The sequence below is a fragment of the Aquarana catesbeiana genome, linkage group LG12 (assembly GCF_042186555.1).
Source record: "Aquarana catesbeiana isolate 2022-GZ linkage group LG12, ASM4218655v1, whole genome shotgun sequence".
NCBI lineage: Eukaryota > Metazoa > Chordata > Amphibia > Anura > Ranidae > Aquarana > Aquarana catesbeiana.
Genome location: NC_133335.1, coordinates 196,511,667 through 196,655,845, shown reverse-complemented (window position 1 = coordinate 196,655,845; position 144,179 = coordinate 196,511,667).

Below are 144,179 nucleotides of genomic sequence, written 5' to 3'. Positions count from 1 at the left end.
TCTGATTACCCTCCTTAGGACCGTATGTCCCATAATTTCTTGCACGTCACTCATGCCCACCCTGGTCCTGGTGGCATTGCTTTCTAATCCTCTGGACTGCCTGACCATGTCCAGTATGCCATAACCATGGCTCCATAGGACCCTGCAAGCCTAGGAGCCACCTTTAAAATTTAAAATCAGAACCTCCAATTGGGGAACAGGGACAAAAAGAGAAACTTCAGAAGAAGCCAAGTCCTACCTACCATCAGCAGCTTATAATGAATCTTCCCCCATGTGACTCTCTGAACTTCCATTCGGGGCGTGCACTCTTATTGGAAACAGAAGTTTCTGATTACCCTCCTCAGGACCGCATGTCAAAGAATTTCTTGCACGTCACTCGGTTGGTTACCACTAGTTACTAACATCCACCAAATCATCCTGCTGCCAGACCCCCATCTATCACATTTGAGACAATGAGGAGTCATTTGCGCAGTTTTGTTGTGTTTATTGCGGGATATAACTTGGTTGGGGTAAAGGAAAATATGGGATGCCAATAGCACTTATTGAGCATCTCTAACATTTACAGTCTATTTCCCTCGCATATCTCCACTGCAGACTATTGCTCTTCTTCCTCTGCCATCACTCCTGCAGAATTATCACTACTCTATATTCCTCTCTTCTTGTACAAATCCTCCACTGCAAAACTGTTATGCCGCGTACACACGGGCGGACTTTTCGACCGGACTGGTCTGACGGACATTCCGACGGACTTTTGACAGACTTTTGAACGAATGGACTTGCCTACACACGAACAAACGGACTCGCCTCCTGAAGACGGGAAACGAAAACGTACGTCGAGGCGTGCCTGGTTGCGCAATCTCTCGAATTCCAATTCTGGTTCCTGTGGTTGTCAGCGGCTGATGGTGGAACGCACGCCAGTCACCACGCGCAGAGCGGAGCTCCTAGCCCCTTACGAGCGGTACAACCTCAGTGCCGGGCGAGGGAACCCCGATATGTAAGCAGCCATTTGGCTTTTTGTTTTTCATTGCTTTTATCAATAAATGGGATTACACTATTGTAGCCCTTCTTGTATCCTTATGCATATTTCTTGATACTCTACTGGGGGAGAGGAAAAGGCTACCCAGCACGGTTTATCCATATCATTACAGCAAGTCATCCTTGCTAAAAGCCCATTTGATCTTTTTTTAATTAAAAAGGTCAACAACTTCTGGCAAGCGGACATCCATACACAGAGCAATTTGGGTGTATAACACTGCTGGTGAAGGTTGTTCATCTACACAGCGGAAGAGTCACTTATTTGGTTTATTTCATCAACCTTTTCAAATCGCATGTGGACTTTTTCTATTTTCTTTTTTCTTTTTTTCACAAAGGACATTATTTTTCAATACATGCTCAAATTGCATGGATGTTATCTTTTTCTAATATGCTCTATTTGCACTTAATATTATATTTATACACATATAGCTTTTTTGTATAGCACATCCATGTGTATTTAAAAATTGCTGTTGGGTCCCACATTTTCATACATTATAGCTAACAGTAAATATAGACTTAGCGCCCCCCACCATATCCATTTTTTTCATTTGCACTGGATTTCTCACCCAGTTTGGGGGTTAGCAGCTTTTATTTAACCTTTCACATTAATTTTTGGCGCGAGGTATACATACTTTTACACACGATCACACCAAAGTCCGACGGATTCGTACGTGATGACGTACGACCGTACTAAAATAAGGAAGTTTATAGCCAGTAGCCAATAGCTGCCCTAGAGTGGGTTTTCGTCCGTCGGACTAGCATACAGACGAGCGGATTTTTCTACCGGACTCGAGTCCGTCGGAAAGATTTGAAGCATGTTTCAAATGATGGTTCGATGAAGCCCACACACGATCGCATTGTCCGTCGGACTCGGTCCGTCGGACCAGTCCGGACGAAAAGTCTGCTTGTGTGTACGCGGCATTAGATTCCTGTTGCTTCACTTCCAGTAATGCCCCGTACACACGGTCGGACATTGATCGGACATTCCGACAAACAAAATCCTAGGATTTTTTCCGACGGATGTTTGCTCAAACTTGCATACACACGGTCACACAAAGTTGTCGGAAAATCCGATCATTCTAAACGCGGTGACGTAAAACACGTACGTCGGGACTATAAACGGGGCAGTAGCCAATAGCTTTCATCTCTTTATTATTCTGAGCATGCGTGGCACTTTGTGCGTCGGATTTGTGTACACACGATCGGAAATTCCGACAACGGATTTTGTTGTCGGAAAATTTTATAGCCTGCTCTCAAACTTTGTGTGTCGGAAAATCCGATGGAAAATGTGTGATGGAGCCTACACACGGTCGGAATTTCCCACAACAAGGTCCTATCACACATTTTCCGTCGGAAAATCCGACCGTGTGTACGGGGCATAAGACAAGAAGGGATCACTCTGAATAACCCCAGCTTGCTGGCTGTAATTTGTTACTGTAATAAAGTCTCTGAATGGTGTTGCTTGAGCAAATCAATAAGACAGAGGCTTATCTTATCTTATCTCCCCGGTGGCTCAGTGAATTTGGTAGCTACACAGTCTCTTGGATGATATTACCAGAGTGCTTTACCAGGCCAGAGATACTTGGTACCTCTCCCCGACGGCCTAGCACATGGTAATACGTGGACTACTGTTCTCAGCCAGTGCATAACTGCAAACGCTGAGTTCCTCGCCCACAGCATTCTGCACTACTCTCACCAATTATCCTTTTGCTTTTTTCACGCTGACCTTCTCCAAAGTGGCGAATTCTGTGTTCCCCGGTCACCGAACTTTGTTCTGTTGCTTCTCCTTCACCAACCTTCTCCAAAGTGCAAGTCCTGTGTTCCCCGGTCACAGCAGCTTGACACCAACTCCATGGTGAAGATCTTTATCCAGTTATACATCCTAGCAGCTCCTCCATCCCTCCTCCACCCTCGGCACACCCCCCACGCGGGGACGCCCTGCGGCAGCTACCTACAACTCCATTCTCCTTTTCCTGCACCGTCAGAACCTCCCTAGCAGCATGGGACCCCAGCTTATATGGGAGGCCTGCCCCCTGCCAATACCGAATGGAAATTGGGCAGAGCTCCTCGCATGAGCTGCCTGCCACTCAAATCTCAGGTCCAACCTCTGTTCCAGAACAGTCTTCCTGAAAGCAGGGAGGCGTCTCTGAGTCAAAGTGCAGGCGGTCACACCCACCACTACACTAAACGCTCCCAATCTCAAATCAAAACAAACAGGCCTAACCTAAAGCGCAGGCCTGCCTAAATTTGCCTACGCTGATATCTTAAACTCAGAAAACCCTATTCTAGCACCTACCTTATGGTAGAGGGTGCTACATAAGGGTTAATATCACTTTAAAGAGTGTAGTTGGAATCACTATAATCACTCTGGTGCACAGATCTCAGAGCTATGAGATGTCAGTTAAGGACAGTAAAGGGTAAATTTGTCATTCCAGGAGGTAATGCTATATTATACCTGCTCTGGCCAGCTTAACATGGTTGTAAACCCTTACAGACCACTTTTTTGCTACAGGTAAGCCTATAATAAGGTTTACCTGTAGCTACCCTGGATATCTCCTAAACCTGCATGCTGCATGTGCGATGTCATTGGCACATGCGCACTGAAGCAACAGTACGTATAGTGTGACGTTACCGGCGGCTCCCGCACGCATGCGCAGGAGTGACGTCATTGCGGCTCCGGCCAATCACAGCGCCGGAGCCGCAATACCTGGAAGTAACCTCCGGGAGTGATGTCGCTGGCCGGTGCTGTGTACGGGCACCGCAGCGAGGGTTTCGATCTCAGGTGAGTATTACATAATGAGCTAGTATGGTATGCATACTAGCTCATTATGCCTTTGTCTTGCAGGTGTTAGTTTTTTTTTTGTTTTTTTTTATCAAAGTGAGTTTACAACAACTTTAAAGGGGTTAAGAAAGCCTAAGTTTCCTGGGAAATTTATATCATAGATGGATTTTTTTTTAAGCCACAACAATTTAATAATAATTTGTAATAAAAGTGGAACTCCAGGCACTATGTGGTTGATTTACTAAAACTGGAGAGTGCAAAATCTGGTGCAGCTCTGCATAGAAACCAGTCAGCTTCCAAGTTTTTTTGACAATGCGCTTAATTGAACAAGCTGAAGTTCTAACAAACAGGGCCCTCTGATTCCTCCTGATATTAAACTGTATGGTAATCGTACTGTCTGCCCTAATGTTGTAAAGCGCAAACTGTTGGTGCTATATAAATCCTGTATTATAATAATAATAATAATAATAATAATAATGTTAGAAGCTGGTTGGCTATCATGCACAGCTGCACCAGATTTTGCACCCTCCAGTTTTAGTACATCAACTCCAGGGAATCATCCTCATGGGACTGTGGGCATCAGGGCCGGACTGGCCTACCGGGATATTTCCCGGTAGGCTGGCTGCATTTAGTACCGCTGAGGCCGCTTTTGTCTCGGAGCTTGGCTGGCTGCCTGTGTCAGCAATATGAAGAGCAGCGGCGGCCGCCGCACTATGCAATGCCTGTGTCACTGTGTCTCCTCCTCCGATCCGGCGCCGCCCACACTCAACTAAAGTGTAATATGCCTCTGTGTGTGTGAGGGGAGGAGCAGGAGAACACTGTGCTGCTTGATTTTTCTCTTCGTTACTCGTCCCGTGCGGCGCCAGCACCGCCCACTAATCTGCACGAGGAGAATAGAAGTGGCCGGCCGTACAGCTGCAGCACAAGCATTAAGGTACAAAAAATCTCTCTCTCTCTCTCTCTCTCTCTCTCTCTCTCTCTCTCTCTCTCTCTCTCTCTCTCTCTCTCTCTCTCTCTCTCTCTCTCTCTCTCTCTCTCTCTCTCTCTCTCTCTCTCTCTCTCTCTCTCTCTCTCTCTCTCTCTCTCTCTCTCTCTCTCTCTCTCTCTCTCTCTCTCTCTCTCTCGTTTTGTTCAAGTGCCAGATTATCTTTGAAAAGCTGTATATCATCAAACGCAGCCACTCTTGTACCCATCGATTACAGCCACTGTGCCCATAAATTCCAGCCACTGTACCATCAAACACAGCCACTGTACCCAACGATTACAGCCACTGTGCCATCAAGCCCAGCCACTGTACCCATAAATTGCCACCACTGTGCCCATTAAACACAGCCACTGTGCCCATCAAACGCAGCCACTGTACCCATAAATTCCCACCACTGTGCCCATTAAACGCAGCCACTGTGCCCATAAATTCCCGCCACTGTGCCCATCAAACGCAGCCACTGTACCCATCAATTGCAGCCACTGTGCCCATTAAACATAGCCACTGTGCCCATTAAACATAGCCACTGTACCCATAAATTGCCACCACTGTGCCCATTAAACGCAGCCACTGTGCCCATAAATTCCCACCACTGTGCCCATCAAACGCAGCCACTGTACCCATAAATTGCTATGGGGCTGGTATGACATTTTTTCCAGGGCTGGTTTTCATACTCAGTCCGGCCCTGGTGGGCATTAACCCCTGGTTCATAGTGCTGCTGCTTTAAAATCGTGCTACTTCAGCGCAATTTCAAACCTGCACATCAGTGCGATTTCCACTGCCGCTTTTATTTCGGCTTGTGACTTCATTTAACAGAAGTCTTTGCAAGTCGCAATGAAATTGGTAAAAAGTAGTACAGGAACCTTTTTCATAATCACTGCGGCATAAGTCATGGCGATATGAATGGTTCCATTGCTGACAATGGGGTGCGGCTTGTCATGCAATTTGGAATGATCAAAACACATGACAAATCGCATCAGGGTGAACAGGGGCTAAAGGCCCTTTCACACTGTTCTGCAGCAAAATTGCTGTAAAAACGCATATATATTTTACTGTGATTTTGCTGTGTTTCAGATGCGTTTCCTATGCATTTCTGGACATTTGAACATTTGACTCACCAAAAATGCAAAACACGGTGTGGTTTTACCAACGATTTCCATTCAATAGGGAGCTGTGTTTTTGGTGTGGTTTTCAAAACTGCACCAAAGATGCAGCATGCAGGACTTCAAAATGTACTGCACCCGTAGCGCAGTGGTATGAAAAGTTCCATAGTATTTAAAGGGAAACATTTTTCTTGCAAGTTAAAATTGCAGGGAAAACGTATAAGTGTGAAAGGGCCCTAAGATAAAGCCTTGCATTTTTATCAGTAAATACAAGATATTCTCTGATTGGACAAGGTGAGGATTGTGACGTCATCCACCCGTCCTCTTCATCTCATCCAATCAGAGGATGCCTTGTATTCATTGACAAAAAAAAAAATCAAGGCTTCCCCTGAATACCAAGCGAACAACTCCATGTTTAGACTGCAGAGGGAAAGTCGCTGGGACAGCACCCGGAAAATTACGGCAATCATAGCTGTAAGTTTGCAAAAAATATAATTCCTGGAACTTCACCTTAAGCATTTCACATAGATAAATCACTATTAAGGTTTTGATGTCTAACGCCTTGCAATTTTAACCACTTCAATACTGGGCACTTATACACCTTCCTGCCCAAGACAATTTTCAGCTTTCGGCGCTGTCGCAATTTGAATGACAATTGCGCGGTCATCCATCACTGCACCCAAACTAAATTTTTATCATTTTGTTCCCACAAATAGAGCTTTATTATGGTGGTAATTGATCACCTCTGGGTAATTTTTTTTTTTGTGCTAAATAAATAAAAAAAAGATCGAAAATTTTGAAGAAAACCTTTTTTTTTGTTTCTGTTACAAAACTTTGTAAATAAGTAACTTTTCTCCTTCACTGATGGGCACTGATGGGGCTGCACTGACGGGCACTGATAAGGCGGCACTGATGGGCACCGATGAGGTGGCACTGATGAGGTGGCACCGATGGGCACTAATATGCGGCACTGATGGGGCAATGATAAGTGGACATGATGGGGACACATAGGCGGCACTGATGGGCACTGAAAGGCGGGACTGATAGGTGGCACGGATGGGCATTGATAGGTGGCACGGATGGGCACTGAGGAGGCACGGATGGGTACTGATAGGTGGCACAGATGGGCACTGATAGGCGGCACGGATGGGCACTGATAGGTGGCACGGATGGGCATGGATGGGCACTGATAGGTGGCACTGATGTACGCTAATGGATGATACTGATAGGCATCACTGATTGGCAGGCATCCATTGTTGGCACTGATTGGCATCCATTGTGGGCCCTGATTGTTATTCCTGGTGGCCATGGGTGGCATACCTGGTGGTGACTAGTGGTTACATAGTTACATAGTTACATAGTTAGTCAGGTTGAAAAAAGACACAAGTCCATCCAGTCCAACCATAAAAAAAAAACAACACAAAAAAAAAAAAAAAAAAAAAAAAAAAAACGTACAATCCAATATACCCAATACTATACCCACAGTTGATCCAGAGGAAGGCAAAAAACCCCAGCAGAGCATGCTCCAATTTGCTACAGCAGGGGAAAAAATTCCTTCCTGATCCCAGAGAGGCAATCGGATTTTCCCTGGATCAACTTTACCTATAAATGTCAGTGGTGGGCATCCCTGGTGGTCCAGTGTGGGCCTGGTGGCATCCCTGGTGGTCCAGTGTGGGCATCTTCAGGGGGGGCTGCGCTGATAATCAGCAAAGACCCCCCCCCCGTCAGAGGTGCAGCCAATCGGCTCTCCTCTATTTGCCTCTGACAGATGCTCTTCTTGTTTACACTGTGATCAGCCGTGATTGGACACGGCTGATCACGTGGTAAAGAGTCTCCATCAGAGACTCTTTACCTAGATCGGTGTTGCGGTGTGTCAAACTGACGTCATATGACGGTCAGGATATCGCAACCACTTTGCTGCCATCATTTTGCTATATGGCGGGCGGCAAGTGGTTAAAGTAGTATTACAGCCCAAACCAAAAATGTAATACATTGCAGCTTATCAATCATTAGTTGTGGTGGCTTTTTTTCACCTGGTTATCTGGTCAGTAACACACCTCTTGTATTAGCGTGCCCTCACGCTGGATGAAGGAGCACCTTTGGAAATCGTTAATCTGGGGAAGGGGAGCATTAGCTATACTAGCAAATTTAGATACAATAACAAATTAAAGGCAAATTCCAGCTAACAGTTTATAAGTAGTTATAGCTGTGGTGGCTGGTGCTCCCTTTTTTGGGGAGGGGGGTGGCAAACAAGACACCCGCCGCCCCCCCACCCCCCCCTTTTGGTCAGTCCATCAGTCAAACCCCCCACCCCCCGTTCGGTAGTCGGTCTGTCAGTCAAAATCTGCCCCGTCCCCCCTCCTCATTGCTCGGCAAACCACCCACTACCCCCGTTGCTCGCCCGTCCGCCCACCAGCCCTGCTTTTACCCCTGTGTCTCCTCCTTGGCGACTTCCCCCTGTGTCTCCTCCTCAGCGACCTATACGGTCGCTTCTCCTCACGGCCAATTGGGTCATGAGACCCGCTTCCTGATTGGCCCGGGAGGAGAAGAAGGAAGACATATATTCATATATTAATTTGCTATTGTCACACAACAGGGTGGGCTCAGGGCGCAGTGATCTGCGCCTCGAGCCCGCCCTTTTTTGAAGCCAATTAGAGCCTCAGGCTCTAATCACGTGCTTAAAAAAAAAAAAAGCCCATTGAAATCCATGCGTCCGGTGCCCTGCATGTAGATTAGGAGCCAGGCACATGGATTAGGGGAGCGGCGCCCCTAATGGGGTGGCCGCCACTGAGTTAAAGTAACAGTTTTTTTTCCTTTTGGGGTGAAGTTTTACATTACGACGGCTTTCACACCGAGCCGCGGGGGGCATCGGCTATTTTTAGCGCCGCTTTTCCATCGTTTTAGCGGCGCTATTCGGCCACTAGCGGGGTGGTTTTAACCCCCCGCTAGCGGCCGAAAAGGGGTTAAATCCGCCCGCAAAACGCCGCCAGAGCAGCGTTTTGCCGGCAGTATCGCAGCGCTGCCCCATTGATTTCAACGGGGAGCAGCGGTGGTGGAGCGGTGAGTTCACCGCTCCTTCACCGCTCCAAAGAAGCTGCTGGCAGGACTTTTTGTGACGCCCTGCCAGCGCACCGCTCCAGTGCGAAAGCCCTCGGGCTTTTACACTGGAGTGAATGGAGCCACTTTTTTTCAGGCGCTATTTTTAGCGCTGTAGCGCCTGAAAAACGCTGGCAGTGTGAAAGGAGTCTAAAAAATGCAAGCTGATCATTGTAAGCACCTCTGCAAGAGAGCTTGCTCTTTTGAAAAACAACAGACTTACTGGCCAGATCGATAGGTAAAAAAAGAAAGCCTAAAAATGAAAACGAATGCAGCTATTGCATATAAAAACTGGTAAGCTGCAATATAATAAATGTTTACTTTTGCATTTAATACGGCTTTAAGATCGTGTCCCCTCCTTTCATCTTTGCAGAATCTTATTTCATTACAAAAATAAGTTTGCATTTTCTTTCTCTGTCGTGTTTCTAGCTCTGTTTGTCTTTCTCTACATTTAATATTTTTAACTAAATGCAAAACTTACCTTCACCACCACTGTGTATATCTGTAAAGAGAAGAGGGAGGGTAGTACTGTTTTTTAATGATATTTTACTTTTGTAAAACCAAAGATTTACAGGAAGGATGTATATTTCACAAAGAGATGAATGCCAGCTCACAAGCGGGAGGCAATAGGAGCAGAATAATTTGAAGTGCTGCTTTACAGTAAGAGTAGTCAATCTTTGGAATTTCCTGTCAAAATGTGTGACACAATCTACTGTCATAACCAGAAGCTTCTGGGCAATAGATGCAAAAGTTCATGCTTTGCCGTTAAAGGGTCAGTCCACCTTAAACTGAGATTTCAATTTTTGGTCATTGTTGGGGACTTAAAGAGGAACCTCAGCCTGCTTACATAATTTGTATTAAAAACATCTTTGCCATTCTGAAGCTTCCCTCCAACCACTTTGCATATTATTTTATATACCTACTGCTATTCTGTACTTGCCAAATATACTGCAGAAATCTCCCTCCACTGAGTCTGGCTGCAACCATTTTAACTGTGGGCAGCTGAAGCTGCAGCCTGTTCACTTCCTGGATTTACACAGACACACAGAGGCTCATCTTTAGCTCTGCAGGTCTCATTGGCCCTCTTATGACTCATCCCCCCTCCCTTCCTGGCAAACTCTCACGAGAGTGAGAGAGAGAGCTGTGCATGATGTCATAAGCCTAGGCTTGTTTCCAGACAAGAAACAGGAAGTGGGCTGTATAAGGTATTTACTGGCAGTCAGTGGCGTTGCTAGGGGGTGGCTTTTGGGGCTATAGCTCCGAATCTGGGGCCCATAGCCCCGAGTCTCTGCAGGGGTTCCCAAGGGAAGGGGAGGCTCTCTGGGGACCCTGATGTAAGTGGGGGGCTCTCTGGGGACCCTGATGCAAGGGGGAGGCTTTCTGGGGACCCTGATTTTAAGGGGGAGGCTCTCTGGGGACCCTAATGTAAGGGGGGCTCTCTAGGAACCCTGATGTAAGTGAGGGGCTCTCTGGGGACCCTGATGTAAGTGGGGGGCTCTCTGGGGACCCTGATGTAAGGAGGGTGCTCTCTGGGGACCCTGATGTAAGGAGGGGGCTCTTTGGGGAACCTGATGTAAGGAGGGGGCTCTCTGGGCATCCTGATGTAAGGGGGGCTCTCTGGGAACACTGATGTAAGGGGGGCTCTCTGGGAACCCCAATGTAAGTGGGGGGCTCTCTGGGGACACTGATGTAAGTGGGGGGCTCTCTGGGGATATATACACACACACACGTATATTAATGTATATACATGTGTATGCCCACCCAAGCTTATGACTTTCTTTACTACGCTGCTATGGGCTCTAGCCCTAGATCTTTTGTAGACCTAGCAATGCCCCTGCTGGCAGACAAAAAAATGTTTTACTATCCAAAGGTAAAACAACAAGGACAGAAGATTTAATAGAAGGAAAGGACTGAAGGTCCACTTTAAAGTTGCCCTAGCATCAGAATACGTTTTTTTTTATATTGAAGCTGAACTCTGGTTGTCCTGCAAATAAGAATTGTGAATAAGTGTGAAATGCTCCTTCAGTCTACAGCGGCCCCCAACCTCTTTGGCACTGGGGACATGCTTTGAGGGGGTGTTTCACGGACGGTTTGTCGGGGCAATAGCTGGTGTTAGCGCTTCAATCATCACGACACCATGGTTGTTATGGTGTCAGGATGATTGAAGCACATTATTTCTATTATTAAACAAAACAGAAAGTCGCGCTAAATGGTGAAGAGATCAATTGACATATGTTCCCAATGATAAGTGCCAAAAATTGTTACGATAAGTGACACAAAATGAAAGTTGAAGTGCAAAATTGAGTGCATCAAACTATATATAGTACAAAATATAGTGCATCAAAAACACAAAAGCAATTGCTTGATAATGAAAAAAATATATATAAAGAAATAAATTGAAAAATTGTCCAATAGCTGGGAGAAAAACAAAAAAAATGAATGAAAAGACCCTAAATCAATCCATATTGGGAAGAAATTAATCCATATAGTAAGCCATAAAAAGTCCAATAATCATGTTAATCCAAAAGTGATGTGTTGTGAAGATCCACACTCAAGTGACAAGTGAAAAAGTATATCCTCCACCACAGAAAATGCTGCCGCTTACCAGAAATCGGTGGTCCCTTATTACAGGGGACCACACTGGGCGACTGGCTGTAACCCCAGCCCGGGATCTCACTGGCAAGCACTGGACTCCTCAGCGTCAGCAGGGATGGTCAGCGGAAGGATCAGTGGGTAGGCAGTAATATCACCAAAAAGAGCAAAAAGCTCCACATAGCGTAAATCCTTAACATTTATTTAAGTATAGAACAGACAAATGGACACTTACAAATTGAAGGATGTACATAGGCAAGATAAAAATGAAATGCCTACCTACTGATCCTTCCGCTGACCATCCCTGCTGACGCTGAGGAGTCCAGTGCTTGCCAGTGAGATCCCAGGCTGGGGTTACAGCCAGTCGCCCAGTGTGGTCCCCTGTAATAAGGGACCACCGATTTCTGGTAAGCGGCAGCATTTTCTGTGGTGGAGGATATACTTTTTCACTTGTCACTTGAGTGTGGATATTCACAACACATCACTTTTGGATTAACATGATTATTGGACTTTTTATGGCTTACTAAATGGATTCATTCCTTCCCAATATGGATTGATTTAGGGTCTTTTCATTCTTTTTTTTGTTTTTCTCCCAGCTATTGGACAATTTTTCAATGTATTTCTTTATATATATTTTTCATTATCAAGCAATTGCTTTTGTGTTTTTGATGCACTATATTTTGTACTATATATAGTTTGATGCACTCAATTTTGCACTTCAACTGTCATTTTGTGTCACTTAACAATTTTTAGCACTTATCATTGGGAACATATGTCAATTGATCTCTTCACCATTTAGCGCGACTTTCTGTTTTGTTTATCTGTTTAGTGTCGTATAACACTTTTTAGTTGCAGCTCATTTTCATTCTTACTCTATAGCGCAGTATCCCTTTTTACATTTACTTATTTCCATTATTACATTGTAATCTAAGTTGAAGATGTTCAACTCACCATAATGCAGAATCAGTGGGAGCCCTGAGTGTATAGTTTGCCAGGTCTCCTGCCACCAGATGCAGATTGTCACTTGCCATGTCACCTGCCACCAGATGCAGATTGTCATTTGCCACCAGATGCGGATTGTCATTTGCCACCAGATGCGGATTGTCATTTGCCACCAGATGCGGATTGTCACTTGCCACGTCACCTGCCACCAGATGCGGATTGTCATTTGCCAACAGATGTGGATTGTCACTTGCCACGTCACCTGCCACCAAATGCACATTGTCACTTGCCATGTCACCTGCCACCAGATGCGAATTGTCACTTGCCACGTCACCTGCCACCAGATGCAGATTGTCACTTGCCACGTCACCTGATGTGGATTGCCATTTGCTACCAGATGTGGATTGTCACTTGCCACGTCACCTGCCACCAGATGCAGATTGTCATTTGCCACCAGATGCGAATTGTCACTTGCCACTTTCCCTGCCACCAGATGCAAATTGTCACTTGCCACGTCACCTTCCACCAGATGTAGATTGTCACTTGCCACGTCATCTGCCACCAGATGCGGATTGTCATTTGCCACCAGATGCGAATTATCACTTGCCACGTCACCTGCCACCAGATGTGGATTGTCACTTGCCACGTCACCTGCCACCAGATGCGGATTGTCACTTGCAATGTCACCTGCCACCAAATGCAGATTGTCATTTGCCACCAGATGCAAATTGTCACTTGCCATGTCACCTGCCACCAGATGCAAATTGTCATTCGCCACGTCACCTGCCACCAGATGCGGATTGTCATTTGCCACCAGATGCGGATTGTCACTTGCCATGTCACCTGCCACGAGATGCAGATTATCATTTGCCACCAGATGCGGATTATCACTTGCCACTTTCTCTGCCACCAGATGTGAATTGTCACTTGCCACATCACCTGCCACCAGATGCAGATTGTCATTTGCCACCAGATGCGGATTGTCACTTGCCACTTTCCCTGCCACCAGATGCGAATTGTCACTTGCCACGTCACCTGACACCAGATGCAGATTGTCATTTGCCACCAGATGCGGATTTTCATATGCCACTTTCCCTGCCACCAGATGCGGATTGTCATTTGCCACGTCACCTGCCACCAGATGCGGATTGTCACTTGCCACGTCACCTGCCACCAGATGCAGATTGTCATTTGCCACCAGATGCAGATTGTCACTTTCCACCAGATGCAGATTGTCACTTGCCACGTTCCCTGCCACCAGATGCGAATTGTCACTGCATTAGTGGCCGCCCAGACATGCGCATTGGAACATAGAGCTTAGGCAGGCCTAGGTGCAGTGGTTGGTTTTGTCCTATCCAAGAGTGAGGGCGGAACAGTGGTGATGCGGGGCCCCCACCTCTGACAGTGTAGTGTTGGCGGCCCTGCTTTGAGGGCGGAAGAGCGGTGATGCAGGGCGGCTGGTGAAAGATGATGTCATCTCTCTCCTCGCCCTCCGCCGCACCTCTGACAGTGCAGCCTTTGCTGCCCGGCTGCTAACAGGCCGCGGACCGCCACTGGTCAGCCTGGGGGTTGGGAACCCCTGGTCTAGAGGGTCTGTAGAGCAGAGTAATACTCTGATTGCCCTGATTACAATAAAGCACCCACAGTGCCAGCAGTTTGCCCACCAGTGCCAGCAAACAATGCCCGCAAGTGTAAGCAATCAGTACCCATTAGTGATGCCAGTCAGTGCTGGCTATCACTGCTGCCCATCAGTAGCTATCACTGCTGCCCATCAATGCCACCCATCAGTGCCGCCTATCCGTGTTGCCTATCTGTGCCCACCAGTGCCGCTTATCTGTGCCCATCAGTGCCACCCACCAGTGCCGCCTATCAGTGCTCATCATGGCAACCTCAGTGCCCATGTATGGACTGAAATTCGGCTGGTCCTTGCTGAACTGGTCAAATTTCAATCCATGTACGGCCAACTTAGAATCCTCTGTGGAATGTACACTGATATGCAAATGTGCAGATTAGTTTACATCCTGGCACACTGCCAAGATGAGTGTCAGGGTGACTGCATTCCTGTTCATGTACAGCAGTGACATCAATTAAAGGTTTTTCTGCTGTATTGGCCACATCCCTATGTTATAAATATATCGAGGACTGAATTCCCCATTCAGTGGGACTTTTAAGGCTCAAAAAATCATTTTAAAATCTATAAATTTTATTTAAAATTCCACAAAAGGGTAGTATACAAATACTATAAAAAGTTTTCACATAACAAGATACCAAGTCACAAAATACAATATTTATATGGTTTCAAACTATGTAGAAATTATATATGTATTAGACATGTGCACTGCTGAAAAATTTGTTTGTTTTCATTTCATTCCTTTTTTTTTCTTTCTGCTATTCGGGTAATTCGTTATGATTGTAAATTGGAAAATTCATAAATTCGATAATCCGAAATCCAGAAATTCAAAAATTCGTAAATTCGAAATCCAGAAATTTGAAAATTCGTAAATTCGAAATCCGGAAATAATAACTAACTGATAATAACTAACTATTAAATTATAGGTATTGGAATTTCCTTTCAAATTTGGCTGTTAGTGAACGTAACGAATACAAATTTATCTAAAGTTACGAATTATCCAAAATAACGAATGTAGCATCTAAACAAAAAGAACGGAACTAATTATTAATAATAATAAGAAAAAATGTATTATTGTTATTTATTATTATTAATTCATTACGTTCCATTCGTTTAAATACGGCATTCGTTATTTCAGAAAATTCGTAACTTCGGATAAATTCGTATTTGTTACATTCACTAACAGCCAAATTTGAAAGGAAATTCCAATACCTATAATTTAATAGCAATAGTTAAGTTATTATTTCAGATTTTCTAATTTTCTGTCTTTCGTTCTTCTTTTGAATTTTCGTTTATTTTCGGATTTTCGCATTTCTGAATTTCAAATTTCCAAATTTTAGAGTTTTGAATTTCCGAATTTTCGGATTTTAGAATTTTTCGGATTTTAGAATTTCTAGATTTTTGAATTTCTGGATTTTCGAATTTCGTAAATTTGTAAATTCAGAAATTCAGAAATTAGAAAATTCAGAAATTCAGAATTTTCGAATATTCAAATTTACGAATATTCGGAAAAATTTGTTAAACGGGTTTTTCGTTAATTCGGCTATTTACGAAGTTGTCGAAATTTGTTAAAAACTAATTCGGAAACTAAACGAATTGCACATGTCTAATATGTAGCCTACGCATTTCTTTAAAGGAACTCTATTCTTCCAGATTCCAAGTCAATATGTGGGTTGTGAGCCTGCAACCAAGGGAGGCCCAAGATGACAGGGAAAAGAGGTATAGAAACCGCATCCAAGCGAAGTAGTTCCTGGTGGTTGGTATTGGTAATAGTGAGAAGCGGGGAAGTCTCTTTGGTCACAAGTCCTGATTTGATGTAGGATCTGTCTGCCAGGAACACAGTGAGCCCTTGGTTCTTAGATTGTAGTGGGATGTGCTGCTGGGCCACAAAGGACAGATCAATGAAGCAACTGCAAGCTCCCGAATCAATGATTGCTGTCACTGGCATGGTTCTTCCCGGAAGCCGGAATGAGGCAAGACTATGTGAGCTGAATTGGCAGATATGTTGGGTTGTTTAGCTGAACAAAGTGAAAGGCATCTATGTAGGTTAGCCGGGCAGGTGCGTACCTAGTGACCGGACTCCCCACAGTAGAGACAGAGGTTGTTCATCCATCTACATTGGCATTCTTTGGGGGTTAGTGATGGGCGCCACCCCCATCAAATCATTCTCTGCAGCTATTACCCTTTGTACCACCACCCCCTCCCTTTAGAATGTAATCTCTACGAGCAGGGACCTCCAGTACCTTTTGTATTGAACTGTACTGTAATTGTGTTGTCCCCCCTATACATTATAAAGCGCTGCGTAAACTGTTGGCGCTATATAAATCCCATATAATAATAATAGTAATAATAATGGGCGGATCAAGCCCAACTGCCTTGGTTCAGGTGCCTCTGGAACAGGTGGGGCAGGATTTCCAAACACGGGGTCAGCAGGTCTGGGTGCTTTGGGTAACATCCATGTTGGTCTGAACTGCTGCGAGGATCTCTCAGATCTACGCTTGCGTAATCGACGATCGATCTATAGCGTGATCAAAGTCTCTAGTGTGTTTGGTACACCTACCCGGGCCAGCTCATCCTTAAGTTCTTCTGAGAGGCCCAAACGGAACTGGTGACGCAGGGCTGAGTCAATCCAGTTGATGTCTGCACTCCAACGTCTGAAATCTCTGATGTAATCTTTGACTGGTCTGTGACCTTGCTGAAGGGTATGCAAGGCAGATTCAGCAGTGGTGGTTCATTGCGGGTCATCGTACAGCTGTGACATGGCCATGAAAAATAGTTGCAGGGTATTTAACTGTGTGTTGTTTCCTTCCAGGAGTAGACGATGAGCCCAGGACTGTGGTTCTCCTTGGAGCAGGGAAATGGTAAATCCCACCTTTGTAGCTTCTAGAGAAAATGTCCTTGGCTGAAGAACAAAGTAGAGCTGACAGGCATTGCGAAAGGCTCTAAACGTGCTTTGGTCACCAGAGAACCTCTCAGGGGCCAGAACAAGAGGTTCTGGGGGTATCATCATTACTGGAGAGCTGGCAGAGACCCCAGTGGATGTAGCAGGCACAGGTGTGGTGGAGGATGCAGCAGAAGTCACAGCAGGTGTAGTCAGTAGCTGAACGCAGCCCTCCAGTTGGAGAGGATTCTCCTGCAGGCTCAGTCATGGCTGTTTGGTACTGTCACGTACCTGGTTTGTGTGCCTGACGTGTAGAGGAGAGCCTCTCGCACCACTCCGGTTTGTGGACCACTGAGGTTGAGACAGCAGCCACAGAAGCACGATGACGTAGGAGTGCCTAGGATCAGTCCAGTATTCAGTATGGCTGGTTGTCCGTGGCTGGATATGCAGCAGGCAGACCAGTAAAGGCTAGGCAGACCAGAACTGTGGTAGGCGGCTGAGATTGCAGCAGGAGCAGGAACTGGATGCGATTTGCAGAGCAGAGCCATAGCAGGCTGGAAAAACAGATACAGGGTCAGGCAGGCCGGGTCGGTAACGTTCTGGCAAATCAGCAGAGCAGCAGGCAGTCCAAGTCCAAAACAAGCCAGGGTCGGGGGATCAAGCAGACAGCGTTAGTGAGAACAAGCCGGATCAAGATCAGAGGTCAGCACAGATAACAGGTCAGAACACACAGAAGCTGCAGCCCAAACAGCAAAGAGTATTTGGTGCACTCACTTTAAATATCCCATTTGACGCCAACGTTGGTGACAGGCGCACGTGTGTGAACGTGAACGTGTGTGCCTGCCGTGTAATTCCTGCTGCACAGCTATGCCTTTCCTGACAGAAATAATTCAACTCACCATAATGCAGAATCAGTGGGAGCCCTGAGTGTGTCACTTGCCACTGTCGCCTGCCACCAGATGCAGCTTGTCACTTGCCACGTCGCCTGCCACCAGATGCAGCTTGTCACTTGTCACGTCACCTGCCTTCGGATGCAGCTTGTCATTAGCCATGTCGCCTGCCATCAGATGCAGCTTGTCAGTTGTCACGTCACCTGCCTTCAGATGCAGCTTGTCACTTGCCATGTCACCTGCCATCAGATGCAGCTTTTCACTTGCCACATCGCTTGCCACCAGATGCAGCTTGTCACTTGCCATGTCGCCTGCCACCAGATACAGCTTGTCAATTGCTACGTCACCTGCCTTCAGCTGCAGCTTGTCACATGCCACGTCGCCTGCCACCAGATGTGGATTTTCACTTGCCAGGTCACTTGCCACATTGCCTGCCACCAGATGCAGATTGTCACTTGCCACGTCGCCTGCCACCAGATGCAGCTTGTCACATCACCTGCCACCAGATGTGGATTGTCACTTGCCATGTCACCTGCCACCAGATGCAGCTTGTCATGTCACCTGTCACCAGATGCAGATTGTCACTTGCCACATTGCCTGAAACCAGATGCGGATTGTCACTTACCATGTCACCTGCACCAGATGTGAATTGTCACTTGCCACATCGCCTGCCACCAGATGCGGATTGTCACTATCCTGCCACCAGCTGAAGCTTCCCACTGTTGCCTGCCACCGAAAAAAAAAACAGTGACAGCAGAGAAAGAGGCTTCTCTCCCCAGCTTTTTCAGCACATGTGCATTGGCTGGGTCCCAGAGTGAGGGCGGGCAGTGACATATGATGTAATCTCTCTGCTGCCCACGACTGCACAGTGAGGGTGGAACTGCGGTGTTGCAGGATGGCCAGTGAGCGATGATGTTATCTGTCTGCTCTCTCGTCCGCCTGCCCACTGGCTCTCTCATGCAGCTCACCCGCCTGTTGACTCTCTCATGCCGCCCACCCGCCCATTGGCTCTCTAATACCACCTGCCTGCCAGCCCTCTCATGCCCCCCACCAGCACAATCGCTCGCCATACTCAGCCCAGCTGCAGAGAGGCCACGGCCCTGTACCGGGCCGCAGCCCAGTGGTTGGGGACCCCGCCATAGAGTATTTAATTCTTGCCACTAAGTGTTCTTACACTTCCAGGTTAAAAGACACACAGTCATTAACCAGTTAACAACCGCTCTATTGTAGCTTTACTGCTACAGGGCGGCCGCTCTGTGCAGAATCGCATATATATATATATATATATATATATATATATATATATATAAAAGAAATGGTGCCCCATTGTTGGTGTCAAAGGGAGAAATGGTGCCCCACCTGTTGTTGTCAATGGGAGAAATTGTGCCTCATTGTTGGTTTCAATGGGAGAAATGGCACCCCATTGTTGATGTCAGTTGGCAGAATAGCATCTCGTATGAGTGAGAGGAATAATGCCCCAAGGGGAAGCAAAGGGCAGCATCTGGCCCCCGGGCCGCAGTTTGGAGACCACTGGACTATAGGAAGCTGGAGTTGAGATAACGGTCAGATAAGAAATGATACGTGGATGACCTCTGATTCATCCTGGACAAGTTCCAGCCTTGACCAAGTAGTGTTTGTTTGACTGTAGTGGAGAAAAATAAAATGCTAGGACCTGGCTACAGTGTCTGGTAAGGTTGTCTGGATTAGAAAGTAGGTTGAAAAAATTACAAATCATTTGGCAAGTAACAATGTGTTTACATGTGTATTTAAATCTCTGCATTTAGCTGTTTACCTTTAATTACACTTTTAGCCATATACTAGACTGAATAAAATATTTTGGAATGGTATTCTTGTTTTAACTCTACTTTCAGTAGTTAGAATAATGATGCCCCATCTTCCTAGTTATAAGTGATGACATCACAAAGTGATAATTATTGCCACTGCCATAAAATACTGTGTAGATGTACTTAACAATAAATAAGTAAACTATATTTAGCTCTCTTTCTACTGCATTTTCTTAAATCAAGAAAACTGTAAAGTAGATTTAGAAAAAAAAATGAGCAATTGAATCCCTTTTTGCAGCTGGCAAGCTGCAAGAATATTAAAATTCTAACACAGAAATGTAAAAGTCCTGGAGTGTTACAGGTAGTAGAAAAGCCATAAAAATAAGGTATAAGCGTTTAATTTGCTATTCCTTTTCTAACAAAATGAGTAGAACTTGTGATGTGACATAAATATAGTTTGTTTAAGGCCCAAACAGCATCATTTATCTTTTGAGATGTCAGCTCTCAAAATGTTACCCAGTTTCACTGTCACACTAAATGCCAGGAATTGGCTGGGATGCCCGGGAAGAAAAAGGAATAATTAGCTGTGCTACACTTTCTGAGATGGCTAATTAATGTTCAGGGCTGTCAAAGAGAGTCCTAAAATTAACCGTTACATAACTGAAAGGCACTTACCAAGGTGTCTGTTAATATGGTATTGTTGCAATTAGTACAAGGCATTCCGTAAAGAGACCCTGTCTGCAGAATATTCATATCAACACCAACCTTTCTATAAGATTATATGAGCACTTCATGTATTTTACAGTATGCATGCTATTTACTTGTAAAAGCCTCCCGTATGTAGATATCCAGAGGACCTAGGACTGCATGGTTGATTCTGTCATCTTGGATGAGGTTGAAGTAGTAGACTAATGGCACTGGAACCTAAGGTGGATATTATTAGGTGCTAGTAATATATTTTAGCAAAAACATACTGGCGGTATCCCAATGGGGCATCTAGTTGATGGGTAGGCTGCCCCAGTTAACCGAGCAACTGGAACTGTAGCTTTGCACTGTAAACATAATATGTGAGTGTGACGATTGAAGTGCTACACCAAAAGGTTAGAGTCCAAAATGAGGTTTTATATCATGTTTAACCACTTGCCAACCCCCTACCCACATTTTTACAGGCAGCTCATACATAGCTCCCAACTGTGCCTGATTTCGAGGGACTGTCCCTGATTTGGAGCAATGTCCCTCTGTCCCTCTTCCCCCCTTCATTTGTCCCTCATTTTGGTCTGATCCATATAGTTGTATCTAAAATGCACTTTTTATCTAGTGTTTCCCAGTGCTAAACCAAATCCAAATTCTAAATTGCTGCATTTGTATATTTTAAAAGCCAATATAAAGGAATAGTAGTGGTAAAAAAAAAAGCCCTCGTGGATTTAATTAACCTTTTTTTTTTGGTTAATTCTCCTTTAAGGAGGTGTGGCAGGAGGCGTGTCCTATGCCTACATACATTTTACAATCAGGTACCTGTACATCATCAGTGGCTTCCGGGTTCAGGGTGCATGCTCCTCCACTCCCCAGCTGACCAATCACAGTGAGATTTTTTTTAACAGGTTTCAGCCAATGATTCATGCCCAAGACCTGCAGGTCGACTGTGTCCAATCACAGCCCAGAGACCTGTGTTGACAAACAACACAGGGCTCCGTACAGAGGGAATAATCTTTTTGTTTCTTCTCCCTGCAAAGCAGGGAGATAGAACAAAACAGATATTTAGTAAAAAGCAGCACACATTACACACATTATACATTGTTAGGCACACAGTTAAACGTTTAATCACCCCTAGATGTTAACCCTTTCCCAGCTAGTTTCATTAGTACAGTGACACTCTATAGTATTATCACTGATCACTGTATTAATGTCACTGGTGATGTCAGTGTCAGTAAGGGCTCATGTACACTGCAGCTCAAAAAGCAGCTCCTGCAGGCTTTTGAGCTCTCATTTTTTCTGCTTGGAAACTCCCCTCCATGTTAGCCAATGTGTCCAAGCCCACTATGGCTTTTTCACAATTTTACAGGCATGTGCTCCTACAGGCAGAAAAAAAAAACTCACCAAACTCGCGTTTTTGAGAGGAGCTTTCAAGCAGAAAACACTCATAAGTGCCCAAAAATGAGCGAAAAAGCATGAAAAAACTCAAAGAAGCTCGGAAATGCAAAAAATAAAAAAATAAAAAAAAAGATAAAATGAGCTGAGGTGAGGGTTTGTGGAAAAAAAAAAAGCTTATGCTCAAAAAAAGCTCAAAGAAGCTCAATAAACACACGCAAAATATCATAAAAGAGCACAAGCTTCTTCAAGCTTTTAGGCGGAGAAATAAAAGCTCAAATGTCTGTTATGCCCCGTACACACGGTCGGATTTTCCGATGGAAAATGTGTGATAGGACCTTGTTGTCGGAAATTCTGACCGTGTGTAGGCTCTATCACACATTTTCCATCGGATTTTCCGACACACAAAGTTTGAGAGCAGGCTATAAAATTTTCCGACAACAAAATCCGTTGTCGGAAATTCCGATCGTGTGTACACAAATCCGACGGACAAAGTGCCACGCATGCTCAGAATAAATAAAGAGATGAAAGCTATTGGCCACTGCCCCGTTTATAGTCCCGATGTACGTGTTTTACGTCACCGCGTTTAGAACGATCGGATTTTCCGACAACTTTGTGTGACCGTGTGTATGCAAGACAAGTTTGAGCCAACATCCGTTGAAAAAATCCTAGGATTTTGTTGTCGGAATGTCCGAACAAAGTCCGACCGTGTGTACGGGGCATAAAAGCAGCTTTTTTATTTTAGCTGCAGTGTGCATGAGCCCTTAGTCAGTTATTGTAACTCCCAGCCAACGTCAGGTTGCTCGCCGCACTATCACAGTCCCACTATAAATCACTGATTAACGCCAATACAAGTATAAAAAAAAATGAAATAAAATAAAAATTCCAGTATATATACCATAGATTGTAGACACTATAACTTTCAAACAAACCAATAAATATACACTTGTAAGTGGGTATAGGGTGTTGCGGCTTCACCAAGGGAATCATGCGTAATGACTTTATAACCAAGTAACGTTTATTACCGGAGAGACGGTAGTAGAAAGAGTATTTACAGCAGTAAGGCACGTAGTTTCACTCCAAGCATGGAGGCATAGATACACAGCACAGTCACTTCTGATGTAAGCAGTAGTTGTATTCGTCAGCACTATAGTCACTTTCCATTGACTGACACAGTATAAACCCAAGCACACAATGCGTATCTGTAGAGGCTGATATTCACACACGTTACATCTGAACAGGATTGCTGATACAGGACTCCGTAAGAACCCTGAGCTATCCCTCACAGGCTGGAACACTCTCCCTATCTTCTCCTAACTCTCCCTGACAAGAGGGTTCACTCCCCCTGTCTGTGTACACATGTGAACTGAACTAAACGTTGCTGGGCTTCCTTATATAAAGTATCCACCCAAAAATGGCCGACCAAATTTCCCGAGATTTGCTTGTCCTCTCAGGACGCCAGGCTTCTCCAAAATGGTGCTGGAGACAATTATAGAGGCCAAACAGCTCTGAACATATGTACACATAAACATATCAAATAGGCTGGAAAGTGAGAATATATACGCTTGCTAACCCACTACCTCTTGCAGCCAACTAGGCTGCTCTGCACTACAGCTGCCTACACGATTTTTTTTAACCAAAGACATGCAGTAGAATTTCGGTCTATAATTCTGAAGAAATTTAGATTTTTTTTTTTTTTTCAAAATTGACATTTTTTATTTTATTTATATAATAAGAAATAAAAAACCCAGTGGTGATCAAAAAAAAAATTATATAAATTTAATTTGGGTACAGAGTTGCATTACTGTGCAATTACCAGGTAAAGTAGCGCAGTGATTAGTAGCAAAAAATGGCCTGTAGATGAAGGGGGGGGTAAAAACTTCCGGAGCTCAAGAGGTTAATAGGTGCTACAGCCATTGCGTTTTGGGGACCACAAATTGTCCTCTTCATCAGGGTTAGAAAATGAAAAAATAGAATAAAACCTCATTTTGGACTTTTACCCTTGGTGTGGCACTTCAATCTTCACACTGAAATATTATCTAGATGTGGTGTCAGACTCAGAGCAGTTACTCAAGTGGCATGCCATAGTACTCCCCTTCTCTCCTCCCCAGAGATTTATGCAGGAAGGCAGAGTGGGAGCAGCGGAAGAACCAAGTTAACACAAACAGTACTCGGACACTATCAGAAGAGAAGAGGACTATGATGTGCAAGGAGTAAGGGGGCTACGATTAAAAATTGGCTCTTCTTGAAGAAGTCAAATTTGCTATCATGTTAATAGGTACCGTATATACTCGAGTATAAGTCGATCCGAGTATAAGTCGAGGCCCTAATTTACCACCAAAAAATGGAAAAAAATTATTGATCCGAGTATAAGACGAGGGTGAGAAATGCAGCAGCTACTGTAAGTGGAAAAAGAGGGTCAACAATGTCCATCTGCAGCTGTATACCTCCCTGTGTCCTGTGCATGTGTCCTATGCATGTGTCATGTGTCCTGTGTATATGTGCATGTGTCATGTGTCCTGTGTATATGTGCATGTGTCATGTACCTGTATCCTGTGTATATGTGCATGTGTCATGTGTCCCGTACCTGTGTCCTGTGTATATGTGCATGTGTCATGTGTCCTGTACCTGTGTACTGTGTATATGTGCATGTGTCATGTACCTGTGTCCCGTGTATATGTGCATGTGTCATGTGTCCTGTACCTGTGTCCTGTGTATATGTGCATGTGTCATGTGTCCTGTACCTGTGTCCTGTGTATATGTGCATGTGTCATGTACCTGTGTCCCGTGTATATGTGCATGTGTCATGTACCTGTATCCTGTGTATATGTGCATGTGTCATGTGTCCCGTACCTGTGTCCCGTGTATATGTGCATGTGTCATGTGTCCTGTACCTGTGTCCTGTGTATATGTGCATGTGTCATGTGTCCTCTACCTGTGTCCTGTGTATATGTGCATGTGTCCTCTACCTGTGTCCTGTGTATATGTGCATGTGTCATGTATATATGTACCTGTGTCATGTATATATGTACCTGTGTCCTGTGTATGTGTGCATGTGTCATGTGTATATGGTCCTATGTATGTGTCTGCATCCTACCTGTGTCCTGTGCATGCCTCCGTATGCCGCTCTGCACCGATCAGCGTGTGCTATTCCTATTCGGCGGCCATTCACTGTTCAAAAGCCGCGTTTCCTCGTCGTCCATGATAGGCAGAAAACTCAATTTCCCAGCAGTCAGCGATCAGCCTATCACAGACATTCTCTCATCCTCATACCACGGACGAGGATGAGAGAATGTCCGTAATAGGCTGTACACTGACTGCCTATCACAGACGAGGAGGTGCGGCTTTTGAACTGTGAGAGCCCAGAGCCGCTGCCGAGTGGTATGCAGCACACGCTGGCCGCCGTCTGCCTGCATGACACGCTGATCATGTAGGCAGACGGCGGTGACTCGTGTATAAGTCGAGGGGGGCACTTTCAGCCCCCAAAAAAGGGGCTGAAAAATTTGACTTATACACGAGTATATACGGTACATTGCAAGTCAATTTAACCACTTCTGGACTGCCCCCCGTAGTTATACATCGGTATTTTGAAGAGGAATATTGTTGTTATGGCAGCAGCTAGCTGCCATGACCCCGGTATCCTCTTCTTCAGTGAGCAGTCCAGTTTCAAACAAAAGTGGTCTCTGCTGCGGATTCGCCGCGAGACCACTTTTATCAGCAGCGGGAGAGGAGCCCCCCTCCTTACCGGAGCCGTCGGCAGCGGCGGAGGCAATCGGATCTTCATTGCAAGGCGCAAGCGACTCCGAAACGTCACTTCCACCCATAGCTCTTAAAGGGCCATTTTCTTTTAGTATTTTTTTAAATGACAATTTTTTTTTTATTGCATTTTAGTGTAAATATGAGATCTGAGGTTTTTTTGACCCCAGATCTCATATTTAAGAAGTCCTGTCATGCTTTTTTTCTATTGCAAGGGATGTTTACACCGAGAACAGGGATCTGTGTGTGTAAACACACAGTTTCCGGTTCTCTGAGGGGAGAAGAGACAGATCGTCTGTTCATACTTTGTATGAACAGCGATCTGTCATCTCCCCTAGACAGTCCCATCCCCCCTTCAGTTAGAACACAGAGAGGGAATACACTTAATCCCTTGATCGCCACCTAGTGTTAACCCCTTCCCTGCCAGTGACATTTTTACAGTAATCAGTGCATTTTTATAGCACTGATTGCTGTATGAATGCCAGTGGTCCCAAAAATGTATCAGAAGTGTCCAATGTGTCCACCATAAAGTCGCAGTGCTGATAAAAATTGCAGATCACCGACATTACTAGTAAAAAAAATAATAATAATAAAAATGCTATAAATCTAATTTTGTAGACGCTATAACTTTTGCGCAAACCAATCAATATACGCTTATTGTGATTTTTATGACCAAAAATATGTAGAAGAATATATATAAAAAGAATACATACTAAACTGAGAAAAAATTTGTTTTTTTTTCAAAAAAATGGGGATATTTATTATAGCAAAAAGTCCAAAATATTGTGTTTTTTCAAAATTGTCGCTCTTTTTTTGTTTATAGCGCAAAAAATAAAAACCGCAGAGATGATCAAATACCACCAAAGAAAGCTCTATTTGTGGGGAAAAAGGACATTAATTTTGTTTGGGTGCAACTTCGCACGACCACACACTTGTCAGTTAAAGTGACGCAGTGCCGAATCGTAAAAAAAATGGCCTGGTCATTCAGCAGCCAAATCTTCCGGGGCTGAAGCAGTTAACTTGTAAACAACAAATCTCAGAAAGAGGCTCGGTCCTTAAGTGGTTAAAAAAAAAAAATGGTTAGATTTTTCTGTGCTGTTGTCTGCAGTTTTCTAAGTAGGTGACAGGGTCCAGGACTGGGATGAAGGGTAGTGGTGGGGGAAGAAGGGTGTCAGGAGGGGTAGCTGCCCTGGACCCAGTGATTTCATGTGTGTGTATGGGGGCCAGCTGCGTCCTCCTCATTACATGTGTGTACTGTACATATGTTCTAGAATCTACTCTACCATACCTCCCAACATTTTGAGATGGCAATGAAGAACACCTACTAGCAAACGTATGTAGGCATAGGGCACGCCCCCTGCCACACCCCCTTAAAAGGAAAATAACCAAAAAAAGAAAGGTTAATTAAATCCACAAGGGCTTTTTTTTTACCACTACTATTGCTTTATATTGGCTTTTAAAATTTACAAATTCATTAATTTAGAATTTGGATGAAAGGTTTAGCACTGGGAAACACTTTTTGATAGATATATACAACTATATAGATCAGACCAAAATGAGGGACAAATGAGGGGGAAAGAGGGACAGAGGGACATTGCACCAAATCAGGGACAGTTGGGAGCTATGCTCTACACCTATGGTATAGTTCCAAACCTCACAGAACTGCAGCGAGGTGTCGGGCACTGAAACACCCTCTCTATCTCAGCACCCATCACTGAACTAAAGGCAAATGGTCAATATGGTCACTGACTCCAATGCTAGGGGTTATTGTTGTGGTCTTTCATACCAATGCTGGGGTTTTTTTTTATTGCAGTCACTGGCTTCAATGGTGGGGTTTTTCCAGTGTATCCAATGACACCAGCACTGACACCACTGGCTGTTTTGGAAAAAAAAAAACAATATTTCTTACTTTCTGCTATAAAACATATCCAGTAAAAAAAAAATGTAAAAAATCGAATTTCTTCATCAATGTAGGCCAATGTGTATTCTGCTACATTTTTTGGTAAAAAAAATCCCAATAAGCGTATATTAATTGTTTTTTTTAAAAAGTTATAGCGTCTACAAACTATGGAATATTTTTATTAACTTTTTATTTTTTTATTGTTTTTACTAGTAATGACGGCGATCAGAGATTTTTAGCTGGACTGCGACATTGCGGCCGACAAATCTGACAATGAGTGACACTTTTTGAGGACCAGTGACACCAATACAGTGATCAGTGCTAAAAAAAAAAGCACTGTCACTGTATAAATGACACTGGCAGGGAAGGGATTAACATCAGGGGCGATCAAAGGGTTAAGTGTGCTCCTAGGGAGGGCTTTCTAACTGTGGGGGGAATGCTGTGACTGGAGGAAAACAGAGATCCGTGTTTCAAAAAATGGCGGTCTGCCTTGTTTACATAGGCAGACCGCCGTTCTGCCTCCCCTGTGAGCGATCGGCGGGTCCCGGCGGCCATTAAAGCTGCTGGACCCGAAGGGATTAACATCAGGGGCGATCAAAGGGTTAAGTTAAAGCTGCTGGACCCGCTGATTGGCTCCCGCTGTGTCCAATCACGCGCCTCAGACCCCATGCACGAAATCATGTACAGGAACGTGATTTCGCACAGCTGGGCCGCCCTGCCACAGTATATTTGCGGTGGGTGGTCTGGAAGTGGTTAAGGTATAATTTGTGATTTCAATGGCTGCTCTCAATGGCTGCTCATTTTAAAGTGGCATCCTGTTATTTATTGTTCATAAGAATTAAATTCTTGAATTACCAAAAATCAGTGCTTGCTTTTAAAGCAAAGATTGGGAAATACTGGCAACACACACATCAATTTTCCAGTAATCGGTTCAGTATTTCCCCAGTTTAGGAGCAGGTACATTCTTTATACTGTATGATCCACAGTGGACTTAAAGTTCTCAGAGCGCCCTGAGCAGAGAGCAGGTACCTGTCAGTCACCAGCTCTCTGCTCTGCCCCCCTCCCCCATGCTCACTGAAGCACTGGGCTGTGGAGGGGGCGAGAGTGACCAGCTCAGGCACTCAGTGGCTCCCTGAGAGTCTGAGTCAGGTGACGGTCCAGGCACGTGGGCGGATCCCAACCATATGGTCGCGATCTTTCCCAGATCCTACATCGGCTAGGATGTCAGCCGACAGCAGGCTTCAGCCCACTGTCTGCTGAAAATGGGTTACCGGAGTACAGAACAAACTGCACTCGTGTGATCCATAGTAGAAGTACAGCCTGTCCTGACACGACCCCTCTGCACAGCCTTTCACTGGGAAGCTCAGTGTTCTGCTGTTTCTCCTCCCCCAGCTCTTATGCAGCTGAGAACAGAGGGTATGTGATCACTTATTAAAAAAGGGAAAAAAGGTATTTATTTATTTATTTTATATCTGTACACAAATGTTTTGGCTTTCATTTCTATTTTAAAGTGAATGGGTTGTTTTAGAAGGTGGGAGTTTACAATCACTTTAATTGTTAAAGTACAAGAAAACTGTTAAAGCCCAATTAATGAACAATTCATTTTAAATGGCATCTCAACCACAATGCCCCAGATGTGGACCATCTGCTACATTGTGGTGCACTGCGATTAAAAAAAAGGTGCCAGTCCGTTAAAATGTGTTATGGTGCATGGGCAGCCCACACAAAATATTACAGGTTGCAAGCATGCAGGAATGCACAGCTTGCACCGGCACAATCTAAATGATTGACATTTAGTTTGCTAAAGCACTGTACATCATAAAAGAAAATCAATTTTTTTAAAGAAAAAAAATAATAATTTTCAGTTTTTTTGTTTTTCATTGCTTCTCCTGCAACCTCTTTGCATCCACTTTCTGATTACATGCGCTCAAACATGCTTGTGCAATGTGTGTCAACTCCAGGGACGTGCGGTGAGGTCAGTGGCTAGTATCAGAGCCAAATAGACACAGGTTACATACGCTGCGATCGTTAGAGCGAGAGCAATAATTCTAGCACTAGACCTCCTCTGTAACTCTAAACATGTAATCTGTAAAAAAATGTACAGCGTCGTCTATGGAGATTTTTAAGTAATGAAGTTTGGCACCATTCCACGAGTGTGCGCAATTTTAAAGCGTGACATGTTAAGTATCTATTTACTTGGTGTAACATCATCTTTCACATTATACCAAAAAATCGGGTTATCTTTAGTGGTTTTTTTCTTTTTATATTCATGAAAGTTTCTTTCCAAAAAAAAAAACGCGTTTGAAAAATTGCTGCGCAAATACAGTGTAACATAAAAAGTTGCAACGAGCGCCATTTTATTCCCTAGGGTGTCTGCTAAAACAATATATCCCTTTCATGACTAGGCCTATTTTTGACATTTGGTGTTTACAAGTTAAAATCCGTATTTTTTGCTAGGAAATTACTTAGAGCCCCCAAACATTATATATATATATTTTTTAGCAGAGAATCTAGAGAATAAAATGGCGATTGTTGCAATATTTTATATCACACGGTATTTGTGCAGCAGTGTTTTAAACGCAACTTTTTGGGGAAAAGGGACACTTTCATGAATTTAAAAAAAAAACAAACAGTAAAGTTAGCCCAATTTTTTTGTATAATGTGAAAGATGATGTTACGCCGAGTAAATAGATACCAAACATACCCCAAAGATGCTGCTTGCCGGACTTTTTTTCCCATCCCGCAAGCGCATCACCCCAGTGTGAAAGCACTCGGGCTTTCACACTGGGGAGGCATGAGAGGCCATTTTCAGGCGTTTTACAGGCCCTATTTTTAGTGCTAAAACGCCTGAAAACTGCCTCATTGTGAAAGTACCCTAAATGCAAGTAAGTGGCTAAGTGTTAAAGCTTCCTTTTACGATAAACATAAGGGTTGTTACTGCTGACGTTTTATTTTGAAAATGCTAGCTGCCTGGATGTCATGCTGATCCTCTGGTTCCAATGCTCTGAGTCACTGACCTGGAACAAAAATATAGACATGGACTTCTGACTTTTCTCTTCCTTTCTGATCTACATACTGGTTTCAGGTCAGTGAATCAAAGCCAATAGATCACCATAATAGTGCAACCAGATTTTAAAGATAAAATCCGGAGACATGCCCATTTTTAACCATATCCACAAACCACACACCCCATTTCTTGCCAAACGCACAAACCCTTCCCCCCTTTTTAACATGCCCTGACAAAATTGGTCACAGACGTTTGGTAGACATTGAAGGTAAAAAGATAAATTGCATTTGGCACTTTGAGTGTGCCGCAAAAACTTTTGGGTGTGAGAAAATTGCGATATGTGGCATAGTCTTGAGTACACGGATCAGGAATACTTAAGTAGTTTAGTATGTAACCCACAAAGTGCACAAACTGCAGAAGTCAGGAGTGTGTAATGCATAAGGTGCAGGGGTCAGGAGTATGTGATGCATGAACTGCAGGGGTTAGGAGTGGGTAACATACAGAGTGTGGGGTCAAGATTGTGTAATGTACGGAGTGCAGGAGTCAGTAATGCATGGAATGCAGTGGTCAGGAGTGTGTAATACACAGAGTGCAGCGATCAGGAGTGCGTAATGAACAGATTGCTGGGGTCAGCATTGTATAACACAAGTCAGCTTTTCAAATCACTTCTTAAAGGAGAAGTCCAGCCAAAGCTCGTTTGGCTGGACTTCTCCTGTGGATCACAGAAGAGTAAATCGTTTTGCACTCCTGTGACCCGTTCCTCTCTGCTGACATCACGGATGTCAGTCCAGGCACCGCGTCATTGTGACAATAAAGTCTGGATCCGCCAGGTGCCCGAACTGACACCCAGCTCAGTCTCTCAGCAAGCTTTAGGGTAAGCTTACAGTCACCCCCTCCCTGGAGGCCCCTCAGCATGAATTTTCCTTTTTTTTTTAATATAATTACCCTTTCCATGTGTCTTCAAGCCAGCCATGGACCATGTAGGGTCCTCTTCACCACTTCTGTTCCTGGCTGGTCTCCAATCATATAGAGAGAAGTTCTCACATAATGAAATTAGCACAGCTCTCTGCATCATTGTAGGTGAGTGTCCATGATGCTCTGTACTTTCAGGATGTCCTTAATTTTATGGATTTAATTTTTTGGATTTTTATATTTTATATTATGACAAATGCAAAGATGAACAAGGACACCCAAAGCTCCTAGAGGGAAAAAATATTAAAAATTATGGCTGCAACACCTCACTATTTAAGTATACTTGAGATTTTTTTAACAAACATTCTTTTACTCTTACACACCTTCTTATAGCATCCTTTTCTTGATAACTCTCTCACTTGTGACCATTAATATTAACCCTAATTTCCTTTATTTATTTCCTTCTGTGCACTTTTTGATTCTTTATGAAGCCAGCACTCACAATGTCTTTGAAGATTAGTAAAACACCGATAACATGGAAAATAAAGGTAGACTTAATAAAGTGTAGATATGGTAAATTTCAGCCTAACATGATTCTTTTTTCCCCCCTGCTATAAATCTGGTGCTGTTTGCTCCGAAGACATTGACAAATAGTCAAGTCTGCCAGGAATCTCCCAGAATTCCTTTCTCTGCAGATCAGGTTCATTTCGTAAAAATTAGTTGGGAAATGGGAAAAAAGAAAGAAATTAAAAGAAGGTTCTATGATGCGCAGTCTATTAACGCTCCATTATTTCCCCCAGAACGTGATAAATGGCCCTGGAGAGACCAGTGGGCTCGGCCCCCAGAGTTCGTGCTTCACTCTCCCCCCTCGTCCCCTGGTGATTGATTGGAAGGAAGGTGGCTGCTGAGTGGTGCTGGATGAAGACTGATGTTTCCTCCACTTAACACCCCTTCCAAAAAGTTTCTATTACCAAGGGAAGAAGCAGTGTGTATGTGAGCCTGCAAAGCAACCGTCGTTACATGTATACCACTCGGTGCAACGCACGCTGATAATTAGGTCAGAGATGCATGCAGATAAATTAAACTGTCAAATATGTTAGATAGGCTATCCATTTGTTTAGGGACATCTTCCTCGATTTGATTATTTTACCTCCTAGTAATAGGGGCTTCCATCAGTAGACCAGCCATACGCTACCCTTTACTAATAATAAAACTGATTCATGGGCTGCTAGTCAGAACTGAGGAGAGGCTAACTTTTGACCAAGGCTGAGCATTCGGAAAAGTCTGTTGTACTGGTTATAGATATTTCTGGTGTCCTAGAAAACTGATGCTTAAAGCCATTTCAAAATTAAATTTTTAAATTGAAAGCGTTCATTAAAGTCATAAATGGTGTTCCTGTCATGAAGGTCCATGGTCAGGCACTTCCTTTTATGGGGTGACAACCCTTTGTCTGTACTAGAGACAAACATTGCCCGAGCATGTTCCACCATTGTCAATATCAGGAAGCCACCTCAGAGCAATGCTGCTCAGCTAATACTGGAGGGATTAAATTTAGACAGGAGGGGGCTGAAAAGGCTGGAAGAGATCAGCAGCATTGAGATGCAAAAAATATAAAAATTAAAACATTATATGAAAAAATGCAATATTTGTGTTTTAAAAAACTAAATGTGAAAACGTTTTACTGTTTCTACTTTGATGTTGATTTTCTTTTGAAAGAAACCAAAATTTGGGCCAAAAGTGGAAGTACTTGCACATGCTAACAAAATTACGGTCAAGAAGCAGAGCCGAAGTGACATTATATATTCAGCTCTGCTTTTGCCATGTTTTATTCATTGTCTTCAGTAGTGTAGACATTTAGAAAACATGGAGGTCACATAATATTCAAGCATGCTTAGGAGATATCATTTCTATAAAAATAGACTATCCGACTGTCTTCACCGCATAGATCAGGTTGGAGAGATGGAGGAACTGGTACACACAAGCAAAAAAACATATCTTCAAATTTCGCCACCTGGACACGTTGGTTCCTGTTTAAAGGAGAAATACAGCCAAAGCTCATTTGGCTGTACTTCTCCTGTGGATCACAGGAGTGCAGTTCGTTCTGCACTTCTGTGACCCGTTTTCGGCTGACATCACAGAGCCGGTCCAAGCTCGGTAAAGATCATGGACATATGGTCGGGATCCGCCCCCACATGCCTGGACCGCCACCTGGCTCAGCCTCTCAGTGAGCCGCTGAGAGACTGAGCCGGCCACTCCCGCCCCCTCCACAGCCCAGCACTCCAGTGCACACGGGAGGGGGGGCAGAGCAAAGAGCTGGTGACTGACAGTCACCAGCTCTCTGCTCAGGGAGCTCTGAGAACCAAGCAATTGGTGGTGTTTGATCACTCAGTTCTCAGTGTTTTGCTGGACATTATCCCAATACGACATGCTCATCCTCTCACCCAGTTAGTCACATGGGCGCCATTTCCGCCATGTTACCGTGCCTATTTGCCAGTTTCTACTATTATTATTTCTGTTTTTGCTGACACCAATCTCTGGATTTGTATTTTTGCCTTTTGCTTCTTTTTTTTAATGTTTTGTCCACTCCATCGAGTTGATTTCACTGAAACTATTCACGCCGCAAATGGTCTTTGTACGTTTCTTTCTGTTTTTTAATAAAAACGTATTTTTATACTTAGAATTTATACATTGGCTTTGTCCATGAACTGCTTAAAAAGAGATTTGGTTGTTGGTCCTGAAAAAGAAAGCGTTGAAAAAAAGAAGAAAAAAGTTTATTTCAGGGGTAAAGGTTTTCCCATATTATAATTTGCTTGAATTTATTATTTACTAATATTTTTTTCATCTTTGATCTATGAAATGCCCTTTAAAAAGTAGTTTGTTCTAAAATTACTGTATACCATCTGGAGGGACTGTTTTTCAAACCAAATCCCACTTTCTCAGTTGTCCCTCTTTGTGGTCTGCTGTATAAACCTCTAAAAAAAATTGTGCAATTTACTGAAACTACCAAAAATGTTATACTACACTAAACCTTTCATCTAACCTCTAAACTACTGAATTTGTTATTTTGAAAAAGCCAGCCATGGATCAAAATTTGTCTGGTCCCTGCTGAATTTTAATCCATCTATAGCCAGTTTTACTTTTTATGGTTCCCTTAACTGGGGGAATTGCAAGGGATTTGCCCCTTGTCTACAAACTGTACGTTGTCCTAGATAACTACCTTCTTTCTCATCTCCAAAAATTAGGATAATCCAATTATAATTTCAGCAACTAAACAGTTATCAACTACCCCTTCCACTCCTCAGCATGTTATAACAAGTCTGAACTAGAAAAAACAGTAGCACACGTGTGTTTGGAGGATCTTAAAGGATCTTAGGTAGTCACAGATAGATCTGCACCAAAAATATCAGGAAGTAGGATGTTTTCCAACATCTCAAAAATTCTTTGCATGCAATATAAAAATGTTACAGCAGTCTTTGCGTGAAAATGTAATGCCTACTTATTTGGGAGCCCTTATTTCCTGCTTAAAATATGCAAGGTGATAATCATAAAAGAAAGCTTTAAAATAAAAATGTGAAAATACTTAATATTCTGCTTCCCCGCGCTGGGCCTTCTTTCTGGATCCTCAGAAAGCTGAGGAATTAACTTGTTAGAAGTTGATCCTGCACTGCACAGGAGCACATTCAAGTGGTCGGAAGCTGGGGTGTAAAGTATTTCTATATTTTCCTTTCAATTTTTTTTCAATGGCGGCATGTCATTTTTGAGTTTTTATCCACACTTCCTTACTGCTCAAACGCTGTTTATACTGGGATTCCATGGGGAGCTATTGCCAGTAGATTTTCCTATAGGCTATCTGATTCTTCACTGATACTGTACATGTAGGATTTGAAGGCTATTCATTTTTGCTAGTCCTATTGTAAAAAGGGTGCTTGCGACTGTGGAATGCAAAGTGAATCCCTTTGAATCTCACTTGGGTGAATACCTATTAAAGCCCATTTTTGGCAAAACATTAACCCACTCCTACCCTCCTTCCTGCCCCCTGTAACCTATTCAGCATTTATTTATAAGATACCTTGTGAAGCACTTGGAATCCCATCTCCACTTCCACTGTGACCATCCTATCTCCACTCCTACTGTGACTATCGCATCTCCCCTCCTATTGTGGCCATTCCTTCTCCTCTCCTGCTGTAGTCATCCCATGTCCACTCTTAAGGTGGTCATCCATCTTTACTCATACTGTGGTCATCTAATTTCCACTCCCACTGTGGCCATCTCATCTATACCCCTACTGCAACCAACCCAACTCCACTCTTTCTTTGGTCCTCCTATCTCTACTCCTACTGTTACATTCCTATCTCCACCCCAACTTTGATTATCACATCTCCAAGCCTACTGTGGCCATTCTTTCTCTACTCTTACTTTACTCATTCCATCTACACTCCTACTGTGGCTATCTCATCTTCAATTCTACATGGCCATCCCATCATCATTTCTAAAGTGGCCATCATATCTCCACTCCTACTGTGACTTTTACATCTCCACTCCGATTGTGGCCATTTCTTCTCCTTTCTTACTGTAGTCATCCCATGTCCACTCCTACTGTGGTCATTCATCCTCACTCCCACTATGGCCATCCATTTTCTACTCCCACTGTGGCCATCTCATCTACACCCCTAACTTGATGATCCCAACTCCACTTTTTCTATGGTCCACCCATCTCCACCCCTACTTTGACTATTGCAACTCTAAGCCTATTGTGGCCATTTTTTCTCTTGGCCATTTTTTCTCTACTCTTACTATACTCATCCCATACCTACTGTGGACATCCATCTTTACCCTTACAGTAGTCATCTCTCTTCAATTGTACTGTGGTAATTTCCACTCCAAGTGTGGTCAAACCATTTCTACTCCTACTGTCGTCAACACTTTTTTATTCCTCCTGTGACCATTCCATCTCAAGGTAAGTGACATGGTTGTGCTATTTAGCATTAGTCCTTGGGTCACAGGACTGGTTAAACAGAATTAAAATCCGGGAATTAAAGTAGAGATCAGCTTGAGAACCAAAGAAGCCGGCTAGGTATTTCTGTTGCAAAAAAATGTAAAAAACAGTTTTAGGTAGACTTACAGTGGCAAAGTTAGGAAAAAATTATAGTTAGGAAAAAATTTAAGTTTGATGTATCAGTTACTCCGAGAGCTGGTTCCTAGCACAAACAAGCCAGCAGTCAGCAGAAATCAGTTACTTATGGGTAATGTTAATTACCATTCCCAATCCAATATGCCATGAATTAACAATGATATATCGATGTGTGGAATTGGGAGAACGAGTTTAGAATCAGTAGGTTAATCATTAGAGAAATGTGAAGAATTTGGGGGGAAACCATCACAGAACTTGTGTTTGGAGCATTTTGGGATAAGGCTTGAGAAAGTGCTGTGCTTGTACTTTCTATTTCCAAAATGATACAATGGGAAGAGAGGGCCAGGTGCTTTCAGAATAACCCTGCCAAGTACGCAAATAAAACATCACATAGGCATTGGAACAAAGGAGAGGTTAACCCTTTGTATCAGGCACTGAAAGCAGAGCAGGAGGTTGGTTGGATAAGAGATATTTAGGCACACATTCAGATATTTCTACTTAAAGGAAAACACTATTTTCGCTATCAGAAGAATATAACATAGAAAAAAATTGAGATTTTCTTTCACTTTTGGTGAAAAGGAAAGATATAGAGAGGGTGAATGTCCCTAATGGGGGCACTGACAGCAATAAAAAACCCGACAGGTGTTCTAAAACCTCGCCACTCCATCCAAAACTAAAGAAAAAAAATTGCCTTTAGTTGTGCTTTAAGTTGACTATGATCCAATTATTTTTTTGGCTTTAGAGCCCTTTCACATTGCTCCGTTGAAAAAAGCACGTATGCGTTTTTAATATGTTTTTGATGCGTTATTGGTGTGTTTTCTGGTTTCCTGACTCCGATCATCCACCTGTGAAACATGGACATGTGACCTAAACAGCCAGTTCACAACAGGGCACAGTACTGGAAACCTGCGTTCCCGTGTGCATTTCCCATACCGCGTTCAAAACGCACTTAACTTGCTGTCTGGAGCAGGTGTCAGTGTTGCATAAACCATATCTGTTGCATAAACCAGATGCGTAAACCACATCTACAAAGAAAATAAAGGCCAGTATAATATATTGTTGAACCTTGGTGTTAAAAAGAGTATAAAAAGAGAAAAAAGCAAAAGGAACCAGGAGGAAGGCAAATGTCCATCCCCCTACTTACGTGTGCGCTCAGAATGTAAACATATGGTACTGAGCGAATGGGGACCATCTCAAGTGTCCATCCTGGGAGCTGTGGTGGTGTGGACCCCCCAGACAAAGCACGGACCTAGAACTCCCCAGAGGGAAAAGAATGTCCATGCTGATGTCACTAATAGTATGCAATAATAACTCCAAAGTGTCTGTAAAATAATATAATATACGTGTATAACTATACTTATAATAAACGGTGAATACCATAAAGAAGTAAACCCATAGTGATAAGTGACTAAACACAAGGAGCAAGGTAAAAGAAAGAACATGAGTGAGTGGGAGCCACTGAAAGTAGAACAACCATGCAAACTCACCATGCAATATCCTAAGAATATTGTAACAAATGATGTAGGAAATGTAAAAAAGAGAGTGAAGCTACAAGACCGCTAAAAACAAAACAGAAACAAGCTCCCAATAAGTATACCTGTGTGTTCCCCAAAGGGGGAGATCTAGTACTAGAGAGGTATGCAGCCGACCCACAGACACAGACAGCAGGACTGACAAGTGCAATAGAGGGTGTTTATGGGCATCAGGCGAGGGCGCTCATCCTTTGGAATCATTTTGAGCCCACACGTAAGTAGGGGGAAGGACATTTGCCTTCCTCCTGGTTCCTTTTGCTTTTTTTTATTTGTATACTCTTTTTAACACCAAGGTTCAACAATAGATTATACTGGCCTTTATTTTCTTTATAGATATGGTTTATGCATCTGCTCCTGATGAGATAGTAAGAATCCCCGAAACTCATTGAGCTACTCAAGATGCAACTATGTTCTTACAATATGATGTATTTTATGTCATGCATTGCCTTTTTTAAAGATCGTTGGTATGGAGCAATAGTGGCTCGTCATACTATACACTGCATAAGTGTCATGTCAACATTCCGGTATATTGATGTACTGCATTGAGTCATGGGTGTGTACATTTACCAATTTATCATATTGTTGTTTATGTCAAATTGATATGTTTTGTCATATGTACCTGATCAATAAATATGACTTTTACTCTTATATTCGGTGGATTTCATGTGCCTCATCCAAAGTCCCAAACCCTCCCCTTTATTTGCCTATCCCTGATACTTGCTGGCGATGTTTGTGGGAGCCTGGCACCATGACCCATATTTGGGGCACCTGTCCGAAAATTGTCCCATTTTGGCATGATATGTTACAATTGTTTGATAAATTGGTGAGAGATAAAATCCCAAATAAACCTTAGATTACAGTGCTGTCTATGTTGCCAGGCTCTTACAGATAAATTAGGAGAAACCTAGTTTGGCACTTCATCACAGCGGCTCGTTCTGTGATAGCCAGACAGTGGTGCCAGCTCAAGGATCCATCAATGGCTGAATGGGTTTGTGAGTTGGACAAGATTGAGCTCATGGAGCGTATGATCACATGGGATCAGGATAAATCGGAATCACACAAACTTATGTGGACAGTTTGGTCTAATTTCAGATATTCTTCTGACTTTGACTCCTTTATCTTCAATATCGTTTGAGGTTCCACGTTGATCCGGGATTATTCCATGGTATTCACCCCCCCCCCCTTTTTTTTTTTTCTTTTTCTCCCTCTTCTTCGTCTTTTCCTCTGCTTCTCTTTTTTTCTTCCCTTCTTATAACAATTGTTATTACTTTTCCTGTATATTGAAATAGAAAGCTAGCATTTTTGTGTTGCCTGATACTTCAGGTATTGTGCTCCTTGCTATGTTTCTAGCTGATCCAAATGCTTCTATCAGATACTCTTCAGGGTATTCACCCATAAAAATTCTGTTCTACAATGTACGTTTCTCATCAGACAGGGGATGTACGATTCCAAGTGTATTTGTTCAGTCATAATTTGTATTTGCATAGCACACTTATATTTTCTACAAAAAAGATTCAACATAAAATAATCCCTACACATCCAATACTTAATGGTCCTGTAATCTATTTTACAAGAAAGTGGTTCTAAAGGCTGAAGTTTTTTTTTTTACATTAATCCATTCTCTGCATTTAGGTAAAAAAAAAACAACTGTGTGCAACCCCCCCCCCCCAATGCTTACCTGATGCTCCCCTCTGTGCATGAGACCCGAGGCTCCTTCGGCTCTCTCCCTCAATGGCTCAGAGACAGCAGTGGGAGTAGGAGTTGAACCACGCTCTGTGTGTCTAACAGAGCTGGCTCGGGAGAGAGCCTGCACAAGTGCCTCCATAGCAAGTAGCTTACCCTGTTTCCCCGAAAATAAGACCTAGCGTGACTGTCGGTGAACGCTGCAATATAAGCCCTACCCCCCAAATAAGCCCTAGTTAAAGTCCTTGTAGGTCTTATTTTCAGGGTAGGGCTTATTTTCGGGTAAACAGAGTAGGGCTTATTTGGGGGGTAGGGCTTATATTGCAGCCATCACCGACAGTCACGCTAGGTCTTATTTTCGGGGAAACAGGGTACTATGATGGGCACTCAGGAGGAGGGACAAGAGCACCGGTGGGGTACCCAAGAAGAAGAGGATCGGGGCTGCTCTGTGCAAAACCACAGAGCAGGTAGTAAGTATGACATGTTTGTTGTTAAAAAAAAAAAAAAAATATATATATATATATATATATATACAGTATATACACTGAATATATATATATATATATATATATATATATATATATATATATATATATATATATTTGGGTTTACAATCATATTACAACCGTCCTCTGTGAGTTCCCGAACCTTTCCTTTTCCCACTCACTTCCTTGTGTTTGGAACAAGCAGTGCATGTTAGTTGCAGTCATGTGCACTGCTCTATGCATACTACAAATCCCATAGCTCATGTTACATAGTCCATCTTGGGAGCAAGCATGAGAGGGATGGCTATGTTCCTACATACAGCGGGACCATGGAGAAGGAACACCCTCTAATAGGAAGTCAGATCACAGCAGCAAGAAAAATGGAAGTTTTGGAGTTTTGGAGAAGCTGAGTACAATAGAAGGGACTTTTTTGATTTAAGAGTACATACTTGAGAAGATTTTTTTAAATCAGGGTTTAGTGGAAAAGATCTGTGCTGATGCTCAAGATACAAATAACCATAGCAGCCAATCAAATCTCGCCTTTCATCAGGAAAGTTAAAAAAGATTGCTGATTGGCTTTTTTGAATAATGCCCCGTACACACGGTCGGACATTGATCGGACATTCCGACAACAAAATCCTAGGATTTTTTCTGACGGATGTTGGCTCAAACTTGTCTTGCATACACACGGTCACAAGTTGTCGGAAAATCCGATCATTCTGAATGCTGTAACGTAAAACACGTACGTCGGGACTATAAACGGGGCAGTAGCCAATAGCTTTCGTCTCTTTATTTATTCTGAGCATGCGTGGCACTTTGTGCGTCGGATTTGTGTACACGCGATCGGAATTTAACCGATCGGATTTAGTTGGCGGAAAATTTTATAGCAAGCTCTCAAACTTTGTGTGTCGGAAATTCTGACGGAAAAAGTCCGATGGAGCCCACACACGATCAGAATTTCCGACAACACAATCCGATCGCACTTTTTCCGTCGGAAATTCCGGCCGTGTGTACAGGGCATTACTGTGCTTATCCATACCTCCCAACTTTTTGAGATGGGAATGAGGGACACCTATCAGCAAAATGTATGAAGGCATAGGACACACCCCTTGCCACGCCCCCATACAAAAAAAAAAAACAAGATTTGTTAAACCCACAAGTGCTTTTTTTTACCACTATTATTCCTTTATATTGATTTTTGGAATTTACAAATGCAGCAATTTAGAAATCAGACGAAAGGTTTAGCGCTGGAAAACACTTTTCGATAGATAACAAAATGCATTTTATATACATCTATATAGATCAGACCATAATGAGGGACAAATGAGGAGGAATGAGGGACAGAGGGACATTGCTCCAAATCAGGGACAGTCCCTCGAAATCAGGGACAGTTGGGAGCTATGCTTATCTAATAATTGTTTTGCCTTATTAAATGGTAAACCATGGGAAGAACAAAGCCTGAGAACTTAACAAAGAGCATCAAAATATTCCCGGCCAGAACAAACAGACTGAAGAGCTTGTTGTGTAATCTCAGCCAGTGAAGATGCTTCCCGAACAGTAAGGATGGTAGTCGTCCTCTAATCCATCTTCCAGGAACAGCTCTGTTAAATTTTACACGGTAAGGACCACAAGCAGCAATAAAAATGTTAAAGAGGAAATCTGAAAACAGTAGAATGGGGAAATGGATTGTACGAGAGAAGAGAGTGGACAATGGGGGCAGGTGGCACGGCTTCTTGGGTGCCGGACAGACAGTGACAGTAGAGACAAGAGATGACTTCCTAAACATGTAGAGACATTCTCTGTGTGGTTATACAGTAACCGCATCACATCCATACACAATCTGAGTACAGGCACACTGGTCTCTATCCATCATTCCCTATGACTTCCTTCATCAGTCATTCCAGCCCTTTACACAGATCATTTTTCAAATTCTCTGGCCTATGTTATATTATCCCCTCCTCATAGACTTCACTGTATTTATTTTCATTCATATCTGTAGAGTTACTGGTGAGGATTTTTGCAATATGTTTGCAATGTGTATATACCTACTGTACACATCAAAAATTTCTGCAATAGTTGCTGCATATTTCTTCTAGGTTCAATGCCTCCATACATATGAAGTTATAGGCCTTTTTTTATCATGGATTTTTATAGAGTTTTCAGATAAACAACACAAGTTAGGATTTACAATTAAATTTGAAATAAAGTTGCTCTGTGAAACATCCAAGAAACCATACAAGTAGTTCAACACCAGAGTCTACTCATAGTGTGATATAAGTAGGTCACAAACCTTAGTAGGAAGTCACTAGCTTCCAACAACTTGATCCTGGATCCAGGGGCGGATCCAGAGCCTAGTCTCGGGAGGGGCACTGCCAGAAAATATATTTTTTGGGGGTAAATCTATCGGGGAAATGGCTAGTGTTGGCGTTTCAATCATCAATCAAATGATTGAAGCGCATTATTACTATTATTACATTGTTATAAAAAATTAAATAGTTTAACTCACCATAATGCAGAATGAGTCGTAGCCCTGAGCGTGTCACTTGCCACTGTCACCTGTCACCAGATGTGGATTGTCACTTGCCACGTCGCCTGCCACACATTGCGGATTGTCACTTGCCACGTCGCCTGTCACCAGATGCAGATTGTCACTTGCCACATCACTTGCCACGTCGCCTGTCACCAGATGCAGATTGCCACTTGCCACATCACTTGCCACGTCGTCTGTCACCAGATGCAGATTGCCACTTGCCACGTCGCCTGCCACATGTTGCAGATTGTCACTTGCCACATCGCCTGCCACCAAATGCGTATTGTCACTTGCCACGTCACTTGCCACGTCGCCTGCCACCAAATGCGGATTGTCACTTGCCACGTCGCCTGCCACCAAATGCGGATTGTCACTTGCCACGTCGCCTGCCACCAAATGCGGATTGTCACTTGCCACATCACTTGCCACGTCGCCTGTCACCAGATGCAGATTGTCATTTGCCACGTCACCTGTCACCAGATGCAGATTGTCACTTGCCACGTTGCCTGTCACCAGATGCAGATTGTCATGTCACCTGCCACACATTGCGGATTGACAGTCACTTGCTCTGTCACTTTCCTGCTAAGGGGGTCTCTTGTGTCCCAGAGTCAGGCAGCAGAATACCAGTCACGCAGCAGAGAGATGATGTAATCTCTCTGCTGCCGTCGCTGCCTGCACAGTGAGGGGGGAACTGCAGGGATGCAGGGCGGGCGCCGGGCGGTGAGAGATGATGTCATCTCTCTGCTCCTCCGACCCTCCGGCTCCCTGATTGGCCAGCAGCGCGCTCACACATCGAGCCGCACAGCTGCTCATCCACGCTTGCCTCTCACCAACTGAGCAGCCGGACCAGCCTGCTGTCTCTCTCCCGCCGGCTCTCTTACCTACGGAGCCGCCCGGTGGCTCTCTCATCCGTGGAGCTGCCCGCCGGCAGTCTCACCTACGGAGCCGCCCGCCGGTTCTCTCATTCTCGGAGGGGGCAATTGCCCCCTTGCCCCCCCCCTGGATCCGCCCCTGCCTGGATCAATTGATATTTGTAGGGCCCATTTACGCTGTTGCGTTTAATGCACAGGTTGCAATACATTAAAGTTAGAACTGTTCCCTTAGAAAAGTAAATTGTACACAGACACAGCTATAATAGGCTGGACTGTTGGGGAACAATGCAAAAATAGTAGTGGACCAGTAAGGTTATCTTATCAGTATCGGTAGCTTAAAGTATTTTTTATTGGAATTTTATTGGAATATTGACTTTTATTGAGATAAAGTACAGTTCCTTATCGGTGGCAGCCAATAAGTTAGTCATACCATCATTCATCCAAAAATCAATCACTCCATGTGTGTGGCCATGCACTGTGTGAGGCGCCAGACCAACAGGTCTCCACCAGGTCCATCACCCCCTCACAAGCAAGCGACTATTCTTGGCAGGTTTTTTTGGAGGGGGGGGGAGCAGGTACCTGGTTTTGACAAGTTTCCGCTCACGCTTCTGGTCGGATTACTGCGATGGTTCCACTGGAAGTTCTCTCCCCCCACCGCCCACAACATTCTCAACACGTCACAGGTTCCAGAAGGCTGCAGGACCTTTCACAATGTGTGCATGCGCAGGGGGCAGCCGGCTGTGAAGCCGCAAAGGAAGGCAATGCTTGTGTAAAAGAGGCACAAAGATGAATAGGTTTACTAGCAGCTTACCTGTGCCTTGTTCTCATACCAATTTGCCTAAATATATACACTCACCAGCCACTTTATTAGGTACACCTTGCTAGTAATGGGTTGGACCCACTTTCCACCTTCAGAACTGCCTTCATTCTTCATGGCATAGATTCAACAAGGTGTTGGAAACATTTCTGGATTTTGGTCCATAGTGACATTAGAGCATTACGCAGTTGCTGCAGATTTGTCGGCTGCACATTCATGATGCGAATCTCCCGTTCCACCACATCTCAAAGGTGCTCTATTGGATGAGATCTGGTGACTGTGGAGACCATTGGAGTACAGTGACCTCATTGTCATGTTCAAGAAACCAGTGGTGAGATGATTGGAGCTTTGTGACATGGTGCATTATCCTGCTGGAAGGAGCCATCAGAAGATGGGGACACTGTAGTCATAAAGGGATGGACATGGTCAGCAACAATACTCAGGTAGGCTGTTGCGTTCAAACGATGCTCAATTGGTACTAAGGGGCCCAAAAGTGTGCTAAGAAAATATCCCCCACACTTCTACACCACCAGCCTGATCCGTGGATACAAGGCAGGATGGATCCATGCTTTCGTGTTGTTTACACCAAATTCTGACCCGACCATCTGAATGTCACAGTTGATACAGAATCAGACCAGGCAACGTTTTTCTAATCTTCTATTGTTCAATTTTGGTGATCCTGTGTGAATTGTAGCCTCAGTTTCCTGTTCTTAGCTGACATGAGTGGCACCCATTGTAATCTTCTGCTGCTGTAGCCCATCTGCTTCAAGGTTCGATGTGTTGTGCATTCAGAGATGGTATTCTGCATACCTTGGTTGTAATGAGCGGTTATTTGAGCTACTGTTGTCTTTCTTTCATCTTGAACCAGTCTGCCCATTCTCCTCTGACATCAACAAGGCATTTTCGTCCACATAACTGGATATTTTCTCTTTTTCAAAGCAATCTCTGTAAATCCTAGAGATGGTTGTGCGTGAAAATCCTAGTAGATCAGCAGTTGTTGAAATTCTCAGGCCAGCCCGTCTGGCACCAACAACCACGTTCAAAGTCACTCAAATCCCCTTTCTTCCCCATTCTGAAGCTCAGTTTGAACTTCAGCAAGTCATCTTCACCACATCTAGATGCCTAAATGCATCGAGTTGCTGCCACGTGATTGGCTGATTATAAATTTGTGTTGCCAAGCAATTGAACAGGTGTACCTAATAAAGTGGCCGGTGAGTGTATATGTTCAAGCCCTGGCACACTATACAATTTTTTTTTTATTATCAGCAACCCCCAACGCCACAGCATCATACTCCTTAGCAGACATTAATCTGCATCATGGCATAAGCTGGTATACAATAAGGCCCGATTGTCAGCTTCAATGATGTAACAAAACGCAGAACGAAACACACGTGCCAACAGTAATGCATGTGGGTGCAAACATTTGTTTCATATATACGGATATCGTTGGAAAAATCCAAACGAGTGGGTTTCACAAAGGCAACGGGCAAAGCAAGAGTTACAGAAACCCCTTCAATCCGTCAAGCATTAGTAATGGCCATTGTCCTCCTTTGATGTCACCGTCGATATCCCTTTTTATACAGAGCGACAAGCCATCTTCCTGTCCTGCTCATCACTTGCCAATCATTCTATGGAGAAGCGGATAAAATATTAACCAGCAGCCAGTGAATCAGATTGCTGACTAGTACATAAAGATATCACAGAGCTGCCATGTACCCTCTACAGCTATAGACGCTGCACACAATGACACACAATCCCATTAACATGGTTGTTTGACTCTACGGATGGGCTGCTACTTCACTGGCAGATGGAGGAGATACGTGACAAGCTGTGATAAAAGTGGACCCTTTCCTCAATTCCATTTATTCTCTTTCATGCCGAAGTTTCTCCGATACAATAAAAAAATTAAATGTTTCTCTACTTTTGTAACCATGATTTTTCTGAACAAGTAGGTTAAAAACGACATTGCGTTGTGAAAAAAAAAAAAGTTTAATTGACATCCAGAACTCATGTGCCATATTAATCAGGCCTAATGAAGAATACCCAGTGGGATTATCTATCCCTAATTACACCAATCAGTTAATAAAGAATTTCAGCTGCTAAAGAGCAACACCAGGCAACAAGTGACATCAATCTGTAACCAGCTAATGTCTTGCAGCGTAAATTACAGCTGTGCTGAAATCAGAACGTTCACTCTTTAGCCCCATTCCATGAGACTCACAGCATTTAGGTACAGATACATTTAGGTATGTGCATGGCACGTGCCAGGGCACACCCAGCGCATATTTTCACTGCCATCCCTCCTCCCTTCCCCTGCACTGCTGCTGGCTACCCACCGTTCCTCTCCTGCCGGCTGCTGCGGCAGATGATTCAGGATGGAGAGCAGCGGAAGGGGATGGTAAATATGTCATCTACAGACCCCTTCCTTTTCTGAATGAACACAATGAATGCTCAGTACCGGTCCTCACTGTGTTCATTCATAACTAAAGCATAGTATACAGTGTTTACCATGCATCAGTTTGTAAATGAACAGGAAGCCGCTCAGCACAGAGCACTTCCCATTCATTCACTGTTCAGTGCAGCTGAGGCTGCAGGGAAAAGGACTGGGGAATCTCTGTCCTCAGTCCCTTTCTCTGTTTCAAAAGAGAGACATCAGTGGTCTCTTTAGACCCCTCAATTTTCACCAAAGCCCCCCAACAGGGCTCCTAACAAAATAACAAAAAATAATATTGTAAAAAAAAATTAAAAAATAAAGTTGTAAAAATTAAATTAAAAAATGAACAAAAAAAAACTACTGACACCATCCACTGCCCTACTGATACCATCCACTATTCTAATGACACCGTTCACTGCCCTACTTACACCATCAACTGCCCTACTAATAATGTCCACTATTCTAATGACACCATCCACTGTCCTACTGACACCATCCACTGACCTACTGACACAGTCCACTGCCCTACTGACACCATCCACTGCCCTATTGACACCATCCACTGTTCTACTGACACCGTCCACTGCCCTACTGACACCGTCCACTGCCCTACTGACACCAACCACTGCCCTACTGACACCATCCACTGCTCTACTGACACCATCCACTGCTCTACTGACACCGTCCACTGCTCTACTGACACCATCCACTGCTCTACTGACACCGTCCACTGCTCTACTGACACCATCCACTGCTCTACTGACACCGTCCACTGCTCTACTGACACCGTCCACTGCTCTACTGACACCGTCCACTGCTCTACTTACACTGTCCACTGCCCTACTTACACCATCCACTGCCCTACTCACACCATCCACTGCCCTACTGACACCATCCACTGCTCTACTTACACCATCCACTGCCCTACTCACACCATCCACTGCCCTACTGACACCATCCACTGCCCTACTGACACCATCCACTGCTCTACTTACACCATCCACTGCCCTACTCACACCGACCACTGCCCTACTCACACCGAGAACTGCCCTACTGACATCATCCACTATTCTACTGACACCATCCACTGCCCTACTGACACCATCCACTGCCCTACTGACACTATCCACTGCCCTACTGACACCATCCACTGCCCTACTGACACCATCCACTGCCCTAGTCACACCGTCCACTGCCCTACTCACACCATCCACTGCCCTACTCACACCATCCACTGCCCTACTCACACCATCCACTGCCCTACTCACACCGTCATCTGCCTTACTGACACAGTCCATGTTTTAATACATTGTCCAGACCTACTGTAGGTAGCCTGTAAAATTCTATGAGAGGCTGACTGCTGCTGTGGCTGGACAGGGCTGAGCGGTGCATTGAACGGTACTAACATATGCATATGCACCCAGGGATGAATGCCTGGAGCATGACCTGTCTGCTTTCTTGCCATTTGTGGCTGAGCGCATACTGCCCTAAATATTACTAGCAATTCCTACACTGCCATGCATTGTGGTAAAGTGCATAGGTACGCATGCATTCCTGCAACCCAGTAGTGTGACCTGAGCCTAAAGCCTAGTACACACTAGTTTTTTTGGACAGGGGGGATGGCCCCTCACCAGAAAATTCTGATCAGTGCTCTCAGCCATTGGGAGCCGGCCGGCTTCTGGTTTTACAGCATGCTCATCCAACAGGCCTGTAATGCACAGTGCTACTCTCTCACTCTCAGGTCTCGGGCAGTTGTCTCGTCACGGTGAGCTTGCTTGCTGGGAGCGGATTGCGGAAGCAAGTGGAGCTCCGTGAAAAAATGGATGTTAGTTCACGAGGGTAAACATCCCTGACTTACATTTTCGTCCCGTTTTTGTTCGTCGATTTTCGTGCTGTACTATTCGTTTAGTTTTTGTCACTGTAAAAATGCAGCTGACAAAATCTTTGACGAAAATGTTTTCGGTGACGAAATTAACACTGGTTGTGAGTACTTGAGGACTGAGGATGAGAACCACTGCTTTGGGTAAACAAAGCTCTTTCTGTAGCCTGTATGGAGAGGAATGTTGATAGTTTACTCAAAGCTGATTTAGGACATTGGTGGGTGATGGGCAAAACATCTGTTAGGTGGCCCCCAATCATATTTTTTCATTCCATCTAACATACCAAAATGATCACCCAATACAGAAACAGAGAGCGAGAGAGATATTTCAGATTTTGTGAAATTACAGGTCCCAGCATGTATTCTAGGGAAAAGTATTGATTTGTTTTATACATCGGTGGCCCAATTTCTTTTAAGTATAATTGCCTATTTTAGCTGGTAGTTCTAGTCGGTAGATCACGGCGATCTGGTATACAGACTTTTATGTAGCACTCACCTCATCTTTATGCATGATCCATCCTCCCGAAGATGGCAACCTGGAGCCTATAGTTGGGATCAAATTAGTCCTAAATGGTCTCCTGACAGCCTGAAGAAATGGCACAGTGAATGTCAGAAACCATGAATCAGACCGAGACAGAAGTACAGTTAAATCACATTTTTTGAATAATAAAAAAAGATAAACAGAGAAAACATAGTCAAAACATCCAAAGTTCAGGAACCGGAATGGACAGTCAGACAAGCCAAAACGTCAGGAAGCCAGAGATGAGCATAGTAGAACAGCAAGCAGGATCTGGAGCCCGAAGGAATGTCAGCCAAGCAAGTCTTTAACAGGAACACAGGACAGCGTCTCTAGAGATGTAACCAAGTCGAAGGCAGAGATCATTTGGACTGGATAGCTTAAGTAGGCAGGACTGACGAGCAGGATATCATCAACAGGTGAGTCACTGTGGAGAGATAGGAGCTGGCAATTAGCCGACAGCTGAGCAGCCAGCTCAGAGAAGGAAGGGCTGAGCCCAGCCCTGACAATACCCCCTCCTCAATGACCCCTCCCCCTCGAAGGACCACCAGGCTTGAGGATGAGACCCAAGAGCGTTCCCCTGGACTGTACCCTTTCCAATGCACCAGGTACTGTATGCGCGCACTGAAACTATGGGAGTCAACAATGGACTGTACTTCATACTCCTCCTGGTTCCCACTCTTCACAGGGTGAGGACGAGGCACCGAGGTGGTAAAGTGGTTGCAGACCAAAGGTTTTAATAAGGAGACATGAAATACATTCGAGATACGCATATTAGAAGGAAGGTCTAATGCGTAAGCCACTGGGTTAATCCTGCGAAGAATACGAAAAGGCCCAATAAACCATGGTGCGAACTTCAGAGAGGGAAGACGAAGTCGGAGGTTGCGAGATGAAAGCCAGACCGTGTCCCCAACCTGGTAGGAAGATGCAAGCAGGCATCTGCGGTCAGCATGGAGTCTGTACCTATCATTAGCATGTCGCAAAGCCTCCTAGACTTGTGCCCAAGTGGAACGAAGACCACGGAAATGCTCCTCTAACGCAGAAATACTCTGTGGAACAAATGAGTCAGGCAACATGGAAGGTTGGAAACCATAGTTTGTCATTAACGGGGACAATCGGGAAGCAGTATTCAAGGCACTATTGTGAGCAAACTCCGCCCACAGTAAGAGGTCTGACCAGTTGTTATGATGGTCAGAAATATACCAACATAGGAATTGCTCCAAGGACTGATTGGCTCGTTCTGCGGCCCCATTAGACTGTGGGTGATACGCAGAGGAGAAAGCAAGCTGAATTCCCAACTGTGCACAAAAGGCTCACCAGAACCAGGACACAAACTGACTACCCCTGTCCAAGACAATCACCTTGGGTAGCCCATGTAAGCGAAAGATCTCCCGAGCAAAAATGGAATCCAGTTCCTTAGAAGTGAGCAACTTCTTAAGTGGAACACAATGAGACATTTTCGAGAATCGGTCAACCACCATAAGGATAACTGTGTTGCCCTGGGAGTTGGGTAACTCCACAATGAAATCCATAGACAGGTGGGTCCAGGGTCTCTCTCCATTGGGTATGGGTTGTAGGAGACCCACTGAAAGGTGTTGTGGAGTCTTACTCTGGGCACACATGTAGACTAAGCAACCAGAATTGTTGGGAAATGGCCCAAAAGAGTTGATTCAGGAACCTGAACGGACAGTCAGACAAGCCAAAACGTCAGGGTGGCCAGCAGCCTTGGGAGAATGGTAAGTCTGGAGCACGGCAGTACGGAGACTCTCTGCAACAAAGCAGCGGTCACAAGGTTTCTCAGGAAGAGCATGGACCTGAGCAGCAAAAATTTTGTCACCCAAAGGAGAAGTGAGACCGGTACGAACCGTAGCCAGAATACGATCAGGAGGAATCACAGGAACCGGAACCAACTCCATCTTGGAAGTGGAGGAAAACTGCTGTGACAAAGCGTCAACCCTTACATTTTAGTACCAGGTAAGAATGAGACAATGTAATTGAAACTAGACAAGAAAAGAGCCCATCGCACTCTTCTGGGAGATAGGCATTTAGCCTCAGACAAGAAAGTGATATTCTTATGGTCAGTAAGAATGAGAACCGGCACAGTGGTACCTTCGAGGAGATGTCTCCATTCTTTCAGGGCTAAAATGATCGCTAACAGCTCTCTGTCACCAATCTTGTAATTGCACATCATGGGTGACAATTTCTTGGAAAAGTAGCCACAAGGATGCATAGCGCTCTCAGAGGAAGGATGTTGAGACAGAAGGGCGCCAACTCCAGTCTCAGAAGCATCAACCTCAAGGATAAAAGGTAACGTAGTATCAGGATGTGTCAACACAGGAGCAGAAACAAAGGCAGCCTTGAGACTATCAAAGGCCTTAATGTACTCCAGAGACCAACTCTGTGGGTTACCGTCCTTTCTGGTCATATCAGTCAGGGGCTTGACCAGAGATGAGAAGATACGAAAAAACTTTCGATAATAGTTGCCAAAGCCAAGAAAATGCTGCAGAGGACGTAAACCCACGGGTCGGGGTCTACTATAGGACTGCTGAAAATTTCTCTGGGTCCATCGAAAAACCAGCAGTGGAAATGACATAACCCAGGAATTTAACCTGTTCACGATGGAATTCGCACTTCTCCAATTTACAATAGAGATTGTTCTCTCTTAGTTTCTGAAGCACACGACAGACATTTGTGTGGTGGCCCTCCAGGGACTTGGAAAATATCAGGATATCGTCGAGATAAACCACCACACATAACTGCAACAAATCTCAGAGGACATTGTTAAATTCCTGGAAAACTGCCGGGGTGTTACAAAGGCCAAAAGGCATTACGAGATACTCATAATGGCCTGTTCTGGTATTGAACGCAGTTTTCCACCCGTCGCCCTACTTAATTCTCACGAGATTGTATGCCCCTCTCAAATCAAGCTTTGTGAAAACCATTGCTCCCTTGAGGCGGAATCGGATAGGCATTCTTAATCGTGAAACGTTTGAGACCCCTATAATCAATACAAGGTCTCAGTTCACCACTCGTCTTCTTCACAAAGAAGAAACCAGCACCAGCAGGAGACGAGAAAGTGCGTCTGCAACATGGCCTTATCCTCCAAGACCGACAAAGGGTAAGCCCGGCCACGAGGGGATATGGCACCAGGTTGAAGGTCAATTGCGCAATCATACGACCGGTGTGGAGGCAAACTACCAGCTTGACCTTTGTCAGACATCTCTAAAATCGCGGTACTCCTCCAGCAGGGAGAAGAGTAAAGAGCTGCACACGACCTTGGCTTCTTCTTACTGCATTGTGGTGACCAGGAGAGAACCTCAGCACAGAGCCAATCAAAAGAGGGGTTGTGCCTCTGTAACCAAGGATAACCAATAACCAGCAGAAACTTAGGTGAGGAAATAACTTGGAATTGGATTATCTCATGGTGAAGAGCCCCTAAGGCCATGGAGATGTGACCAAGGCGAAGGCAGAGATCATCTGGGCTGGACGGCTTAAGTAGGCAGGACTGACGAGCAGGAAATTATCAACAGGTGAGGCACTGTGGAGAGATAGGAGCTGGCTATTAGCCGACAGCTGAGCGGCCAGCTCAGAGAAGGAAGGGCTGAGCCCAGCCCTGACAGTGCCACCTTCAGGGAAATGGATATACTGCAGCCCAACACTTGCCTACAGGCTGCATGCAGAAAACTACAGGTGAGGGCTGATACAAGGCCACTGTCCCTGCACAACAAGAGGGAGCAGCACTGGCTGTTTTTTATTACAGGACCTCCCGCACAGAGGTAAGGTTTCACACTGGATTACTGCACAGATCTGAAAGAAATACACCAGTAAATATATATATATATATATATATATATATATATATATATATATATATATACATCCTCCCTGTGTCGGCTGATAGCCTCCCAAGGCTTCCACTACCATTTCTATGCTGATGACACCCAAATCTATCTCTCTACCCCTCAGCTCACCCCATAAGTTTCCTCATACATCACTGATTTACTAACAGACATATCTGACAGAATGTCACATCACTTCCTCAAACTCAATCTATCCAAAACCAAGCTAATATTTCCTCCTCCATGTGCCCCTTCCCCTGATCTCTCTGTCAAGATCAATGACACAACTATCAGTCAAACCCCACATGCCAGGGTGCTAGGGGTAATCCTGGACTCTAAACTGTTCTTTCCGGCCCACATCCAATCCCTTGGCCATGAGGTGCCATGTTGAACTTCCAGTGACCAGTATGAGAGAGTGAGAGCGATATCACCAAATTAAACACACCTGCTCCCCATTCACACCTGAGACCTTGTAACACTAATGAGTCACATGATACTCGGAGGAAAAATGGCTAATTGGGCCCAATTTGGACATTTTCACTTAGGGGTGTACTCACTTTTGCTGTCAGTGGTTTAGACATTAATGACTGTGTGTTGAATTATTTTGAGGGGACAGCAAATTTACACTGTTATACAAGCTGTACACTCACTACCTTACATTGTAGCAAAGTGTCATTTCTTCAGTGTCGTCACATAAAAAGATTTTATAAAATATTTACAAAAATGTGAGGGGTGTACGCACTTTTGTGAGATACAGTAAATGGAGAAGGAGAATAAGGAGTTAATTAAGGGCGATTAAAGTAAATTGTAGGTTAATAAGGGGTTTAAACAGAGAAACATTTAATTTGAAAAAACTAATAAAATTTTTTTTACTTGACCAGTTGCTTTAAACTGACTCTTTGATCTGTAGATGAAGAAAAAGATACAAAAAGAAACAATGTTTCTTTTTAGCTATCTGTTTCAGCAGCTAAGCAATGTTGTTGGTAAACATTGCCGGCTGCTTTTTTTTTGACAGTTTCAAAAAAAAGCTGTCCCAAAGCACCCTCCCCATGTTGAGGGCATGTGGCCTGGTACGGTTCAGGAGGGGGGGTGCACTCTTGTCCCCCCCTCTTTTCCTGTGGCCTGCCAGGTTGCGTGCTCGGATAAGGGTCTGGTATGGATTTTTGGGGGGAACCCCACGCCATTTTTTTTTTAAATTTTGGCGTGGGGTTACCCTTAAAATCCATACCAGACCTGAAGGGCCTGGTATGGAATTTGGGGGGACCCCTACGCAATTTTTGTTTTAAAAAAAAAATTTTGGTTCGGGGTTCCCCTTAATATTCATAACAGACCCAAAGGGCCTAGTAATGGATTGAGGGGGAATCCCATAACATTTTTTTCAATGACTTTTATGTGTATTGCCGGGACCGACAATTCATTAGAGCCGCGAGTACTTTTAAATGACTTTTTTCCTTTACAAATGTCACTTTAAGCATTATTAAATCCACTGCTCCTGAAAAAAACCTCAGTTTTTAAAACTTTTTTTTGCATTGATACATGTCCTCTGGGGCAGGACCCGGGTCCCCAAACACTTTTTATGACAATAACTTGCATATAAGCCTTTAAAATGAGCACTTTTGATTTTTCATGTTCGTGTCCCATAAACTTTACCGGTGTTCGCGTGTTCGAACAAATTTTTTGCCTGTTCCCATGTTCTGCTGCGAACCGAACCGGGGGGTGTTCGGCTCATCCCTATTCATGTGTTAGAATGGTCCAATCAAAGTCCAGACCTGAATCCAATTGAGAATCTGTGGCAAGACTTGAATATTGCTATTCACAGACGCTCTCCATCCAATCTGACAGAGCTTGAGCTATTTTTCAAAGAAGAATGGGCAAAAATGTCACTCTCTAGATGTGCAAAGCTGGTAGAGACATCCCCAAAAAGACTTGCAGCTGTAATTGCAGCGAAAGGTGGTTCTACAAAGTATTGACTCCGGGGGGCTGAATACAAATGCACGTCACACTTTTCACATATTTATTTGTAAAAAATTTGGAAAACCATTTATCATTTTCCTTCCACTTCACAATTATGTGCCACTTTGTGTTGGTCTATCATATAAAATCACAATTAAAAAAAATTATGTTTTTGGTTGTAACATGACAAAATGTGGAAAATTTCAAGGGGTATTAATACTTTTTCAAGGCACCGTATCCCAAATTGTTTTGTAACTGTAATGTCTACTTTCATTTTATAAAGCGCTGAGCAAACTGTTGGCGCTATATAAATCCTGTATAATATTAATATTAATAATAATAATAATAACACGCCTCTTGTATTGTATTTACACAATATTTGCTTATCCCGGAGTTCAGCTTTAAAATCTTGTAATCTTCTATGGCACAGAAAGCCCACAAGTCTGTATACAAATATACAGGCACACTTAGGGACACTCTCCATCCCACAATGCAATGTGAGCTACCAATGATTGGTAAACCTTGTTTTATGTAATGTAAAGGGGCATACTCTGGGGAACAGTGGCAGCCGCTCCATTAGGGGCACAGGGGCGTTGTCCCCATAATCCATGAGCCCTGCTTCTAATCTACATGCAGGGCGCCAGACACATTGATTTCAATGAGGTTTTTTTTTTTAAGCACATGATTAGAGCCTGAGGCTCTAATTAGCTTCAAAATGGGTGGGCTCAGGGCGCCCCAAACCCACCCACTTGTGTGACAATAGCGAATTAATATTCGCTATTGTCTTCCTGCTTCTCCTCCCGACCAATCAGGAAGCGGGACTTAAGACCCAAGTGGTCCAGAGGAGAAGCGATCATATTGGCCGGCCAAGAGCAGAAGTAGGGGGGAAGCCGCCAAGGAGACGCAGGGGGGAAGCCGGCAAAGCTACCCGCAACCTGGATGGGGTAAGTGCAGTTCTGGTGGGCGGACGGGCGAGTGTCGGGGGGGTGGGTTTGTTGGGTGAGCGACCGAGCGACAGGGGTGGGGAGTTTGATCAATCGATCGACTAACCAAAGGAGGGGAGTCGGGTGGTTTGTTTTCTCCCCCCCCAAAAAAGTGGAGCACCAGCCGCCACTGCTGTGCGATCAGACTTGCTGGCTGCATCACCAGATGAAAATAGAAGAAAGAAAGCTTAAAAAAGGAAACTAATGCAGCCATCACATCATTTTTGTTTTTTTGGGGTTTGATATCGCTTTACGTTACTTTGTATGTAATTGCTATACTATCCTTACAACACTGTAGTGGTGTCACAAGAAAGCTCCCATTGGTTCTGTTGTAATTTTTCCTTCCAGACAACGCCAACACAACAAAATTGTTTGTAGCAATCTATTCAAAATCAAATCCTTTGAGCCTAAAAAAAATATAGAAAAGTTGTGTTCTCTTTAGCCACTCGTGCCTTAGAGAGAATCACTTTTATCATTGATCTAAGATTACTTTTGTTTCAAACTTTTTTTTTTTTTTTTTTAATTCCCTATGAATAAAGTCCTGTAATTGTAAATAAGTTACGACAAGGGGGGCCTTAGTAAGGTTTAAATGCACCCCATTCCACGCACGCGGCACCGAGCGAGGAGTTCAGCGAGAAGTGAGGGCATCATAAAATGAATGAATAGCTCTCACTCTGCATAATTTTCTAGTTCAATATACGTTCGTATACCCACTAAATGAGGCATGTCACACATTACTGTTTGGCCCGATAGCAACTTTATCATCTCAATCCCAGGCTGGCAAATAAAAAGCAATTCTTGGGAAGTAATTGTACCTAATTAAAAGAAACATTAAAAAAAAGGAGTGTAACCAAAGGGAATTTATTTGGGACGGGGGAGGGGAAGAATTAATGCTGAGATATTGCCCTGGAGCGGTTTGCTGCCATCCATGGAAAAAATTAACTCCGTGGTATCCAGAGGTCCTTTAATGCTCTGATTAACGCTTTTCATCCTAAAGGAGAAACGTTTACGTTTACCATAGACAACCCAGCCATAGAGAGAGTTCATTCATATTGTCACATTTAGGCTCTGTTTCCACTAGTGCGACTTTTCATGCGACTTAGGACTGAAAAGTCGCATGACAAATTGTTTCCCATGATTTCCAATGAGTACCGTTCATATCTGTGCGACTTCAAGTCGCAGCGACTTCAAAGTAGTCCCTGCACTACTTTGGTCCCACTTTGATGCGACTTGAGGTCTATAGATACAGGCATTGCTTCAAATCGCGGTAAAAAGTCGCGGTAAAATCGCGGTAAAAAATCGCGCCAAAATCGCGCGACTTTGGGGACGCACTAGTGGAAACCTAGCCTTAGTCACCCCAATATAAAAAACAATGGTGTGATGCATGCTCTGTTGGATGTCAGCAAATCTTTTTTGGACGGTGTTCAGAACATTGGTAATGTATTATACATCTGTATATCTTAAGGTGGAACTCCAGACAAACATATGCTGACTGTTATTTGTCAAAGTATTTTTAATTCTGTTCAGCCAGGCTTATGATTTAAACACCCCTTGTCAAACTGCACAGTCCAGCAGGTAACACACCTTTTGTTTTTTTACGTTATGCAGCTTTTTGTGTCTCTTCTTGACCTCTAGCATATGCACTAAACAATGAATTTGTATTATTACACTGGCAATCCATTATCCAGCAAGGCAGGCAACACAGGTAATTATAAGCCTTAAAGAAGAACTTCAGGATTAAAAAAATTTGAAGTCAGCATCTACAAAAGAATCATAAATTCTCGAGCAAGTTAAAAAAAAAAAAAATATATATATATATATATATATATATATATATATATATATATATATATACTTCTTTACTCTCATATATTGCAGCCCTGTCAAGATATCTGCATGGAGTTTGTAAGCTCTGCTTGTGCCTGGATAGGTTTAAAACAGTAGTAAATCCAAAAGCAAACATTTAGTAATCCCTTTGCTCCTAAGGGTAAAACAAATGTTGATGCTTAAGCACATCTTTGCAACTTTGACATGTGTTATAAAAGCCTCATTTGTCCTGAAAAAAAAAAAAAAAAAAGCTCCACCTGGATGCACAAAGTAGTTGTGGTGATATGTACGGTTAGTACATATCACCACAACTACTTTGTGCATCCAGGTGGATTATACTGCTTTCTTTCTTTCTTTTTTTTCAGGACAAATGGGGCTTTTATTTGGTGGTAAATGGTTATCTCCTGATTTATTTATTTTTTTATTATCAAAGGACAACTGATCCAAATATATATTTTTTTAATTTAGCTGTATATTTCTTGCTACTACCATAACCTTTCACCAAAAAACAACCCAAAACAAATTCTCTCGCTCCTAACAATCGCAGTGTTACAGCATATGTGTATGTTAGTTGTTGTTTGTACCCGTAGTACAGCCCAAAAACTAGAGTGCGTATTTTGCTATTTTTATCCTACCTAAAACACACTGACACTGATACAAAAAAAAAAAAATCCTGTCCAAAAAAATAATACTGGCCCTGACCTTAACCCAAACACTAACCCTGACACTGACCTAGATCAAACCTTCTTCTTCTTCTTCTTCTTCTTCTTCTTCTTCTTCTTTCTTCTTTCTTCTTCTTCTTCTTTCTTCTTCTTTCTTCCTTCTTTCTTCTTCTTTCTTCTTCTTTCTTCCTTCTTTCTTCTTCCTTCTTTCTTCTTTCTTCTTCCTTTTCTTCTTCCTTTTCTTCCTTCTTCCTCTTCCTTTTCTTCCTTCTTCCTCTTCCTCCTTCTTCCTCTTCCTTTTCTTCCTTCTTCCTCTTCCTTTTCTTCCTTCTTCCTCCTTCTTCCTCTTCCTTTTCTTCCTTCTTCCTCTTCCTTTTCTTCCTTCTTCCTCTTCCTCCTTCTTCCTCTTCCTTTTCTTTCTTCTTCGCAAGGAAAGCGAGAGATACAATGTAATGTATTTCTCTCCTCCGTTCACAGAGAGAAAAATACTATGATAGCCAATCAGAGGCTATCACAATGATCGGGTGACCCGGAATCGGGAGTTCCGGGTCCCGATCCTTAGACCCCGTACACACTTTTAGATTTTCTGCAGATTTTTGTCTTTAGATTTACCAAAACCATATAATATGAGGTCAAACCATAAGAGTTTCAATTTGTATGCAATCAGGCAGGCCCTTGCACTACATGATTTTGGTAAATCTGAAGACAAAAGTCTGCAGAAAATCTAATAGTGTATATGGGGCCTTAGTACGGTACCTGGGGCTCTTGGTGAAACCCCGGTCTCTGTGCTGGCCGCACACCATGCGGCGCGCTCCCAGCAAAAAAGGGAGATATGCAAATATGCGACCCCACACAAAAAAGCCCAGTGCAGGGGGGATGCATATTTGCATGCGCTCAGCGTAAAGGCGTTACATTTCAGATTACCAATACTTTTTATTCAACAGAATGATTTTTGGCGTGTGGAAGAAAACCATAGTTAACCACTTCAGCCCCGGAAGATATTACCCCCTTCCTGACCAGAGCACTTTTAGCAATTCAGCACTGCATCGCTTTAACTGATAATTGCATGGTCGTGCGACGTTGCATCCAAACAAAATTGACATCCTTTTTTTCCCACAAATAGAGCTTTCTTTTGGTGGTATTTGATCACCCCTGTGATTTTTATTTTTTGCGCTATAAACAAAAAAAGAGTGACAATTTTGAAAAAAAACTCAATATTTTTTACCTTTTGCTATAATAAATATCCCCAAAAAATATATAAAAAAACAAATTTCGTCCTCAGTTTAGGCCAATATGTATTCTTCTACAATATTTTTGGTAAAAAAAAATCGCAATAAGCGTATATTGATTGATTTGCGCAAAATAGGGGATAGTTTTATGGCATTTTTATTATTTATTTTTTTTATTAGTATGGCAGCGATCTGCAATTTTTATCGTGACCGAGACATTATGGCGGACACATCGGACACTTTTGACACTATTTTGGGACCATTGTCATTTATACAGCGATCAGTGCTATAAAAATGCACTGATTACTGTGCAAATGACACTGGCATGGAAGGGGTTAATCACTAGGGAGCGATGAAGGGCTTGAGTGTGTCCTAGGGAGTGATTCTAACTGTGGGGGGGATGGGCTACAACTTACATGACAGCGATCACTGCTCCCGATGACAGGGAGCAGTGATCTCTGCCATGACACTAGCCAGAACGGGGAAATGCTTTATTTACATGGGCACTTTCCCGTTCTGCGGTTCTGTGACACGATCGCTGGGACACCGGTGGACATTGAGCGGGCACAGTCACGCTGTACGCGGTGCGCGCGTGCACCCGCTAACCACGCCAATTAAAGGGGACATACAGGTACCCCCATTTGCCCACCACTGCCATTGTGCCAACGTATATCAGCGTGCAGCAGTCGGCAAGTGGTTAAAGTGGTATTAAACCCCAAACCAAAAATGTAATATATTGAATCTTACCAGTCATTAGATGCGGCGGCTGCATCAGTTTTCTTTTCTGTGGCTTTTTCTCCCCTGTTTTCATCTAGAGATCCAGCCGACAGTTTTTTTTTCTTTTTCAAAAGCTCAGGCTCTCCAGCAGAATGTATCAGTTTACATGGATGAGACAAACCATTTACCACTGGCAGGGGTGATTAAAATGATCAGCTTTTATTTATTTATGCAAAGCCTTTATCCCAAAAGGAAAAAAAAAAGCAGTATTCTGTAACTGATTATAAAGAGCGAGCTGGAGTTTGGCTTCAATCCATTAGTGGTTCTAAATCTGCTAATACATTTAACACTCCCCCCCCCAAACTGACAATGCTGCTGTGTGCTGTGCCTCCCCTGCTCATTCCTTCCTAGTGAGAGTTGTGCCTCGCTAATACATGGGGCGCGTTACTGGTCAGATCACCAGGTGAAAACAGAGGAGAAAAAGCCAAAGAAAAGAAAACGAATGCAGCCACCACAACTAATGATTGGTAAGTTGCAACATATTAAATTTTTTGCTTTGGGGTTTAATACTGCTTTAACTAAGGTTTTCTTCCACACTCCAAAAATCATTCCGCTAAATGAATTGGCTTCCACCCATAGGTGGTCTCGCACCTGTACACGTCTCTGCAAAATAGCAGTAAGGATTTATATGTGGATTTTTCACTATCCGGCAGCATATGTTGACTAAAGCAACTGATACACCCGGGCCAATAGATTTCAGCCTAAGATTGAATATTTAAATTAATGACACTGGTGCATTATATGGTGCTATAAAAAGTAAATTAAATAGCATATGGGGATTGAGATCACGCAGTAAACATGCCATGACTGGTGAAAGCAATTATTTAACATAAAGAAGAAGTGACTCTAATAGGTTTGTTCCTGAAGGGACATCAGTGACATCATTCCCTAACGTCACGTCTGTTCTGAGTTTGTTTCTGGTAAAACAAGAAGTGTACAGTCCGCACCCCTCCTTGCCACCATCACTGGGGTCTGTAGGTATCCCCCACCTAACGGCTGATGGGGCAAGCCGCTGCCTTGTCATCACACTACAGGAAGGGTTAAGAGGCATTTGGCTCTGAGCACAGAGATAATCAGCAGACCTAGGATCAAGGAATATAAAACCTTTAAATGTCTTTTATTGATCTCGGGGTTTTATAGGGGTATATAGAACATTCTCCAAAGTGATATCAGATTTAATGAGGATCTGGGAAATACTGATTTATTTATTTTTTCAACCTGACATTCATTTAAATAATTTCCAACAGCATCAGTGTGTCACAGACGACCAAAGAATTTGGATCACAGTAAGGAGAGCGTATGAAGTACAGAAACGTGCAAGATATTTACAGGCATTTACCAACAGTCTGCAATAGGAAATAAAGAAAAGAAAAAGCAGTATTTATTTATTTTTATTTTTTTTACTGACTGAATGTAGCTCATTGCCCTTGTATACAGAGGCAAATCAGTATCAGCAAAACAGCACCAAATGTAGATCAATTTTTTTAAAAAAAAGTATTTTATGTGCAAGTACACATGTAAATCCCCCCCATTAGTAGATTATAGGTTTTACATATGCAGTGATGTGAAATATTTGCCCCTTTATGATTTTTTTATGTTTTTTGCGTATTTGTCACACTTACATGATTAATGATTCAGATCATCAAACTAATTTGAATATCACACAAAGATAACCCGAGTAAATACAAAATGCCCTTTTTAAATGATAATTTAATTTATTAGGCCGCTTTCACACCAGCAGACCGATTAGGTGCGCCTGTCTGTTTTACCCGATCAGACCACCCATTGTTCTCTATGGGGTCGTGGATGTCAGCGGACGTGTGTTAGTTGTCACCCGCTGGCGTCTGATACATACCTTCCATACCTTGAGGGACACCTACTAACAAATGTATGTAGGCATAGGACACGCCCCCTGCCACACCCCCTTAAAAGGAGAATTAACCAAAAAAAAAGGTTAATTAACTCCACAAGGACTTTTTTTTACCACTACTATTCCTTTATATTGGCTTTTAAAATGTACAAATGCAGCAATTTAGGAATTGGATGAAAGATTTAGCACTGGGAAACACTTTTTGAAAGATAAAAAGTGCATTTTATATACAACTATATAGATCAGACCAAAATGAGGGACAAATGAGGTGGAATGAGGGACAGAGGGACATTGCTCCAAATCAGGGACAGTCCCTCCAAATCAGGGACAGTTGGGAGCTATGTCCGATATGATCCAGTCCGCTAAAAACAGTCAGATGGGGATCCATTCCCTATCTGTCTGGTGGATCGGATGGAAACGGACATGTAGTCCATGTCCACTTTTCATGATGGAGCAGACATGGACCTGTCATCTGCCTGCTCAGCAGGGATAGGCTGAAAGGGCCCTTAAGGGAAAAAAACTGTCCAAACCTGCCTGGTCCTATGTGAAAAAGTAATTGCCCCCCTTGTTAAATCATGAATGAACTATGATTAACCACACTTTTTGGAAAGCTGAGTTAAATTTCACTAGCCACACCCAGGCCCGATTACTGTCAGACCTGTTGAATCAAAAAATCACTTAAATTGAAGCTGTCTGACAAACTGAAGTACGTTAAAAGATCAACACAACACATCAACACATCATGCAGTGATCTTAAGAAACTCAGAACAGATGAGATACAAAGTAATTGACATCAGTCTGGAAAGGGTTATAAAGCAATTTTGGGACTCCAGCGAACCACTGTGAGAGCCATTATCCACAAATGGAGAAAACTTGGGACAGCGATGAACCTTCCTAGCAGTGGCCGGCGTACAAAAATGACTTCAAGAGCACAATGACGACTCATTCAGGAGGTCACAAAAGAACCCAGAACAACAACTGAAGAACTGCAGGCCTCACTTGCCTGGGAAAAAATGGCATCCATGGGAGAGGTCCAAAGCGAAAAGCACTGCTGGCCAAAAGGAACTCAAAGACTCGTCTCACATTTGCCAAAAAAAATCTTGATTATTTCCAAGACTTTTGGGCAAATATTCAGTGACAAGAGTTGAACATTTTGGAAGGTGTGCGTCCCGTTACATCTGGCGTAAAACTAACACATAATTTCATAAAAAGCACATCATACCAACAGTCAAACATGGTGGTGGTAGTGTGAGGGTCTGGGGCTCTTTTGCAGCTTCAGGGCCTGGACAACTTACCATAATTGATGGAACCATGACTTCTGCGTGCTACCTCTATGTCCGGCCATCAGTTTGTGACCTCAAGTTTAAGTGCACTTGGGTTATGCAGCAGGGCAATGATTCGAAACACATGAATGGCTCAAAATAAAACAAAATTAAGGTTTTGGAGTGGCCTTTTTCAAAGTTCAGACTTACATCTGATTGAGATGCTGTGGCATGACCTTAAACATGTCGTTCATTCTGGAAAACCCTCCAATGTGGCTGAATTAAAACAATTCTAGAAAGAAGAGTGGGACAAAATTCCTCCACAGCAATGTGAAAGACTCATTGCCAGTTATCGCAAACGCTTGATTGCAGTTGTTGCCGCCAAGGGTGGCAAAACCAGTTATTAGTTTTAGGGGCAATTATTTTTTCACATAGGGCCAGGCAGGTTTGGACATTTTTTTCCCTTAATAAATTAAGCCATCATTTACTTTATCGATGTGTAATATTAAAATTTGTTTGTGGATCAGAATTATTTAGGTGTGACAAATATGCAAAAAAAAAAAATCGGGAAGGGGGCAAATACTTTTTCACAGCACTGTATATATACAGTATATCTATGTAATATACAGTATGTGCATATATGAATATACGTGCAAATACGAATGTAGAAGCACACACTACACAGACCATACTCACATTTTTTGTGCAGGAGCTTTCTGTCATTCATACATTAGTACCATGTGCAAGGCAGGGGCGGATCTAGTCTACCTGATCTGGGGGTGCAGGGAAAAAGTCAGGGGGCATGGGGTCAACACTGTGTGTCAGCCACTGACAGTCTGTCACACAGTGTGATAGAGAACCTGTATCCCCTGTTCAGTCCCCACCCTTCTGTACCACGAGTCACCACCTGGAAGTAAAGTCTGACAGGTAGTGCAAAGGGGGTGCAGGAGTGCACAGGAACAATAGTATGTATTAGGTTTTTCCCCTATATTAGGTATCAGAGTCCCCTTTCAGGTGTCCCTATCAGAGACCCCCCATATCAGGGTCCCCATCAGAGCCCCACCCTAGAGTCCCCCTTCTGGTGTCCCTATCAGAGACCCCCCCCCATATCAGGGTCCCCATCAGAGTTCCCACTTACATCAGGTGTCCCTATCAGAGTCCCCCCATATCAGGGCCTCCATCAAAGCCCCCCCCTTACACCATGTCCCCATCAGTGCCCCGCCTTATATTAGGTGTCCTCATCACAGTGCCCCCTTAATTCACGGTCAGAGTTCTACCTCACCCCTCGGTCTGAACCTGAGTCCTACCCCACATCACAGTCCCAATCAGAGTCCTACCCCACACCATGGTCTCATTCAGAGTACTACCCCACATCATGGTCTCATTCAGAGTCCTACCTCACATCGCGGTCCCAATTAGAGTCCTACCCCACATCACGGTCTCAATCAGAGTCCAATCCAACATCACGGCCCCAATCAGAGTCCAACCACACATAACGGTACCAATCAAGGTACTATCTCACATCAGGGTCCCCACCAAACAACAGGTGTCCTTATCAGAGTCTCCCCTTACATCAGGGTCCCTATCACTTCACCCCCCTCTATGAGATTCTCCCTTTATATCAGGTGTCCCCATCATTCTGGCTCATGGATCAGTGGATGCGCTCTCAGAGACATGGGAGGAACAACTAAAATCTGGGGTGGGGGGGCACTGCAACTTGAGAGACGCACATTCATCACCCCCCACCATCCCAGCCCACCTTCCCTCTCCCCTCACCCCCACATTTCTGGGGATACCTTAACTGTCTTTGCTACTCCCCTCTTTCCCCCCTCCTTCTTGCCCTCTATACCCATCTTGTAATTCCCCTATAGACATTTGTCTTACTATAGTAATAACAATCTTGGAAAATATGAGACGGGGAACATAAGGACACCCACTACGTCACGCTACCATTCGATGGAATAGTCATCACATGACCTACAGGTAGAGGCTCACAGTTATATTTTCTCAGAAACTGTAGGGGGTTAAATTTACATGTTAAGAGCAGACGGTATGTTCACCATGACACATCTATTTGTACTTTGACACAATATTTCTGTTAGGCTGTGTTGCCATGCCTCATCATATGCTTTTGTTCCTCTTCCATGTACTTGAAGATGTTATGTTTCGTGTTTCATGTCTCTTGAAATAAATAAAAGATTTGAAAAAAAAAATCTGGGGGGTGGCACACTGCAGCACCCTCCTAGATCCAGGCCTGGTGCAAGGTACATAGTAACTATTAGAATTGTTTCTAGCAACTTTGACGAGTATGCGCAGTTCAAGGCTAAAACCTAAAAGGTAAAATTGACTATATTGTAAGGCCCATTTAGATCTATGCATGGGCAAAGAAGTACATTTTTTTAGTGTTAAGCTGGTGTCTTGTCATGTGCCAACTTTCACTTTAGGATTTGGAGTTGATAGAGTTAACAGCCATAGACAAAGGCTTGTAATAGCTACTGCATTAAAACACGTTACATGTGCTTTCATGCGTTGCTATTGACTAGGGCCCCTTAAAAATGGACATGTCATATTTTTCAAAACAAAGGTCACTGCAGTGCTGAGATGGGAACAAACAATGTGATCATTAAGGAGAAGTTGGGTTTTATATTTAGTTCATTGCAAGGATCTGATCGTTCATCCAATTATAATGTTCTTTCTTTTCCAAGGTGACAACTTTTACTAAAGTGTCCTCAGTGTTGTCACCCTTCTGAGGCCTGCTGTAGTAGATCTACAGGTGTACTTGCTAATGCACCCGTTGTTAGCAGGTACAGCCACTGTCACTTTTGACAACTATCGCTGACCATGCTTTCCACATCTTCTGTCCAGCCCATTATTGGTGAAAACTCTACCAGGTTTTTTGTGGTCCCAGCTCAGCTCTGAGCCACTGGACTGACTTGTCCAGAATTGGCTTATGACGTCAGCAGAAGTGGCCATCCATTGATGTTTTCTTACCTTCCTTACTGATTAAAAAAAAGAAAGAAGATGGCGGTCATGTGACCACTACAAATAATGGTACTTATGATCAGCATGCAGCTCTATGCTGGTACTTGCATAAACATGCACATACGTGCACAAATATGACCCTGGATGCAGACTGTCTGCTGGTAGTACTGGTGTACACCTCCATCCTGTAATTGACTGCTATGGGTGGTTGTATGCAGCAGCTTTGGATCCCAAACACTGTCATATGTCCCAAGGTTCCTGTGTGTAAGAGGTCTAAGGTATCTAGACACCTGGGTGTCTTTTTTCTATTGCAGTGTCCTATTGGGCCACCCTTGCATGCACTGGCTAGAGTCTTGCCTTCCTACACTGTGCACATCAATACAAACACACAGCCTTGTTGCCTAGGATGGCAAGGCACTCTCCTGCTCCTCCTCTCCCTCCTCCTACCCCCTCCCTTTTCCAAGCTAACAGACTGACTTAAAGTAATATTAAAGGCTTTATTTTATTTTTATTAATTTTTAAATAACAAACATGTTATGCTTACCTGCTCAGGACTTCATCAGTGAAGACTGATGAAGTCCACACCGAGGACGTAACGCGTATGTGGAGCCTGCTCTTTGACATCATCCCATGGCCATCCTGAGTTACACAGTGGCAAGTCGATGTGATTACATGAGCCTTGACAGCCAGCATGGCTATATGCCATTTATGTAAGTGCATACCTGTTTATTTTATATTGGAATATAGCTTTTAAGACAGAGAGCACTAAATGTTTTATATTCTATTTGCATATACCACTATCCTGTATCTGCACCAGTGGCGGCCCATCCATTAGGGGTGCACGGGCGCTTCCCCCCCTATTCATGCGTCTGGCCCCCTAATTTACATACAGGGCACTGTATGCATAAATTCCAGTGGGGGGGTGTTTTTTTTAAGCACGTAATTAGAGCCAGAGGCTCTTATAGGCTACAAAAAGGGTGGTCTCGGGGGGCGCAGAGCACTGCGCTCCCAGCTCACCCCACCCAGTTGTGTGACAATAGCGAATGAATATTTGCTATTTTCACACTGAATCGCCTCCCCGCCAACCAGGAAGTGGGTCATGAGACCCATTTCCTGATTGGCCAAAGCGCCAGGGGATCCTATTGAACACCTAGGAGGAGGAGGAAAGAGGAGAGCATGGCCGTAGGAGAGGACCGACCGACCGACCAGCTGCCACTGTGAATATGGATGGCTCACCTGCAGCAGCTCAGCCATCGGACAGGGGAGGGAGGGGAGATTGGAGTGTCATCCCTAGCAGGTAAAGAAGCCGTCCATTACGCAGCGGGGGGCCGTTGGTTTGCCACCCCCCCTGAATTTTCAAGCACCAGCCGTCACTGATCTGCACCTGTGAGGTGAGGAGTTAAGCAAAGACAACAGGATACAGATCTGATTAATCCCTTAAAGGGAACTGCTTGCTATGGCAAAACGGGGGTCTTAGCGTGAGGTGAGCAGCCAGTGAGCACTGGTGGAGGATTTCACGGGCACTTTATGTATATTAAAATTACTTTGTCACGCACGGAGTTGGAAGAGCATTAAACACCGATCAGCCATAACATTATGACCACCCACTTAATATTGAGTATGGCCCCCTTTTGCTAAAATAGCCCTGAATGAATGAGTGAGTGACTTATATAGCGTTACCTATGCGAACTGAATCGCCTAAGGGTGCTTTTTGCTGCCAGTGTCCATCTGCAGTATAGCACAGTCCTTTGCCCCATGGGGTCCTGACAGGCTTACAAACACATATTTGGCCAATTTTTTTTTGACAGGATCTAATTAACCTACCAGCATGTCTTTGGAGTGTGGGAGGAAACCGGAGTACCCAGAGGAAACCCATGCAGGCACAGGGAGAACATGCAAACTCCAGGCAGATGGTGTCATGATCGGGATTTGAACCAGCGACCCTATTGCTGCTAGGTGAATGTGCTAACCACTACACCACTGTGCTGCCACCCTGACCCATTGAGGCATGGACACCAAAGTAACATCCACATGAATGGCAGGACCCAAGGTTTCCCAGCAGAGCATTGCCCAAAGCATCACACTGCCTCACACTGCCTTTGCCAACTTGCCTTCTTATACCGCATCCTGGTGCCATCTCTTCCCCAGGTAAGTGATGCACATGCACCCGGCCATCCACATGATGTAAAAGAAAGCGTAGTCCAGTTCCGATGTTCTGATGTGACCATTGTAGAAGCTTCTGGCTGTGGACACTGGTCACCATGGGCTTCACAGCCCATTACACAAAAAACTGCGATTTTTTTTCTGCTTTCACCACATCAACTTCATGGACAACATGTTCCCTTGCTGCCTAAATATATCCCACCAGTTCAGATGCCCTTATAATGAGATATTCCCTTTACCTGTCAGTGGACATAATGTTATGGCTGATCAGTGCATATGGATCTAATGTGATCTTTTTGGATGCTTTTAATTATATGGACATTTGCACGAATGTTATAATTTCACAGAATTTATATTGATGTGGCATGAAATTTTTGTTGCACATACACTTTACTTAGATTTTTTTTTATATTGCGCTGCACTAATATTTCGTTTTTTTGAAACTTGTGAAAAGGCAACCAGAGCTCCACCTTCTGGCTGGAAATAGTAAATCTAAAAAAATCCCATATTATATAATCCCATACAATATTACAGATTAACCTGCCAAACCAAATGTACAGTAACTTTTTTTTTTACACCTAAACAAAACAAATAAACAAAAAACGTATACATACAAAAAGCATAAAAATACATTTTCTTTAGGCATCGTTGATATCATAGCATAGCTAGCGTTCCTGCTCGTGATTTTGAAAGCACCATTTACACTCGTTTCATAGGACAACCCATTCATTTATAGCCCAAAAGAAGCTCCTGCTCCTTTTTGAGCGGCGAGCTTTGAGCAATTTTTACATTGCTCGACAATCGCCCTCTAAATCGCACCACGTTCAGGGGTGCCATTAAGAATTATGAGCTTTGTGCATTTTACCACAATTTTACTGTGATTTGGAATCACGGGCAGAATCGCAGCGATTCTGACGGCAATCCCAGATTGCCAAATGTGAGTAAGGGCTTGTTCATACTATGTTTGGTGACATACAATAGTCTGCACAGGTCAACACAGGCTCACCTAAAGCGCACATAGAAATTAATTGTGGTTCCAAACACAGTGCTGTGTTGAGTTGGGTTATGGCCAGGGCCGTCTTTAATATTGATTGGACCCTGGGCAAAACTTTTATTGGGCCCTCCCCATGCAGTTTTGCTCTCCACCTGCTCTGAGACATACAATAAATAGCAGCTAGACTCAAAATCAGTTTACTGAATCAGATCAGGCAGCTATTGCGATTGGTTGCCAGAGGTTACAGTGTATCATTACTGCTCACTGACTGGTTGCTAGAGGTTACAGCACACATTACGGCTCACTGATTAGTTGCTAGAGGTTACAGCACATGATTTCTGCTTGTTGATTGGTTGCTAGAGATTACTGTGGATATGACCTCAGGGGGGCATGATATACTTATCAATGCCGCCGGCCGCCACTATTTACATATGAATGCCAGTAATTTACATGTAAACACAGGGTCTGCAGGTGAGTCATCTGTACACAACAATAGGGCAGAGCTGGGCAGCATTAGTAGCAGCACTTCACACTGACATATTGGGACACAGCACAGGACTAAAACCTCAAGGGATGAGGGAATTTAAACCAGGATAGTTGGCAAGTATAAGGTAGCTGCTTTGGGCCCCACAACAATGACAGGGCCCAGGGAAGCTGCCCCTTTTGCCCTGTCTTAAAAATGGCCCTGGTTATGGCGCGTTGCTGTGCATTGCATAAAAATTCTGCATTTTTTGCAGTGCACCGCACCTCGCCTCATGTTAACGCATTCGTAGTGAAAAATAAAATGTCATTTTGTAAACTTTCAATAAAGTTTTTAAAAAAAAGGTAAACAGTGTCTTGTGTTTTAAATGCTACTCAATGGACAAAACATCCCATTTTAGAATGCAACTAGTGTGAGCAAGCCCTGAAAACTATTTTTTATTTTTATTTTTTTAATGGAAATTTTTAAACCCTATTTTTTTAAACCCCATTTGAACAGGTACACAATTTTCATAAAACTCAACCACATTAAAATCACAGTATACAATGGCGGGTTTACGAGTTTTGGCACTGCACCTCTTGTTATACATTTTTCACTTCGTAATTGTTAGTGAAACATTTAATGTGATAAACGTGGATAGATAATGGCTTCACTCACTGGTTAGATTACAAAAAATTATAATGATACTTCAGGGGATATTATTCCGGACAAGAAAAATTTTTTTAACAACACAGAAAGACGTATGGTTAGAATTATAGGCCAGTACAGTATATGATATTCCTGTGTTTATTATAGGCTTGCTACAAAAGAAAAAAGCTGCATACAGCGCCATCTACTGCCAAGGTGAAAGCAAGACATAATTATTTCTTACAACTTAGCTATACTTACAGTGAACCAATGTTTCACCCTGCACAATTTTAATTGGCTGGATTCACACCTATGCATTTTTAGTGCTTTTTGCATATTGCAGATTTGCACTACAGAGTGTGTTCCATAGGAAACCATGTTAAATGGACTGTACTGCAAATCTGCAAAATGCAAAAAGCACTAAAATTGCATAGGTGTGAATCCAGCCTTAGCGTGGATTCATACTACATCTATTGCAATTAGCTCACATTGATCTGCATTAAATGCACTTGTGTTGTGTTGATATGCATCTTATTTATTATGTTGCATTAACCGCTTAATGACCAAGCCTCTTTTTGACACTTGTTGTTTACAAGTTAAAATCTTTTTTTTTCCAGGAAAATTACTTAGAACCCCCAAGCATTATATCTTTTTTTCAGAAACCCTAGAGAATAAAATAGCGGTCATTGCAATACTTTATGTCACACCATATTTGCGCAGCGGTCTTACAAGTGCAATTTTTTGGGAAAAAAATACACTTTTTTTACTTAAAAAATAAGACAACAGTAAAGTTAGCCCAATTATATAAATATAAATATAGAATTGAAAAAACACATATATAAATATGAGCTGCTTGTGCTGCACACCCCAAAATGTTTATATAATCGAAAGATTCCCTCATGGGGTTTTTTAGCAGCCAAGAAATTCAGAGGTTATTGATTAAAAATCCTTTATTGTATCAAAAGGCAATTTAGCAATTACGTAAGAGTTGTAAAAAAAAATACATAAATATTTTTTATATTGTGAAAGATAATGATACGCCGAGGAAATTGATACCCAACATGTCACGCTTCAAAATTGCGCCCGCTCGTGGAATGGCAACAAACTTTGACCCTTAAAAATCTCCATAGGCGAATTTTTTAAAATTTCTACAGGTTACATGTTTAGAGTTACAGAGGAGGTCTAGGGCTAGAATTATTGCTCTCACTCTAATGATCGCAGCGATACCACACATGTTTAATATTAATACCGTTTTCATATGCTGGTGCGACTTACGTATGCATTCGCTTCTGCGCGCGAGCTCGATGGGACGGGGAGCTTTAAATTAATTTTTTTTCTTATTTATTTTACTTTTTATTTTTTATTTTTACACTGTCCTTTAAAAAAAAAAAGGGTCACATTTTTTCCTATTACAAGGAATGTAAACATCCCTTGTAATAGAAAAAAATCATGACAGGACCTCTTAAATGTGAGATCTGGGGTCAAAAAGACCTCAGATCTCGAATTTACACTAAAATGCAATAAAAAAAAAAAATGAAATGTCTTTTTTTTTGCAATAAAAAAAGTCCCCTTTAAGACCATTGGGCGGAAGTAACAATGTTATGGAGCCGAGCGGGGGCCATCTTTCCCTCACTTGGCTCCATGTCTCAGAGGAGAAAGGACACAATCGTCTCCGTTGCTACCGATGGCTCCGGTAAGCGGCAGAGACGACCGGAATGGAGATTACCTCTCCCGCCCCCAATAAAAGTGATCTTGCAGTGAATCTGCAGCAGAGAACACTTTTATCTGAAAACCTGCCGTTCGCCGTTGTTGAAAATACTGGGGTTATGGCAGCTAGCTGCTGCCATAACAACGGTATTTAGCGGCAAAGTACCGACGTACAAAGACGGCGATTTGCGCTAAGTGGTTAAAGTGATTGTTAAGGATCACCTTGTAAAACAACACATTCAGTTTAAAATGATAGATAGAAATACTTTTTTTCTCTTGCTTATAAGTGCTTAAATCCCTCAGTTCTCAGCAGCATAAGAGCTGGGGGGAGGAAGAGAAGTAGCAGCACACTGGACTTCCCAGTAAATGGCTGTGCAGAGTGGGCGTGTCAGGACAATTCTGATTATTGGAGTCAAGCACGCTGAGTTCCCAGCATAGCTAGAGACCTGACCACGGTGCGTACGTCTGCTTATTGTGGTCAGTTTTTAATATCAAAGCATAGGGACTGGCAGGAACACCAGGGATTTTACACAAAGGAAGCAATACAAAGAGAACAGGATACTTTTTCATACAAGTACATGGTACAGCAGGCACATATCAGGAATATGAAATGTTGGGGTAACAAACACTTTAACCGGTTCCCAACTGGCTCACATCTTTTTACTGCTGCAGAATGGCTCTCCTGGGCAAAATCCCATACGGAAACGGCTTTGCCCAGGAGAGCCGCAAGAGGGCGCGCACCCGCCACTGGAGGTCACCCGCTGCACAGCAGGGGACCCGATGCGCGTGGCTGGTGAGCACGATTTCTGCCGGCCACGCACGATCGCATGCATGAGAGCCAGCAGGGGGATTTGTGTGTGTAAACACACAAATCCTTGTGCTGTCAGGGGAGAGGAGACAGATTGTGTGTTCCTAATAAGTAGGAACAACAATATGTCTTCTCCCCTAGTCAATCCTATCCCCATACAGCTATAACACACTGAGGGAACACACATTTAACCCCTTGATCACCCCCTAGTGTTAACCCCTTCCCTGCCAGTGACATTTACACAGTAATCAGTGTATATTTATAGCACTGATCGCTGTATAAATGTCAGTGGTCCCAAAAATGTGTCAAAAGTGTCCAATCTGTCCGTTGCAATGTTGCAAAACCACTAAAAATCACAGATCACCCCCATTACTAGTAAAAAAAAAATAATAAAAATGCCATAAATCTTTCCCATAGTTTGTAGACGCTATAACTTTTGCGCAAACCAATCAATATACACTTATTGCGATTTTTTTTACCAAAAATATGTAGAAGAATACATATTGGCCGAAACTGATGACGAAACTAGTTTTAAAAAAAAATGGGGATATTTATTATAGCAAAAAGTAAAAAATAATGTTTTTTTTTTTCAAAATTGTCGCTCTTTTTTTATTTATAGCGTAAAAATCAAATACCACCAAAAGAAAGCTCTATTTGTGGGAAAAAAAGAACACAAATTTTGTTTGGGTACAGCATTGCATGACCGCGCAATTGTCAGTTAAAGCGAAGCAGTACCAAATTGTAAAAAGTGTTCTGGTCAGGAAGGGGGTAGGCTGAAGCAGTTAATGCGTAGGTTTTTTTTTTTTTTCATTTACAGCAAGAGCCAAAACATATTATTTTTCTTTCCTTAAAGCATTGCACCATCATGCCTTGTAATGCATTGAACTGCATTTAAATGCAGCATGTTTCATTTACATAAAGCGTACACCCCGCGCAATGTGCTGTTGTGACCTGAGCCTATTGCAACTAATAGATTTTGGCTTGTTATTGCATTTGGCCTCTGTAAAGCCCAACTCCAGGAAGCTTTAAAATTTGCCCCTGCAGTGGGGCTGTGCCCACACTGCAAGGGTTGACAGTTTGTTTATATCTAGGAGGCATGGAAAAGTAGATTTACTTATCCAATCCTCCATACCCCAAGGTCCAGTAGTCTAAAGTCCTGATATTATCAAGATTGATGTAGGAACCATAGTCCTGCATTGGATTTGAGGACACTGATGGACAGTCCACCTCTGTCCCCTTGGGGATTGGGTAAGTAAAAGTGTTTTTATTCTCTCCTAGACTTAAAGTGGATGTAAACCCGATTCATGAAATTTGAGCTGGGCCCATATATCTGCAGTGTTTTCTTATCTCTCTTCAAAGCACTTAGTCCCGTGGCTTTCTCCTGCTCAGTTCTTCTGTTATCAGCATGATAACTTCTGACAAGTTCTCCAACACAGGAGATAAAACCAGGCTGAATTTTGTGTCAGGGAGGGTGCTATAAATAGATTAGCAGACAACTGGTCAATTCACAGCACAGCTCTGCAAGTCTTTGCCTATGAGGAGGGGGGGTGTGTGTGCCTTTCCTCCAATCAACTGTCTCACAGTGTATGGCAAGCCTCCCCTCCCCCTGCTGGAACAGAAAGAAAAAATTCTAACAGGACGTGCACTTTCTAAACAGTATATAAAGCTGAAGACAGCAGATATACAGTATAAGCAAATTCCCCTCCCCCATTTATATGGTACTGGATTTGCTACATAGAAGGCATTAGACACATGGAAGACCTAATGCCTTCTGTGATGGGTACTGAAGAAAAAAATGCACCCACCTGGTTTGATTGAAATTAATACTCCTTTACAGTGGTATTCAAACAAATCCTGGCAGGCTAAGCCCTACACTTCCAGCTTCTCCCCATCTCCTACTACCCGTGGTTGAAGGAAAGAAAATTGCATAATGTATGGTCTTACTTACTAATGGGTTTTTGGTGACACTCAAACTTTATTTTGGTTGTGTAAAGCATAGTAGAGTAACCTTAGATAAAAGGTATCTGCATGGCTCACTTCCATTACATATCCCAAAAAACAAAGGCTTTAAAGAGTGAGTCCCCTCTGGGTGATCTATGTACAATGCAGGGATTGTAACAAACTTTGTAGCAGATTCCTACATTTTGTTATTCTGAAGAAATAGCTGTTTGTTTCTGTCGAAATACATTGTTCATGTATTTTTGTACAACTACAGATATATTCTTCAGCCAGTAGATGGCAGTGTTTATAAGTTTGCAGCTGCATCTATGATAGAACTCAATATCTTTTCTTTGTATGATAAAGTTTCCTGTGTCTTGTCTGCAGTTAAGCAGCGAAGCCCATGTGGATTGTGCAATGTCAGTCTGTTCTGTAGGGATTTATACAGAATTTCTAACAGTTTCTCTCTGCCCATGTGCAAAGTGAATGTGAATGAGAGTAATTTATATTTATCAACCAGCTGCTGCACTGGCAGGGTTCTAATGAGGAAAGTGGCAAGGTCTGTATCCCTGTAGACGTGGTTTCCCTTTGGGAGTATCTCACTAAAAATGGCATTTGTTGCAGGGGATGCCAAAAATCAGACGTATATCTTAGTGTAGACTTCTGGGAAAATCAGTAAGCCAATCACACAAGCAGGAAATTACATTTCTGGGGGGCGTTCTATACACATTCTGCATATGGAACGCCTTCAGGTAGCCATATTGCGTTGCATTTTACAGAAAATTACAGTGCTGTAGATTGAGAAAGAATGGTCATTTTTAATAATTTCCAATTACAATATGACTTATGTTTCAATTATATACGCAATATATATATATATATATATATATATATATATATATATGTATATATATATATATATATATATATATATATATATATATATATATATATATATGTATATTTTATTTTTATTTATTTGCTATATTTTTCCCACGAAAGGGGAGTTACCTTTTATTCCTCATTTAGGATAGGATAGTCATATACAGGCCAGGACCAGGAGTGGGCAGGAGGGGTGGATGCCCTGGATAGTGTGGTATCATATGAGGTGGGGGGGCACCACAAGGAAATTGTGGGGAGGGGATTAGTGTTGAAAGGGGGAATTTGGGGGGCAGCAGGGGTAAGTATTGTTCTAGGAGGGAAAAATTGGGGGGGTGCTAAGAGTGGTGATTTAGGGGGTTTGTGTTGGAAGGGGGGAAAAAGATTTGTGCTAGGAGGGGGGATTTGGGGGGGGGAATTTATGCTGGGAGGGAGGATTTGGAGTTGGTGGGGAGATGTGTACTCGGAGGGGAAGTTTTCAATTTTTTTGGAGGGGGGGGCATTTGTACTTGGGGGGGTTTGTACGGGGAGGAGGAGGAATTTATGCTTAGGGGGTAAGCATGCAGATTAGTGTTCAGTTTTTTTTGTGGGGGGATTTTTGCTGACATAATGCTCATACATCCTGGGGGGGGGCACAGTTTGGCATGTTCGCCCTGGGCCCTACATGACCTTGTTCTGGCACTGGTCATAAAAAACATTCCTTTTTTTCCCCGGGGCCAACTGTGCACCAAATGACGCTGGGTAACAACACAGATGCCGTTTAATATTATATAGCCGCTTATTCCAAACTTCCTACCGCAGTTTCATGCTTGCTTATCCTCCTCAGTGGAGAAGAGCTTGGAGACCAGCAAGACAGTATACCATGGTTATACTAATGTGTTAAGTTGTTAATGCACTAATAGAATTTTATTCTATTCGTTAGTGGTGTCTAGTTGTTCATTTTTGACCCCAGTAATGAGAAAATGCACAGGAGCAGGACAGAACATTTTCTCGAACGAAAATTTTATTAGATTGTATGTAGTGTTTATTCAAGAAGGTCCATTTATTACACATGATCCCCTGATGAAGTCACGTGACTGTGACGCCACGCGTAGGGACGGAACGGCACTCAGGCTGACTCTGACAAACGAGCTTGCCGCTCGTGGAGCAAGGTCCTTTTAATCTTTATGTTACGTGAGTACCCTGAGTTTGTTTACTAATAAAACTAGTTGGTTTAAAAAATACTACACTATCCGGAACCCCCTTTTTCTTCTCTCATTACTCTCTGTGCATCCACTGACAGACAAAGACAGTCACAGATCCATACTGGTCCAGGAACATAAGGGAGAAGCAGCCACTACTGATTTGTACATATATGCGGTTACCTCATTACCGCAAGGTAAGAGGCCACTTTCACCAGTGTGTGTCTCTGCGCGAAGAGGAGATATATATTCCTCAGCACCTTTTGTTTGGCACATTTGAATGTCCGTTGCACAAAGAAGAAAGGAATTTATTTGCATTTTGCACAGTTCAATTGCATTTTTGCACATCTTTGGACTTTATTGCATTGCACACAGTACTATTGCATTTTTTGCACAGCATTGGACCATATTTTAATCCTGCACACGTCATTGCATTTTTGCACAAGATATTTTCACTTTGCACAAGAAGATACTTGATTACTTTGCACAGTTGATTTTGTGATTTTACACAGTTTATTTTTATTCTTTTTGCACATATCTGATATATAGAAGTACTATTATAGTATTAGCATTTTATATGCACTTTGCACCTTGATATCAGTCACATTTACCGATTGTTGTTTGTATGAATTTTACCGATTTGTATGTGTACTGCTACCTAGCAGCACAATTTTCTCTCTCTACTGATTTCTGTGAACAGCGCAGCACCAACCTCCACTTTATTTTATATATGTTACAAAATTTAATGTTCAAAGCAAGCGGAATTATGAAGTACTTTTGAATGACATTCATCAAGTCGTGGAATAGATTGAGAATTTTTGTATGAGAGTTCATATGCATATTCATATTAACGTTGCTTTAAAAATCTACTAGTGTATGGCCAGCTTGACTTTTTCATGTATAACCCCCTTGTTATGTCTGTATCTAACCTGCACCATTTAACTGACCTATTTACTTAGCACTGTGTGTTGTGTTCTGTTCTGTTGCATTGATTTCACAATGTATACATCAGGTTACATTTTACAGACACATGTAAAGGAACGGGCAGTTCTATCCCTAGGGCAGCTACCCCATTCTCCCCTCCCTGAAGGCCTGCAGCAAGCAATAAACCAGGGCACACATCGGCGGCCCCTCCAGGGAGGAGCAGGAAACTGATCCATCATACCACTGCCGACACAGTTTAATTACTACAGGGCTGAACCAGAAGGGTCAGGGAGAGATGGGAAAGTTCTGCTTGGACTAATGTGGCCACTGGAGAATTAGCAAGCGTGTGTATAAAGTTCATTTAATTAGGTGTAAACATCTCTATTTTTTATGGTTGTTAAAAAAAAAAAATCTACGTTCATAATTACAAAATTATACTACACGTGTTTCATATGTTTCCTTTTACATTTGTCATTTATGTCAAGACCGATACCTAAAAGTATGAATTAAGCAGAATTAAGAATCTCACCTCTATTTAATGACACTCAGCAATTTTATAGCAATTTAACCACTTGCAGACATTTTCCTGCCATGTAGATACAAATATATGAAAATATAAACTGTGTTGGGATTCAAAATGGCTAAAGATTGCTATAAATCATTATTGTGTATAAATAGAATTTCACAGGTCTCCTTTTGTGTGACCATCACCTCCCTGACTTCCTGTAAGGTTACTTTTTCACATATGGTCCCAACAAACGGTTCATGCATTTATAGTTTTATTTAACTCGTCAATACCAAGGTCTTGTTTAACAAACAGTCCAGAGATGGACGGTATTTTCTGGACTACCATTTATAAACAGCACTGCAGAAAACACACATTTGCCTCATGTGCAATGGATGTGATTAAGCTTTCATCTTTCATTGGATAGCTCAGTTCACAGTCATAATGTAAAGAGCCAATCAGAGTGGCTCTGTACTTGGTGGTCAATGTGAATCCATGGCAGCCATCATGAGTGTAAACATTGACAGTGTTTACAAAACATTCAGCTCATTGACAACAGAGGATAGGGAGCACTAAGGGCCCTTTCACACTGGGCGGGGGCGGCGTAAGCGGTAAAGCGCCTCTGCAGAGGCGCTTTGCCAGCGGTATTGCCGCGCTGTCCCATTTATTTCAATGGGCAGGAGTGGTGAAGGAGCGGTATACACATCGCTCCTTCACCGCTCCAAAGATGCTGCTAGCAGGACTTTTTTTCCCGTCCTGCTAGCGCACCGCTCCAGTGTGAAAGCCCTCGGGGCTTTCACACTGGATTTAAAGCAGCGGCACTTTCGGGTGCAATAGCGCCTGCAAACCGACCCCAGTGTGAAAGGGCCCTAAATGTTTGCAAACAGAGGTAGTGTCAGGAGCGTGTGCCCTCCTGCTCCATCATAGCTGCTGGTTCCAGCATCCTGGTTTTTCGCCACCTATTGGATGATTGATTGTGGCCAGACTCTGGGTGGAGACCAGATCTGATTTAAGCCAGCCAAACCATCAGTCTCATGCTTGTGATAGAGTGTAATAAAGTGTGTTATCTGATCAAGCTCCCTGTCTGCCCTGCTCTGCTAGATTGGATTTCCCTGTATATGACCTCGGATCAGATAACGACTAGTGTCTGAACTCTGCCTGCCTTTACCTAGACTGTAATTGAACCACTCTGCCTATCTGTCAACCACAAGTATCTGTTTGCTTTGCTCAGTCTGCTCCCACCTTGGCGTGGTGGCCAGGCACTATAGCACTGTATAGAATTCCTGGGGGCAACTGAGTAGCGGTAGGCCTGCTTGCCTTATGGGAAAGGGGGCTGCTATAGATGAAGAACACAGTAGCCAGCTATAGTGTCTGACCACCTGCGTTAGGGGGTAAGCGTGACAGGCAGTAAGGAAGATTGCAGCAGATCACACAGAAAGGTGGGGGTCAGTGTTTGTGGGATTCTTTCTTTTCTAAATGTAAATAAAATAAAAGTAGATGTAAGCACTCCCAAATGTTTGGTTTTCCTTTAGATTGTAAAAAATAATAAAAACACCATGTTTATTAAATACCACCAAAAAAAAGTTCTCTGTCCCCCAAAAAAGTGTAAAATTAATTGGGTACAGTGTTGCAGGTCTCAGAAATTATCAGTCAAACTATCACAGCACTGAAAGCTGCTAATGGCCTGGTAATGAAGATATACAGCAGTGGTCTCCAAACTGTAGCCCTTTGCTTGTTTTTATCTGGCCCTTGGGGTACTTGCCACTGATACAAGACACTATTCCTTCCACTGACACCACCAATGGTGGTGACATCAACAATTGGGCACTATTTCTCACATTGACACCAACGATGGGGCACTATTCCTCAAACTGACACCAATAATGGGGATCTATTCCGCCCACTGATACCAACAATGGGGTACTATTCCTCCCACCAACACCAACAATGGGGAACTACTCCTCCCACCAACACCAACAATGGGGCACTATTCCTCCCATGAATACCAACCATGGGACACCATTCCTCCCACCGATACCAACGATGGGACACTCCCCCCACCCCCTCCACTAATACCAATGATGGGACCAGTGGCAGCTGGTGCTCCATTTTTTTGGGGGGGGGGCGGCAAACAAACCCTCCACCCCGTACGCCCGCCCGCCCACTCACTCGACCGCCTGTTTGCTCGCCCGCCCCCAAACTCTGCACTTGCCCCATCCAGGTCGCGAGCGGCTTCCCCAGCTTTTCCTCCCGGCCAATCCGTTCGCTCCTCCTGGCCAATCCGGTACAAAGACCCACTTCCTGTCCTGATTGGCTGGGAGGAGAAGCAGGAAGACAATAGAGAATGTTGATTCGCTAATGTCACAAGTGGGTGGGCTCGGGGGAACAGAACCCACCCTTTTTGAAGCCAATTAGAACCTTGGGCTCTAATCGTGTGCTTAAAAAAAAAAAACCCTGTAAAAATCTATGCGACCAGCACCCTGCATGGAGATTAGGGGCCGGCGCATAGAGATTATGGACCGACCACCACTGGATGGGAGACTATTCCCACTGCCCCACTGATACCAATGATGGGACACTATTCTCTCTTCTCACCCCCCCCCAGCTGATACCAAGAATGTGGCATTATTCCTCTCACTGACTCCAAAGACGGGACACTATTCCTCCCACTGACACCAACAATGGGCGCTATTCCTCCCCTTAATACCAAAGATGCATTGTTTACTCCCACTGACGCTAGCACAATTTCTACTTATATTAGCCACAAAGTCCGTCCCCCCTAAGGTCTGAACCTAGGGTCACATATATGCGATCTCAGAAATTACATGTGATTGGCACCCGCACCGCAGGTGCCAATCACATGCGATGTCTATGCGATGCAAGTTCAGCCATACATTAGATTCGCAAAAAAAAAAAGTGCAGGGACTTTTTTTTCACCCGCATGGAAATCGGATCGCATGAGTGTTCTCACCTATGCGATCCGATTCCTGTGAGTGTTCACAGTTCGCACTGTGATCTGTGAACCGATCTGGCGTGTCATCAACAATGTATTGACACCCGCTGCGGTTCGCAGAAGGCAGTGTGAACTGCCTGCGGGAGAGATGCGATACGGGAACCGGCGCTGTAATCGTGCTAGTTCCCGTAATACAAATGTCATAAATCTATCCCCTATATTGTACACACTATAACTTTTGCACAAACCAATCAATATATGCTTATTACGATTTATTTACAAAAAATATGTAGAAGAATACATATTGGCCTAAACTGATGAAAAAATTTGTTTTTTTACATTTTTTTGGGATGTTTATTAAGTTTTTTGTTTTTTTTTAATTGTCGCTCTTTATTTGTTTATAGCGCAAAAAATAAAAACCGCGGAGGTGATCAAATACCACCAAAAGAAAGCTCCATTTGGGAGAAAAAAAGGACATCAATTTTGCTTGGGTACAACGTCGCACGTCCACACAATTGTCAGCTAAAGCAACGCAGTGCCGTATCGCAAAAAATGGTCTGGTCATTAAAGGGGAAAATCGTCCGGTCTGTAAGTGGTTAATATAAACATGCTGTGATGCTGTGGAAACACACATTGCATGCATTGGTATGCTACTGTGCCATTCATTTTGAATGAACCAAAAAAAAGCTTTCAAAGTACCACAGTGCCACCTGCTGTCAGAAATTGAGTATTGTTGCTATTGCATTATGTCTGTCCTCTACAAAATCCATTTACAGCCTTAATAGGTTTTTTTATAAGGCTGGTGCTAAAATGTTTGCAAAGGTAAAATGACTAAAGAAATATCTATGAATAGACTTTTAGGAGCTGCAGTGTATAAGCTGCAATACACTGTAATGTTAAAGCAAATTCCATATTTGTATTATTCTTGCGAAACCAGTAATAAAATGTAGTGTTGATACCTAAATATCTCACCAATAGAGTCCACGAGTGAAATAAGAATTTATTCAGTGTACAATTTAGCCAACGTGTCAATGTAGATACTGTGGGGTTGATTTACTGAAGAAGTATAGGCTGTTCACTTACCAAAGGGAATGGTTACTTTGCAAGGAAATTTTTCTTTAAATTAGTGAATGAGGAGAAGTGCAGCGGATTTTGATCATCCAATCATATGCAAGCAAAAATCATGTTTTTTTATTTTTTTTTTAACTTTGCTTGTACATGATGGAGTACATTTCCACTCCATTCAATAGGCGAAAATTCCCTTGCAAAGTGAAAATTCACTTTGCAAAAAGGAACATGTTCTGCATCTTTTGTAAATGAACCTCTTTATGTCAACAGTTATATGAATAGCTATATGTAAACACAACAGGTAGTGAGAGGAAATTTCTCTGACGTGACGGGTGTCTCCAGAATAGGCATTAGGAAGATGCTGGACCCCTCCCACAGCTCTGCTCTCTGCACAGGCTGTGTACAGTGCAGCGTAAATTTCACTGCTACTTTTACAAGTTTCGGATGCTCTGGACAGATCTCACTGAGCCTCATTGCGGTGTCCTGGGATAGCTGAGGATCAGTAATCTGACATTTCTGCAATGTGCTAGAATATATTTTCACTAGATTTGTGATTTTGACCTCTGATAAGGTGAGTGATAAGACCCACACAGCAGGGGTGTAAATATATGATAAATTCCGCGCTTAGGATTAAAGTGGGTTGCAGCCCCCCCCATTGGGTTCCCATAGGAACTTACAAGGATAGATATAAAAAATGGGGTATGTGGCGCTACCCTGTGAGCCACTAGATAAGTAACTTAATTATATTGTGTAAAAAATATTGTAAAGGTACTGAGCTAAAACTTTCTTGTAAACCAAAATATGTGTGTACGTGTCCCCAGTATTAGAAAAGTGACAAAACAAAAATGGGCATGTGACAAGTACATCAAATCAGAAATATACTTTGCAAAAATAAAAATAAAAAAGGAGTGAGTATATCTCTCAGTATCTCGAAGTGAGGCTGAGGTTAACAGTTCAGCAAGTAATTATTGTAGCACATATAATAACTTAAAGCGGAGTTTCACACAAAAATGGAACTTCCGCTTTTCGGAACCCTCCCCCCCTCCGGTGTCACATTTGGCACCTTTCGGGGGGGGGGGGTGCAGATTCCTGTCTAAGACAGGTATTTGCACCCACTTCCGGCATAGACTCCCACGGGAGTCTATGCCTCTTCCTGTCCCTCCGCGCTGTCTCCTTGGAAACACACAGGTCCCAGGAGATAGCGGGGACCAGTTACGATGCGCAGCGCGACTTGCGCATGCGCAGTAGGGAACCGGGAAGTGAAGCCGCAACGCTTCACTTCCTGATTCCCTCACCTAGGATGGCGGCGGCAGCTGCCGAGAATCGAGCGGGTTATCGGCGTCGGCTGCCGATATCGCTGGACCCTGGGACAGGTAAGTGGCCATTTATTAAAAGTCAGCAGCTGCAGTATTTGTAGCTGCTGGCTTTTAATTTTTTTTTTTTTTGGTGGATTTAGGTGGACTCCCTCTTTAATTGCCCAGCCATTAAAACCAACCATTACCATGAGATATCCCAATACGTTATAACATAAACAATGTGATAAGTAAATAGTGAACACACCACTGTAAAAAAGGTGCAGATAACATCCACACCTGTAACATCAAAATATATGTGTGATCAATGTAAAAGTTCCAAGTCCCACTTGTAAAAAAATAAAAAATAAGAAAAAAGCAAAAATGTGATCCCAGAGTGTCCAATGATGGCATATATCAAGTGACTTCGGTGCACAGCACCTAGAGTGACTGTGGTGCTCCCCCCAATGGGTCCCCACTCACCAGATGTAGTTACCCCTGCAGGGGTAATAGGCAAAGAGTGGGTGACTATGGATGAACCTCCTCCTTGGTATACTGTACTATCCCATCAATTCCTCCATTGGGCTTTTCCACCTGTTGTTTCAAACCCCGGGGTACGCTCCAATCAGGACCTCCCAGATCATTCCACAATACCACGTAGCGGGGCCCTTTTGTTATTGTGAAGAAATCCACATGTGTTTGTCTCTGCCTCCATGTAAAGTCCCCCTTTTTTTGTGAGTTGTGCTAGAGTGAAGCCTGTGGGATTACTTGGATCGTAACACCCATTGCGGACATGTTTGGGATTTATCCTAAAAAGCATTATTGGTTTCTCAGTAGTATGAGAGCCACTGGGTTCTGGTAAACATCCAATCTCACTACTGTCCCTCTGGATTTCTAAGAGCTTTCCTTTGGAAATTTGGAGCACCTCCTACACCTTTGTGGACTTTGTTGTGCATATGAGCACGGTTTATTACTGGACTCACTTTATTTTTTTTTATAAGCATATCATTTATATATTATGTTTTCGGTTGTATTTTTGATAATATCACTGAACATTATACAGTATATTGATTATTTGGAAGACGTGGCTTTAGATAAACTCTAACCACCTTGTAAGGCAAAAAAGAATCAATAAAGAAAACAGAATCAACTTATGTGCTACCAAGTGATTATAAACAAAAATTATTTTCACTGTGCTTGGGTAACGGACTGCAGCTGGCATAATTCGTGGGTAACAATTAGCAGAATGTGAATAAGAATGCAGCGCTTAAAAGTCCATATAAAGTCCATAGATCTCCTAGATCACCCGGGGTATGTAAACATATAAAAACAATTGTTGGTGAGATAAAATTCCTCCACCAACACCACAGCACGCCAGGACTCTTACCTCTCAAGCGTGGACCACTAGGTTATAGGTTGTAGGTCTATCTGTGCTCCAACACTCCTCAGGGGTGCCTGACAACGTCTGATTGGACGAAATGCGTTTGGTGGAGCCTGGACACGTCACGCTGTTACACGTGCGGATCATGCCCATTTTGTTGGTTGGAAACCTTACTATTCATTTACATTGATATCCTTGTTTTTATCGATATTGTGTGAGTATTTTGGATTTGTTTTATAAATATTCGATTGCTACTCATCTACTACACTATGAGGAGGTTTCTGTTCTCACTTTTTGCCCATCTAGTCTGTGGAGAGTTCTTGTCAGAGGGGACAACAGGATTTTAGTCTGGTGCATTATCTGATGAACAGGAGTGGGCCTGAGGAGCACAGATAGACCACCTATAACCTAGTGGTCCACACTTGAGGGTAAGAGGCCTGGTGACTAGTGTGCTAACAAATGATTAACAGTTATCAGGAAAAAAAAACTCCCAACACTCTATGTGTCCCCACATGTGATAAATGGTAATAATGCAAAATAGTGTGGTGCTTGATAAAATAAATAATAAATAATCAAAATGATCTGTGCATTCTTATTCAAAACGGCTATAATAACCTTCACCAGCAGAATTTATAAACAATGCTTTTCACATCCATGAATAAACCAACCTTGTGTTACTAATAAAACACAGTTCTGCGAAAAAAACAACAAAATAGACAGGTACATCTAAAATAATTTGAATATCATCAAAAAAAATGTATTTCAGTAATTCAATTTAAAAAGTGAAACTAATATATTATATAGTTATTACACACAGAGTGATACATTTCAAGCATTTCTTTCTTTTGATTTTAATGATTATGACTTACAGCTAGTGAAAACCCAAAATTCAGTATCTCAGAAAATGTGAACATTGTGAAAAAGTTCAATGTTGTAGACTCATGGTGTCACACTCTAATCAGCTAATTAACTCAAAATACCTGTAAAGGTTTCCGATGCCTTTAAATAGTCTCTTGGTCTGGTTCAGTAGGTTACACAATCATAGGGAAGACTGCTGACTTGACAGTTGCCCAGAAGACAGAGACAACATCAGAAGTGTCTTACCTGGGCTAAGAAGAAGAGGACTGGACTGTTGCTCAGTGGTCCAAAGTCCTCTTTTGGGATAATAGTTGCATTTAGAAAATCAAGGTCCCAGAGTCTGGAGAAAGAGTGGAGAAGCACAGAATCCAAAATTCATGAGGTCCAGTGTGAAGTGTGGAGCCATGTCATCTGCTGGTGTTTGTGCACTGTGTTTTATCAAGTCAAAAGTCAGTGCAGCCCTCTACCTAGAGCTGGGCGATTTTCTCCAAAAAAAAATCTGCGATTTAAAAAAAAAAAAACATGATTCGCGATTCGAATAGAGTTTTTTCTTTTTTTTTTGATGGACACTGCGCCGGTCCTGAGGAGCTGCGGGCAGGAGTTTTTAGGCGAGGCCGCCTAGTCCGTGGCGGACTAAGCCGAAGCTGCGGCCTACCCTAAAAACTCCTGCCCACAGCTCGTCAGAACCGGCCCGGTGTCAGTGTCGGTCCTGGGGAGCTGCAGGCAGGAGTTTTCAGGCGAGGACGCGGCTTCGACCTAGTCCTTCGGCCTAGTCCGCGGCGTCCGGCCTCGCGGACTAGGCTGAAGCTGCGGCCTCACCTAAAAACTCCTGCCTGCAGCTCCTCAGGACCGGCGAGGTGTCAGCGCCGGTCCTGGTGAAAAATAAAAAATCTAAAAAATCGATTTGCTGAAAATTTGAATCAATTTGACCTCTCAACTCGATTCAAGATTCAAATCGATTTTTTCCCCAGCCCTACCTCTACCAGGAAATTCTAGAGCACTTCATGCTTCCCTCTGCTGACCAACTTTATGGAGATGCTGATTTCATTTTCCAGCAGTACTTGGCATCTGCCCACACTGCCAAAATTACCAATACCAAGTTTAATGATCATGGTATCACTGTGCTTCATTGGCTAGCAAACTCGACTGACCTAAACCCCATAAAGAATCTGTGGGGTTTTGTCAAGAGGAAGAGGGGAGACACCAGACCCAACAATGCAGACGAGCTGAAGGCCGCTATCAAAGCAACCTGGGCTTCCATAAAACCTCAGCAGTGCCACAGGCTGATCGCCTCCATACCACACCGCATGAATGCAGTAATTCATGCAAAAGGAGCCCCGACCAAGTATTGAGCATCTATTATTTAGACAGGGTTTGCTGTCAGTCTTTCTCTCCTCTTGAATGATGTCTTATTTTTGTTGAAGGAATATCAGCAACACACACACACAGCACATTTATGAGCAGAAGAATAACTTGTGTGCACAAAAGGCAATGCCATAATAGGCATGCAGCAGGACAGTCCTTCATTTCAAAAATATGAGGGTAGGTAAAGACCAGGCCCTATTCAAACATAAACAATGAGTAGTTTCAAATACAATGTAGGATACAATGTAGGATGTGAAAGTATAAGGGAAACTCAGCCATTGTATCCCTGAGGTATATATCAGAGGATCAGGTTGTGATAAAAATAGAAGATGGGAGGGAGGAATTAAAGACCAAAAGTGGAGGAATGTTGACATCTTTTATTTTTTTTCTAAACGGGAAGTATGTTAATTCCTTCTTTAGGTGTGGATAATGTGTACATTCTTTTGGAGAGGGTTGTGTCTCGTCCCCCCAGGTAATAGCCTCTCAAACAGATCTAACAAATGACTCAACTAAAACCCACTGATAGCATTCCACCTTGTTCTTCGCTGCTAGTTTCTAAATCGGAGGAACCCCCCTGCAAACGGTGGAGCACTAGCGGTGGGTTGAGACCAGAGTGTTGGCAGGTGTTGAGCCCTTTATTTGTAGCCCCTCCTTTGGTGATGTAATAGGTGGAGTCTGTGCATTCTTATTATCTGAAGGAGGAGACGCCAAGGCATTTAGGTAAGGGAACAGGACACTCCAGACCAACACTATCTACAGTAGGTCTGCATCTTGTATGCGAAATAGAGAGAGAGAGACTCTGCGGGGATGAACTTCCAGGAGGACTAGAAATGGACCTTGCCACGCTGACCTTCGCTTAGCAGGTCTATGACTTGAGATAGCTTTGGGGGTCTGAGTTTGATGAACACCCTATGTGTGGAACCACCTGTGGGGACTGACTGACTTGGGGGAATTGTACTGTGTATTATGTCGAGTGTTCTGTACTGTGACTGTGAATATGGAGAAGATACGTTGCTGATTAAACCTGGGTTGATACAGTAAAGTGTTAAAATGCATTTGGACTGGATAGTCTTTATTCCAGGTAACATGCCTCAGGCCAGGAATATGTAAGAAGGCAGGCTTCAGACTATGAGACTGAATGACACAAGATGTCATACAGTATCTACCTAAAGGCAGGTATGTGAGTGTCCTATCTGGAGAAAAAGTGGGGCGGGACCTGAGCCAGCTTGGCGGGAACTGTTGTCCTATCAAAGTCTCTTACAAGAGGATCTACTACAGGCATCTTCATGTTTGCTGCCAATGGTGGGCCCTGCTGGTTTTGCAGAGTATCACAAACTGTTTGTCTTATAATGGACATCATCTCCTTCCTATTGGCCGCATCATCCTGAGCAGCTTCGCTCAGACATGCTTGACACACCAGCTTAACTAGGATGACTACTTGACCGCATACTCAGCACTGGCCTCTATACGGATGTCCACGTTAAGAAAGGTCTCTGCTGTGATCTTCGGGATTTTGAACTGCTGTGTCTCTGACAGCTGGGCCTGGGTGTCAACCTCCTGCACCTTGAACAACGAGTATGGTCTCTGTATTGTGATCCTGGTAAACTATGTTAAAGCTGATGTCCATGTTTCATGTCACTTTAAATAGTTTGGACCAAGCTGGTCCAAATGAACTATTTGCTTCATGAAGTGTTGCAGTAACTCTAAGCACTGTATGTACTACATGTAACTTCAACTACATACAGTACATAGTGCTGGGTTCCAGCTGTGAGACAGAGACTTCCTGTGTCACTCCCGGAACAAAGCAGAGTCGCCCTCAGCCATTCATAGACTGGTTTGTATTCTGTGAATGAATTCAAAGCCTCCTCTGATTGACCGAGTCAGAGAGTGTGACGTCATCAGCCCGCCCTTCCCACTCAGCCAATCAGAGGAAGCTTTGTATTCATTCCTACGGACACTGCTGATCACAGATTGAGGTAAAGAGCCAATCAGCTGCTCTTTACCATGTGATCAGCTGTGTCCAATCACAGCTGATCACAAGTGTAAATAGAAGCCGGTTATCGGCGCTCCTTTTTTCATGCTGACAGCATGAGGAGTAGAGAGCCGATAACCAGCTTGTGTAAAAGGAACATGTACAGTACACTGATAATCAGGGCACTGATTATCAGTGTAGTCCCAACAGTGCCCACCAGTGGTGCCCAGGGCCGGATTTCCCACAAGGCCACCGAGGCCAGGCCTCTGGGCGGCAGTGGTGCAGGGGCGGCGCCGCTCCTTCGGCGACTTCCCGGATTGCCCGGGATTGTCCCTTAATTATGATCTTTGTCCCGTGTCCCGGGCACCTTCATTCCGGGACAATACAGTGTCCTGGAATGAAAAGAAAAAAAAAAGGTCCACCTCCGCCACTCTGGTATAGTTACACTCCTCTGCAGCAGAACTGGTTGCTAGGCTAGGGCCGTCCCGCATCTAGCAACCAGTGATGTCGGCTGACACGTGGGCAGTGCACCCTATGGCTGAGCAGTGCACCTCCGACTCTGAGACGAGTCTACCCACCTCCTCTCTCCATCTCCGCCTCCGGCCAGCAGCAGGGAGAGAGACCAGCCAGGCACACCAGAGCGACGAGTCACCAGGATCCAGCCTGTACCCACTGCCCAGTCAGTGCCAGTGAGTCCGCCACCGCCGACTACTTCCGAGTCCCGCAGCCGCTACAGGGGAGCACATTGCCAGCATCCCGACTTCTCCAGTCCAGTTCTCCTCCTGAGCCTCCTCCGCCCACGAGGGCCACGAGTTTTGAGCCGCCACTGCGCCAGACAAACTTCCAGGACCAGATTAGTGTTTGTTCATGTGGCAGCAAAAATCATATATGACAGTGATACAGCAACTTGCTGGCTAATTCTTGTTTAGTCACTATTCAATTATTAACCACTTAAGCCCCGGTCCATTTCGCTGGCCAAAGACCAGAGCACATTTTGCGATTTGGCACTGCGTCGCTTTAACTGACAATTGCGCGGCCGTGCGACATGGCTCCCAGACAAAATTGACGTCCTTTTTTTCCCACAAATAGAGCTTTCTTTTGGTGGTATTTCTCGTCTGTGGAGATATGTTTTTAATCAATCTATTGTAGCAGTCATCGATAAAGGACGAGAATGGTGGTGTGTGTGGGGGGGGGGGAGTTGGCGGCATTGAAGGACCCGGCCTTGGGACGGCAAAGGGAGTAAATCTGGGCCTGATGGTGCCAATCCATGCCCACCAGTGCTGCCAATCTGTGCCCACCACTGCTGCCAATCAGTGCCCATCAGTGCTGCCAATCAGTGTCTCCTCATCAGTGTCACCTATCAGTGGCACCTATCAGTGCCCATCAGTGACGCCAATCAGTGCCCAGTGGCACCTATCAGTGCTGCCTATTAGTACCCATCAGTGCCACCTATCAGTGCCCATCAGTGCCACCTATCAGTGCAGCCTCCTCATCAGTGCCTCCTCATCATTTCCCACCATCAGTGCAGACTATCAGTGCTCATTCATGCCATCTCATCAGTGCCTATCAGTGCAGCCTCATCAGCACACATCAATGAAGGAGAAAAATAACCTGTTTGCAAAATTTCATAACAAACTATGAAAAAGTTTAGTTATTTTTTTTTTCATTTTCGGTCTTTATTCGTTCATTTAGAAAAAATAAAACCTCCCAGTAATGATTAAAGGCATATGGAAAAATGCAGCGCATGTACAAATGAGTATAGGTCTTTAAAATGGTGAAACAGTCAAGAAATAACTAATTGACCACAGGTGCCTTGAAACACAAACGTCCATAGATGGATGTAAATGTCCAACCACACAGGAGGTATAAGTATTCCAAGGGGTGGTGATGGTCTGATGGTTGTCAGAAAACACCTGGCATCATACAGCGACTTCCCAACCGAGAAACCGGGTCCCAATGGGTCATTCAGAGAAAGTGCAAAAAAGCCTCTTACCAGATCCTGTGGATTCCCATGTCAGCGACAGGGAATCGCATGCGCAGTTTGTCACAAATGATGTGGAATGGGGGCTCAGGAATCGCCAATCTCTTGGATTGTGGTCTGTATGGATCTCGGCCGGCAACCGGATGGGTCCTCACAACGAACCGTCCTCACACCGAACCGTCCCAGCGTGCATCAGAAGTTTCACAAACGGTCCCCCGAAAGGAGCAGTTGGAGGGACTGGATCTCATGCGGTAAATGTGGAAACAAAAAGAATATGCCTCCACATGGTGCAGATAAAAAAGGGTGTTTTTATTGACAAAAACGACCATACACAAATAAAAGCGTGATCACGATGGATAAAAACAAATGGGCAACAAAGAGAGTTGTTGTTGTTTTTGTCAAACTGTATGCAGCAGCTTTCATTCATTTTACTGGTTAACGCAGTGTTTTCTATTTACCTCTGACCCAGTAATGATTAAATACCACCAAAAAAAAGCTCTATTTGTGTGAAAAAAAGATACAAATTTTGTTTGGGTACAGTGTTCCATGACCAGGCAATTGTCATTCAAAGTGCGACAGTGCTGAAAGCTGAAAATTGGCCTGGGCAGGAAGGGGGTAAAAGGGCAGTACTTTTTTTTTAGGCAAATGGTTAATGTTATCTAGCAAAAAAAATGTTCAAGTGAGAAAAGTTTACTTAAATTATCCTAAAATAGCTACCAATCACATCTTGCATAGGTTGTAGCTCTTACTGAAAGTGGAACTTTACCCATAACAACTTGTTAAAAAATCATGTTCTTTAGCAAGGAACATACATTCCACGTTAATAACTATGCTACCAAAATTAGTGTTTGCTGTAAATTGCCTCCAGTATTGCTCCTGTTTCTTCTTGCTGGAGGCTGCCATTTTGCTGAAGCCCAAAGCCCTAGGTTTAAATCATAAAGTGGAACTAAACCCATCGATTTACTCATTTCAAAAAACAGTTTGATTTGATTATGTCCTCAACCAAACTGTCAAAACATCAAATGGCTGCTGTTATAGCTGATCACATGTGCAGCACCATGGCAGTTGCAGATCAAACAGAAGCAGCTTTCTTGGCTATAAAGAATAGGAGGGTTCAATTCTGCTTTAAGACTGTCAGCAGTGCCTAAAAATGCCTAGCAATAAAGAGCAATTGAGCATGTGCAGAGCAGGGTTAGACAGTGTAGTACAGGATTTTAAACAGTCTAGGCACTTATATTTAATGTTTTTACATAGCTATACCTGCAAAAGGGTCCAGCCTGAAATGATCTAGCAGGACTTCATTTTCTGAATAAAATTCCACTTTAACCGTAACGTTACATTCCTGGAATGTTGGGATTGCTAACTGTCACGTTTGCTTCTGTCCTCAACCAAACTGCTAAACCATCAAATGGTTGGTGTCATAACTGATCACATGTGCTGCACCATAGCAGTTGCAGACCAAACAGAAGCAGCTTTCTTGGCTGTAAAGTAGGGGTGCCCAACCAGTGGCCCGCGACCTCTTATTCTGGGGTAGTGGGTTGGCAATCCACCATCCCAGAGCATGAGTGTTGTAAATTAAGCCGTAGAGGAAGCTAGCAGCTGCAGAGCTGCATAAGCAGATACTTCCTGTATAGCGCCAGAGTACCAAATGCACTCTGCCTGCAACAGCTGGTGATACCTGAATGGAAGACTTATTAAAGGTAAGTTTGTTACTAAAATCACAGAGAATATATGGGCATATCTGTTCTGCAATAGTTACTGGGCTGCTTTCAAACTGATCCACACTGAGCCATAGAATTTGCTTATTACCTGCGGGTTTGTTGTGCTTTCAGAAAGTGCACTACGCCTGCAGGATATAATAGAAGTCTATGGCAAAGTGAAGCTAACCCGCAGGAAAGCCACAGGTGCACTGCGCAGCACCGGCGGTGAGGGTAAACCGCAGTGCAACAGTGTGAAAGCAGCCTTAGGCCCCTTTCACATGATCGGTCCGACCCAAATGGGACCCTCCATTCACCTCTCTGGAGCAGCAGATGTAAACAGATAGTGTCAGTTAATACCCACCTACCTGTAATTTGATCTGCTAAAAAAACAGAAAGGGATCCGCCTCTGGGTGCATCGGATCAGAGAGCAAATAGCATAGAGTGGGCTATGTCTGTGTCCACTCTGCATATGAAGAGTGAACACAGACCTGTCATCCGTCCGCTCCACTCATTGTGGCCCACGACCGGTTACCAAGTAGCTTAAGCACTTGCCTACCAGGCACGAACACCCCCTACGTGCCCAGGCCATTTTTCAGCTTTCAGCGCTGTCGCACTTTGAATGACAATTGCGCGGTCATACAACACTGTACCCAAACACATTTTTTATAATTTTCTTCACACAAATAGAGATTTCTTTTGCTGGTATGTAATCACTGCTGGGTTTTTTATTTTTTACAAAAAAAAAAAAAAGACCAAAAATTTTGAAAAAGAAATAGTTTTTTTACTTTTTTTCTGTCAGTAAATTTTTTAACTAAGTAATTTTTCGCCTTCACTGATGTGCGCTCATGAGGTGACACTGATTAGCACTGATAGGCTGAACTGGTGGGCATTGATGAGGTGGCACTTATGGGCACTGATGAGGTGGCACTTATGGGCACTGATGAGGAGGCACTAATACGCCACACTTATGGGCACTGATAGGTGGCACTGATATGTGGCATTGATGAGCACTGATAGGCGGCACTGATGGGCACTGTTAGGTGGCACTGATGGGCACTAATAGGCGGCACTGGTGGGCACTAATAGGCGGCAGTGGCGGGCAATGAGAGGCGGCACTGGTGGGCACAGATAGGCGGCATGGATATGCGGTACAGATGGGCACTGATGGGCATTAATGGGTGGCACTGATAGGCGACACTGATGGGCATTGATGGACAGCAGTGATGGGCAATGATGGACAGCAGTGATAGGCAGCACTAATTGCCAGCACTGACTGGCATGGCTAATGGGCACTGATTTGTGGCACTTGTGGGCAGTGTGGGTTTTTATTTAGCACCAGACACCTTAGAATTTTTTTGCATGTCACGTGTGATGTATTTATTGCAATTTTGTGTTTTCTAGTGTTTAGACACAGACCACTTCATGCTCTTAGCAGTGGTTAATACTGTTTTTTCCTTTTGAGGGAATATAGCACTAGACACCTTGGATGCGATTTATTGCACTCATTATGCTTCTTATGTTTAAATCACCAGTCACTTTAACCCATAGGAGTGGTAATAACTGCCATACATATTTCACTTAAGGGAATACACACGTGACACTTTGGATAAAATTGTATATATGCAGACATTTCTTTTACAACTCTGGGACAGCGCCACACTCACACACTTTTCTTTTTTCACTTTTTTCGCTCATTCTACCCCCTGTGGAGTCAGCGTATGTGAGGGCAGCAGTCTATCAATTTAGGAATATACTTCCCACCTAGGCTTCTAATTACATCCATTAGCGCGGACTCCCTATTTCTTTTGTTACAGCGATCACATGGTTAAAGAGCCGCGGACGCGGCTCTTTAGACAGATCAGTATCGCACCGTGTCCTAGCAACACAGTGCGGCCACGATCGCCGAGGTGCGCACCCCCACTGGCACGCGAGAGTGGCCTTTCTGTGCCACCGTCATATGACGGCGGCCCAGAACAAGAGCTGCTCCGCCCCGCCGTTATATGACGGTAGGCGGGCGGCAACTGGTTAAGTGGCCCTAGCTCTTCAAAAGGTTGGACACCCCTGCTGTTGAGGATAGAAGGATTTAATTCTGCTTTATGACGCCTTTCACACCGAGGGCGTTTTGCTGGCACTATAGCGTTAAAAATAGCGCCTGCAATCCGCCCTCAAACAGCTGCTCCATTGTTTCCAGTGTGAAAGCCCGAGGGCTTGGACACCGGAGCAGTGCGCTGGTAGGACATCAGGAAAAGTTCTGCCAGCAGCTTCTTTGGAGCGGTGAAGGAGCGGTGTGTTTATCGCTCCTCCACCGCTGCTTCCCATTGAAATCAATGGGGCAGCACTGGGATACCGCCGGCAAAACGCTGCTATTGCGGCGCATTGCGGGCGGTTTTAACCCTTTCTCGGCCACTAGCGGGGGGTAAAAGCGCCCAACTAGTATCCGAAATGCGCCGCAAATCCGACGGTAAAACGCCACTAAAAATAGCGCCGTTTTACCGCAGACGCTATAGGCGGCTCGGTGTGAAAGGGGTCTAAGTCAGCAGATCAGTCTCTACAAATTTAGCAGTGCCTAAAAATGGAGAGCAACTGAGCATATGCAGAGCAGGGTGAGATTGGATTTTAACCACTTGTCGACCGCTGCACGCCGATATACGTCGGCACAATGGCAGCGGTGGGCAAATAGGCATACCTGTACATCCCCTTTAAATGGAGGGGCTAGCAAGCACGTGCGCCCGCCACGTACAGCCTGACCATGCCCGCGGGACTGGCGGACTCAATGTCTCCCGGCGATTGTGTCACGGAGCCGCAGAACGGGGAATGGATGTAAACAAGGCATTTCCCCGTTCTGCCTTGTGACATGACAAAGATCATCCAGAGCAGTGATCGCTGTCATGTGAGTTGAAGCCTTAGAATCACTCCCTAGGACACACTTAACCCCTTAATCACCACCTAGTGGTTAACCCCTTCCCTGCCAGTGTCATTTATACAGTAATCAGTGCATTTTTATAGCACTGATCGCTGTATAAATGACAATGGTCCCAAAATAGTGTCAAAAGTGTCCGATGTGTCCGCCATAATGTCGCAGTCACAATAAAAATCGCAGATTGCCGCCATTACTAATAAAAAAAAAAATGAATAATAAAAATGCCATAAAACTAACCCCTATTTTGTAGACGCTATAACTTTTGCGCAAACCAATCAATATACGTTTATTTTTAAGCTGCGATTTTTTTACCAAAAACATGTATAAGAATACATATCGGCCTAAACTGAGGAAAAAAATTGTTTTTTTAAATATTTTAGAGGGATATTTATTATAGGAAAAAGTAAAAAATATTGCATTTTTTTCAAAATTGTCGCTCTTTTTTTGTTTATAGCGCAAAAAATGAAAACTGCAGAGGTGATCAAATACCACCAAACAAAAGCTCTATTTGTTGGAAAAAAAGGACATCAATTTTGTTTGGGTGCAACGTGGCACAACTGCGCAATTGTCAGTTAAAGCGACGCAGTGTCGAATCGCAAAAAGTGCTCTGGTCAGGCAGGGGGTAAAATCTTCCGGGGCTGAAGCAGTTAAACAGTATAGACACTTATTTTTCATGATTTAAATAACTATATCTGTAAAAGGGGTCAGCCTGAAGTGATCTAGCCGGACTTAATTTTCTGATTAAAGTTTGACTTTTAAGAGTTTCTGAGTAATTCAGTGTTCCTAGATTGCAAAAAGCAACTCACAAGATCACTCAGAGAGTACTTCCTCTCCCGCATAATATCCCATCTTGCTGATACCTGTATCTCATTCAAAATTTCAAAAACAACTTTGAATCTGTTGGTGACTGTGAGAAACTTCATAGCATCAAAATATTTTTTACACCAAGTTTTTTGTACTTGAGCACCCCCAAAGAGCCTGCATTGGTTGTGTTTGGGAATAGCTTTCTTGCATGACAAACAGAGTTTCTCAGATGACCTAATTACCATTTGGTAATTGAGAAAAGGAACCGAGATGGGCCAATTCACTAAAGCGATGTCTTGGTGAAAAAATAAAAGTGAGCCTTCCATAAAACTGACAGCTCCACACATGCTGCCATTTATCTAAAAATGACCTTCCAAATTATGGAGATCAATATGTTCCTTGGCTATATAGACCTAGGTCTATAAAATACACTATATTTTCAAAAGTATTGGGATGCCTGCCTTTACACGCACATGAACTTTAGGCTGGATTCACACTATTGCGAATTGGATGCAGCTCTCCACATCCAATTCGCATGTCAGGAGATTGTGACCGGCTCTCAATGGAGCCGGTTCACACATCTCCATAGCGGCTCCGGAGCGAATTGCACAGGAGTCCTGTGTGTCTTCTGGTTCATTTCAGGTCTGAATCCAGCCAGAAATTCAGACCGAAATCAGACCTGAAATGGTGAAAAGCCTTAATGGCATCCCAGTCTTAGTCTGTAGGGTTCAATATTGAGTTGGCCCACCCTTTGCAGCTACAACAGCTTCAACTCCTCTGGGAAGGCTGTCTACAAGGTTTAGGAGTGTGTCTATGGGAATGTTTGGCCATTCTTCCAAAAGCGCATTTGTGAGGTCAGGCACTGATGTTGGATGAGAAGGTCTGGCTCGCAGTCTCCTCTCTAATTCATCCCAAAGGTGTTCTATTGGGTTGAGGTGCAGGCCAGTCAAGTTCATCCACCCCAAACTCACTCATCCTCACTCATCCATCTATTTATGGACCTTGCTAATGAGAGGCCCTCTAAGGCCCCTTTCAGATGGAGCGGAATCCGTCAAGCGGATCCGCCTGCTCAGCGGGGGATCTCTCCACTGATCCTCGATCAGCAGGCAGATGACCGGTCCGTGTCCAATCTTTTCGCTGTTTTTTATGAGGCATCCGATCTGCTGGACAGATGGGGAATGGGGAATCCCCATCCATCTGTTTTCAGCAGACCGAATCGGATGCTGCCGCTCCATAGAGAACAATGGGTGGTCCGTTTTTTCAGGCACACCCACTGATGTGAAAGGGGCCATAGAGTGTTCTTGTACCTGAACCATGAATCTAGAGCAGGGATCCTCAAACTACGGCCCTCCAGCTGTTGCAGAACTACGTGTCCCATGAGGCATTGTAAAACTCTGACATTCACAGACATGATTAGGCATAATGGGAATTGTAGTTTCTGAACAACTGGAGGGCCATAGTTTGAAGACCCCTGATCTAGAGAGTAGGGTTGCCACCTGTTCCCTTTAAATCTGAATACATATTAACTACACAGGTTCTGTGGCTGATTAAGGTGGTAATTAAACTCACTTGGTGCCTTATCTGCATTAAATTAGCCTCAGAACCTGTGTAACTCATATGTGTTTGGGTTTAAAGGGATGAGGTGGCAACCCTACTAGAGAGGTCCTAACTGAATAGGCAGTAAGGAAGCTAAAAGGTCCTTCGGTCAATGAAAACTTCTCCCACTGGCCAGTGTACTATTGAATGTTGGGGCCCACAGTTCCTGCATTGGAGTGCTCAGGTTTAAATGGATGCCACTGTAAAGGGCATAATTACCCAAATTATATCCCAAGGCAACACTGTCCCTTAAGAAGTGAGTAAATAAGTGGTGGCCCGTGGCCTCTCACCACCATGCAGTCTGGGAAATGTGTAATGAAGTTATACCCAATGGCCTTGCACCACTTTGCAGTCTGTAATTAAGCCTCCTCCTGTTCTCTGGTGTCCAGAACCAGTGGTGTTGGCAGCGACTCAGGACCTCTCTCACAGAACCAATGACTCTCTATTAGTCCAGCTCATTGGGTCTCTCCAGCAACTGTGCCCTCTATGCAGATATGACGGCCCAGTCCCTCTCAAATACTGTGACGAACACTAACAACAGGCAACTCTCCAACCCATTAGTGCAGTCTCTGGTCACCTCTCACATGAGACTGTTCTCTCCCTCCTCCTAGAGCTCCCTGTCCTCCTGGGACTTGTAATTCCATCAGCACTTGGCTTCATAGAAACTGTCTTCTGAGATCTACATCTCCCATAACTCAGCAGGATCTCAGTGTTGTGTATTTGTTAAGTTCTGTCTATTGCCATTTTAAGAAAATGCTATGGCATTTCTGCTTTAAGCCCCGGTTCACTCCGAATGCGGCTTTGAAATTGCGCTTCTTTTGTGAAGCCATTGCAAGTTGCACATAAAATCACCAAAAATAGTGCAGAAACCTTTTTCAAATCGGTGCAAGTCAGAGTCGCACAGATTTAAACAATTCCATAGGCACAAATAGGGTGTGACTTGTCATACGATTTTGAACTGTCAAATCGCATGACAAGTCACACTAGTGTGAACAGGTGCTACGAGCTTTAAGGGACAGTAGGAGGAGCTGGAGCAGAAAATTTGTGTGATTAAAAAAGATAATGACCTGCTAACAGTATGCCGCCCTTAGTAAAAATGAGGAGGCTGAGGTTCTTGTCTCACAGATGTTTAGTGTACATATCAAGTTCTTATACGGACACTTACATCAACACTGTAGAACTGAATAAAGAGAACAAATATGAAGGACAAATCAACAGACATACAGTGAATTACATTTAAAACAAACATGACTTGAAACTAATAACTAGACAGAAATAAATCTACATACCACTTTTGCCTGCTTGTGAGCTAAGAGAGGGGGTTTGTATCTTAAAGATTCTTGGTAGACGGCTTACTTTACACACACAAAAAAAAGGTTAAACCTTGAAAGAACAGCACAGATAATCTTCTTCCAGTTGCAAGAAAAACAGACAGGAAGCTAGCATTTAATAATGCATGATGGGGGAAATAAATGAACACATAAGCACATATGCGCCATCTAGAGGAAAACCGTATAGTCACAGAAATTTTGTGCTTGCAGTACACTCCCACCATCACGCAACGTGTGATTCTTAATGGAACCAAAGTTATCAGAAATAACTCAATATGAATCTGTACCACTTTGAGTTCCGGGTCTCCATCATCAATCTCTCCCACCTTAATGTCTTGTTCTTCTTCAGAGAATTCTCTTTGCCATAGGAAACTTGGCCTAGTGAACCAGTTCAACTTTACAAGTTGCTCTACAGTGAGTCCACGAGAGGAATGGTCAGCTGGGTTATGGTCTGAAGCAACATATCTCCATTGACTAAGAATAGCCCTTACCAAGATTCTGAAATGGAACTTGTCTGCAGTTATGCACCATTGGACCCCTAGTGCCCTTTCTATTTTAGGTTCATCTGGGGTCAAATCAAAGTCAGTTGCACCTTCAGCACATTCTTCCTTTGGGATTGTGGCCATCACCTTCTTGCTGTTGGTGACAAATTTGTGCAAACAAAGTTTCCCTGTATTGTAGAGATCCCTAGCTTCCTTCACAAGCAGGATAGCATCTGCCTCTGTGTCTACACGCGTTAGACCATCGTTAACATAAAATTGTGTTATAAAGTTCACTGTAGCTTGATTAAACTTGCCTTCACCTTGTGCTTGAGCCCAAAGTTTTCACATCCAAGCGAGGAAACAGCTCCAAACAGGTGAACTTTCATGCGATACACTGATAGTGGAGATTCCATGTTGCCTTCTTCCCACCACAGGAACCAAAGGTAGCCTCTATCTCTTGGAGCAACATGAAACTGATGGAACATACACTCCACATCACACATGATGGCCACTTTGCCTTTCCGAAAATGACATAAGACTACAACAATGGTATTTGTGAGGTCAGGTCCAGTCAGTAGATGTTCATTAAGGGAAGCATTCTGAAATCTAGCAGAGCAATCAAAGATGATGCAGATCTTGTCTGGTTTTTGAGGGTGGTAAACCCTTGCCTTTGCTAAATTGCTTCTTGCAACTTAATGTTACCAAAAACTGTAGGTCCCTTTGTGACATAAAACACTTCCCTAATCCTTTCACTAAAATCTGACCCAAAAACCTTCAGTATATCTGTTGGAGTGATCATTTCCTTCACTTTGTTCCTACACACAAAATAGACTTCAGATTTCAATTTTAGAGATGGTTTGACAGCAGGTAAAACTTGCTTTATGATAATCCTATGACTCAACACCAATTTCATCTTCATAGCCATTGTCAGAGTTATGGTATCCAATGATGCTCCAACCCAACACAGATCTCTGTGCAAATAATAACAGGTCTTCGTTACCACTGAGAACCTCTCTGGGCAGTAAGGCTTGAGGACAGTTATAGCCTATTAACAACCCTACTTCGCAGTCAAGTTCAGGAAACATGCTAGGTGTTCTAGATGGGGCCAGTTCCTTGCAGTGTCACATGTAGGTATATGGGATCTATTGGCAGGTATGTAGTCTCTGGTATAAGTTAATGGGAGTTCAATTTTTATTTCAGACTCTTACTTGTAGACCAATCAATTTCTGGCTGGACACAACCCTTGTTTTAGAAGTTATGGTAGAAATCTTGAGTTTAACTGGTTCTTTTTTAATATCAAGCATTTCAGCTGTATCTCTTAGGATGAAAGTCATGTCACTCTGGGTGTCAAGCAAGGCGTACACTAGAATTTCTTTCCTTGGTTCAGTTATTGTTGAGATATATACTGGAATAATTGATGAGGTATGAGTGTTATTTCTTTCTTAGACAACTCTGTTGGAAGTCACCCGCATAGATTCTTGAGTCTTCTGTGAATCAGCTGTTGTTTCTGCGGGTCCATGATTGGCCTTGGTCTGCTCTGGATTGATTCTGACTCTTTGTTCTTGATCTTTATTCCCACGATCTTGATGTAGGCATGTTGGGTGACGCCTTTCACATTTATCACACACACTTCCGGAGGTTCAATTTTTGTTGTGACCATTTTTAAGGCAGCCAAAACAATTCTTTGACTGTACAAACTTCGCTCTTTCTTCCACTGGTTTTCCATAAGTTTGCGACACTTATGAAGAGTGTGGCCATGTCTCTAACAAAAGGCACACATATTGCTAGTCCTTTCACTTGAACTAGTATTAAAGGTTTTGGCACTTGAACTGTGATTGCGTTGATCCTTAAAATAATCTTGATCTGTTTGCTTAGATCTTTCTTGTTCTGTTGGCTTTATTGCTTGCAGCGAGGTAATTGGGTTGCATTCAATTCTAGCTTCTTTGTTAGGAATTCGACAAAGTACCTGAAATCAGGGAATGCTCGGTATGCATCTTGGAACCTTGTGACAGCTCTGTTCCAACGTGAACTCAACCACTCTGGTAGCTTGGCTGCTATCCTTTGATTTTCAACACAGTCATTTAGAGCTCGTAAACCTTGAACATAAGGCTTGGCTGACTCAACGCTGCTTAGGAAACCTACAAAGTCACTGAGATCTTTACTGTCTTTGGTGGCAATCTTATGCCATGCTTGTATTTTGTCACGATAGGACTTTTAAACTACAAACGGATTACTGAATCTGTCATCAAGTATGTCCCAGGCAGCTCGATAAGCGGTTTCTGTTCCAAACAAGAAGTGTCCTTCAATTCTTTTTGCTGGGCCACTTACATACTTGCGTAAAAAGGAAAGCTTTTTTTTGGGTTGGCAAGTTCATGTGGTCAATTAATGTCTGAAAAGACAGCTTTCAGTCATTATACACTTATAAAAATTATTCCGTTGGTTTGTAATTTTAACATAAAAATGTTATAATTTTAAACATAAAAATAAATGTTAATTAATTTACTTTGATATTTTAAGTACCTTACTTTATTTTCATTTGTTCTTAAGCACGCACCTTTTACATTTACAAAAATAATGTATAATATTGAGTAATCTAGACAAAACTTTAAAGGTATGTGCATTTCCATATTCTAATTGAGTTACATTTACTTAAAAAAAATATCTTTTAATTTGACTGAAATTGCGGGACGCATATGTTTGCCAAATGTGCAACCGCACGAGTTTTGATGCTGTATATTTTAAAGAGTTTAAAGTCTTTTGGAACTTTGAAAGCCTGCACACGGCAGTTCCCATACGTTTAAGGCCCATCAGGATGAAAGAGCGCCACCAGTGACAACAAAGCCAAAATGCAGGGTGAGGGACCCCCAGCTGTTAAGCTTTAAAACGATTTTGTGCCACAAAAATTAATGTTTCAGCCGGTTCAGTTTTTGAGATATTGGAATTCAAATTCAGATTATGTAACATCAAGCCCCACCCACTTTGCACCGAATGTTATTAAAATATAAAAACAGAGATAGCATTCGTTTGCACTGAATCTGTGCTGATTTGTGCTGCAAAAACGAATGTATGTGCTGGTTTGGTTTCAGAGATATTACGCATTATAGTTGATGAAACCTCTCCCACTTTGCACCACGTTATTACATTTTAAAAAACAATCAAATATACAATTTGTACTACAAAAACACATTTTCTGTTTGTTCGGTATTTGAGATATTGGACATTCAACATTAGATTATGAAACCTAAAGCCCCGCCCACTTTGCACTTTGCGTTATTACATTTCAAAAACAAATATACCATATTTATGCTGCATTGGCAGGAAAAACAAGCATATTGGTATAGTGTATGTTTTTTCATATAGCGCTCTCATTTTGTATCAGAAAAAATGGTTATGGGACTAATTTATGCTTAGCCTGAGCTACCCTGAAAACCTAAAATATACCTTTGAAGTTTTTCAGAAGATCTTTTTAGAGCTAGATGTGGGGAATCTATCTTCAAATGTTCACACTTTAACAGCTTGCTGACCAGCTATTGTCGTTATACTGTGGCAGGTCAGCCCTCCTGCGCAAACCACCGTAGGTGTATGTCGGTCTTTGCACAGAGGATAGCGGGCGGACTCAATGTCCACCGGCGACCCACGATCGCGGTGTACAGAGGCAAAATGGGGATCTTCCAGTGTAAACAAGGTGATTCCCCGTTCTGCCAGAGATCTTCTGTTCCCAGTGATCGGGAACAGTGATCTCTGTCATGTCCCTGGCAGCCCATCCCCCCTACAGTTAGAACACACCCAGGGAACACACGTAACCCCTTGATCGCCCCTAGTGTTAAACCCTTCCCTCATTTATACATTAATCAGTGCATTTTTATAGCACTGATCAATGTAGAAATGTCACTGGTCCCTAAAAAGTGTAATTTGGGGTCAGATTTGTCCACCGCAATGTCACAGCCCAAAAATCGCAGATCGCTGCCATTACCAGAAAAAACTATTTTAAAAAAATAAATGTCCCTAAATCTATACCATAGTTTGTAGACATGATAGCTTTTCTGCAAAAGAATCAATATACACCTATGTAGAAGATAGCTAGATATAATACATTTATTTTTTTTTTTGGATATATATTATTGCAGAAAGTAAAAAAATTATTTTTTCTTTTTCAAAATTGTCAGTGTTTTTTTGTTTATAGCGCAAAAAATGTAAATCGCAGAGGTTATTAAATACCACCAAAAGAAAGCTGTTTGTGGGAAAAAAAAGGACGTAAATTTTGTTTGGGTACAGCATCGCACAATTGTCAGTTAAAGCAACGCAGTGCCGAATCACAAAAAATGGCTTGGTCATTTAGGGGGCAAATCCTTCTGGAGCTGAAGTGGTTAAAGTGCAAATTACTTTCCTAAAAGGCTTAAAAAAAGTTAATACATTCTGTATTCTATGTTCTTTACCGAAATACTGTATATACATGTGTGTGTTTCAGTTTGATTTGTTAGCTGAGAAAGAGGCATTTTTTTCTTTTCTTTTTTTTTATGTTTATATTTACATTTGATGCTGCTTTAATAATATTGCCTTTGTAACACTTTATAAATAATAAATGTTAATTTGTTTTGAAAGCCTTTTTCATGAGACTATTCCTTTTTTTAAAAAACATATTATTGTATTATTTTTATATAAAAACCTTCAAACATATATCAAATACATTTGGAAAATACGTTTTACCAACTTAAAAAAATTGAGTAAGTTACAAGTTAATATCACTTAAAACTAAGTAACTAAGTAATAGGGCAGCACAGTGGTGTAATGGTTAGCACTTTCACTTAGTAGCAAAAGGGTCGCTGGTTCGAATTCGACCACGACACTACCTGCCTGCAGTTTGCATGTTCTACCCTGTGCCTGTTTAGCTTTCCTCCCACAATCCAAAGACATGCTGGTAGGTAAATTGGCCCTTGTATGTGTATGTATGAATGTGAGTTAGGGATCCTAGATTGAAAGCTTCTTGAGGGCAGGGACTGATGTGAATGCATGATGTATATGTACAGTGCTCTGTAAATTGATGGTGCTATATAAGTACTTGAAATAAATAAGTTAGAGCCCTTGCACACTGGGGCGGGGGGCGGCGTCGGCGGTAAAACGCCGCTATTATTAGCGGCGTTTTACCGTCGGTATGCGGCCACTAGCGGGGCGGTTTTACCCCCCGCTAGCGGCCGAGAAAGGGTTAAATACCACTGCAAAGCGCCTCTGCAGAGGCGCTTTGCCGGCGGTATAGCCGCGCCGTCCCATTGATTTCAATAGGCAGGAGCGGTAAAGGAGCGGTATACACACCGCTCCTTCACCGCTCCAAAGATGCTGCTGGCAGGACTTTTTTTACCGTCCTGCCAGCGCATCGCTCCAGTGTGCAAGCCCTCGGGGCTTTCACACTGGAATGAAAGCAGCGGCACTTTCGGGGCGGTTTGCAGGCGCTATTATTAGCGCAATAGCGCCTGCAAACCGCCCCAGTGTGCAAGGGCTCTCAATGTATGTGTTCCTAACTTAAACCTTTCTAGAAACTGGAAAAATTGAGTTGGCTTTACTTGAACCTATGATCTACAGTGGGGACGGAAAGTATTCAGACCCCCTTACATTTTTCACTCTTTGTTATATTGTAGCCGTTTGTTAAAATCATTTAATCACTTCCCACCCGCCCTATAGCGGATTGACGTCCGGGAAGTGGTTCCGTTATCCTGACTGGACGTCATATGACGTCCAGCAGGATAACATGCCGCCGCGCGCCCACGGGGGTGCGCATCGCGGCTATCGGTGGAGCGGTGTGTCAGCCTGACACACCGCTACACCGATCTTGGTAAAGAGCCTCCGGCGGAGTCCAATGTCCAATCACGGCTGATCACGTTGTCAATGGGAAGAGCCGTTGATCGACTTTTCCTCACTCGCGTCTGACAGACGCGAGTAGAGGAGAGCCGATCGGGGGCTCTCCTGAAAGGGGGGGTCTGCACTGATTGTTTATCAGCGCAGCCCCCCCTCAGATCATCCCACTGGACCACCAGGGATCGCCACTAGGACCACCAGGAAAGGGGCAACATGTGGATGGCCAGGTATGTACCCCATGGCCATCCACATGTGCCCAATGTGCCCAATCTGTGCCAATCAGTGCCCACAAATGGGCACTGATTGGCACCATTATGTTCCAGATCTGCCCAGCAATGCCCCCAATATATTTTATCAGTGCCACCTGTCATTGCCCATCGGTGCCACCTGTCACTGCCCATCGGTGCCACCTGGCAGTGCCCATCAGTGCCCACCTATCAGTGCCCATCAGTGCCACACATAAGTGCCACCCATAAGTACCCATCAGTGCCACCCATATGTACCAATCAATGCCACCTACGAGTGCCCATCAGTGCCACCTATGAGTGCCCATCGGTGCCACCTATGAGTGCCCATCAGTGCCGCATACCAATGCCACCTATCAGTGCCCATCAGTGCCGCCTATCAGTGCCCATCATCAGTGCCCGTCAGTGCCACCTCATTGGTGCCACCTCATCGGTGCCCGTCAGTGCAGCCATATCAGTGCCCGTCATTGAAGGAGAAAACTTACTTATTTACAAAAAATGTTAACAGAAACAAAGAAAAACTTGTTTTTTTTCGAAATTTTCGGTCTTTTTTTATTTGTTGCGCAAAAAATAAAAACCACAGAGGTGATCAAATACCACCAAAAGAAAGCTCTATTTGTGGGAACAAAAGGATAAAAAATGTGTTTGGGTACAGTGTAGCATGACCGCGCAATTGTCATTCAAATTTGCGACAGCGCTGAAAGCTGAAAATTGGCCTGGGCGGGAAGGTGTCTAAGTGCCTGGTATTGAAGTTAAGGTTAAGTTCATTTTTTTTCCTCATTATTGTAGACACAGCACCCCATATTAACAGAAAAACATAGAATTGTTGACATTTTTGAAGATTTATTAAAAACGAAAAACTGAAATATCACATGGTCCTAAGTATTCAGACCCTTTGCTGTGACACTCATATATTTAACTCAGGTGCTGTCCATTTCTTCTGATCATCCTTGAGATGGTTCTACACCTTCATTTGAGTCCAGCTGTGTTTGATTATACTGATTGGAATTGATTAGGAAAGCCACACACCTGTCTATATAAGACCTTACAGCTCACAGTGCATGTCAGAGCAAATGAGAATCATGAGGTCAAAGGAACTGCCTGAAGAGCTCAGACACAGAATTGTGGCAAGGCACAGATCTGGCCAAGGTTACAAAAAAATTTCTGCTGCACGTAAGGTTCCTGAGAGCACAGTGGCCATCATAATCCTTAAATGGAAGACGTTTGGGACGACCAGAACCCTTCCTAGAGCTGGCCGTCCGGGCCAAACTGAGCTATCGGGGAAGAAGAGCCTTGGTGAGAGAGGTAAAGAAGAACCCAAAGATCACTGTGGCTGAGCTCCAGAGATGCAGTCGGGAGATGGGAGAAAGTCAACCATCACTGCAGCCCTCCACCAGTCGGGGCTTTATGGTAGAGTGGTCCGACGGAAGCCTCTCCTCAGTGCAAGATACATGAAAGCCCGCATGGAGTTTGCTAAAAAAACACCTGAAGGACTCTAAGATGGTGAGAAATAAGATTCTCTGGTCTGATGAAACCAAGATAGAACTTTTTGGCCTTAATTCTAAGCGGTATGTGTGGAGAAAACCAGGCACTGCTCATCACCTGTCCAATACAGTCCCAACAGTGAAGCATAGTGGTGGCAGCATCAAGCTGTGGGGGTGTTTTTCAGCTGCAGGGACAGGACGACTGGTTGCAATCGAGGGAAAGATGAATGCGGCCAAGTAAAGTATCCTGGACGAAAGCCTTCTCCAGAGTGCTCAGGACCTCAGACTGGGCCGAAGATTTACCTTCCAACAAGACAATGACCCTAAGCACACAGCTAAAATAATGAAGGAGTGGCTTCACAACAACTCTGTGACTGTTCTTGAATGGCCCAGCCAGAGCCCTGACTTAAACCCAATTGAGCATCTCTGGAGAGACCTAAAAATGGCTGTCCACCAACGTTTACCATCCAACCTGACAGAACTGGAGAGGATCTGCAAGGAGGAATGGCAGAGGATCCCCAAATCCAGGTGTGAAAAACTTGTTGCATCTTTCCCAAAAAGACTCATGGTTGTATTAGATCAAAAGGGTGCTTCTACTAAATACTGAGCAAAGGGTCTGAATACTTAGGACCATGTGATATTTCAGTTTTTCCTTTTTAATAAATCTGCAAAAATGTCAACAATTCTATGTTTTTCTGTCAATATGGGGTGCTGTGTGTACATTAATGAGGAAAAAATTAACTTAAATGATTTTAGCAAATGGCTGCAATATAACAAAGAGTGAAAAATTTAAGGGGGTCTGAATACTTTCCGTCCCCACTGTATATACTGGAAAAATTGAGTTGGCTTTACTTGAACCTATGATCTATAAACTGGAAAAATTGAGTTGGCTTTACTTGAACCTATGGTTTATAAACTGGAAATGTTTAAGTTAGCTTTACTTAAACCTATGGTCTATAAACTGAAAGAATTGAGTAGGCTTTAACTATAGTTCCAGACAAGTTAACCACTTCAATACCAGGCACTTTCGCCCCTTCCTGCCCAGGACAATTTTCAGCTTTCAGCGCTGTCGCAGTTTGAATGACAAGTGCGCGGTCATACAACGCTGTACACAAACTAAATTTTTATAATTTTCTTCTCACAAATAGAGCTTTCTTTTGGTGGTATTTGATCACCACTGGGGTTTTTATTTTTTGCTAAACCAACTAAAAAAGACCTAAATTTTTGAAAAAAAATTGTTTTTCTTCGTTTTGGTTATAAAATTTTGTTTTCTCCTTCACTGAAGGGCACAGATGAGGCAGCACTGATGGGCACTGATGAGGCTGCACTGATGGGCACTGATAAGGGGGCACTGAAGAGGAGGCACTGATATGTAGAATTGATGGGCACTGATAGGCGGCACTTATATGCAGCACTGATGGGCACCAATAGGCGGCACTGATATGCAGCACTGATGGGCACTGATTGGCGGCAATGATGGGCACTAATAGGTGGCTCTGATGGGCACTGACAAGCAGCGGTGATGGGCACTGACAGGTGGCACTGATTGGCACTGATAGGCGGCACTGATTGGCATTGCTAAGCGGTACTGATTGACACTGATAGGCGGTACTGATTGGCACTGACAGGTGGCACTGGCGGGTGGCATTGATGGGCAGCACTGATGATGAGGTACTGATGAGGTTTTGACAGGTGTTACTGTAGGGCACTGATTGGCAATATGATGGGCACTGACTGGCACTGTGGTGGGAACTATATGGCAATGATTGGGACTTTGTTGGGCACTTTATTGGGCACTGATAGGTGATCCTGAGGGGGCACTGACTAGGTACCTTCTTGGCACATCTGATGGGGCTGTGCTGATAATCAATGTGCTGATTATCAGCACAGACCCCCCCCTCTGGCAGGGAGAGCCGCCAATCGGCTCTCCCTGTCAGCGCGAACCGAGGAATGCCGTTTACCGGCACTTCTTGGTTCATGCGATGATCAGCTGTGATTGGTTACAGCTGATCATGTGGTAAGAAGCCTCTGACAGAGGCTTTTTATCAGGATCGGAGATGTGGCGTGTCAGACTCACGGGCGTGCACCGGCATGTTGTCCTGCTGGACGTCATATGACGCCCCGTCAGGATAACAGAATCACTTCCCAGCCATCAATCTGCTATAGGCCGGGCGGGAAGTGGTTAAGGTATGTATTCCTAAATTAAAACAGTATGGTCTATAAACTGAAAAAAATTGAGTTGGCTTTACTTAAAACAACAAAGTTGAAAACATGAAAAGACTAATGAGTCAGACAAAAATAAGTTTATTTGACAGTACTTAAAAAGCTGATGCAAATAGTTGCCTCAATTATTTTGAGTAGACCCAGCACATAATTTTTTACAGTGTACTTCAGAGGGTCTCCAAAGAAAACAACAGGTTCTGGAATTGGAATCCTATTGGCCGTAATTGCTTCAGCGAGTGCTTTCACAAGGTCGTTAGAAGCTTCATGGGAGGTAGTAAATATAGCTGACTGAGGGACAGGACCTTGGGTGAATGGAACCCTTTGAGGGGTAACAAGGGGTTGGTTTAAAGGATATAAATTGTGTTCTTTTCTTGCATTCTCTGCTTCTATTTCCCTTTCTTGGGCGTCTCTCTCTGCTGTTAAGCTCCCATCCTCTGCCTCAAGTTTTCTCATTTCTTTTTTCATATTACATAGTTACATAGTAGGTGAGGTTGAAAAAAGACACAAGTCCACCAAGTCCAACCTATGTGTGATTATGTGTCAGTATTACATTATATATCCCTGTATGTTGTGGTCATTCAGGTGCTTATCTAATAGTTTCTTGAAGCTATCAATGCTCCCCACTGAGACCACCGCCTGTGGAAGGGAATTCCACATCCTTGCCGCTCTGATCGGACATTCCGACAACAAAATCCTAGGATTTTTTCTGACGGATGTGGCTCAAACTTGTCTTGCATACACACGGTCACACAAAGTTGTCGGAAAATCCGATCATTCTGAACGCGGTGACGTAAAACACGTACGTCAGGACTATTGTCACGAACACGTACTCACCGAGGCCGAGATGCCGAGAGCGGCTCGCCCTTACGACCACGCGCACCCAGACCCCCGAAATGGGTACAGGAGGCTGAGGGCACGCGGAGGCACGGGCTTCCGGACGGATAGTAGGTTCAGAAGCTGGAAGCGGGTGTCCTGGGATCCGCAGGGAGCAGGGCTGAAAACACAAGCAGAGGTTAGGGAACAGGCAGGTAATAATCAGGGTGTCACGAGACCCAGCAGCGCGGTGGTTAAGCAGACCAGGATTCGGTGCACAGATCTGGCAGGTATAATCAGGATAGTCCAGCAGAGTAGTGGTTAAACAGGCCAGGGGTTTGGTACACAGATCAGGCAGGTTATTGATAGGATTGTCCAGCAGAGTAGTGGTTAAACAAGCCAGGGTTCGGTACACAGATCAGGCAGAAGTACAAGGGACAATCCGGGAGAGTAGTGGTTAACAGTCAGCAGAGGTTTGGTACACAGATCAGGCAAAGGTACTTAGGGACAATCCGGGAGAGTAGTGGTTAATCAGGCAGCAGAGGTTTGGTACACAGATCAGGCAAGGTACTTAGGGACAATCCGGGAGAGTAGTGGTTAATCAGGCAGCAGAGGTTTGGTACACAGATCAGGCAAGGTACTTAGGGAACACAGGCTCAGAGAACAGGGGAGAGCTGACGACAAACCAGCAACCCGACTGGGTGCTGGAGCCGTCAGATATAGCCCCCCTGCCCGGCGAGCGCGTCAGTGTGACGCGCTACCGGGCACCCGCACGGGCTACGGCGCGCACACGGGGACCGCCGTGCACCCGCGCGCGCCGCACCATCAGGCCGCGGACGGGTGTGCGGCGAAGCGCTCGTCCCGTGCGCATGCGCACCGGAGCCCGGCGAGCGGAGACGCTCCCTGGCTCCTGACAGTGCCCCCCTACTAAGGGCGGACACTGGACGCCAAGGCTGGCCATTAGTTCCGGATGATCTTGATGAAATGCTCGAATTAACTGTGGAGCGTGCAGATTCCTGGCGGGCTCCCAGGAATTATCTTCGGGGGGGTACCCCTTCCATTGAATCAGGTACTGTAAGTGTCTGCCCCTCTTCCTGCAACCAAGAATGGATTCCACTTCGAATTCATTCTCGCCATCGATTCTGACTGGCGGAGGAGGAGGTTCTTTTCTTCCTGGAAAAGGGGTGGGCACCACAGGCTTCAATAGTGACACATGGAAAACGGGATGAATCCGGTATGTCTTGGGAAGTGTCAATTCCACAGCCACAGGGTTGATAATCCTCCTGACTTGAAAAGGCCCAATGAATTTAGGCCCGAGCTTTCGAGATGGCAGTGGTAATCTCAGATTAACGGTGGACAGCCAGACCTCGTCTCCTACGTCAAATTTTGGGTTCGCCTTTCTGCCCCGGTCGTACTGTTTCTTGTAGTCCTCCTGGGTTTTGCGTAATGTATCTTGAATTCTTTGAAAATTGGACTGTAACGAAATTATCCTATCCTGGACTGCAGGAACTGCCGTTTCGGGAATGTTGTTAGCGAAGGATGTGGGATGGAACCCGCAATTGGTCCAGAAAGGAGTCTGGTTGGTGGAGGCATGGATAGAGTTATTGTACGCAAATTCAGCATAGGAGAGGAGGCTCGCCCAATCATCCTGAGAACCTGAGCAGAAGCATCGGAGGTACTGCTCTAGCGTCTGATTGGTCCTCTCTGTCTGGCCATTGCTTTGGGGATGATAAGCTGAAGAAAGACAAATGTTGATACCCAAAGCCTTGCATAGTTCCCTCCAGAATTTGGACGTGAACTGGACGCCTCTGTCCGACACGATGCTCCTTGGTATTCCATGGAGCCTAACAACCTCCTTTAGAAAGATGTTGGCCGTGTCTACGGCAGAGGGAGTACCCCTCATGGGCAGAAAGTGGGCCATTTTGGAAAGGCGGTCGACAACAACAAGGATGGTGGAGAAACTCTCTGAGCTGGGTAGGTCAACGATGAAGTCCATGGACACGTCAGCCCATGGTCGTTCCGGAATGGGCAAAGGTCTGAGCAGACCCCAGGATTTGGTGTTCTGGCCCTTGTTTCTCTGGCACAGGGAACAGGACGCCACATATTCCCTACAATCGCTTCTCCATCCTGGCCACCAAAAAGAACGAGAAAGGAGTTCAGCCGTCTTCTTATTCCCAAAATGTCCTGCCATCTTGTGATCATGACACATCTGAAGGGCTAAGGGCCGAGTCACTTGTGGTACAAATATTTTTCCTTTAATCCAGAAAAGATCTTCATATTTTTTCAGGGAATGCACAGCTGGTTCCGTACATGTGCCTGATGAAGATTTGATGGAGGATATTAAGTCTGCTTGAGTTAGTCCGAGAAAATTTTGAGGAGAGAGGATCGTGCTGGGTGTTGGTATTTGAGAATCTGCGGAAAACATGCGTGAAAGGGCATCAGCCTTCCCGTTCTTTGCCCCAGGTCTGTATGCTATATGGAAATTAAAGCGAGAGAAGAATAGGGCCCAACGGGCTTGGCGAGGTTTTAACCGTCTTGCTGTTCTGAGGTACTCGAGATTTTTGTGATCCGTAAAGATCATCACCGGATGAACTGCCCCCTCCAGCAGATACCTCCATTCCTCCAAAGCAAACTTTATGGCCAACAGCTCTCTGTCACCCACGTCGTAATTGAGTTCCGGTGGGCTGAGTTTCCGAGAAGCGAAAGCTACTGGATGTAGGATGGCCTTTGGTCCTTGTCTCTGGGAAAGAATTGCTCCGGTTGCGATTTCTGATGCGTCTACCTCCAGTACGAAGGGTTGAGTCGGGTCAGGATGGCAGAGGATTGGAGCGGAACTGAATAGTTCTTTTAACTTAAGGAAAGCCTCTTGAGCGGCTGCGGACCACTGGAAAGAATGATGCTGCCGAGTTAGTTGGGTAATAGGTGCCACAATGGCCGAGAACCCCACGATAAATTTCCGGTAGAAATTGACGAATCCTATAAATCTCTGTACTGCTTTTTTATTTGATGGAGCTGGCCACTCCTGAATTGCCTGAATCTTCTGGGGGTCCATTGCAACCCCATTGGTGGAGAGAATGAATCCCAAGAATTGTATGGTTGATCTCTCAAACTCACACTTTTCGGCTTTTAGGTATAGCTTGTGTTGCAGAAGAATAGCAAGAACCGTTTTAACGTGCCTCCTGTGCATCTCTAGCGTAGGGGAAAAGATGAGGATGTCGTCCAGATACACCACAAGGAAATCATCTAGATATTGTCGAAATATGTCATTCACTAGGTGTTGGAAGGTGGCTGGAGCATTGCAGAGGCCGAATGGCATCACTAAATATTCGAAGTGACCGAATCTGGATCTAAAAGCCGTCTTCCATTCGTCTCCAGCCCTGATCCTGACGAGATTGTAGGCCCCTCGGAGGTCGAGTTTGGAGAACACCTTGGCCGATCGGAACCTTTGGAATAACTCAGGAATGAGCGGCAACGGGTACCGGTTCTTAATTGTGATGTTGTTGAGTTGTCGATAGTCTACGCAGGGTCTTAGGGTACCATCTTTCTTCCCAACGAAAAAGATACCCGCTCCGGCGGGTGAGGATGAAGGGCGGATGAAACCTTTCTCAAGATTTTCGTCTATGTACTGCTTTAGAGCCTCCAGCTCGGTTTCAGAAAGGGGAAATATCCGGCCAAATGGAATCTCGGAACCAGGAAGAAGGTCAATTGGACAGTCGTAGGCCCTGTGAGGTGGTAGGCGGTCAGCCATTTGTTTACTGAAAACCTCTTGAAACTCGAGATACTCGGAGGGGACGTGTTGGAGGTTGTTTGGCGGTACCGCCATTGTGGCGCAAACTTTGGAATCCGGGAGCAGGCAGTGTTGAGAGCAATACTGAGAAGAGAAGGATACTGACTTGGTGCTCCATTTGATTAGTGGATCGTGGGCTTGTAACCATGGTAGGCCAAGTATGATGGGAAAGATTGGTGAGCGAATTAGGTCAAGCCGTAAGAACTCCCGGTGGCCGGAGTCTGTGACTACTGAAATAGGTTGGGTCTCCTGGGTGATGGGACCAAGGAAGGGATCCGTTGGCCAGATGTATTTGTAGATCCTGCTCTTTGGTTTGTAGAGGGATCTTCAATCTGTGTGCCAAGGCGGAATCTATGAAGCAGCTGCAGGCCCCGGAATCAACGATGGCCTGCAGGCGAGTCTCCCTTTCCGGAAGCTGCAGAGAAACAAACAACATCACATAAGCCTTGGGAATGTTATGGTTAGGAAAGTTCAATATGTTTGACTGAGGGAACTTACTAGGCCTGATCGGACAGCTGCGCAGGAAGTGTCCGGTTCCTCCGCAGTAGAGGCAAAGGTTAGACTGCCGCCTGCGCTGCTTCTCCTCGGAAGTCAATGGACCTCGGACCAAGCCGAGCTGCATTGGTTCGACCTCAGGGACCGATGCAGTGGTAACTGAAGATGAAGTTGAGGGTACTGTAGAGTGAGGTCTTGGCGACGCCCAGGCAGGGCGAGGCTGCTGAAACCGTTCTGAGCGCCGCTCCCGAAGGCGCCGATCGAGCTTTGTAGCTGCTTGAATGAGTTCCTCTAGGGAAGCAGGGGTCTCCATCCTAGCTAACTCATCTTTGAGTAATTCAGACAAGCCTTGACGGTACTGGTAACGCAGGGCCGGCTCATTCCAGTTGGTGTCGGCCGCCCACTTACGGAACTCCACTGTATAGTCCTCAATAGGTCTTCTTCCTTGGGACAAATGGTGCAAGATAGCTTCGGCGGTGGCCATGCGTTGCGGATCATCATAGAGCTGGGTCATGCTCTCAAAGAATGCCTCGATAGTGTTCAGGGCAGGGCTGCTCTGTTCCATCAGGCTGTGGGCCCAAGCCTGGGGTTCTTCGGATAGCAGGGAAATGACAAACCCCACCTTGACGATTTCTGAAGAGAAGGTTCTTGGCTGTAGGGCGAAGTAGAGGGAACATGCGTTTTTAAAAGCCCTAAACTTCTTGCGGTCTCCCGAGAACCGTTCAGGTGTAGGGACCCTGGGCTCAGGAAGAGCCATGACCACAGTGGGGTTGGCCGGAGCTTGGGGAAGCGGACCCCCACTGCTGGGTGCAGGAGCTGCGGCTGCGGAGGGTAGTAACCCGGTGATCTGCTGCAGACGGTTATCAATTTGTGTATAACCTTCTTGTAGCTTCTGTACGGAGTCCGCGAGGGTAGATACTTGTTGGCACAGGATCTCCAGAGGAGAGCGCGCTCTGTCGGCCTCAGACATCTGGCTGGTTTGTACTGTCACGAACACGTACTCACCGAGGCCGAGATGCCGAGAGCGGCTCGCCCTTACGACCACGCGCACCCAGACCCCCGAAATGGGTACAGGAGGCTGAGGGCACGCGGAGGCACGGGCTTCCGGACGGATAGTAGGTTCAGAAGCTGGAAGCGGGTGTCCTGGGATCCGCAGGGAGCAGGGCTGAAAACACAAGCAGAGGTTAGGGAACAGGCAGGTAATAATCAGGGTGTCACGAGACCCAGCAGCGCGGTGGTTAAGCAGACCAGGATTCGGTGCACAGATCTGGCAGGTATAATCAGGATAGTCCAGCAGAGTAGTGGTTAAACAGGCCAGGGGTTTGGTACACAGATCAGGCAGGTTATTGATAGGATTGTCCAGCAGAGTAGTGGTTAAACAAGCCAGGGTTCGGTACACAGATCAGGCAGAAGTACAAGGGACAATCCGGGAGAGTAGTGGTTAACAGTCAGCAGAGGTTTGGTACACAGATCAGGCAAAGGTACTTAGGGACAATCCGGGAGAGTAGTGGTTAATCAGGCAGCAGAGGTTTGGTACACAGATCAGGCAAAGGTACTTAGGGACAATCCGGGAGAGTAGTGGTTAATCAGGCAGCAGAGGTTTGGTACACAGATCAGGCAAGGTACTTAGGGACAATCCGGGAGAGTAGTGGTTAATCAGGCAGCAGAGGTTTGGTACACAGATCAGGCAAGGTACTTAGGGAACACAGGCTCAGAGAACAGGGGAGAGCTGACGACAAACCAGCAACCCGACTGGGTGCTGGAGCCGTCAGATATAGCCCCCCTGCCCGGCGAGCGCGTCAGTGTGACGCGCTACCGGGCACCCACACGGGCTACGGCGCGCACACGGGGACCGCCGTGCACCCGCGCGCGCCGCACCATCAGGCCGCGGACGGGTGTGCGGCGAAGCGCTCATCCCGTGCGCATGCGCACCGGAGCCCGGCGAGCGGAGACGCTCCCTGGCTCCTGACAACTATGAACGGGGCAGTAGCCAATAGCTTTCATCTCTTTATTTATTCTGAGCATGCGTGGCACTTTGTGCGTCGGATCTGTGTACACACGATCGGAAATTCCGACAACAGAAAATTTTATAGCCTGTTCTCAAACTTTGTGTGTCGGAAAATCTGATGGAAAATGTGTGATGGAGCCTACACACAGTCGGAATTTCCGACAACAAGGTCCTATCACACATTTTCCGTCGGAAAATCCGACCGTGTGTACGGGGCATTACAGTAAAGAACCCTCTACGCAGTTTAAGGTTAAACCTCTTTTCTTCAAATTTTAATGAGTGGCCACGAGTCTTGTTAATTTCTCTTCTGCGAAAAAGTTTTATTTCTATTGTAGGGTCACCAGTACGGTATTTGTATATTGAAATCATATCCCCTCTCAAGCGTCTCTTCTCCAGAGAGAATAAGTTCAGTGCTCGCAACCTTTCCTCATAACTAAGATCCTCCAGACCCTTCTTTGTACTCGCTCCATTTCCAGTACATCCTTCCTGAGGACTGGTGCCCAGAACTAGACAGCATACTCTAGGTGTGGCCGGACCAGAGTCTTGTAGAGTGGGAGAATTATCGTCCACAGAGTTACTATTAACCCCTTTTATTCTCTCCTCATCTTCCCAAGTGACTAGTGTTGTGTAGCACAAGAGGTCTGCTCTCATTACTCTGGAACTCTGGTTAAGACTGGGTTCACACCATTGTGAATTGGATGTGGGTTCGCTGCATCCAATTCATAATAGCAGGAGATTTTGATCGACTCTCTATGGAGCTGGTTCACATAGGAGCCCTCTGCGTCTTTTGGTCAGTTTCAGGTCTGCATTCAGCCAAAAATTCAGGCTGAAATTGTACCTGAAACGGTGAACCAGGATGCATCGGACCCCTGCTGGGAGCCGCATGCGGCGATGGTGTGGACCCAGCCTAAAGGAGCCAGCCAATTTAAACACAACAGTTTACTGAAAGTCTTGTCAGTTGTTTTTGATGTTAATGGCCTGTGGGCTGAGGAGACAGAAAGGAGTGGTTTGACATAAAACATAAAGTGCCAGACCCCTACCTTTCTGCTGCCTGTTCACATAGGTTTATTTGACTTCACTTACTAGATCTCCAAATTGCAGAAACTGCATTTCATGTTAGTGCTATATTGTTCAGGTAAAATATATTTATGACTTACAGTGTTTATGTAACTTACAGTGCTTCACTGGTATTGTGTAAGTTTCTTGTTATGGTGTCAACGGTAAGAGAAATGACTGAACCCAGGGTGTCAGAGGTGTCGGAGGCCTTGCAGAGTCGGGGCAACCAGTGTGGTACAGAGTTTACTAGCGGCCCTCACGAAGGTAGCGCTACACAAACATTGTACATTATATACTACAGTAATAGAGTAGATTATAGAGTTTTAAAACCACTAGGGCTTGTTTTCAGGGTAGGGCTTATATTGCAGCCATCTTGAAAAATCACAGTAGATCTTTCTTTCATGGTAGGTCTTATTTTCGGGAAAACACGATACTAGTAGTGAGAGTAGGTAAACTATACTCTGACTCATGTTAGCTGGTGAGTCTGTAATTGGGTCAGGGTTACTAGAATTCAGGGTTGGCTGACTCATCCTGACAGATCTCTGGTGCCTCCCACTGTTTCTATAATGTTGGAGAATATTCTACAAAATGTAGAGCGGAAGCTAGGAGGGGCTGTCTTGAATATTAATGGGCCCTCAGCCAATCCCCAGGAGTGGGCATGGCAGGGGACTGGGAAACCCATAAATAGATATGGGTCATGCCAGCAGGGCAGTCTGGTGGAAGATGGAGAAGCAGCGCTGAGGAGAGGCTGTCGTTGGCCCTTAAGGGACCCCTGCTGGGGAGGGAATTTACCTCGGGCTGGAGCTTGGGAGGTTGTTTTGGAAGGATCCTACCCAAAGAGGCAGTTGGAGGGATTCAAGCCAGAGAGGCAGCAGAGAAAGCAAGGAGAGACAGTGAGTAGATCAGCACGGTGCAGAGACAGACAAGGGAGTAACAGCTGTAACGGGTGCTCTTATGAAGACCGCAGTGTGCTAAGTCTTAATTCACCTTGCCCTGGGGAATCTCCATGTGTGTGTGTGTGCCAGTCAAGAGGACTGGGGGAAGCAAGCAGCCAGTTGGCTGGTATTTTCTGCAGTGGTAGAACTGGGCTCAGTGTCTACAGGGAAGCAGAAGGAGATGCTGTTCACTCCACATGTTCTACTTTATACAAAAAGTGACGGTAAGTTCCTATTCTGTAATGGGCTCTTGATGAATTAACAAAGAGACTGTTAATTACCCTTGAGTGATCAGCAGGTGCTGTATATAGAAGATCCAAGTGTGTGCAGGAGGAAGGAAGGAGAGGATTCTTTGTAAATAGGGAGGAAGTTGTCCCTTGTTCTGTCTTCCTGACATTTTTCAAGTTAGGCTTCCCATAATTTCCTACCCCATCCAAATTATAATCCCTAATAAAACAAGCAGATGGCTGATTTTCTGTGTTTGAGAGAATGAAGGAAATGCTATGTGACTGGCTATGCAGCAGTGGGGACACATATATCAGCGATCCATATAGCGGTAGTGCTACAGTCACATAGATTTCTATTAGTTCTGCACTCCTATAACCCAGATTCAGCTAACAGGCTAAAGCCTGCTGTCAGCTGATGTCACAGAACTGGTCTAGGCTCTGCAGGGATCCTTACAATAATGTTGGGATCCGCCCAGATGCCTGACCAGCAGCTGGCTAAGCTTCTTAGCACGCCACTTAGAGCCTGAGACAGCTGCTCCCGCTTTCTCCCTAGCCCAGTGTTCCAGCGAGCATTGGAGGGGCAAAGCAGAGAGATTGTGACTGACAGTCACTGCTCTCTGGCCAGGCAAGACCGAGAACTGAGCGATCAGAGACCATGTGATTGCTTGGTTCTCGGTCTCAGAGCTGGCAGAGGGCACCTGCAGGAATTTCCTAAATTCCTGCAGCCAATACCAGTTTAGCATCCAAAATGTGCCTTGTTTCTATTGACTGCTTTGAATTTTGTCTGGCGTCTCAGAATGCATTTGGGCTAATCAGGCTTTCTTTTCCAAATAGCTGGCATAACTACACAAAGTTTCCAGAGTAGCACAATCTGCCATTCGGCTCTGTGTTTTCAGAAACTGCTGTCAGTACATTCTGGTAACAATGACTGGCAGTGTGTGCTGGTTTTAAATAACAAAGAAGGTAGTAATGTGGCTGCTTCTAATGCATGTCTACAGACTGTATGAAGGGGCTTTTAACTTCTAAGATTCCAGCAGCCGCATTATTGTGAACATGAATGGGCTATGTGCTCTTTCAAGCACGGTCTAATTTATTGGCACTGGATAAATGAATAAAAATAAAGCAGGCAGCCAATTAAAATGGAACAATCATCAAGTTTGTGAAATAACCCCTTTTTTAGAAATAAACTCGCACAACATAAATCAATTTACATTAATTTGTTTATATAGTGTAATTAGATTGAGTTTCATGTAAATCTCTGCACTTAAAAAAGCTTAGAGGTCTGCATTAAAGTAAGGTGATCACCTTGGGTCTCAGGACAGAAAAGAAGTGGCAAGTACCCCCTCACACCCCGTCGTTATTTTTAAAAGAGGTTGGTGATGGCAATTTGAAACTTGCCTTGCAGAAGACAATTTCCAGCAGAGTACACCGTAAAGTTGGCCATAGTCTGTTAGCCTTAGGCTCGGTTCACACTAGGACGACTTGTCAGGCGACCTAGTCGCCTGATAAGTAGCATCCCGTTCTGTACAATGGAACCGTTCTAAGGGGAGCGACGCAAGTCGCTCCGACTTAGAAAAAGGTTCCTGTACTACTTTGGGGGCAACTTGAGGCGACTTGCATAGACTTCGTTTTGCAAGTCGCCCAGGCAGTCGTGTGCAGGTCGCCTCGGTGAGGCGACCTGCAAGTCGTGCCGCCCCTAGTGTGAACCAACCCAAGGCAAACCATAGATGAATCAATTTTCTTTCTTTCCAACATGGGTAGAAGGAAAGAAAATCACTTGATTCACCCATCAACACAGTCAGTGTTGATGGGGGATTTGCCTCCCTTAGCACAATTGTATTCTACCAGCGGGGGGGGGGGTTCAGGGAGCCTTCCCAGCTGGCACAATACAATGATTACTGCTAGGGGCTATATCTAAAACCTAACAATTTGGTTGTACCCAAGTCAATCGATGGATTGACCTGGGTACAATCATCTTGCCCATACAAGGAATGAAATTCAGCCGGTCCCTACTGAACCGGTCAAATTTCGAACCGAGTATGGCCGGCTTAAGGGCACAAGGTGGATGGAGGAATCCACCTGCCAAGACACTGTATACAGACAGTGGGGTGCACCAGGTGTCAGAACACACCGATCAGCGGCTGTAGCCACTGATCAAGAAAAATTTCAACAGAAGTCAATCATATGGTCAACATTTGTCAAGCTGGGATGGCCACTCAATGATCAAAATTCAAACGGTCTCTGCAAAACCAACCAAAGTTCGATGTGTATGAGCAGCTTAAGGATTTCCCTGCCCCCCCCACCATGTGTAAACACTTCCTCAATAGAAGGCTTGCCATAGATTTGAAAGGGTGACAATTCAACCAGCCTTAGGGCATGTTGTCTGCGGAGCACTGCAGACGTTCCTTAAACTTGAAAGGTCAGCTCCAACTTAGAGGGAAGGAAAGGGGCAAAGAATATCTTCCAACTTTTCGGAATAAGAAAGTATGACATCTTTTAGCACATACTATGTGGGCAAAGAACACACCTCTGCTATGTCTCCAGTGACGCAGATCATATAGAGCTAGTACATAAAAATGTATTGGTTGACCCCACAAGTGCTTTCTTCATCACTTGCTAATATTGGATTTTCAAAAAAATATTTAAAATCCATATTACAGTGGTTGGGTGAAAAGTTTAGTGTAGTATAACACTAAATAGCAAATGTATTTATAGAGGTTTATACATCAGACCAAAAACAGGGACAAATCAGAGGGAAAGAGAGACCATGGGATTAGGCCTATTGAAGGAGCAGTGGCTACGAGCACATAGCCTTTTCTAGCCTCTCCACAGCCCTCCTCCCTGGATGATGCCTCCCCTGGTTACTGATCCCGGAAGCGATCATAAGAACCTGTGACGTCACGCATGCTCCACGTGCGCTCCACGCTCGCCCGGCCTCTTCCTAAAGGCCATAGAAGTAGCCCCCGGCCAGTAACCGATCCTCTGCAGTCCAGCATCCCTGCAGCGTCACCAGAACAGAATAGGTAGAATAAGCTGTGGCAAAAAGGAACACATTCTTACCTTACAATTTGAACGATGGACTGTCCAGTGTATCAGGATTGTTTTTCATATACTGGCCACCAGGTGGCATGAGTAGTGCCAGCCTGAGTGAGCCCTTATTCACCTTATGTGTTTATATGATAAAACATGATAAGTAAGTTTCTGTAAGATAGTTCTGGAAGGGGGTGGCATCTTCGGATGAGGATGGGGCCCACTTTAATTTATATGTGTGTAGTTTAGACATATTATAGGGTGTATTTACACTGCTATGCTGTTCTCAGCTGAGGGCAATTAACAACTTCTTAAGATTCACTTGCATATATATTACACTGTGTTATCGTAAGGATTGGATGCATTTCTCTGCTGTCTGTGTTTCTCTCTTTCAGGTGTTCCTGCACCCATTGCGTCTTCCTTGGAGAAGCTGAGACGGTGATTTCAACTTGGATAGCACTATTAACCTTTTGTGTATATATATTTTCTTTGTGTATAGTAGATACAGTCAGGTCCATAAATATTGGGACATCGACACAATTCTAATCTTTTTGCCTCTATACACCACCACAATGGATTTGAAATGAAACGAACAAGATGTGCTTTAACTGCAGACTTTCAACTTTAATTTGAGGGTATTTACATCCAAATCAGGTGAACGGTGTAGGAATTACAACAGTTTGTATATGTGCCTGCCACTTTTTAAGGGACCAAAAGCAATGGGACAATTGGCTGCTCAGCTGTTTCATGGCCAGGTGTTTGTTATTCCCTCATTATCCAATTTACAAGGAGCATATAAAAGGTCCAGAGTTCATTTAAAGTGTGCTATTTGCATTTGGAATCTGTTGCTGTCAACTCTCAATATGAAATCCAAAGAGTTGTCACTATCAGTGAAGCAAGCCATCATTAGGTTGAAAAAACAAAACAAACCCATCAGAGAGATAGCAAAAACATTAGGTGTGGCCAAATCAACTGTTTGGAACATCGTTAAAAAGAAAGAACCCCCCTGGTGAGCTCAGCAACACCAAAAGACCCGGATGACCACGGAAAACAACTGTGGTGGATGACCGAAGAATTCTTTCCCTGGTGAAGAAAACACCCTTCACAACAGTTGGCCAGATCAAGAACACTCTCCAGGAGGTAGGTGTATGTGTGTCAAAGTCAACAATCAAGAGAAGACTTCACCAGAGTGAATACAGAGGGTTCACCACAAGATGTAAACCATTGGTGAGCCTCAAAAACAGGAAGGCCAGATTAGAGTTTGCCAAACAACATTTAAAATGCCCCAAGAACAAGCTGGAACTGAAGACAGTTGCAGTAGAGGCCTGGCAGAGCATCACCAGGGATGAAACCCAGTGTCTGGTGATGTCTATGCGTTCCAGACTTCAGGCTGTAATTGACTGCAAAGGATTTGCAACCAAGTATTAAAAAGTGAAAGTTTGATGGATGATTATTAATCTGTCCCATTACTTTTGGTCCCTTAAAAAGTGGGAGGCACATATACAAACTGTTGTAATTCCTACACCGTTCACCTGATTTGGATGTAAATACCCTCAAATGAAAGCTGAAAGTCTGCAGTTAAAGCACATCTCTCGTTTCATTTCAAATCCATTGTGGTGGTGTATAGAGCCAAAAAGATTAGAATTGTGTCAATGTCCCAATATTTATGGACCTGACTGTATATATCACCACACTTCTCTTAGTATTAGCCCTATTCTACATGTTGTGGTAACACACCTGAGAGTAAGTCCTCACGACCTACACTGAGTACTGGCTTTATGGAGCCAGAAAGTTACTACTACTGTGATGCCCTGTGCAATTTGTTTGAATCCACTTGTATATTTTTACTGAAATATTAGTCCTTTGCAAGGGTCTCTTTATCCACCATTCACAACCACTATGTTGTTTTGTATCTGTGTTTATAAATCTAATAAACAAATTTTGAAAAAAAACTGTTCTCTTTAGTCCTCCCAAAACCTCCTGCTCTCTAGCTCCCTTGTCACCTCCTCCAATGCTCGCCTCCAGGACCTCTCTCGAGCTTCTCTCATCCTTTGGAACTCCCTAACCCATTCTGTCTGACTATCTCCTAATCTATCCATCTTTTTTCTTTTTTTTTTAATCATGTAATTTTTATTGAAACATTTTTACAATATACAACAAAATATAAAAGACAGAAAAAAAGAAAAAAAATAACAAAAAGAGAAACACACCACAAAAATTAAAGTGGATGTAAACCCAATGTCATCCTTTCTAAACTACTTCCATAGAGGTTATCTATAAGGATATACATGCCTCCTGCATGTATCTTTACCTATCAAATGACTCCCCTCTGTCTGTTATGAGAGCCGAAAAACTGCAGATTCTGTGGGTGGGTCTGTTGTCTGGAGCTCGGTGGGTGGAGTCGTGATGTCAGTAGACTCCCCGCCCACCTCTACACTCCCCTTGTCAATATGCATTTTCTCCTGTGTATTTCTTACACTGAACTTCTGCTATGATCTCTAACATCCAGTGAAAAGACAGGAAAGTAACCACATGACTTCAGCATGACAAATCATGGTGAGGTGTGGAACAGCCAATCCTTGCAGAGCTGCTGAAGAAAGGAGTGGGGGTGGGAATTAAAAAATAATGCATGTCTTAGGCTAGTGCACGAGATATGTAAATCACCTGTCACTCACAGCAAGGGGAAGGATTTGACAAAGTTTTTCTCTGTTTGTCAAATTTTATCTCACTGAACAATAAAAGAGGATTGCTCAAAGCTGGATTAACTCTTTGTGGCAAGACTGGGCTCAAATGATAGGAAATCTTAAACTCTACATTATGACATAAAATAAAATAAAAAAATCAGGTTTACATCCACTTTAATCATACATTTTCCAGATTGAATTGAACTAACTTTGTTCTTCAGCATATCAATGAATTGCATTTTTCTCTAGTTACCCAGACAAATTGGAATCTAGCCATCGAAACCAGGTCTTCCAAAAAAGTTCGGTACATTTTCTATGTTTATGTCAATTCCCCCTATTTTAAGTTGTAATTAATCGCATTGATCCATTGAGTAATTGTTGGCGGAGTTTTTGAAATCCATTTCTGCAGTATAAGTTTGCGGGCTATATACATAGTTAATACTGCATTATATAATTTGTTGTATAGAATCATTGGAATCTACAACATTCCAGCCACTTAAATGCTGGAGTTGAGATGCCAGGTAATACAACCTGTTAGAAACTGCTAAACCACCTTCATCCCTAGGCAACTGCAAATCTTCCAATCTAATTCGGGGATGTTTATATTGAATGAATGAATGAATGAATGAATGAATGATTTGTAAAGCACTGCAAATGCGAACTGAATCGCCTCAAGGCAATGGATGCATTCTTTGTTGTCAGCTTCTTAGAAAAGGAAGGTCTTTAGTGAAGGCCTGGTGGTTTGCTTTCATGCGGATGTTGGTTGGAAGAGCATTCCGTAGTCGAGGTCCTTGGACTGCGAATCTTCGTTCTCCCTTTGCTTTCCAGATGAGATCCCTGAAAAGGGTATCCATCTGTCGAAAAGATTTCTGAGGTGGCCATATTGGACAATTGTGCAGGAGATAAAGAAATTGTGGCATCCAAACCAACTTTATCAGATTTACCCTGCCAACTATTGTTAAAGGCAACTTATTTCATATTTTGCCCGTTTGTTTAAAACGCTTAATTAATGGATCAAAGTTCCTTTCCACATATGTTGTCACTTGTGATGTAACTTGGACGCCTAGATATTTAAATGTTGATACTACTGCTATTAGAGATGCTACACTTGGTAAGTTGTGTGCTAGCAGGTCTACCGATAAAAGAACCCGCTTATCCCAATGTTTTGTGAACCCTGAAAATGAGCCATATTTATTAATTAAGTTGAGAGTATCTTGATATAGCACAGTCCTTTACCCCACAGGATCCTGACACGCTTATAAACACATACACGGGCCAATTTAGAGACAGGATCGGATTAACCTACCAGCATGTCTTTGGAGGAAGGAAACCGGAATACCTGGAGGAAACCCACGCAGGCACAGGGAGAACATGCAAACTCCAGACAGATGGTGTCGTGGTGGGGATTTGAACCAGTGACCCTATTGCTGCTAGGTGAGAGTGCTAACCACTACACCACTGTGCTGGCACTTGGTAAGTTGTCTACTAGCAGTTCTACCGATAAAAAAAAAATCCTGCTTATCCCAATTTATTGTGAACCCTGAAAACGAGCCATATTTATTAATTAAGGATATCACTGCTACCACGGACGACAAAGTATCTCCCAAAAACAGCAGTGTATCCTCAGCATATAAAGCAATCTTGTCCTCTTCCCAAGGATCTGCGAAATCCTATAATATTCAGTGAATGACGAACCGCAGCAAGTTAAGAAATAGACGTCTAATCCATCCATCTAATCCATCCATCTTTGGACAATCCCTGAAAATCCTTCTTTTACTTCTTTTACTTTCTCCATCAGCTCATCCCCCACAGTTATTACCTTTTTGTATCACTTGACCCTTCTTCTTAGATTGTAAGCTCTAACGAGCAGGGCCCTCTGTTTCCTCTTGTGCCAGATTGTACTGTAACTGTAACGTCTGCCTTCATTTTTTAAAGCGCTGCGGAAACTGTTGGCGCTATATAAATCCTGTATAATAATAATAATAATAATAATAACTGTAGTCTTGCAGTCTCTGGGGAAGTGCTTTTTGGATGCACAACATTTGAAGCAAATGTTGTGGTGCTTTAGAATCTCCTTATGTTCTTCAAAGGTCTTTCCCTTGAACATGCAACATTTTCTGAGAGGATGTGGTTTGTCACGGATGAGACAGTAGGAAATTATGTTTTTCGCTGTTGCCGCTAGTAGTGGGTGTATCGCCTGTCTTTCTAATGGAAACAACATTTCTAGAGTCCCTGTACTTAGTGTTGAGGTTTTCTCTTTTTGTAGTTGAAGGGTTAGGAATGTTCAAGAGGACAGTTGAGAAGTTTGGGTCTTCCTCACCTCTGACCAAGTCTTTTATGAACTTTGAAAAGAAAGAGGAAGGTGGAAAGGATACTTGATGCTGCTCCTTGTACCTAGAACCCACTATTGCCCATTTGTCTTGGATATTGTATGGTATTTTACTACAACTGTGTTAACACCATGTGCAGTGTCTAAGTAGCTAAGACCTGGTAGATGTGGGTCTTCCTTAGCAATTTCAAGATCATGGAGAATATCACTTAGGTCCTGGAAATTCTGATTGTCCTTGTTGGATATTTTGGGAAAGCCTCTTGAACAAGACCAGCATGATAACTTCAGAGCTCCCATAAGTTTGCTCTAATCTTTTTCCTGCAAGATTAAGGTCTTTCTCTGTTTTATGGATATGAACAGTTTTAATCCTTCTACACAGTCTGACAACCATTTGATTAAAAAATATAGTTCTTGCTTAGGTGGGATGTAGGGTTGCCACCTTTTCTTCAAGCCAAATCGAACACTTTCCTAGATAGCAAGATAGCATACAATTCATCTATTATACAAAAATTATTAGTTTCTATGAAAAAATCCCAGATAGCAAGTAATTGTGCTGCAGCAAGTCTACATTGCATGACTCCAGATCAACTTTCTTTGCAAACATTCTGCAAGTCCTGGTTCAGTTATGTTGTGTAATAGCCATCCCACCACAGGGGCTACTGTGGCTGAGTTTTCATCATTGCTCTCTGCTATGTGTAAGGTTTTTCTTTAATTGGTGCTGGGGCGTGGTGTGCAGAGGTGAGTCGTATCAATGAGATCTGATATGGAGTTCAGAGAGGTAGAAATCAAGGAGTGGCCAACCCTAATATCCCATTGGTGGTACACAATTTGGAATGTTTTATTTTTCCTTTGTTTATATGCTAGCAGCTCACCTTAACCACTTCAATACCAGGCACTTAGACACCTTCCCGCCCAGGCCAATTTTCACCTTTCAGTGCTGTCGCAATTTGAATGACAATTGCGCGGTCATGCTACACTGTACCCAAACAAATTTTTTATAATTTTGTTCCCACAAATAGAGCTTTCTTTTGGTGGTATTTGATCACCTCTGCGGTTCTTATTTTTTGCGCAACAAATAAAAAAAAAAAACGAAAATTTCGAAAAAAAACAAGTTTTTCTTTGTTTCTGTTAAAATTTTTTGTAAATAAGTACACTTTCTCCTTCAATGATGGGCACTGATATGGCTGCACTGATGGGCACTGATGGGCACCGATGAGGTGGCACCAATGAGGTGGCACTGATGAGGTGGCACTAACGGGCACTGATGATGGGCACTGATGGGCACTGATAGGTGGCACTGATGGGCACTGATAGGTGGCACTGGTATGCGGCACTGATGGGCACTCATAGGTGGCACCGATGGGGACTTATAGGCGGCACTGATGGGCACTCGTAGGTGGCATTGATTGGTACATATGGGTGACACTGATGGGTACTTATGGGTGGCACTGATGTGTGGCACTGATGGGCACTGATAGGTGGGCACTGATGGGCACAGATGGGCACTGACAGGTGGCACCGATGGGCAATGACAGGTGGCACCGATGGGCAATGACAGGTGGCACTGATAAAACATTGCTGGGCAGATCTGGGCATTGCTGGGCAGATCAGTGACATAATGGTGCCAATCAGTGCCCATTTGTGGGCACTGGCACAGATTGGGCACATGTGGATGGCCATGGGGTACATACCTGGCCATCCACGTTGCCCCTTTCCTGGTGGTCCTAGTGGCATCCCTGGTGGTCCAGTGTGGTGATCTGAGGGGGGGCTGCGCTGATAAACAATCAACGCAGACCCCCCTGCCAGGAGAGCCGCCGATCAGCTCTCCTCTACTCGCGTCTGTCAGACGCGAGTGAGGAAGAGCCGATCAACGGATCTTCCCATTGACAGCGTCATCAGCCGTGATTGGACACGGCTGATCACGTGGTAAAGAGCCTCCGCCGGAGGCTCTTTACCAAGATCGGTGTAGCGGTGTGTCAGGCTGACACACCGTTCCACCGATCGCAGCGATGCGCGCCCCCGGGGGCGCGCGGCGGCGGCATGATATCCTGCTGGACGTCATATGACGTCCAGTCAGGATAACAGAATCACTTCCCGGACATCAATCCGCTATAGGGTGGGCGGGAAGTGGTTAAATAAAGACCACAACTGGTCTAGTGGCGCTTTTAGGAGAGGAGAGTGGAGTGGAATGTGATTTTCCATAAAGGCTCCATATATTAAAGCCTTGTCAGACCAGCTGTGGATTTCGATAGAGGAGAGTGGAACGTGAACTGCCATTAAGGATTTGTATACCAAAGTGCCACTAGACCTGTTGTGGTCTTTGTTTAAGGAGAGCTGCTAGGGCACAATCCTGCTGGATTCCTGGATGGTGGGAACAATTGTGTTTGAGCACGTGATCTTCACATCTCATCACCTTTTGATGCACATGCACTTTTCTATTTGGGACCTATTTTATAGTTTTTTTTAATGTAAAATCAGATGAATAACTGCTTTTGATTCAAGCACTTTTATCACTGTTTCACATGTAGTGCTGGTAGATTTTTAATCTACCGCTGATAGGTAAATCTTGTGGGTTACTTGTTAGAGGAAGTTAGATTTGCCTCTGTTCCAGCTTGGCTGAGTTGCGTGTAGTTCCACACTGTGCCGGTGGGTGTCGTTGTCACCATGGGCTGGTGTTGGAAAGGCAACGTGTTGAAGCGTATGAGTGCTCCTCTGTCCCGGAGACAACTCGGTGGAGGTGGTCCTCCGAGTTGCATTCTGGGAGAGGGTATTTATGGGACAGATGCCATGTTTAGGGGTTCGTTTTCAGCCACCTGCTGGCCCTCCTGGCCGACAGGTATGCATTAAGAGTACCACCTCGTGGTCCTCCGTTCTGGAGGCCCACGTCGCTGCGGCGTGTGGGTGGGCCCAGAGGCCTGTCTGGGGCCTACCACAACAGCAGAGGAATGGTCCTGAGCTGTCTATCCTGAGTGAAGAAGCTGGACAACCGAGGAGATCCCAGGGTAGAATCACGCAGAGTGCTGGTCTGGAGAGGGGCCTGGTGACTCGGTTGGAGGACGTATCCTGAAGTAATCTTGCTGCATAGTACTGCCGGGTTGGCTTAAAGGTTCAAGTTCTGTGTCTGACATTCATCGCAAACCATTACATCCTGTGGCAGAGGATCGTACGGGTTTTATTCCAAACAAGTCTGTGGCAGAGTATTTTGTTCGTGCTATGTACTGGCTGCTAGGCAAGTGAGAGAGGCCTATTCAGGCGGGCAAAGATTGAATTCCACAAGGGGAGTGCATTCAACTACAAGTGTTCAATTCCAAAGAATGTTCTAAAGAATACTAAGGAAAGGTATTTGAGCTTCCCTGCAACTTTCCTCCTGCCTCTTTCCTGCTACTTCCTTTATTACTTGTTCATTAAAGCATTGAAAAATATACTCAAGTGTTTGGTGCTTACATCGTCCAGAGGTAAACTCAACGGGACCATAGACCCGGTGCCGGTGAAACAGAGGTATCGAAAGTGAAGGGAACAGCCCGCTTTAAACCAGCAGCTCCACCGAGAGTTAGTGCTACACACATATTATCTGTATTGTTATTTCATTTATTTTTTGTATTATATTATATTGGGTTTTTTTGTCTGTTTTTTTTACATTAGGGATAGTCATTTATGCATTTGTCTTTTTGCTTCTTGAATTAGTACACTTTATCACTGTTTCACATACAGGGGCGGACTGACAACTCATGGGGCCCCCGGGCAATAGGAGATTATGGGGCCCCCGGGCAATAGGAGATTATGGGGCCACACAGTATATACACACACACATACAGTATACACACACAGACACACAATATACACACACAGTATACACACACAGAATACACATACACACACTGAAAAGGTACTGGAGAGGCGGGGCAGCTATAATCTTCGGATTTTAAAAAAAACACAGATTTTTACATACTGTCCCTGGTTTTAGTAAGGCTGGCAACCCTGATGGGGCCCCTTAGTGGGATGGGGCCCTCGGGCAGTGCCCGAGTGCCCGAATGGTCAGTCTGCCTCTGTTCGCATAGTATCGCATATTACTGCAATTTTTGTTTTGTGCTCTTTTTTGGATCATTTTTATTGTTTTTTTGAGAATGATTCTTTTTCATATTATAAATGTTCTTTTTTATGTTTTGTTAAATGTTCACCCTAAAAAAAAAAAATAACTAAAATGTAATCCAGTGTTATGTATTGATTTTATTCAAACATTTTAATGGTTTTTATAAAGATTATTTTTGTCTTAATGCACTATTCAGTAAATTGAGGTACATTTTTTAGGGAAATGGTAAAATATAGGCCAAAAAAGCTGAACTAAAAATATTTCAATGAGAGCTATTTTTTTTTCTACTTCAGCCAGTTTGGCTTAGATTTTGCAACTTATTAGTGAATAGACCCGATAAAAAGAGACACTTGGACAAACAACAAGAAAAACTAGTGCCAAAGATATTAATGGAAGATTGAGGGATTAAATAAGAAGATTGCTCCCACCCACCTAAGTACCGGTGAATCACCAGCATAGTTGTGTGTAGGCTATTGCATTAGGGTGCGCACCCCAAAGATCAAACACACATTTGTGTGTGTCATATAGATAGATATATATATATATATATATATATATATATATATATATATATATATATATATATATATACATATATATATATATATATAGTCGTATGCAAAAGTTTAGGAACCCCTCACAATTTCCATGATATAAATATTTGGGTGTTTGGATCAGCAATTTAATTTTGATCTATCAAATAACTGAAGGACACAGTAATATTTCAGTTGTGAAATTAGGTTTATTGGATTAACAGAAAATGCGCAATATGCATCAAAACAAAATTAGGCAGGTGCATAAATTTGGGCACCCCAACAGAAAAATCACATCAATATTTAGTAGAGCCTCCTTTAGCAGAAATAACCTCTAGACGCTTCCTATAGCCTGTAATGAGTGTCTGGATTCTGGATGAATGTATTTTGCACCATTCCTTCTTACAAAACATCTCCAGTTCAGTTAGGTTTGATGGTTGCCGAGCACGGACAGCCCACTTCAAATCACCCCACAGATGTTCAATGATATTCAAGTCTGGGGACTGGGATGGCCATTCCAGAACATTGTACTTGTTCCTCTGCATAAATGCTAGAGTAGATTTTGAGCAGTGTTTTGGGTCGTTGTCTTGTTGAAATATTCAGCCCCGGCGTAACTTTGTGACTGATTCCTCAACATTATTCTCAAGAATCTGCTGATATTGAGTGGAATCCATGCAACCCTCAACTTTAACCAGATTCCCAGTACCGGCACTGGCCACACAGCCCCACAGCATTATGGAACCTCCACCAAATTTTACTGTGGGTAGCAAGTGTTTTTTTTGGAATGCTGTGTTCTTTTGCCGCCATGCATAACGCCCCTTGTTATGACCAAAAAACTCAATCTTTGTTTAATCAGTCCACAGCACCTTATTCAAAAATGAAGCTGGCTTGTCCAAATGTGCGTTTGCATACCTCAAGCGACTCCGTTTGTGGCGTGTGTGCAGAAAAGGCTTCTTTCACATCACTCTCCCGTACAGCTTCTCCCTGTGCAAAGTGCGCTGAATTGTTGAAGGATGCACAGCGACACCATCTGCAGCAAGTTGATGTTGTAGGTCTTTGGAGGTGGTTCGTGGGCTGTTTTTGACCGTTCTCACCATCCTTCGCCTTTGCCTCTCCAATATTTTATGTGGCCTACCACTTCTGGCCTTAACAAGAACTATGCCTCTGGTCTTCCATTTCCTCACTATGTTCCTCACAGTGGACACTGACAGCTTATATCTCTGCGATAACTTTTTGTAGCCTTCCCCTAAACCATAATGTAGAACAATCTTTGTTTTCAGGTCATTTGAATGTTGTTTTGAGGCCCCCATGTTGCCACTCTTCAGAGGACAGTCAAAGAGAACAACAACTTGCAACTGGCCACCTTAAATACCTTTTCTCATGATTGGATGCACCTGTCTATGAAGTTCAAGGCTTAATGAGCTCATCAAACCAATTGTGTGTTCCAATTAATTAGTGCTAAGTAGTTACAGGTATTCAAATCAACAAAATGACAAGGGTGCCCAAATTTATGCACCTGTCTAATTTCGTTTTGATGCATATTGCGCATTTTCTGTTAATCCAATAAACCTCATTTCACCACTGAAATATTACTGTGTCCTTCAGTTATTTGATAGATCAAAATGAAATTGCTGATCCAAACACCCAAATATTTATAAATGACAATCATGGAAATTGTCAGGGGTTCCTAAACTTTTGCATACAACTGTATAGACACACATTCTTATGGTAGAGCCGGTACAGTGAAAGAGGTACAGTGGCACTTCATGAATGGCAGAACTGGTCAGAGGGAGATATTTCCCATCTCCCTGCCTGCACACAGAGGGATAACGCTAATGCCCTTGGGGTGATTAGGGTGTGCCTAGGCATGTCTATGGTTACCAGTTAATTGTCAAGAAAAAAGAAGCAAGCAGCGCAAATCTATAATCCCACAATCTGGTGATAGTGAACCCACTGCTATTGCTTTATTGTACACATGTAAAATGCATTCAATCCAATAATCATGTATAATGATAAACTCGTCATTGCATAAAATAACTCATCTATCATACTAAAATTATTTGTTTCTATGAAACAAACCAAGTGCAAATGCTGTTAAAGTGCAAAAGAAAAAAAAACTGTGTGCTGACACAGTGAACAAAAAGTGCTTGGTGCAAGAAAATATTATTTATTAGTAAAGTGCATGCTTCAAAAATTCATGTGTTCAAAATATTTGAAGTCAATTTTGCAATCCCAGGAAAAATCTAAGAAAGTGATGATCTTGGATTTTTCCTGGGATTGCAAAATGGACTGCAAATATTTTGAACACATATGAATTTGTGATGCATGCACTTAACTAATGAATAATATTTTCTTGCACTAAGCACTTTTTGTTCACTGTCAACACATCATTTTTTCTTTTGCACTTTTTTTATAACAGCATTTGCACTTTAATTATTTGTTTCATAGAAACAAATAATTTTTGTATGATATATGAATTATTTTATGCAATGACAATCATTATGTATGATTGTTGGATTGAATGTATTTCACACGTGTACAGTAAGGGATTAGGTTAATAGCAGTGGGTTCACTATCACCAGATTGTAGGATTATAGATTTGCGCTGCTTGCTTCTTCTTTTTTTTCTTGCCAAAAATGGACACTTGCATAAATCTGGTTGTAGACTTGCAGCGCTTGTGCTGTAGACTTGCGGGGTTCGTGCTGTAGACTTGAGGGGTTAATGCTGTGGACTTGCGGGGCTCGTGCTGTAGACTTGCGGGGTTCATGCTGTAGACTTGCGGGGCTCGTGCTGTAGACTTGCCACGCAAATTTGCTACAAATTGGAAAAGTGTCAACTAGAACTTGTGCTTCAAGTGCTCTGCGAGTGTACAACTTGCCAGGGAAGATGTGCAGCAAGTTCACAAGACTTACAATTCAATACTGCCACAAATGTGGCAAGTTATCCTTGCTATCTGGGTAGGGGCACCTGGAGGTACCCGCTCCTATATACCAGCAGGCAGCCTATGTAAGCAATAATGCTCACTGGTTTGACCCATTTCCCCATGTTTTATCACGTTAAACTCACTGCAAGTACAGAAAAAAAAATTGTTGATGTGCCAAAGATATAGTGTACACCTACCTTCCTCTCTGTTCTGTTTCAAATGCCACTTCATGCATTGATCCAGCGCTCCTTAGGCCCAGTCTGTCCGGACATTATGGTCACCTGCTGACTTGGCATCATCCACATGCATGTTAATTCTTCATTAGAACAAAGAAATTGAAACCAACCGAATTTTACTTCAGGTAATTACAATGCAGAGGATGTTTTTCCAGTCTTTTGAAGTGTAATGCCCTGTACACACGGTCGGATTTTCCAACGGAAAATGTGCGATCGGAGCTTGTTGTCGGAAATTCCGACCGTGTGTGGGCTCCATCGGACTTTTTCCATCGGAATTTCCGACAAAGTTTGAGAGCAGGCTATAAAATTTTCCAACAACAAAATCCGTTCGCGTCAATTCTGACCGTGTGTGGACAATTCCGACGCACAAAGTGCCACGCATGCTCAGAATAAATTCTGAGACGGAACTGCTCGGTCTGGTAAAATTAGCGTTCGTAATGGATATATCACTTTGGTCACGCTGCAATGTTTTAAATTGTTTAATGCAGCGCACTCTCTTCTTCTTTACAATGCTAGAAGAATGAAGTTGTTTTGCTGCTCATATTCACACAGAGTTCTCACAAACATATTTCTTTATTATCTATCATGATTTCATGAATATGATATTTTTATTTGTCACATCTCCTGAAAAAAATTAAATTTTTGGATGTTTTTAGATTTTTTTTTTTTTTTGTTTTTATTTTTTGAAATCCTGATCTCCTGTTATTTTTTGTATATATTTTTCTTTTACTCCAGAATAGTTTTGGGTGTGTTTTGGGTGTCAAGTTACCACAACACCATTATTATCTTGTATTATTTAATCTCAAGGAGGTTGCTTGGTGTTGGTGTCTCTTGTTAATTTCACATTGTATTTTTGAAATGTACCTGCCTACTCAAAAGGAAAGGAAAACACACATAGGTGAGTATAATAAAACAAACCAAAAATTTATTAAGGGGTCCTAACCAAAGAAAGAGGGAGGCAACGCTGGAGAAACAGCAGAAATTGGCGAAGCCTTTGGCCCCCATCAATTATTTCCAGGCAAAATTGGTGGCCTGAGGAGTCCTTATCTAAGGGAGTACAATCTGGTCCAGAAGTCCAAGAGATCATGAACAGCAGCAGATGACATGTATGTCCCCAGGCTGTGGTCAATAAAGAGCCTGCATCTTTTGTCAGACCAGACTGAACCCAGGCCATCACTTTCTTGTCTTCCTTCCACTCTTCCTTCCACGCTGTGTCTGTGGTGGTGGAGTTGTGGCAGGAGGAGGAGGAGGATGATGCAACTCACACAGGTGGGTATTGGGTGTGATTTCGCCCCTCACCCCCTTAGTTAATGTTTTATAAAGGACGTCCTCACACATGAGGCGTTGGCCCTCCTGCATGTCCTGCAGTTTGGTGGCAGCCATGCAGGCAAAGGCCTCTTCACGAGTGGGGGTGGCTCTGAGGGATGCAGAAGCCTTCTGAATCAGCCTGAGTGCTAGATCCTCCAAATTACTCCCCTTCCTGGGTCTTTTGTTTGGAAGGCAGAGGGGAGGAACCTGCGATTCTGTGAGGCTCCTACTGGGCCTGGCCTCCTCCTGGCTGCCACTAACCCCTGCCTCCTCCTGGCTGCCACATTCCATAGCCTCCTCCTGTGTGCCACATTCCACAGCCTCCTCCTGGCTGAGGTCTTCCTGTGTATGAAAAAGGGACATAGTTTTAGTTTTTTCTTCATCAATCACACACAATGTTCACCTCATGACTGTAAATTGAAAGTTATTTTTGCCCACTACTGTCTATTGATATGTAAAACACTTTATTAAATCAGCAATTAGTGATCAATAATAACATCTAGTAAACATCATTTATTTATTGACCAGAAATCTGTAGAACAATGCTTTACCTGGGTCAAGCTGGGCTCCTCCACTTCTTCCTGGCTGGAAGTCCCATGTTGGATATCGGAAGCCTCAGCTGGGGTGGAAGATAGGGTGGAAGGAAGAGTGGAAGGAAGGGTTGAGAGGGATTCCCTGACTTCAGTCTGGTCTGATAGAAATCGCAGTCTCTCATAGTACCACAGCCTGGGGATATAAACGTCATCTGCTGCAGCTCCTGATCTCTGGGAATCCTGGACCTTCTTGCGCTCCCTAAGATAAGTGCTCCTCAGGCCACAAATTTTGGCTTTTAAATAGGGGATGGTTGCCGTGGGGACCACCGGCTTCACCAACTCCAGCAGTTTCTCCAGCGCTGCCTGCCTCTTTTGTTTATGATTATATTGCGGGTGTTTGACCTGCCACAGACAGGGCAGCTCCCTGTATTTATCTATGAACAGGGGGAGGAAGTTGTGGTCATTGAAGCCATCCATTTTATCTGCAATACACAAGGCAAACCCTATTGTCAGGCTAAAGTCTCCTAATCTTGTCCCAATATAGGCCTCAATCTATAAGCAGTATAGGCCCAAGTTTAAATGTTACCTTCGTTATCACGATCGGCGCTTCCTATACTCCTTCCTCTGCTCACAGATCGTACATACGATGCACGCGTGTTACGCTTTAAAAACACTGCGCATGCGTGAAACTCTGCCCGCCCCTGATGTTCCTTCTAGTCTATTCCCGGCCCCTTCTCGTTCAGCGCAGTGGGGAAGAGCACATGGCGGAGACACAACAGGTGCGTGCTAATAGCAGCAATGAGAAGGAGGAGGAAAGGCCGGAGCCAGAAACGTCACGATCCCGGAGGAGAAGATTTAAGGCATCAAATATGTCCTTTGTAGAGATGGTCGACATATTGAAGAGGGCCGACTATGACGGGAAACATGGACCTTACCCCAACCCCAATGTCAGAAAGGGCAAGATCGTGGCAAAAGTTGTGGAGTCTGCACCCTAGTTTTGGGGTACATCGATCCAAGGATCAACTCAGGAAGCGGTGGTCGAACCTCAAATTCAGGGAGCACGATCAGTATAGAAGGATCAGGAGAGTGCTGCAAAAAAGTTGTGCTGTGTTCCTATTCTTTATTTTTATTACGTTCGTGCTGCTCCATGTGCTTTTCTTTACTGTTGTACAGTTTAAAATGGCAATTTTCATGTTCATGGACACATTATTCGTTCGTAGGAAACATTGTTCGTTCGGCCAATAAAATACCATGTTTTGTCCAGATGCAGTTACAATACAAATTTTTTATGGCCTACTTTTCTTAAAATAATTTTGTTGTCTAGATGGGTTAGTAACTAGAATGAAATGCAAACTAGATTCTGTGTAAGGAGAGGACACTCAGCAGCTGTTTACACATCTGGACGCTGGAGCACTAGTGTGGGACACCAGAACACCTTTTTTTAGTAGGGGGCCCACACAGGTGCTCCAGTGTATACAAGTATTCAAGCTTGACAAAGGAAAAAAATATTTCTTCATCTTGCAACTCTGCCAAAAGAGACAATTGTACCCCACTTCCAAGCAATGTTTCATATTCCTATTTCTGCCATCAAATATCTGTGTGCTAAGTATACCTATTTTTTTTAACATAGGGGAGAAATGACTCGGAGGACACCACTCATCAGAGGAGACAACGGACCCCCCACCTCATGAAGAAGGGGAAATCCCCTAAACCCAAGCAGAGGAGGAGGGAGACGTTGTGGAAATAGTCACCACAACAGGTGAGTGTCTGCGACCACAAGCTCCGGTAAGAGATGGATGCCTGCATATTTATAATACATGGTGTGTGTTTTTTTTATATTTTAGGCGTTCGTGATTTTGTGAAAGAGGAATGTCACTTCACCAGTGAAAGTGCCCAGATCCTCATCGGGGAGATAATGGGGTGTAATAGGGGTTTGGAAAACAACAAGCAAAACATCAATGATGTTCAAAACAAAATGAAGAACATCATTGATGTTTTAGGGAGAATTTAAAACCCCTAGAAATCCCTAACTTATTTCTGCTTTATGATTGTTTTTTTTCTGACAATATTTTGACATATTATAGAAAAGCCAAATTTTGAAGATGCACACAGTGTGTCAACATGTGCTATCTGCCATCACGGGAGATCAATGTACGCGTTTTGGGGTGCAACCCCTTCCTTAATAATAAAGTAGCTGAGAGGAAGGGGTTGCACCCACAAAACATGTTAGTTTGTTCTAAAAACCTTTTAGAAATGCACATGTGATTGTGCTTTGATTAAAAAGATTGAGAATCAACAATGTGTTGCTTCTTCTTTCAATGCTCAAAAGCATTTTTTGTAGTAAAGTTGGTGTTTTCAGTGACAATGGGGGTTATTTACTAAAGGCAACTCCACTTTGCACTACAAGTGCAGTTTCAGTGCAGTCTCAAGTGCACAGTGTATTTTCCTTTAGTAAATAACACCCACAGTGCTTTCTAATTTTACACAATCACGCCTTTTTCAGGACTCCCCAAATTTCGGTCATGGTCAGCTAAAAGAAAGCCAAGCAGTAAATCAAAGCAAATATTTGTTCAGTTTAAAATATATTTTTATTTAAAAAATGTCTCAGACATTGTCTGGCATATCGATGGCCCCCCTAACCACAAAGCATTCCATGTATCTTATACGGACCTCGCGGGCACTCTGGGGGGGCAAGCCAGGACAGCCAGCTTCAAGCACCGTCAGGGTTGGTTCATTAATATGAATTCTGGCCTCAGGCCCAACTGAGCCAGCATAGTTCCAAGAATTTCTCCTTAAAAAGTTGTGGAGAACACAGCAAGCCAGGATGATGTGATTGAGTTTATATTCCGCCATGTATATGGGTGTAAGAAATAGGCAGAACCGGTTGGCCATTATTCCAAACATGTTCTCCACCACTCTTCTGGCTCTGGCCAGCCGGTAATTAAAAACCTTCTGGTCCGGGGTGAGGGTCCTCAAAGGGAATGGCCACATAAGATGGTCCCCCAGCGCAAACGCTTCATCCGCAATGAAGACGAATGGGAGTCCTTCCGCATTGTCTTCTGGAGGTGGCAAGCCCAAGCTGCCATTCTGGAGACGCCTGTAGAACTCCATGTGGGTGATGACTCCACCATCTGACAGCTGGCCATTCTTCCCCACGTCCACATACAGGAACTCATAAGTAGCTGACAACACTGCCAACATCACAATACTATTGAACCCCTTGTAGTTGTAATAGTATGACCCCGAGTTGGGGGGTGGGACGATATGGACATGTTTCCCATCAATTGTCCCAACGCAGTTAGGAAAGTCCCAATGCTGGGCAAAGTGGGAGGCCACAGTCTGCCATTCCTGTTGGTTGGAAGGAAACTGTGGAGTCAAACAAGAAAAATAAATTAATCATTTTGCACATAAACATTGAAAGCAGATTAGACACAAACATTCATGGCCAACATCAGTATAACATTTATTTTAGGGAGTATTTAAAGACAAAGGTATAAGGTCAACCTATCAGATTCCTCCCCCCACCCTCTCATGGGCCATTTAAAAAAAAATTTTTTGGGGGGATGTTTTGGCCAGGTAACCCTCTCCACTTCATTGAGAGATGAATGCCTAAATAATGTGTATTACTTTGGCCAGCCCCTCCTTACTTACACTATTGGCAGCCCACTGGACAGGTAAGAAGTGTCATAATACAAAGATATAAATCCACACTGTACAAATTTTAGCACATTTTTACATTCTGCTATTACCTATCAAGATAATAATAGGATACAAAAACTTTAAACAGTACCATTTGAAAGTATTCAGGCAGGCCCTTGCACTACATGCTTTGGTGAATTCATCCATAAATATGACCACAAAAGAGGTGGGTATAGTGTGTATGGGTTTGGCAAAGTCAGCAGATAGAGGATTGGTATCAGCTGAGTTAGCAGTTGGGGGGGGGGAGGGTTCCAAATGATTTTGGGAACCGACACAAAAAACCTCTGGCACGCTGCCTGAATTTAAAGCAAAAATCAGAATTTTAAACATTTTAGGGGGTATTTAGGGTAAAGCACTACTATGGAGCTGACAAAATACATTGTTAATTGAGTAGACAACGTGGATATAGGCCCAGGAGAGCACGCTGTTGAGGTTAGTGAAGGTAAATATGTATGAAGGACAAAAATTTTTTTTTTTTTTAAATCCAGCATCCATGAGAACAAAGGGGACATTCACAGCATATTACAATCATGGTAATTAGGGAATGAGGAAAGAAATACAATATATGAACAAACATTACATACCATAAAATGTGATGTTAAAGGATAAAAATCTTACCTTAATATAGTCCTTCTGCAGGACCTGGATAATGGAAGAACAGGTCTCTGGGATATTGATCCCCAGAGCCTGGGGGGAGATGCCTGTCGAGATGCCAGGCTTCTGCCCGTCGCCAAGTACCGCAGGGTGGCGACTAGCCTCTGCTCCGGAGTGATGGCTGACTCATGCAGGTATCCTGCCTGCTGATATAAGGGATCAGCAAAGCCAACAATCGGTGAAAAACGGGGTCCGTCATCCTGAGAAAGTTCCTGAAATCGTCAGGATTATTCTCACGGATCTCACGGAGCAAAGGCATGTGACAGAATTGGTCACGCTGGAGCAACCAATTCTTGGTCCATGAACTCCTCCTCGCCCTGTTCATGGACTGGGCTTGTGTCAAAGTAAGAACCCCAACACCAAGCCCCTGCACAGCACGAACTCTACGATGAGTACGTACATGCAACATGGCTAGAAAACGGTCGGCTGGTCAGAACGAAGTCACAGAAGGCACTGAAGAACAGCAAGGCCTGTGAAGAGCGACTTGAAAATCAGTAACGAACGGACAAGAACACAATGACAAATCAATGGGAACTGCACGCACTGAAGACCAGATACAAACCCACAAGCAGAAATACGATCTGAAAACCACGAGTCTGAAAAAGCGCGAATCGTCTCTCACCAAACTTTTACTAACACGAGATTAGCAAAAGGAGCCCAAAGGGTGCCGCGCTTGGTATTGAACTGCCCTTTTATAGTCTCATCGTACGTGATGTACGTTACCGCGTTCTTGGCGTTCGGAAATTCCAACAACTTTGTGTGACCATGTGTATGCAAGACAAGTTTGAGCCAACATCCATCGGAAAAAAGTTCTATAAGTAAACAAGTTGTAGTGCCCCAAAACCAACACTAGATGTACACATTCTACAGAACAAAAACAAAAGGATGCTGTTCAATACAACACAGAAAAAATACATATAAATGGGACCGACCACTCTTTGACATGACAACACAGCTCTGAATTCCTTAGCATGTCAGCACTGCCTACCTCATTTATAATAGATTACAAAGAAAAGAGACCTCTCCTCCTCATCTCCTCTATTATCTTTATCTCTATAATGCAGCCCCTATATGAGTCTTTTTTTTTTTTTTCATTCAACCAAAAATGACTCAATTCCCTTATCCACTCCAAGTGGATGGGCGAATTCTCCTTGCTGAGCTATTGTGTTCTGACAGCAGGGACACTTCCCTATCATCAGAATACACTGATCAGCATTGCTATAGCCTGCAGCGCTGATCGAGCAGGGAAAACGCAACAGGTTGGTTGTACAGAAGTTGATTGGTAGATCAACTTCTATACAACCAAAGTGCCCTTACATGGATCGAAATTTGGCCGCTCCGTGCTGAACTGGCTGAATTTCGATCCATGTATGAGCAGCTTAACCCATCCATGAACAGGCGGAAAGCACAGGAAGATATCAGTTCACAACCAACAGGTATTTTTGCACTTATGTAGCGCTGCCCCCACAAGACCGGCTTTATAAATGGGTCCTCCACTTTTCCCCCCAGTAACAACCCACCCTGGCTGTACCCAAGCCCACTGACACACCTGTGGCTTAAAGTAGGTGTTATTAACCTCTTGCTGTGTGTACGTCGTATAAAAATGGTTAAAACAAGCCCACAGAAACAGCGGATGCTGTGAACTTGGTACTGTTTTCTATAGCCTGTGAGCTTTTCAGTAAAAGTGATCCAGGCAGATGTAGAGAACACAATGAAACATCTTCCTGGTGGTCTCTCATTGGCAGTGTCACCAGAGAGGTGAAAAATGAAAACCTCACTACACTGCACCACTTTGTACTTTCTGTGCTGTGCACTTCCTCTTATATCTGGGGAAAATCCCCCAATCGATGCTCTTAGATTGAAATAAAAACCAATGCAAACAATGTCTATTAATAAAATGTTATATAACAAATTTGTATTCCTACCTACTGTGTTTATTAAAAGTCAGGAGCTACAAAAAGTGTAGCTGCTGACTTTTAATAAACACACACTCACCTGTCCCAGGATCCAGCGATGCGGCCGCCTGAGCCCTCGCTTCTTTCCCTCGCCTCTCTGCAGTGCTGGCTTCGCAAGTGTGGGCACCTGGCTGTGGCAGCTTGCGGCTTCACAGCCGGGTGCGCACTGCACAAGTCGCGCAGCGCCCCCCCATTGGTCGGGAAATCTCCTGGGACCTGTGAAGTGTCCCAGAAGATTGCAAGGAGGGAGGGGGAGAGGAGAACTTCCGTTCGAGCCGGCGGCCCGAGCGGAACTGGGAGCAGGTACCTGTCAAAACTAGGTACCTGCTCCCCCCCACCACAAAAATTACATGCCAAATGTGGCATATTTGGAGGGGAGAAGTGCTTAAAGCGGAACTTTCCCTTTTGGGTGGAACCTTGCTTTAAGCAGGTCTTACCTGTATTTGAGCCCCACAAACTGAAAACACAATTTAATTCATTTTTAATTTTCAAAGCAAGCTCCCCCATCCATTCATGTCTCCATGT